General features: G+C 39.7%; 2 protein-coding genes across 9 annotated transcripts; one reads left to right on the forward strand and one right to left on the reverse strand.

The window, feature by feature from the left end:
* Nucleotides 1-1,064: 1,064 nt before the first annotated feature.
* On the reverse strand, nucleotides 1,065-40,910 carry TRAPPC11 (trafficking protein particle complex subunit 11). The gene is made up of 30 exons (XM_082444779.1): nucleotides 40,768-40,910; nucleotides 38,129-38,353; nucleotides 36,106-36,275; nucleotides 35,387-35,457; nucleotides 34,460-34,574; nucleotides 33,605-33,704; nucleotides 33,158-33,231; nucleotides 31,170-31,266; nucleotides 29,354-29,487; nucleotides 28,553-28,700; nucleotides 26,575-26,668; nucleotides 25,675-25,754; nucleotides 25,497-25,575; nucleotides 25,360-25,414; nucleotides 24,867-25,012; nucleotides 24,373-24,434; nucleotides 24,149-24,281; nucleotides 23,432-23,562; nucleotides 19,856-20,011; nucleotides 18,171-18,358; nucleotides 17,909-18,057; nucleotides 17,605-17,726; nucleotides 16,965-17,084; nucleotides 14,153-14,218; nucleotides 13,887-14,043; nucleotides 12,985-13,096; nucleotides 9,518-9,609; nucleotides 8,373-8,506; nucleotides 6,541-6,708; nucleotides 1,065-2,052 (listed from the first exon to the last, which is right to left on the reverse strand). Exons 2-30 carry the CDS (start codon nucleotides 38,330-38,332, stop codon nucleotides 2,008-2,010), a joined length of 3,402 nt encoding a protein of 1,133 aa, XP_082300905.1. The 5' UTR covers nucleotides 38,333-38,353; nucleotides 40,768-40,910; the 3' UTR covers nucleotides 1,065-2,007.
* A 195-nt stretch (nucleotides 40,911-41,105) lies between these two features.
* Nucleotides 41,106-61,770, forward strand: RWDD4 (RWD domain containing 4). Of its 8 annotated transcripts, XR_014258395.1 has the most exons (9): nucleotides 41,117-41,409; nucleotides 44,535-44,615; nucleotides 49,119-49,228; nucleotides 49,335-49,482; nucleotides 50,809-50,926; nucleotides 52,622-52,722; nucleotides 52,851-52,900; nucleotides 56,201-56,276; nucleotides 56,571-61,770. XR_014258395.1 is itself a non-coding variant. In XM_082444867.1 (8 exons), exons 1-7 carry the CDS (start codon nucleotides 41,386-41,388, stop codon nucleotides 56,231-56,233), a joined length of 564 nt encoding a protein of 187 aa, XP_082300993.1. In that variant the 5' UTR covers nucleotides 41,106-41,385; the 3' UTR covers nucleotides 56,234-56,276; nucleotides 56,571-61,770. The 8 variants fall into 8 exon arrangements, 6 of the variants coding, with proteins under 6 accessions (XP_082300993.1, XP_082300992.1, XP_082300991.1 ...); XM_082444867.1 differs by lacking the exon at nucleotides 52,622-52,722 and having other exon boundaries at nucleotides 41,106-41,409; XR_014258394.1 differs by having other exon boundaries at nucleotides 52,622-52,900.
* Nucleotides 61,771-132,615: the final 70,845 nt, after the last annotated feature.

The following is a 132,615-nucleotide window of genomic DNA, read 5'->3' on the forward strand; positions in this document are numbered from 1 at the left end:
ACACCCCTGAGTGGCACATAATACTGGTAAGGAGTAATACTGAGCATCAAATGGCAACACGGTACTAAGACCGAAGACCGGGTCCTCTCATGAGGGACAGATGATTGTGGCCGGTGCACAGAGGCAGAAAGGGAAAGACTCTGAGGTCCTGCTGGACACTTGTAACCTCAGTGAGTCAACAGCTCCTGCAATACTGGGACAGTTTTGTTTTTGGGACCCAGGAAGATCATGATTTCATGTATTTCTGAACTAAGACTTGCAATTTAAAAATAAGTGAATAGAATACATTCACAGTAAAATGAACGACATGGGAGAATTCCTGGTTGAGAAAGGATTACGCTATTGAGGGAAAGCACAGACCTGTTCATGTGGTGTATTTACACTCACACAAATCACACTGACATCGAGGCTAACAATTTTAAAGTGGATGCCAATGATCCACCTGTTCTGACACGCACTTAGTACTTCGTGTTTGACGATGGCGGTGTTAACACATGAGACGTTTATTACATAAGCACGGCATGAGACGGACCTTTGGATTTTTCAGACATCAGGTTACATCCCCTTAGTGAGTCATGAAATCAATTCAGCAGGTTAAACCAGGAATATTTTTAACAAAACAGAGTAGGATATAAAATATAAAGCATATAGAAAGTATTATTTCATGAAATTTTTGTTTACAGTTCCTCTTGAGTATTTAATTCTTATCATTCTCATACTGAGTCTATGAGATAGTATTATCATCGTCCACATCTTACAGGTAAGAACAGAGACAAACAAAGGGCGACATGAACAAAGTCACCGGAGCTGGGATTTGGCCCTAGACAATCCGACAAACTCCTGTGGCCTCCACCTGTAAAGCTGTGATAACAGGGAATTCACGTCCTCCCGGCCCGCCACCGCCCCAGTCTCCCTGAAGATGGGCAGCGCCGGCTCTAGAACACGGACCTATTTCCAGTCCTACACACTCCACCATACCTCTGCAACTGTGTTCTGAGTAAAAGCTGTTCCATGAAGCTGAAATCAAACAAGCGCAAAATAAATAAAAGACACATACAAGCATATCTGAAAGAGAACATATTTATTTACATTATTCTTTTCCTTTTTGAAACTCCTACACTTTTAAATAATAAAAATCTCTGGGAAATGGGGTAGTTTTAAATTAAGATATTTTAACAAAGACGATTTTCACAATATGATTTTTATTTACATGAATTTCCAAAAGTTTTAAATAGTTCTTTTCAAATTGCACAACATAACTAAAAGCTCTTATTGAGACCTTGCACCTTTCTCAAAAACTTTTAGTTTAGGGAATTATGCTTAGAATCAGAATCTCGCAGTTCAGATACTGACAGGTAAGGATCTTGTGAACATACTTAAAAATACAAATCTGCTTCATAAATGATCCACGTTTTGGCTGCAAGCTGAACCTAGTTGACGTGTTTTGATGGTAAGCAAAGATATTTTTTAGACATCTTAAATTGCTTTAAAACTTTCTGGAAGTTTTCTGCATCAGTCACGTGACTGCTTTCCGCTTCCTGTGTATGTATTCTGAGCACACACTAGACTCACGAGGATGGATTTACCTCCGGTTTAGCCAACTCTGAAAGAGACACCCAGGGATTCAGAACTTTCCTGGGGCAGACACTGGCGCGTGTTCTCCTTGTCCAGTCATATTTCAGATGCTTAACTTTCCTCGGCCACTGCATGTGCAAATCCCTTACTTTGAAAAGACGTTACTATCCATAAAATGACTTTCAACAGTAACAAAGGACTGACATCCTTTCACGTCACACTGACAGATTTCAAATATTTATTAGTGAAACTATAAGAGAGGATAGATTTTCCTAATATTTTAAGCATGAGTTCCTCTGAAGAGTTGGTATAACATCCATTAAAAACCAGCAAAGATTAACTTGTACCATGATCAAGCTACAGTTCACCATGAAAAACTTATACGGTTCTGTCCAGCGTCTCTGTAAGAACAGCCGAGGCCCGTCCTGAACATCACGCTGCAGCGATGGAGGCGTCGTCCATGAGTCGGCCCTGGGGCTGCCGAGTGGAAAACAAGACGGGTTTACAGAATGACAACAGTAGCGCTATTAATTGCAGAGATTTTGAAGTTCTTGGAACCGTTTCACGAAAACAGAAGAGACGTGTGCAAGTATCCCAACAGAATGTGTCGCTTTCCTCCTCTCCCCGCACCCTCGTTCTTCACGTGAGCCTGGGGACGGTGACCGCGCGGGCTCCACGCTGCCCACTCCCTCCGTCCCCAGTGGCAGACGCCGCCAGCCGATCACACCCGCCCGCGGAGTCCACCTCGTCACTACTTTCCTCTTAACCTGGTGTTCTAGCAGCTACCACCAATCTATCAAGGTGCCGCGTGTGAAAGGAACCTGGCCACCATTCCTGCTCGAGCGGTAAAGCTTTACCCTCTCTCTCCCTTGCTCAGCCTGTGTCCCGAGCTTTAAGCAGGCCACAAACCTGAGCTAACAGCAAGCTCTTTGGGATTCAAGGTTTCCCAATCTCCTGTCTGAGAAAAAGTGATTCACAGTGAACTCTAGGGTATTAACAACGAAGATTACAAGGATTGAAGCAGCAGATAAAAACAAAATTTCCCTTTCTCGAAGTTCACTGATTGAAACAATTCAAAACATCACATCAGAAGAAGAAACGCTAAGAGTGATTAAAAGGCGTCATGACTGTTTTTAGGTGGAAAATTTCTGACAGGTCAGCAACACCCCAGAGAGTCATCGAGTAGCTGAAAGAGTGAAATTCCTGCAAATGACTACTTCGCTGGCGCACGTTAGCAGGCCTTTGCGGGAAAAGCATGAGAGCCGGTGTTTGGGACATGAACTAGACTAGCATTACAACCTCAGCACCACAAGCCCACTGCTGTGTTTCAAGCAGCTGATTCCTGTGGGTTCCCTGGAGCAGTGAAGGGGGCGCTCCGGCTCTGATCTGTTGCTGGGCAGCTTTATGTACGTACGTACTCACGTGTGCATGTGTGAGTTAGGCATCTGAATGGGATGAACGAAAGAATAGGTTGCTGGTCTTTCATACTTCATGTAATTTTTAGGACTCATGGAGGACATTTAGCTTTAGAAACAGAATAAATGGCTCCACCAGGTCAAATCCTTACCAAACACAGCTTTACAAACAGGGACAGAAAACAATAAATTCGTGTTCTTATCATGCAATAAGAAAACAAATCTATTTTGCAAAGGAAGAAAAATATGGATCCAAGCTTGTTCTAGGGCGGCACCGTCCAACAAAACGCTCCGTGAGGATGGAGACGCTCCACGTCAGTGCTGCTAGTTGCATGCCTACCGAGCGCTTGAGATGTGGCTAGTGCAACTGGTAACTAAACTTTAAATTAAGTTTTAATTAATTTTAATCTCAATAGGCACATGTGCTCGTGGCTACCATATTGGAATAGCACAGGTCTAAAGTTTAATAAAGGTATGACGGGATGTAAAATTTTAGTCAGTGATTGTTCATGAAGTGGAAAAAGGGTAATCCTCATTTACTGCCCTTAGAGTGACAGGTAAAACAATTTTAATTATTGAGTTTTCCCAGATGATAAAGGAGCTGGCTCTGAATAATCCAGTCAATATTTTTAGCAGCAGTCAAGTTACTAGAAGATGGTTCTTAAATTTAGAGAAAAGATCATGGCAGTTAGAAAAGGGTGTGCTGATTAGGTTACAACTTATGAATGTTTATTTTTCTCGAACCTTTCCTTATGGACTTAAACACCACCTTGAAGAGGTTTACTGTGAAAAAAAATCAGAAGACGGAACTACACTTATCTGGGATTAGTTTGGTGTTCTGAGCGCTTCAGAGATTAATTGATGGGAACAAAATGCTGGTTCCTCAACATGATCAACTCTCACATCTCAAACAAGCTCTGTTTGCTCGGCTAGAATAGGATCAGGTCTGTACATCGATAAATACTTTCACGCTGATGAAAGTCATACTTCTGAGTTTAGGAAGAACAAACTTCGGAGGGTCAAACAGCTAAAAGGACATCAGAGACCACCCATCCCACCGCTGCTCCCCAACCCAGTCATGACTTTTCCCCTGCAGGGTAACCTCAGACGTGACAGTGAGGAACAGCAAGGGAAATGGCTTTAGAGTGTGACGAGGTGGAAATGTTAAGAAAGCCACTGTTGTGTGCAGGCGGGCGGTATATGGGAAATCTCTGTACCTTCCTCTCAATTTTGCTGTGAACCTGAAACTGCTCTAAAAAAAATAAAGTCTTAAAAGAACAAAAAGGCCACTGTTTAAACACAGGAGATCCAAAATTATGAGATTTAAAAAACAATAATTTAAAAGTATGGTATAAAAGGGAACCCTTTTGCACTCTTGGTGGGAATGTAAATTGATACAGCCACTATGGAGAACAGTACGGAAGTTCCTTAAAAAACTAAAAATAGAACTACCATACGACCCAGCAATCCCACTCCTGGGCATATACCCAGAGAAAACCATAATTCAAAAAGAGTCATGTACCACAATGTTCATTGCAGCTCTGTTTACAATAGCCAGGACATAGAAGCAACCTAAGTGTCCATCGACAGATGAATGGATAAAGAAGATGTGGCACATATATACAATGGAATATTACTCAGCCGTAAACAGAAACGAAATTGAGTTATTTGTAGTGAGGTGGATGGACCTAGAGTCTGTCATACAGAGTGAAGTAAGTCAGAAAGAGAAAAACAAATACCGTATGCTAACACATATATATGGAATCTAAAAAAAAAGGTTCTGAAGAACCTAGGGGCAGGACAAGAATAAAGACGCAGACGTAGAGAATGGACTTGAGGACACAGGGAGGGGGAAGGGTAAGCTGGGATGAAGTGAGAGAGTGGCATGGACATATATACACTACCAAATGTAAAATAGATAGCTAGTGGGTAGCAGCCGCATAGCACAGGGAGCTCAGCTCAGTGCTTTGTGACCACCTAGAGGGGTGGGACAGGCAGGGTGGGAGGGAGACGCAAGAGGGAGGGGATATGGGGATATATGTATATGTATAGCTGATTCACTTTGTTGTAAAGCAGAAACTAACACACCATTATAAAGCAATTATACTCCAATAAAGATGTTAAAAAAATAAAAATAAAAAAAATAAAAGTATGGTATAGAATAGAAGCTTAGAGGGTTAATAAAAATGATTTTTTTGCAGATGCAAAAAAAAAAAAAACAAAACAAAACTGTGTAAGTCTGGAAATGTAACAGGTGGGAAGATTATGACGGATACATGAACACAGGCTAACTTATAATTTACCAAATCTCAGATTATATAAACAAGGCTTCCCCAAAGCCTGACAGATACAAAAAAGGAAATTGTAACTTGTCATCCAAAAAGGGGATATAAACTTAAAATAAAAAGAGAACACACATGGGCCTTCCCTGGTGGCACTGTGGTTAAGAACCCACCTGCTAATGCAGGGGGACACGGGTTTGAGCCCTGGTCTGGGAAGATCCCACATGCGCAGAGCAACTAAGCCCATGTACCACAACTACTGAGCCTGCACTCTAGAGCCTGCGAGCCACAACTACTGAGCCCGCATGCCACAACTACTGAAGCCCACACGCCTAGAGCCCATGCTCCACAACAAGAGAAGCCACCGCCATGAGAAGCCCGCGCACTGCAATGAAGAGTAGCCCCCGCTGGCCACAACTAGAGAAAGCCAACGCACAGCGGCAAAGACCCAATGCAGCCAAAAATAAATAAATTAAAAAAAAAAAAAAAAAAAAAAAGAGTGTGATCCTCTGTCAATTATTAAAAAAAACCACCACAACAACAACAATAAAAAAGAGAACACACAGGATTCATATATGTTCATGTATCTCTGGTTACCAAGGGAAACCATAACTATCTGGAGACACAGCCTTAATTTAGGCATCAAGAGTGGCTTAACCCGAGGCAAAGTGACGACAATCCTACAGAGTCCTTTACTGCAGGAACCTGGAAATCGTACCACTGTTAAAAAATCAAAACATTAAACCAGAGTATAGTTTCTGACTGGTGATCATTTTCAGAAAATACCCAAATCCAGTAGTATTACACAGTTAGAATCAGAAAAGTTCAGGGACTGTATTCAGAAAGTTAATCCATTTTGATTAAAAAATAGTTACAAATTAACTACAATTTTAAAACATACTTTTAAAAAGTAAACAAAAAATTAAAATAAAGAAATAAAAAAAAGAAAAACAAAAATAGAAATATACTTTACTAAACGCCAAAGAAAAACCATGTTTAAGGATGCCATAAAGATAAATCTTTACCCAAGGGAATAAAAATCTTTGAAATTAGATCTAAAAAAATCTATAAAATAGAAATCTAAAAAAAAATCTATAAAATAATAACTTTATAGAAATGAATAGCAATATTTCCAAATTTATATAGTAACAGTAAAAGCCCTATCCTGTTAGTCTCAAAATACTTAGTGAAGTTTACATGAAAAAACATCTTCTTTTGTTTGTTTTCAAGACAGTGAATTTAAAAAGCAGAAAATGTTTAAGCCTCACCTTTACAAAAATACTGGTGGGTATAAAACGCCTGAGCAGTTGATTCGTGAAGTTGGGAAACCTGAGCAAGTTGATGTTGAGAGATGGCAGCTGCTGGTACCCGGCCATCAGAGGGTAGAAATTATATAACATTTCCTGTTCGGTGCCAGGGAGGATACGTAATCGAATCTAAATCACAAAAGTTATAGAGAAAGATGATCAAATATAGATATCAAATACACTTGCAACATCTACATGATGTTACCCGTAGATTACTAGCAAATGATAGGACACCTAAATCTTTCTGGTGAAATATTCACACCCTCTCCTATCCCTTCTTCCAGACAGATACCAAAATATACAGCTGAATTAATGGGGTCAGGATCATGCAGGTAACAAACATAATAAAAACATGTGCATGATTTCTCAGTTTCTACCAACATCTAAAAGGCAACCTGTAGCTGCTTAACAATGGGACCACAGGGTGGATGAGTATTTCCTGTGTCTTAGACCAGGCAGGCTTTACAGGCACAGGGCGCTACGGGAGAACGTGCAGAAAAGCACCTTTGTAAACATTATGTCAACATGAGACAAACACACTGTTTCCTGTGTTTTGTGTTAGGGACTCTACCTTTGAGGTAAGGTAAGTAACTTCAGGGGAAGAAAAGATGTTTGTACTTTAGGAAAGAACACCAACAGGTTAAGATTTTTGGTATCTTACATTATCTAATTATTTTTAAGTCAATATGTTAAAGAGATCAAAACAATCAAGAAGAGCTTACTCGTTTGCAAATGAGTACATATAGGTACGTGTTGCGTCAGAGATAATACATGTGTGTGTGTAACCACCATATTACAGCTAATATTATACTTGGTATATACTATACATTTAAATTACTGTACAGATTTACAGTGTACTTCATGCGTAATTCTACTTTCATTTAACAGCAATCGCAGCACTCAGCACGTGCCCGGCCGTGGCGTGGCTGGTGAGTCAGGGTGGGTGCTGCTAGGTGTTGTGACACGTTTGTGCTCTAATTACATCCTTGTTAATAAAAAGCACTTACTGACCACTGAGGTGGGTCCCTGTTGCCACTCTTTGTTTTGTTTTGTTTTTGTTTTTGTTTTGGCCGCACCACACAGCTTGCGGGACCTCAGTTCCCTGACCAGGGATTGAGCCCGGGCCCTGGCAGAAAGCCCCGAATCCTAACCACTAGGCCATCAGGGAGCTCCCCTCTGTTGCCACTTTGAAGAGGAGGACAGTATTCTCACTGCAACATGGTTTTGCCTGAGAGTGTATGTCCCACCCAAAAATGTGATGAACTTTTCTACCCCTGATTTGAATAGATGAATCAAAACATCTGAATCACTTATTTTTATGTATAGATACAAAATTGTGCCTACACGAAACAAAGATAAGTAAATTCTATGCAAGATCAAAATCTCTTAAAAACTGTACTGATAGTTCAGAGAGAATTAAGCTTTGATCTGTGTAGTCATGCCTCAAGGCCTCAAATTAAGAGACACACACAAACACAAACTCATTAGTAATAAAAGGGATATTTTTAAATTTTCAGGAATTCTAATGTAGTCCAAGAATTTGTGAACTCTTGTTTTATACGGAGAAAGAACCTATATGTGTGATCTCAAAGCAAAAAGGGTTGCCCATTTAACCCAGTTCTATAGCAAGTTGTAATTAACCTTCAAAAGTGACTGAAGATTCACTGCTATCAAAACAACAGGGACCACAGTCAGCCTTATCAATTCATTTGTAAACACAAAATGTACAGCTTTCCACTTCCTGGCCACACTTTGGTGTCTTCATAAACAACCCAAAGAGATATGACCTGTACCTGTTTAAGACCTGAGAACATGAAGGCATCACTGGGCTCCACAGAAATCTCCACGTCTTGAACTAAGTCAGTCTTATTCTGGAGGTGATACTTGACTGGTAACGACTCTCTGACACGCCCGAATGATGGCAGATCTGCAGAGAAAGAGGACACATAACTCTTGGTTTAAAAAAAAAAAAAAAAAAAGCTCACCATTTATGGGTTCTTTTTGTAAATAAATCTCATTCTATAGACATGGGATTATTTAAATTAATGATAGCACCACACTCTTGCTAAATAAGAAAATTCTCTGATTGGACAAAAGCCACAGGGTGATGATAAAACAGACTAAGAAGAATCAGTCTCCTTCTACAATTGATTTGACTTAGATAGGGGTCTTGGCTACCAAGAGCTGAATTATATTTTAGGAATAATTTTTTAAATCTACAAAAGATTTCCCTAAGTATCAATAATGGCTCAAGATGGAATGACAGACATTATGTGCCCCTTGATGGGAACTGTGATGTATTCTTGCCAAAAACTTTAACCTGAATCTGATCAAGCCAACAGATCTAACTACCAATTTATAGGGACAGAGAAACACTTAAAAAAACTGATACAATGCAATCAGCAAATCCAGACTGTAGGCACTGAGTTTCGTTAACAAATGAACATCAAGGAAGCGAGAGGAGGTGGAGGTGGTAGAGGAGGTGATGAGGAGGTGGCGGTGGCGTGGGGGAGAGGGAGTCTGCCTGCCTATAGGTTTCAAAAGTCTAGACATCCATGAACGGCAATGCAGAGACCTTAAAACACACTAAGGAACATTCAGAGTCAACTAGGGAAATTTCAATACTGGAATTTGATCATATTACAAAATTATTGCTAAGTTTTAAAGTTATGATAATGGTATTGCGATCATGTTTAGAAAAATAGCCAGTAATGTTAAAGATGCATACTGAAATCTTTATAGATGATATAATATCTGGGATTTGCTTCAAAATAATGAGGATAGGAGTGTGTAGAGGTATAGATAAAACAAGACTGGTCACAATCTACTTTTATAAATGGTGGGCATTTTTCATAATAGAAAGTTAAAAAAATCTTAGAAGCTAAAATAAATATTCTTATTGGATTTTTTGGATCACATAAAACGTGAGTGCCGTTACCTGCGTTCACATGGAGAGGGATGTTTTCTACAATCACGTGTGGCAGAGTGATGACAGTCCTGATGGCAGGGATGTTGTCCGTGGCTGAAGTCCTACAGCAGAAAAGGGTACCTTTTAAATCCACATTTCACGGGAGAAGTTAATAAATCAAAACCAGGGAACACGTATATTCACCAACTAATTACGAAGGAAATATAAATTATCCCTTTTCTAAAAGTTTATTAATGGAAGGAGTTTTGTGAAGAGCTTTTACAATCCCATTTTTGTTTTGAGGATTTCCGATTAACAAATGTTATAACTCAAGGCTGCTGTTTGGTCCCAGTGATGAAGTAAGGAGTTGCGTCAGAATGTAAGTCAACTGCACCACGAGCACACCATTTAACATAGTGTTTTGGTAGCAAAATGTTCTCAATGTCGGCAGCAGTGCGGTGCTTTACATTATGCCACAAACACCTTCTCACACCAAGGACCATCTCCAGATGAGCACCAGGCCACTGGACATGCCCTGCTGAAACTGCACTGTGGGCGCACAGGAGAAACTGAAGACTAAAAATATTTTACTATCAGTAGACACAGTGGCATTCCAACATTACTGAGATAAAGTGAGTTACATTATGAGACTGTCAGATATTTTTCCCTGTAGTACAGTCAGGGTGGGAACTACAGGGGCAGCTGGCATCTATCTGACTGCCGAGGACAATCGTGGGAAGAGCATGTATGTAGCGGTGGAACAGCTGACACTATTACAATAGTGCAAACCACTGACAGGCAAAAACACCCAACCTCTCACCATTAAGAAATACATGTCTTTATAGTAACACAGCAGAGTAATTAAGCAGCGCCTTCAAAATGCTGTTTTAATTCCTATAAACATGTGAATTAAACTAAACATCAATATGGTAAATTCAAGAGGTGGGGGAGGGAAAGAAAGACAAGTTAGTTTTTTTTAAATAAAATTACCTATTTTTCCTTTCTCATTTTTAGTATCTTAATTACTGTTTCAAGACTTACAAAATAATTGAGCCATGCCAAGAAAGTAACACATGAAATATCATGCATCTACCTCCTGGCCTAAGAGAACATAAGAACATAGCTGAATCTTCCCGTGTACCCCTTCCCACTTGCATCCCCCCAACCTCCACTCTAGAAGTAACTACTCGCCTGAATCTGGCTTCTATCATTCCTATGTATTTCTTTATGCTTTTCCAAATTATATGTAGAGCCCTAAGAAACAAATGTTTTACATGTTTTCTAATACTATATATATGCAATTTGTTCATATTCTGCAGTTGCTTTGTTTCATTTAGTATTAATAGGCTGATAGGTGTAGCTCTGGTTCCCTCATTTTCACTGGTATATAATACTCCATTGTACGAATGTGCCACAATTTATCCAATTTCCTGTTGGCGGACATTTATTTTCTAACTTTTTACTATCATAAATAGTGCTGCTATGAGCATTCCCAGACATGTCCCCTTCGTGTATGTTTGAATCTTTTCTAGGACTGCAGGGTACAGCCATCAGCTTTACCTGGTACTGCCAAATATATTTCCAGAGCAATTGTTCTAATTTATACTCCTCCTCTTGACAAACTCTGCACTGTTTAACCTTTTTATTTTTCCAAAGTAGTGGGAGTACAGTTGAATCTCAGATAACTTATAAGGCTGACCTTCTCTCCCCCTACATTTACTGGCCATCCAGCTTCTTCTGTTCACTGTACTACCTACTCAAGTATTTTTCTCAACTCTCAGTTAAGAGACTTGTGTTTTTCTTATGATCTGAATTCGAATCCTTTGTCAGCTTTAGATGTTGCAAGTAGCTTCCCCCAGTTTGTATTCTGTCTTTTCACTTTCTTCATGGTGTTTTCTAATGAACTGAGAAACAATTTTAAGAAATCAAATGTATCCATTTTAGTGGCTTGTACTTTTAGGGTCTTATTTAAAGAAATTCTTTCCTATGCCAAAGTCATAAAATGATTCTCTTATTTTTCTACTAAAAGTAATAAAGTTTTGCTTTTTACAATTAAACTTTAATAAACCTGGAATTTTTATATACAGTGGTACAGCAGATATCCCATTTTTTCCCAAGTCAATACCAAACTGTTTACCACCAATTATAAAGCAGTTCCTCCTTCCCCTACTGATCTATAATGCTACCTCTGTGAAATGTAATTTCCATGTGTGGATCTGTTAAACTATTTCTAGACTCTCTATTCTGTTCCATTGGTTTATTTACATCTCCCCGAGCCAGTACCATAGTGATGACTACTTACAATAAGTCTTAGAATCTGGAAGAGCAAGTACCCTTGCCTAGTTGTACTTCTTCTGGAATATTTTGACTATTACTGCCTTTTTGCCTTTCCATACAAATTTTAGAATCAAGAGTGTCAAGTTCCACAAAAACAAAAACAAAACAAAACAAGCTGTTGAGATCCTGAAGGACACTGCATTGAATCTATAGAACAATTTACAATATTAAATCTTATCCAAACCCTATCAGAGATTATTTTGTATCTCTCCCATTTATTTAGGTCTTCCTTTAATAATTTAAATTTTTATAATTTTCTCCATAAAGGTAATGCACATCTTCTACTAGATGTATTCCTATGTATCTTACCATTTTGTTGTTATGTAAATGACACCTATTTAAAAAATATTTTCCCTAGAGGTTTATTACTGATATACAGAAATCCAACTGATTTTTGTATGTTGATGTTATATCCAGCAACCTTGCTGAGACTCTTTATAATTCCAATAATTTGTTGATCCCCTTGGGTTTTCTATGTGAACAATCCTATTGACTGTAAATAAGGGCAGTTTCTCCTAATGTTTTTAGTGGTTGGTTCTATCATCAGAATTAATTTGGCTAAAATTGCATCTGTAATAGGTCACAAATTGTAACAAACAAAAACCAAAGTTTATCCTTTTAAACCTTTGTGTTTTTGACAAAAGGTCAATGACAGTATGTGACTTCTAGTTTGTTCTCCAGGCTGACAGAAGCTCTCAACTATAAATGACAATGACAAGGACTTCCCTGGTGGCGCAGTGGTTAAGAATCCACCTGCCAATGCAGGGGACACGGGTTCGAGCCCTGATCCAGGAAGGTCCCACATGCTGCGGAGCAACTAAGCCCGTGCACCACAACTACTGAGCCTGTGCTCTAGAGCCTGCGGGTCACAACTACTGACCCCACGTGCCGCAACTACTGAAGCCAGCGTGCCTAGAGCCCGTGCTCTGCAACAAGAGAAGCCACCGCAATGAGAAACCCGTGCGTCACAACGAAGAGTAGCCCCTGCTCACTGCAACTAGAGAAAGCCCATGTGCAGCAACGAAGACCCAACACAGCCAAAACTAAATATAAAAAAATAAATTTATTAAAAATAAATAAATAAATAAATAAATGACACATAATAAAGGTATTAGAATAACACAAATAATGAAGAAAAGGTAGGGCTGATACAATTTTACCTCTTCCAGGAGATAATATAATGCCCAGTTGCTACTCCACCTTCAACATTTCCAACAGATGGGCAACGAAGGCAAAAGCATTCACTGGCGCTCTCTGTGGTCTGTAAGACAACTATAAGAAAGAGACTTCATAATCCTCATGTAGTGATTTCATCTATAAAAAGAGAGCTTTATATCCAAGTAATATAACAAAAAAGAATACCTTATCAATTATACATTATTTATAGAGACTTGCAAACTAAGGCTCAGAGATGTTAAATGACTTTTTCAAGGAGACAGATAAACAGGGCAAATAAAATGACTCACTTATATTTGGTCTTAAGAATACATCATGATTTTTTCCCCTCACAATATTTGCCCTTATAATCTAGTTCAGCACAATTTTGCTTGGGTTAACATTCAAACTAATTTTTATTCCCTCTAACAGCTTGAGAAATATACAAAAGCCCAAAGTACCCTGAACCAGAAAGGTAATATCACCTCTATAAACTGTTTTTAGTTGGATAATTTAGAAAACTTATCGTCTGCTTTTCTGTATTTTCCAAAGTTTCTTTGGTAAACATCTTTTCCCATTTAAAATTATAAACAACAGTAAACATCAATTAAAAATTATAAAAAACAATCTATAAAAAATCCAAATATGAAAAAACACTATCTTCAAGTACATTTTTCAGTCACTTTCTTATAGTATCAAGAATCTGATTTTTTTTAAAATAAGGTATACTCAAGCATCAAATTGTAAATGATGCTAATTCTAACTTAATTCTAAATATACCTGCTTCTTGTGAGTATAATTCTCAAATTCCCTTCCTTAGCAAAAAGCTAACTCTTACCCCACCAGCCTACACACGCACACACACTACTGTCTTCTGCTGGTCAAGGGGGATGATGCACGCTCTCACCGCCGTCCACCTGGGACTCCAGCTGGTCCACGGGCGTCATGGAAGGAGCAAGCTGCAGCTCACTGGAGACGATGGTGAGGGCCCAGGGGGAGGCACTCAACAGGTCCGTCATCAGCAGGAAGGGGATGTCGGCATAAACCCTTTCCAGGTGCTCAAACTGTCATGGATGGAGACAAAGGTCTGTCAGGAAGGAAGTTAATCCATTTTCTTTTTTCTGTTAATTTCTACAACCTAAATGATTTCCAGTATGCTTCACAGGAACGTACCTTTGTAGAAACAAATTTAACTGCAACGTCAAATGGAAAGACGGTTTCTATTGTTACAGTTTCATCCTGCAAGGAAATGTAAAGGGCACGATCAATGGCTTTTCTAAATCTTAACAACAAATGAAGTTTTAAAAACAGCAGGCATACAAAACACAATCGATTACTGATCAATAAATAATTCCAATTTAAAAATTAAGAAGCTAGGGTATTTCCCTTAGGTAGTATTTGCAAGAATCTATGTAGAGAGCAGACTAATAGTTCTAATTATCTATGGTTTTGTAACAGTTCACACTGCAAAGTGCTTTCTCATACATTATTTATCTCAGGATCTAGCAACAGTGGGCAGGGCAGGCATTGTCACCATTTTACAGAAGAAGAACCAGAAGTTAAGGAAGATGAAGTGATTGGCCTTAAGCCACAAAGCTAGTGGTGCAAAGCCTAGAATCTGGGTCTTCTTTTTGCCTAAGTCCTTTACCTCACCTTGACTCAAGACAACTAAAACAATGATAATGATAATAATAATAATAATAATAATAATAATGATGATGTAATATGACATAGCATTATAATCACTGCACACATATTATGAAATGCTCATAGTAACTCAAGGAGACAGACACCAGTATCACTGCCATTTTAAGATGAAGCGGTCACACAGCTAGCAGGTGACAAAGGCAGAAACTGAACCAAATCTGACCCCGGAGCCTGGACTCTCAACCACCCTGCTCCATCTCCTCTGCGCAGGGCTGTACAAAAACAGTGGGCTTATACAGCAGAAACTAACACACCATTGTAAGCAATTATACTCCAATAAAGATGTTAAAAAAAAAACAACAAAAAACAAACAGTGGGCTTACTACATCTTTTATAAAAACAACCCACACTGTTGGTGAGAAACCTTTAAAAAAGACCGTGTTGGGTTAAAACTCAGGCTGTAAGGCCAAATAGATCTGGATTTTATTCCTGGCTGGATACATACTTACTAGCCATGGAGACCTTGGACACAGTGATGTGACCTTGGGAAGGGTATATGGTCTCTCTAAGTCTCAGTTCATAGTCCTCACAAGGTTGTTATGATAATTAAATGAGATAATGCACACAAGACACTCAGTGAAATGCCAACATCATTTTTATTATTATATGCTTCAAATTATTTCCTCTCTCAATTATTATCAAGCTATCCCACCCCTCTAGGTGGTCACAAAGCACTGAGCTGATCTCCCTGTGCTATGCGGCTGCTTCCCACTAGCTATCTATTTTACATTTGGTAGTATATATAAGTCCATGCCACTCTCTTACTTTGTCCCAGGTTACCCTTCCCCTTCCCGGGTAAAATAATTTTGAAAAATAATCATTAGAGCCTTTTGCGAAGCTTCACAATACACACTAGCAAATTTAAATGCTGTGCTAAGTCCTGAAGTAAAAACACCTGTTTAACACCCTTTAACCCAGTATTTTCCAAACATATTTGACCAATTAATTCTTTTTTTGGGTAATATCTATTTCTATTCCTCAGAATTAGCGTCCCTTACAAGCACATCTTGGTAATGGACTGGCTGATAGAAGAATAAAAACATTCTTCCCTAAAAAAGTGGCATGTACCTCGATGATCTCATGTACCTCGATGATCTCATGTACCTCGACGATCTCATGTCTTGAGAACACTGCTTAAAGATGCAGCAGCACACTTGTTTCGCTCGAGTTCAGGATAGTTACGAGGTAGCAAGCAATTATTTCCAAGTACATTCCAAGTCTACCATCAACTTCATTATCAGAAGCAGAAACAACAGCCAAGGCTTAGGACTTTAAATCTGCACAGAACTTTAACATTCTTATTTTATAGATGAGGAGACGGAGGTCAAAAGGAGTTACCTGGCTGACCTGAGTTCAGGATTTAGGAGGCAGTGCTGAGACTGGCACCCTTATCTCCTACTTCACCAGCAGGGTCTTTTAATTATATCAGGCTGGTGAAATTTTTGGCAGTATATTATATGCCTTCCTCCCTCCCACTTGGGAAATCCTCCTGAACTTGAACTCTCTTAGGATGGTTTTGCTTCCCAGTGACTTATAAAACAGCCGGCGGCCCAGCCCTGTGCAGTGACCAAACTACAAACCCCCAAATTCCTAGGTCTTCTGCTCTGCTGGACTGAGGACCCCGTTCCTAAGAAAAGGCTGCTAGGACTAAGAAGATACCAAATATCATTATTTTCCATTAATAAAAGGGGATACAAGCATTATATACAATGTGGTTAAGTCTATATAAAAACACATCCCCCTGCAATCTCTTGAAACAAAAAAGACCGATAAGAAATACATCAAGGAGTTAATAGCAGTTGCCTCTGAGCTGTTGGACCTGAGAGCTTTCTTATTTCTTCCTCATCAATGTGCACTCACCAAAAAATGATGTTCATAAGAATCTTTTTTACTAATAGAAGAAATATTCCACAAAGGGAGACCTCCCTCCCACAAGACCTTCTTCATATTAGCCAACTTACAGATTTTATCTAATGTGTGATTTTATAAAGAAGCAGATAGGTTTAGAGTCTCAAGACTTTTTTGCATGAGATCTCAAACCTTTTGGTTCTCTGTACAAAAAACCATATAGGCCAATTTTCTAATGTTTGAGCGATGAATACCATATCACATCATTTATAATAAACATAAATGGTAAAAAAAAATCAACAGATGTTTCATTAAAACTTGTAATGGGCTATAAGCACCTATGCTGCTTATTTTACAGGTTAACTAAGATAATACAAAATAGGAAACACTCCAAATACGGTATTTCTCGAAGTAGCTATGAAATAAATACCTTGTGACACTTGCAAACAATTTCTTTTCCTTCAATAGTTGTATTGATCAGGTAAGAAACATACACAAGAAACATTCTTGAGCCCACTGTTCCACAGCGAACATATAACATTTTTTCCAGCTGCAACAAAATAAAAGCATTTTAGTTTAATTAATATTACAGAGATTGCCTCCTAATATATATTCTAGGATAATGCTCCCACCTTTTAGAGTTTACTGTACCAACTGGCTAAATTCTTGAACACGTTTTATAGCTGTTCCTGTCGCAGCATGAGTGGGATCATTACTACACCATCTTTTTTTCATTACCATTCTCAACTTCCCAAGAATTCTTTGTGTTTGGTTTGGAAATAAAAGTTGACCAAAAGGTTATTTAACTAAGCTACAAATTTCGTGTTATTTAGTTATTTTATCAGGCAATGAATTCTCCATATTAGCATCATTTGTTCTAAAATCCCTTGTATAAAAACTGAAGACATTTTACACATTAAATATGTGCAATGTGTATAAAATGTGCATTAGTTAAACCACTTTTTTAGTCTCGGGATATGCTGTTAAAATGCTCTAAAACTAAAACTCACTACATATTTAACACTACAACCAAACCGATTTCCTCTCCAGTCACAGGTGGCCAAGTTCACCTGCTCCCCGGGATGCAGGTCTCCGACAGGAATGTCCGTGAGTAGAGCCGGGTAGGACTCATCACACAGTTCTGTTCCATGAAGAGTCACGTGAGTTTTCTGAGTTAAATTGGCATCCTGTCCTAAAAGTATGAATGTTGGCGTTTTAAAAATACAGGAAATTCAAACGTTATCTTGACAATTAATACTGCATAGAGAGCACTAGATCATAACCATTTTTTAAACAAACTTCCTGCAGCTGATATCACTGATGTTTATTTTATGTTGGATCAACACGGCTCAAATTTTAAAAAGGCAAGTTTACCGGGTTTTAAACCAGCAGTGAGCTTCACGTCTCTGATGGGGGTCTTCTCGTGGGATTGCACAGTCACAACCAAACAGTACATTTCGTTAGTCAGGGCAGGAGGGTCATGTCGCAGGTGGACAGAAATGTTTGGAACTCTGGAAATGATCCTTTGGGAAAAAATGTTAGCTAAGTCACTGATTTTTTTAAAAGAAACAAAGTATTCAAAGTATTCAGAAGAAGTGAGATGACCTTCTACCATCCGCCCACCAGGCCGACTCACATGGTGCTTGCCTGGATCACTATGCTGTCCCAGTGAGCCTCGCTGTCGGGGAGCCTGGGCCTTCTTTTGAAAGAACGGGAGGCCTGTAAGGCTTCCTGGGTGGAAGCGGCGTCTCCTCCTCCTCCCTGCCAATTCAAGACCACGCATCTTCCTGCCTCGTTGCCCAGAACCAGGTCCAAAGATGTGATCTAGAAGGAGGACGTCCGTCAGAAACGCCATCTCATACCAGTTCGTCACCATCCCCTCCCAACAAATTACAGGGTGGGCTGCTGGGCTATGGCGCTCCTCGGACCCACGACGTGACAGAGGTCAGAACACCTGCTGTGGGAGTCCGATCCCGGACCCTTCTCAGCTGTGACACGGACTAGCCGTGTGTGGGGTTTCAACCTCTTCACCTTTAAACAAGGATAATAACCTGACTCCCCAGCTCAGACACGACGGTGCGGTGCTGCTATCTCAGTGCCTGGCATGGTGCCTGAAGGTGCAGACACTGAAGCAGTGGCTGCTGAGTGAAATAAATGAATGTTCTGCTAACCATTAACATACTCACAAGCTAACTCGAAGTGCCACACATATTCTTCCTGACGACATCAATAGTATTAGCAATGAAATTCTTTATTAATTGAATATATGTCCTTTCCACTAAATCCATTAACAAATATACTCAAAATAGTATTATTAATTATGATTTACATCTGGTAGGCTTCCTTAGGTACCTCGTAAAAAATTAAAACATGTCATGAGGGATTTAGCCAAAATCATGCAGAGTTTTTTTTTAATGAATAAGCAAAAACTCTGGATATTGGTTAATAATAAAATCAACAGATTCACAGAACTTATTATGAGAATATAGGGGGTACAGTCTTAAGTTTCTGTCTTAGAAATTGTCTCAAGTTCACATTCGCCGACCATTCCCATTCCAGCCATGAAAGCAGCACTTCATGAGAGCTCACCTCCTCCTAATCACTATTCCAGGAAATTTACATTAACTAACTGATGTAATTCTCATGAAACATTGCGAAGTAGGTAATGTTACTATCCCCACTTTATAGATGAAGAAACGGAGACAGAAAGAGGTCAAGTAACTGCCCAGAGCCACAAGCAGGTAAGCCAGAGAGCTGGTGTTGAAACCCACGCAGCTTGGCTCCAGAGTTTATGCTCAATAAAAATACGACTTTCATCACATGTTTCTTAAAGGCATTTTAATTATCTACATTAAATGAATCCTTTGAAGTATATATCTTCATTTTTTCTTTAAAAATATGCAATCAGCAATGTTTAAACGTCAAAATGATATAGCTCTTTAGTGTGAATTATGTCATATTTTACAAAATATAATTACTACATTATAGAATATATATATATATATATACAGTTTAAAATTCCTTAGCTGATTATGCAGCCATTAAAAATGAGGTTGGTCTCATGTACTAACAGGAAATGATATCTAATATATCACTATCAAGCGAAAAAAGCCAACTACCGAATATTATGTATAACATATTCTCACTGAGGGGAAACCTACCAAAAAACCATAATGAATGGTTTCCCTTGGGAAGTCCAAGTGGAAGATTTTCATTTTTTACTTAATAAACTTCTGTGTTATTTTTATTATAATTTTTTCTGACATACATATTATTACTTTTATCATTTAAAATATTTTTTAAACACTTTTCATAACTAACCTCAATTTTCTTTCCCACATCTTCAGTTTTTGCCACAAATTTAAATAAAAACTTCCTTGTTTTACCAGGAACTAAGCACATCTTTCCCTGAGTCAAATTTTCTAAAACGTCGCTTGCTTTGGATGCGTCTTCAATTACACAGAACTGGTTGTATTCCTGAAAAAGAGGTGAGCAAAGGTCACGGTTTATGAACTCAAATGTCATATGTTTTGCTAACACTAAACACCGAATTACTTGGAGCTTGTTAAGGTTAACTGCACTGAAACTGAAGCATTATGAATTTGTTATTAATAAAAGAAAAAGTATTTTTATGCCAGATGGTAGCAGTTAACCACTCATTGCTGCCACAAGATAAAGACGGTTCACACAGAAGCTGACCTCTGAAAACATTTATTTAGCCATCCCTTTCCTGGAGACAGAAAGAAAGATTTATTCTTTGTTTTGCATCGGATGCTACTGTCTATCATCTTTTCTTAAAGAGCTTCCTTTTTACCTGGCTTCTGTGACACTATAATATCTCCTGTTTTTTCCCTCAAAGGTCTTTTTTCCCTCTTGTTCCCCTCATTCAGAGGTTCCAAAAGTTTCAGTCCTTGGCTTTTGGTTCTGCTTTTCTCTTTATGTTTATTTCACTGCAAAGTCTTTCCATGTCTACATATTCTGCACCTCTGTGCTAATATCTCCCACATAAAAACTTCTAATTCTGACCTATTCCTTAACTAAAAGCTTATATCCACAATTGTCTCAGGGATAATTCCACTATCACTTCAAGTTCAGCATGTCCAGAACTGAGTGTCTAGCTACCTTCCCAGAAAAGCACACTCCTTACAGATGAATAAACAGAGACATCTTTCATATACATATCTAAGGGATTACCATTCTCAGCCTTTCAATAAATACTGAGAACTTTCCAAGAGCCATCTTCTATCCCAGCAGGTGAATTATCTTCACAGAAGATTCTAATACAGTTAAGTTTTATACCTTCCTTCTAATTTTCATTTCTATTCCAGGCTTATGAAGCCTCGTACCCGCTACTTTTTTCCTTGTGATTTGCATCTTGAATTTCAAGTACATATATTCAGAATACAACTTTAAAAACAAATTGCTTTATATTTTATTTTAATATTTTTATTAGTTTAATTATAGATGTAGTCTCTGTTGCTAAAAGGGAAAAAGGAAGGAAAAGAAATGGAATAGTAGGCTATGATGTGAAAAGTAAAATGAGAGTGACTTCCCTGACCCTCTAAATTCCAGATTTAGAATATTTTATAGTGAGTAAAAAAAAAATTGTCTGTCCTCTTGGAGCTTACATTCTAGTAAGAAAAACAAGTAATTTACCAAATAATCACATGACAAGAGTGAAACCACAGCTGTGACAAGTACTATGAAGGGTTATGTGAGCCTGGCTAGGTCAGTCAGTCATGTAGGTCAGCGGAGGTGTCCCTGAGGAAGTGAGGCTTTTAAGGGGATAAAACATGAGGAGGAATTAAGCAAATAAAAGAGGAGGGAAGACCAATCCAAGCATAAGAAACAGCACATACAAAGCTCCTGTCCTAATACTGTATGATCTTACTTATATGTAGAATCTATAACTTATAGAAACAGAGAGTAGAATGAGGACTGCCATATGCTGGGCGTTGGCAGAAATGGGAAGATGTCGGTCACAGGGTATAAACTTCCAGTTATCAGACAAATAAGTTTTGGGGATCTAATGTATGGCATGGGGACTATAATTAGCAATACTGTATTATTTACTTGCACGTTGCTAAAAGAGTAGATCCTAAATGTTCTCACAAACACAACAACAAAAAGGTGATTATGTTAGGCGATGCATGTGTTAACTAACCTTATTATGGTAATCATTTTGCAATATATGTGTATCAAATCATCATGTACACTTTAAACTTACACAATTTTATATGCCATATCTCAATAAAGCTGGAAAAATAAACTGTTTTGGGCCTGCAAAAACCAAACAGCCCATGCTTTATCCATCCTATCCCCATTCTGTATCCCCTATATACACTCAGCAATCCAAACTTACCCATTTCTAAATGCCTCTTATCCCTTTATCTCCATGCCCATCACTAGCATCCTAATCCAAATCCTCATACTTTCGTACCTGGGTTCATACAAAGAGCCTCTGGTTTCTAAAATATCATTTCTTTCCCTCTATTTTGCTACTGGAATAAAGTTTCTTAAACATAAATTTCATGCTCTTGCTTTAAAATTCTCAAAATAATTAGAAGGAATCCTTGGGTAATGGTTTGAAGTTGACTAAAACATACTAATCTTCAAGTGACCCAGGTTCATTTAACCAATTCTATTACAGGGACATTGCTCAGTTCTTATGAGTCAAAAAAAAACTATTTAAACAGACAACATTCTTTCCTTACCACCATCCAATAAATAAACAGATAGATAACGAATAAATGAATAAATAAATCAATCTTAAAAGACTTCTACTGATACTTCCCAGCCTGACTCTGCTTAACTCTCCAGGCTCCTCTACGCCACCCAGCCTGACTCCCACTCACCCCACCTATCATCCTCTGCTCTCGTGAGGCTGCTGCCTCCACTTGCCCCAAAACACAGAACAGTCACTCCTGTTTCCACTCAGCGTTTTCTCATTGCCAAACACATCCTTTCCCTCTCATCTTTTTAAACCTATCTTAATTGAGCCTTCAATTTTGAAACTTCCTCTCTTTTCTCCGGCATGCCTGCCGTAACAGTGTTTCTAGCCTACACACATAATTTAGTCCTCAATACCCATTTAGGCAATCTGTGAGCCAGTCCTGGCCTTGCTCCCAAAATGCTTATATTTTAGTGGGGTTGACATATGCTAAACTTTTTCAGGTTCACCATGATGCTAAAAATATTGTAACTCTCAATAAATGCTTGCTGGTTAACGGCTCAATATACTTTCTGTGTGACCAGAAAATTAGAAGTGAGCTTATAACTGAAACAGAATGTAATCAAGCACTTGACTATATCACACTATAAAAATGTTCGAATGTAGGAAATATAGTACGATCCCAATTCTGGAGAAAAAAGTTGCTTATATATGCGTGCACATAAGATGTCTAGACTATTCAAGAAGTTAATTGTGACGCCCCCTAAGGAATGGAATTGGAGGAATACACATTTACTTTCTACTTTATATCCACCTATTCCACTTTCAGTTCTTTAACATCAAACATATAACAGTTTTATAACATAAAGCTAATACCAATGTTAGAATAAAACAAATGATTTTGAAAATTATATTCATTCTGAATACATCTTATTTGAAATTCAAGACACATATTACAAAACTTTTTGTCTATGTGTAGACAAAGTTCTTAGGTTTCCTAAGCAGGGAGTGAAAACAAAAATTAGAATAGGAAAGTGTAAAACTTGAATTGTGGATACAGAAGTTGAGAACTATAAATACATTTATTTTTAAATAGACTCTATCAAAATACATTGGTTAATATGAAACCATTAAGACCTAAAATTCACTAAGCACATTTTACCTCATTTAATGCAAGCTACAATAAGATACACACATGGTAAAAACACATTAAAAGGTACCATTACCTGATTATTAAAGCTGACACAGAGCTTAGAAAACCTAATGGGATGTGGACAATCAGCCTTCAGATAAATATCGAACTGCACGGGAACATCGACATGAAAACTTGGGGCGTGGAACTTGGCTTTGCATTGCACTAGAAATAAAACAAAAAGGGCTGAGTCAGACACCACCAGACACGCTAGACACACACACGTTATTCTCTGATCCACGTCTACTCTTCAGAAAGGAAACAGCTACACTGGATATTCTTACTGACTTCTGCACCTGAAGCATTTCAAAAGACATAAATCAAACCAAATTTAAATAAACTCTAGCTCCAAAACCTCTCTAATTTTAAAAACATGGTTCCTCCTAAAATGTAACTGACATAGGATTTTAAAGAAAAAAGAACCATTTTGTTATTTTTAACTTATTTCAAAATACCTGCCTAGACAATAAAGCATAAACTTTTTAAATAACTGTCTTTTCAAATGCATTTCAAATAACAGCTGAACTACAAATGAACAGAGTAAATTTTAAGACCTCAACTAAGTATTTAAAATTTTGACCATCTTTAAAGTCGATGGGCAGAAAATTAAAAAAAAAAAAAAAAATCACACAGTTCATCTACAAAATGATTGTACTTGGAAAATTCTTTGACTTTATTATTCTGTGTCTATTTATTTTATAGAAATAAGGACGATTTCTCTAAAATAATACTGTAGACGTTGGTTACCCACCAAATGGCACAAAGTCCTGTACGCCTATTGTGAAAAGATTGCTGCCGGCCAGAGAAATTCGGTCCGCCCACAGCTTCTGAGCAGTTTTCACAGCTAAGATATCACAGTCAGGTTCAGGATCAGGACTTTCATTCTGCACCAACATGGAGTTAAACATCTGTTCAGCTAGTTATATAAAATACACATATCCAGATACAGATTTTATATAAAGAATTCCAACCTACCATTAAAACATTTATGAGGTTCTTTTCTATCCGAGATTTCTGGTCATCTTTCAGAGTTGAAGCTAATAGGAAGGAAGAAGGAAGAAAATTAGAACTACAAGACAGGCAAGTAAGCCCACTACCCCCATTTCAGGTATTAAAACCCTGCAGATAAATCTCTCTTCTAAGATGGCTAAGCACAACTCCGGAAAACTGACAGCACAGCTTTCTAAAAGTCAGCCCCAATGCTTGATGTATGTGCGTTTGAACTCTATGTGAAAAATTATTTTATGCCATATTTTAAAAAGTAAGGCAGATTTTTCTCAACTACAGTAAGACCTTCAACTATAACAAGTTCCAATAAAGTATAAAACCCCTTCACTCCGCAAAGCGACTTGCATGTGATAACAGTACTACCAGATATTCGATACTGAATTATTCTTCCAATTTAAAGAAGCTAAAGATGCTATGTAATTGTAAAGATTCAGAATTTTACTGAAAGAACATCAAGTTACCTCTTCCAAGGAGTTCTAGGGAATAAGTGATGTAATCTTTCAGTTGGGCCATGAGGTAGGAACACTTCAGAGCTGTGGTCAGTATAGACGTGAGCAGGGTCCACCATCCTTCACTCCGATAATCACACATCACATAATCCAGCAACCTAACAGAGGACAAAATGTCAGACAGGCCGAGACAGCTTCACGAGGAAGGGTTTGAAGAGTTCATGGAGAAACTAAAATAAACTGCTTTACTCATTTTATATAAACTTCAGAAAATCTTACTGAAACAGTTTAACAGGTATTTTCACATTAGGTAAATGTGAGGTTTCCTAAGACTCTGATAATGACTGTACCAGCAGACAATACTTGAATAAATATCATGGAAATGGTGTTTAATAGAAGTAGGAATAAACATGGAAATAATAAATCCTTCAATACAGATTTCCATGCTAATTCTGCTGCAAGGGAATCAGAATACTTGTAAAAATAAATAGTGAACAGAACTCACTTCAAAGCTTTGGTATAATCCTTTGCATAATAATATTCCTCTCCCATTTGAACCACTATAAAGGAAAAAAGACTGTATGAACATAATTTAAAATTACTCTAAGTTGCACAAAGTTGTGGCATGTTACGGATACCTACTCAGGTGACTTTTCATTCTTGGACACTTATATTTCTTAAATTGCGCAACAGCATTGCTCAGAAGAGTTATTATTATTTCCTGTTAGAAAAGATAAAATGTGAAACATTCCAATAAAAATAGTCTCATGTTTTTCCTGGAATACTGTAAAAAATAGTTTATACTGGAAAAAAGACTTACAGAGTGAACAACACTTCTCTCCTTCAGTTGAATGGCAAGAATCCCCGCCTTCTCTTTTTCGGGATCAGAAAGATCAAAACCTGTATAAGATAGGACACAACCCATTTCAGATAGCTCATTTAACACAAATCCTTCACACGAACACTGGATGTGTACACTCCTTGAATCCTTCGTATACAATGTACTTAAGATTCTTAAACATTCTAGAATTCTAAAGATTCTAAGAGACAGCTTTATTAGCATGGAATCTTCTCTGTGGTCTCTGTTCCGAAGGGTATGTTACTGAGCTCTGTATTCTTTTGCCCAGTGGAATCAACCACCTCAAAAGTAATGCCAATATCATTTTCTAGACAAAATACATTTCCTGTAGATTAAAGTAAATAATTTCTTAACAAAAAGTTTAATGGCCACAGAAATTGCTCAAATTAAGTGTGTATAAAACAAAAAAGATATAGAGAAATTATTTTTAAGGTGGCTCAAGTAATGATGTTCTAAAATGGCAAACATAAAAAACCGTTAAACTTAACTGGAATTAAAATATTTAAATATTTTAAACTGTTTAAATTTAAATTTAAACTGATAAAAAAATATAAATAAATAAATAAATAAATAAAATAATAAAATAAAATATTTAAATAGACCAGAGTGGCTTATTAATTGTGTCATTTAAGACAACAGATCTCCAAATGTTTTAGTCACATCCACATCTTTAATTATAAGTCATTCTAAGACATGGTGATAAAAACAACACATTTTTAAAGCAAATCTTAAAAAGTGTTTAAAAAGCACATATTTTTACCTCAACATAATTTGTTATACTAGTGCAGCCATGGAAAAATTAAGATAGCAACCTTCTGCTTTTGAGGTTGAGAGAAAGGGAAAAGAGGAAAAATTATTTACTTAGTATTCCTTGTCGCCACGATCGTTGTCCGTAGAAGTCAAGAAGTCCTGTTTGCGTTTCTAAGGGATCAGGGTTGGGGTACGTTACAGAAGCCTGTAAGTTAAAACACAACCCATCAAAACCAACTCTTCCTCAATCTTTGTTAGAATAAAAAAGCTTACATAAATACGAATAACACATTCAAATATCAAAGTTGTGAATATTTTAACATAAATTAAATTTTCATAAAATTAAACAAGAAATGTTTCATTTAATATTAGGTAGTCTTATAAAAATTAAATGGAATAAATCAACCTGATTCTGACAAATGATTTCATAGTAACTAACTGCTCTACATATTCTTTTAATTTCTAAACCAGTAAAAATATATTACAAATTAAATTTGATGGTTATTCCATATGTATAAGTGTTTTTTGTGCAAATAAAAATAATGTTATAGGAGTTTTGAAAAGAAGACACTATTTTCCTTTTTTATCGCATGTGTATTAAGTCTTGGTATTGATGGGGGAAGGATATTTTTGGCACCAGAATTTACAAATTTATACTTTGCTTTTTTATAACTTTTCCCTCTAAAACCAAAATGTAATACAAGTAATTGTTAAAAAATGCAGAAAATGTCCAAAAGGAAAAGGATAAAAATTTAAATTACCTATAGACCTACTACCACTGTTAACAATGTATATACATTATTCTTCCAGATTTTGTATGCAAACGTTTATTCGTCATCAGCTGAAACAATTTTTCAACCTGCTTTTTTCTTTTAAATACATTCTGTATATCTCACCATATCATTAAAGATTCTTCCAAAACGTTATTTTTCATGGCTGCCTGCTGTTCCACATTGCAACAGATTCCCTATAGCTGTTCATTGTTATTTTTATTTTACATTACAATTAATAAATCTGTCAGAACAACTCTATAAATAAATTTTAATACTTATCTCTTAGGATCTCTTATCTGCCTTAGGCTTCCTGAATATGAAATTCTGGGTCAAAAGACAGGCATGATTTTGAGGCTTCTTAAATTATTACTTGACAGAAATATTATTTTACATTCCAGCCAATATTCGCTAATGCCCATTTCCTCATATCCATACAAGACCCAGTTTTAATCACCTTTTAAAATACTGTGCTCAAATATAATATGCCAAACTTTTAAAGTATAATACATGCAATGAAATTATACGTCATATACAAATAACATGGTAGAAAATAGTCTAGGTATATCATGATTTAAGGGGAAAAAATCCAAGCATTTAAAGTACTAATATGCAAACTGTTTTTTTTCTTTTTGAACAGTTTTTTAAGTAGCACTGTTGTTAAAATTCACCTATCTTCAGAGAAGAAATCTGAGGTTTTAAGTGAAAATAAACTGAAATAACTATGTGAATGTAAATATCTCTATCTATATACACACACCATGTTCTTATTTTAAAGGTGCTTATGGGAAGACTGGTATTTAAATATAACCATCCAAGAGAAAGGCAAAATGAAATGTCAAGTTTAAGAAAATACGCAGTTAACATCCTCAAATAGATTCTTTAGTTTTCCATGGAGGAGAACCCCAGGAAGAGAAAGGAGGAGAACGTTATGCTCTCCAGTGGGTCAAAATAAAGCACATTTCTCAGTGTCCTTCAAACTCTAGCAGTGATCACAGAAACAAAACAATGGATTTACAGTAAGGCATGGACTAAACTGTGGCTTTTATTTTAAAGTAACTTTCTCTCCTCTAAATCACTGACTTATCGCTAATCATAAATCAGTTCTTCAAAGAGAAACTTCTGCTTAATTCACAGGTGAAAATAGAGTACTCAGGCTAAAACTGAAAATAATCCTAATTCCTGAAAATATAAACGATAAAAACTTGTTACATGCAAAGGCTTGGAAAAAACTATCAACACCAATCAGTATTATCTTCTTTCAAGAGAAGGTTAATAGATTTCCTAAATGCCAGATAATACAGGAGTCAGTGACTTACTTCATGGTTACAGAGGGTTTTCGTAAGCTGTTTCCGCTCCTGGGCATAGTATGCTGCCTGCTGGTAATAAAAACCAGGATTCTGAGTTTGAATAGCTGTCAACCCCAACTTGATAGCTTCATCAAATAAATCTCCAAAGGCCTGGAATCTTAAAGAAAAAAAAAAATCAAGAAATAAAAAAATGGAATTAAAAAGAAAAAGGAAAGAAAAAGCAGCTTACTTCTAGTAGTTATTCATCCTGGAACCATAACCTCAGCAGACTGTATCAAAATAATGCTACTGCTGAACTATTAATTGTGGGGATTTCTTTGTAAACACTAACACACACTAATCGTAGGTTACAGAAAAATTCTTTAAGTCAACTCTTCTGTGTTAGCAGGTCTTTATAAATATACCATCAAGCCAGATGTCAACATAGTTCCCACCACTCAAATACATCCATGTTTCTGGGAAAATTTTCATTTTAGCAATTTTTAGTCATCAGTCTCAGAGAGCAAGTTCCATGTCAGTAGGGATACTGTCTATTCACTGCTATATTCTTGGTATTTAGACACATGGTGGAAACTTGATATATATATATTGAATGAAAGAGATGGTCCCAGGAACTAGCTAATTTCCATTAAGAAACTGTATGAATCAGTATCTACAATTACTGGGAACATACTTATGGTGGATCATTAAAAACCTACTTACTGGCAAAAATCTTAGTTCGATTTAGAACCAAAGTCCATGCTAACTCCATTCCTCCAAACCCCAAGTATTTGTTTAAAAAACATTCTGAAAATACAATTTAAAACATACTGTTTAGACATCCATGCAGCATGCTCAAAAGACAACTCTGCACTTCCGATTTTTTTCTTACACAAGTCGATGTGCTTTCGGAACTGAGCAATTGCGTCCAGTGGGGTGTTGTGCTGAAAACACAGCCTACAGATCTGGAAGATGTAAAATCAACCCCAAAGTAAAGAAGAAAACCAAAGTCAAAAGGCGTATTCATTTAAAAATATATAAAAATTGAGACTAACTTTAAAAAGAGTATGGAATTTCCTTCTCTGAAATTCAATAGAATTGAAGTGCAACAGAACTGATTTTCTCTATTAGAAAGGTTATGCTAAAAACAGAGGTTATGTCCCTTTGATTAATGAAATAAAATTATTCACTATTTGTAATGAATCTATTCTATACCTTACAAAGTTTTTTAAAGTATAGAATAAAGAAATATTAAACCCAATGAAGAGCATAAAGACGGGCAAAAATGAAATATTTCCAACAGGTAACTGAGAAAGGACAGATTAACTTTCAGTTTTAGAACTGTCAGAAAGCTAAAGATTTTTTGTAGAACAATTAGAGCACAGTAGCCTCCATATCAAACAAGGATTACAGAAATTCTTGAAAAATTATCTGGGATGTTATTTCAAAGTAAAAATCTGTATGTATGTAGGCTAAATGAAAAAAAAAGAAGAAACAAAGCCTAAATTTATTTCCACATGCTTATTACCACTTTTAATTTTTTTTTTAAGGTATAAGGGAATACATGAAAAGTTAAATCTCTCATCCATCCCTGTCCCTCAGCCATCCAATTTCCCTCTCTAGAGGCAACAAGCTCCCAGCATACATTTGGTGATATATTCTGTGCACAGACAAGTGTGTATGTGCATTTACAAATAAACTATTATTTTTATACAAATAGCATCACACTAAATATGCTGCTTTGTGCCTTACTTTTTTCACCTAACAATATATCTTGGATATCATTCCATTTCAATGCATGGAGCTGCTTCATTCTTGATAGTTGTATAATATTTCGTTGTTTGGAGTTATAATTTATATTGACCAGTCAGTTATTGTGGGGTTGTTTCCAACCTTTTCCTATTACAAGAGGCAATAAATATCCTTACATATGTGATTTGCAAGTCTTAGCACACTCGTGGGATAAATTTCCCAAAATGGAATTGCTAGGTCAAAAGGAATATCCACTTGAAATCTGCACTGTCATTGCAAAAATAGCCTCTATAGAAGCTGTACTAATTTACACCTACACAAGCAGTGAACAAAGTGTCCCTCTGCCCTTACATCACTAACCCAGTGCCAGCCTCTTTAAAAGATGAGTGTGGAAAGATTAAAAGCAAAACAAAAAGCCTCATCTGCCTTCTGGGGGTGTCTATTTCTACCATATACCACTTTAAAATGCTCACATAACACATATAAAAGTTTTCTCTAAGGGGAATAGGTACACCTTTTCTATGGCTGGCCATTAAACCAAGGAAGGCTCACCCAGTTCTAATAAGTTGCAGCTTCTAAAATTCAATACTGTAGGCAGCTTTCTTCTCACTCCCTCCTGCACCCACTTAAAAACAAACAAAAGACCCTCCTCAAGGAGTTTTACAAAGATAAAACTCCTCTAAATGAGAACTCTGGGACCATAGCTCAAAACCAAGCGTTACAACCAGGCCGCTAAAACCAGGGTGCCCCTTGAGATAAAGGACATAAAACAGCATAGCGTAATTCATCAAATACTCACTTTTCAGAGCAAGTGAGTCATCTGGATTTCCAAACTTTAAAAAGATACTCCAATATTTAAAGCCAAATTTTGTTTATTTGGAAGTAGAACTATTACCTTGTAGTTGATAAATCCTGCCATGGTCTTAATTTCCAGAATATTAGTTTCATGGGCTCTCAATTCATGTACAAGATTATAGGCGGTCCTGTAATTCCTAATATAAACATGGGGAAGGTAGTTAATTATGATATAAATTAATTTTAAGTAAAGATTCCTAAGAGCAAAATTATTAGAAACAACAGAAACAATATTCACTCAACATTTCTTAGCACTCAACAGCTCAATAATAACATATACATAACAATCTCTGACGTCCTGAAAAATGATATATTGGTTCATTATGTGTGGGAGGAATCAATGACTTTTCACTAAGAACAGAACCACTGTACACTGCTGTCACTAACATCTGCCTATAACGGATAGGAATTCAGTTGCAAAATGAAAGTAAAGTGGAAAAGTGTCCAGAGTTACATGACAAAATTAACATTCTGTTAAAAAAAATTAGTATTTTTTAAAAGTACCATGTTGAGCTTCTCAAACAAACAGAAATTGTATTAGCGAAGAAGGTGCTATCAAGACAGAGATGGGTCAACAGCTTTAAACCCAAGTACCTCCACAACTGAAATGGGTATCACTAGTCTCGGGTATGGGCTGCAGTGGGGATGCCCTCAGGGCAGCGAGCGCTGAAGGAGAGAATAGTGTGAGAAAGGAAAGTCTGATAGAAGATGGAAGGTAATGAGAAAATCTCAGTCTTCTCCAAAGAAAAGTGTTTGCTCCTAACTTCTCCACGTAACATTTTTCTTTCCAGAACTGTGTTTGAACAGAATTGGAATTGAGGGTGTTTCACTAATACCACGGATAAAAAATGAACTACATTAAAATCAACTAAAACTATATGAAGTTGTTGAGATTTATAGAACACAATTTGGTGCTTAGCACCTCATTAGCAACAAAAGAGAGGAGGTTTCTGCGGTATTCCTCTGGATGACAGACTTATTATTTCTCTGTTCCACCCTTCCATGTATATTTAGCCTCTCCTCAATTTTAGGATATATAGCTGGTTTTTATCCTCTTGCTACACTGGCACTGTTAATCTTAAAAAATTGAGTTAAAGCTAGAAAGAGATGTTTTATTAAATTGTGTTTAGTAAAATAAAAGCAAAGGGATAAAATGCCTAACCACTGCCAACACATCTGCAACTACTCTTCAAAGCTCTAAGCAGAGCCTTAGAATGAAAAGTGGGACTTCCCTGGTGGCGCAGTGGTTAAGAATCTGCCTGCCAATGCAGGGGACATAGGTTCGAGCCCTGGTCAGGGAAGATCCCACATGCTGCGGAGCAACTAAGCCCGTGCGCCACAACTATTGAGCCCGCGTGCCGCAACTACTGAAGCCTGCATGCCTAGAGCCCGTGCTCCGCAACAAGAGGAGCCACTGCAATGAGAAGCCCGCGCACCACAACGAAGAGTAGCCCCCGCTCACCGCAACTAGAGAAAAGTCTGTGTGCAGCAACGAAGACCCAATGCAGCCAAAAATAAATAAATAAATAAAATTTAAAAAGAATGAAAAATGATGCTACTGGCAGGTATTATAAACTAAAAAAAAATTAATTAAAATAAAATCATAGTTGAATTGAATAAATGTACTACACACCTTAAGAAATTCAGTCTGATTCAGATAATGTTTAATACACATGAAACTTTGAAAATCAGTCTTAACACAAGGATTTTACTGAGTATACAAATAAGAAGTAGGTAACAGAATGGGAAAAATTTTAATATGTTTCTTTAGATCATGAAATTTAATTAAATTACACCAGAAAGCTTTCTGATACTATAAAATTTACTTCTGATAATAAAATGGATATATTTTTTAAAAAACTCAAATATATTCCATTTAACTAGAAAAATTAAAGTGAATATTACAAACCTGACTCTAACCAACATAAACATTTTAAACTTAAAGTTTGGTTGAGATTCAGAAATTGCCACTACTATGTTATTGTTAACATAAAGAAAAATTTAGTTTGACAACTGTTAGAAACTTACTTCAGAGCATTTTGTGTATCTTGTTTCAACTCACTGAAGAAAGCTATTTTGAACTGATGTCTAACAAATAAAAGCTGAAAAGAAGAATGGAAAAAAAATATCATTACTACACATATTCTCTTAAAAATGTAAAAATTACAATAATGTTTAAGAGGAGACCTAAAAGTATAAAGGAAAATATCCAAAATTAAAGTTCAAGAATTATTCCAGTAAACAAGTGTAGTTAAGAAGGCTACCAAAATCTATCTTCAAGAGCTTTAAAGGCAAAGATGACAAAAGACAAAATAGTTTTTAAAAGCTTTAAAAAAAAAACTTCAAAAGCACAGAAGCCATTTAAAAAACATCAAAGTATTAAAGACATTAAATCATCTCCTCAAAAATAATCAATGATGAATGATCTACTCTAGAATGCTGCTATTATTTCCTTCTTTAGGAAAAGACACGTACCTGGTGTGTTGTTTTATTCAAAAATTCTTTATGAGATTTCACTCTTCTAATTTCAGTGTAGTAATAAGTCTGTGCATGTTCATAAAAGGCGTTTTCTAATCTGTTAAAAAAGACCAACATTCAAACACTGAAGTTATTTTAAACCAAAGTGTTTTCAAGAATCATATTTATAAGACCTGAAAGTAAAATCCTGACAGAGATAATAATGTCTGCTTTACTTCATGATTAAGATAAAAAGTAAAGCAAAATATAAGCTAAATTTTTAGATAAAAAAATCTAAAAAGAAGACCCACCAAAAGCCATTTAAAATTTTACAATCTAAGAAAAAACTTTCTTGTAATTTGTAAAAATTAGGTAATCACTAATAATCTCCTATTATTTTACAATTTTATAAGTATGAAAGAAACAGATATCTAATATTCAATTAGATTCGATTATCTTTTGTGACTCTGACATTTAGGGTTTAAAGATTAAGGAAAATAATGGGAAAAGGACCAAAAATGAGAACTGGCAAATGAGGTGGAAATAACATTTGTATAAATTAAATCCTGCTTCATTCTATAACTATGAGATTACAGGGGAACCAAGAAAATTTGCCCAGAGATGGATAAACAACTAAAAGTTCTGTTTGTGAAAATAAGTACATATCAGAAGTATCTTCCTAGGGCATGAAAGAAAGCTGAATTCAAAGTCAGATAAGGATTGAACGTCAAGGTTCTTCCTCCTCAGAATAAAACAGAGTTCTGAATCTGCATTCAAAGGGTTTAAATACATCTAAGAAAAATATGTAAAAAAATGAAATAAAATGGAATAGTCAGAACTTTAAAAATTCAGTATATATTTTAGGTTATTTACCTTATAATATAACCCACAAGGTGGTCCGTATGGGGCAGTACAAACAAAGACTTCCCCGAGAGTTCACACGCATTGCACAAGGCTGCAGCCCTTTCGGAAGCAATGACATCTTCTCCTGTTGACAACAAGTGCCATAAAAAGAGAAAATAATTAATGCATTTTTTCTAATTGGACATTTCCCCAAATCAGTACAATATAATTAAGAAAAAAAACCCAAACCACTTTTCACCACGTCTATAAGACCCCTGGAATCCTTGAGAGCTCTGTGGGATGCTTAGAAGTTACACAGTAAATATCTGTTAGGAGAACACTGTGGAATTTTCTACTAGGCCAAGATGGGCCAAGTAATGCCAACAGATATACCGCTTAATTGTTTCAAAACCGTAACTAAAAATGGAAGCAATAGTTCATGAAAGTTGTTTCCATAACTATTTAAGATGCTTCAAGTTTCAAGATAGAAACAAAAAAAGTATTTTGGCTTCTAAAGTCTGAGATGGTAGAATAAATACACACTTGAAACCAGGACATTTTCTTATAGGAAACTAGAAATCCTACAGCATTTTTCTTTGCTCTATTGCAAATTAAGAAAAAAGTATTACGTAAGGAATATAATTTCAAATAGATCTCAGATAAGCAAAAAACCTTCTTTTTTAAAAATCAAGTGAATAACTCTTTTGTCAATTGACATGTGCCTCCCTGGAGGTAAGGGGAACTAGGGAGCAGGACTTGAGAAGATTTGCACTCTTTAATGTTTTTAGTTTTTACGATAAGCATTTACTCATGCATTATTGGTACTTTTTAAAGTTAACACACCATATTTCCCATAACTGAATGCATGAAAGATTTCAACATTAAAAACTATGCCTCCTGGTAATAAGAATTGGAGGGATAAACCAATCAATTAGTTATTAATTAACCTTTTGCTACCTGGGGGCAAAGGGGTTTTCTTCTGAATCAGAACCACTGCAACTTTTGTGTTTCTCCCTTGTAAACTCTGCCTGCAGTGGAAAAATAACAATAAAATTAGTTAAGTAATTAAACTGTTTTAACTTAAAAAATGTATTCAAGACTACATAAAATACAAGCTTGACAATTCAAAGAAAGACAAACTGCAACTTAAAAACCCCAAGATTGGGGGAACTCTTTTCCTACATACAAAGAAACATACATGCCACAATGATTTAAAAGTATAATCTCAGATAAAGCTTCTGTTCCTTACAAAAATCTGCTTTACAGGCAAAAGTTTAACATATACTTCAATGTAAAAGTTACACTACAACTTATTTCTTTATAGTGATATATTAGTCATCCAAAAGACTTACTTTGAAATAAATGGTGATAATGCAAAAAGTGTTTTATGAGACTAAATAGCAAACCACTGTATCTCCCCCCCCAAAAAATTATAAATGCAAGAAAAAGCATTTGGAAATTCAGGTCAATTTGTCTTAGAAATTTCTTCACATTGCTTACCATTCCTTAAGTTAATATTAATGTTACCTGTTGGAAGTGAACAGGTTTCACTGGAGGCCAGTGATCCCCAAATGACTACGGCAGTCTTAACGGCACTCAGCTGCCTTCGATAAATGTCAGTAAACTCCAGATGTGAGTTTGACGCAACACAGTCAGCCTGACACACGGGACCATACCTAACTATTTCCACTCTGGTCGCGCACTCAGACTGCTTTTCTTTCCACTGGGGCTCATCCCAGTCCAGTTCGTAGAACACGACCACCAGGGCTGGCACCAGATTCAGATGCTTATTCATCCAGCCTGTCTTCAGGATCCCTTTGGGAATGTACCATTCATATGAAGTTCTCTGCAAACATTAGCCAAAGTTGAAAACAGGTATTTTGACAACAAGAGCAGCAGAAACCACCTGTTATGGAGTGCAGGCACTTTCTCTGTATTTATCTCATTCAATATACACACGGCGCATTTTTAAGATGAGGACATTCAGGCTTACAGAGATCAGGCAAGAGCTAGCAAGTACTGGAGGTAGAATCTCAACCCTAGAGCCAGTACCATTTCCATTTAAAGACTGACCAAAGTCAAAGCATTTCTAATGATGTCAAGGCTTTCAAATACCCTGGAAGTAAACAGCCCTTTTCCCAATAAATTCTACTTATATTCCTCACCATCCCAGATTCTCTTCTTGTAAAAGCTGCTCAAATATTCTCTAAAACCCAATATGGCTTCATCTGCTTCAAAGTCATGTCACCAGAATGGCATTACACCTCACTTGTGGGTGAAAGAAAAAAATGAAGGACAATTCTTAAATACAGAAGCATAAGGGCAGTCACTGGGGGTCAGCGCTAAGTGCCACGTCGTGGGGAGGGGATGCCCTGAAGAACCCGGGTGAAATCTCAAGTTACCCCCAAAGCACCCGCACTGGCCAGACTACTCCAGTTCACGCTGGTCCAATGGTTATTCCACGTGAGGAAAGAGAGGACAGGAAGGAAATCTGACACAAAACACCTTGGGAACTCAGGAAAGAACCAGGAGGAGGAAAATGAGAATTCTGAAGAATGAATCCAGGAGGAAAGGGGTGAGTCGTGCTGGGCCGCTGGTCTTCCTTGACACAAACACCACATTAAAAACAGTGTGTAAGAGCCAGGGGTGCTACTGCTCCCACAGTTTCAGAGAAAGCTCACAGTTTCTAGGGCTGGATATATGAAACTGTGTCTCTGGTGTGTGAGTCTCAAACACATGCAAAAGAATCAGCAGGTGACCAAATCTACAGGTCCTACACTCCCCCGAGTTTAACTGAGGACAGCCAGTACTGACATGCTTAATAAACACCCCAGGTGATGATATACTTGGTCCAAAGACCAGTCTGTCAGAAACATTGCTCTAGGGGGGAAAAAAAAGTAGGCAGTTTATTTTGATCAATGTGTCTTATTAACTGACTTTCAGACCAACCTGAAAAGATTACAGTAAGTGACAAATCAGTCAATGTACATAACTTTCTTAAAAAGCAAATTGACATAATAAGCAATATACGTGTATGAGTTGCTATTATTAATTCATACTATCATCATTCTAAGTATTTTTTTTCTAAGTAAATCAGAGTCTCTGCCATGATGTTCATTATAAAAGTCAGTTTTGAACTTAATACCCCTCCTATTCCACACTGAATAAACTGTTTTAGTTTATGTAGAACTCATCAAGGACAGAGAGTATGTATTATTTAAATTTCTATCACCAGCCTGTTGCATAGTTCCAGGTACTCTAAACCAAAGCAAGTGCTCAAAATATGTTTGTGAAACCAAACCAAACTGCAGAGACTATGGATTTTATAATGATACTGGCAATGGTGAGTGGGGAATGTGAGACCTTCCTTTTAGAGAGGCCTTTGTTAAAATTATGGAGCCTTGGGGTCTCTTTTTAGCAACAAAATAAAAAATGGAAAACCTAGGCTCATAGGATAGAAAGCTTAATAATTATAAAGCAATTATTCTTCTGGGGTAAAAAAAAAAGGGATTATTAGATACACCTGTAGTATACTACATACAAGAAAACATCTGGAGTTTTCTTCATGCACCACTGTAACCATACCCTTGATAAACTCAGGGGTTTTCCTGCACAGATATAGGAACAAAAAAGATACACACACGCAAAGAAAGAGACAGAGGGAGAAGGAGAGTCCCCTTGCAATCATAATGTCATTACCTTGGGTCTACATTTGGGATACTCATGGTCACCTGGGAGCACCTTGAAAGAAATCGGTACCCGATCAGCCCTCCGATTGGCACAGAAAGCATCCCAGACAGCTCGATGGACGGCATTATAAACCACATCCAGGCCCGTGAGAGTAACAAAAGCCATAGGCCGACAACATAATTCCACAGGGAAGTCCCATTGTGTGGGGCTCATGTTCAAGGAGTCAGGAAAATTCTGAAATACAAATGTTAATACATTAATAATTAATTTCTTAAAAGCCCACATCCACATCTAACATATTAACCTCCACCATTTGAAAAACATTACAAAAAGGCAAGTCTTTGAGTGTCTACAAACTGTCAAGCAAATCCAAACGAAGAGAGCAAAAGGGCAAACTTTAATTCTTGAATTGGGCCTATTAAAATTTAATAACTATTGGTATAATATTTTTAAAAATCTTTCATATACAAGGGTTGCAGTCAACTTTAAGACAAATCACTATTTCCAGTAACATCTCAAAACCACACAAAACTTTGGAATAAGCAGACCAGGAAAGCAGGAGGGTGATCAAAGTACTGATTTCAGTTATAAAGAAAAACAATGATTGACTTACATATACAGTAAAGTGCAACTATCTCTAATATCTCTGTAATTGCTAACATCTAATTTCTGATTTCCTCAGATATCATTAAAATAATATGCTAATTATCTAAATAGCTATGTTTTCTCATTTCTCCACAATTAATACAAATGTACTACTTACAGGAAAATCTACAAGGGAAAAGCTAATAATGAATGGAAACCTCTAGGAGGACATGTTTCTACTGTGCCCTTTAGCTGAGAAGCAGTCTATATCAATCCAAGATGCACTACGTTTTGAAAAGCAATTATATAAAAGTGTTCATTGCGAACAAAATTATTATATTTTAAGAATAATTTCTCATTTTCAAAAACATGTATCATACGGTTGGTTTAAAAGGTGATCTCCACCAGTATATCATACAGGACTCAAATACAATTTCTGTGAGAAGTTAGGAGCGCTTAGGCCACCACTTGATCAGCAAAACAGTATTTTTAACTGAAAAGTTAATTTAGGAAAGACTCTTAGGCTTCTCACACTTAAGTACTGAAGGAACAATGGGTACTAGATAATTGGTTTGGAAAGCCTATCAGAAACGACAGATGTCCACAATAGACAGAAGTTTTACAATTGCTTAAACAGATATTCTGAGGACAGGATTAAGGTACGAGGGCAAAGGACTGCATATTCAGAAACAGATTCTAGTTCTAGTGAATTTGTGGGGCAAATAAAAAAGAGATGGTCAAAACACAATTTAGGTACCACTGCTTGATCCCAAAGAGTCTAGATTAGAGCCCTAAATACCCACTTCCTTTAATAACCCCAGAGGCTCAAGAGAATTAGCTGTGTCCTTTGAATATGGAGTGGAAATAAGGGGAAACAGAAATGACATTTAAATCACTTAAAATCACAATCCTGTCCAAGAGAAATATAATATAACCTACATAAATAATTTAGAATTTTCTAGTAGTCACATTAAAAAGTAAAGAAAGGATGAAATTAATTTTAATAATATTCTACTTAACCAATATGTCCAAAATATTATCAATTCAACGTTACTATAAAAGTTATTAGTGAGATGTTTTACGTTTTTTAATACTATGTCTCCAAAGTCTGGTGTGTATTGTACACTTGGAGCACATCTATCCTATTTCAAATGTTCAATAGCTACCTATGGCGACTGGCTACTATAACAGACAGTGCAGCTCTAAATTACGGTAACTCTGTCCCAAAATAACTGTACGAAAATTGTATCAGAAATTCTTGCCACATTGTACCTTAGAAAGCTTTGGCATTTGAAACGGCTGTGCCTATTCGGTGGCAAAAAATGGGAAGAATACCAGCAAAAGCAAGTACAGAGGTTGTATGGATCTCGATGACAGCCTATAGGAGAAATTTCCAGATCTCCTGGAAGAAACCAATGAAGCAACTAACCAGATTATGACCTGGAAGGAGGTGCAGAAGTAGGAAGTGAACACTCTGGATGGGAGATCGTGTAGTGCAATGGAAGTCGTCTGGAAGCTGGCGTGGTCATAAAATTATAAGGAAGACTCTTAGAAAGAATGACGGACTGCAAAGAAAGGTGACCTAATCAAAGTGGCAGGTTAAAAAAAATAATGCAGTCACTATTTTTTAACTAACGGAGGTTCGGGATGCAGGACACAAGGCCAGTAAGGATGGGATTCAAAGATGTCCAACTACAAAACAATCAAAAGAGGAAGGACAGTTTGGGGCCGGGATGGTGAAACAAAAGCTGATGTTGAGGTTGTAAAGCAACAGCCCAACTTAGGAAAGGATACCGCCCCAGGGTCGCAGAATCCTGCTCCGGTAGCTCCAATGAAGAAACGCTGCAGCTTCTAAAGGCAGACGCTATCTTCCTCCTCTCCTCCCCTAACCCCCTTAAACCTGGAGGCCCTAGAAATAGGTGCGTCTTTTCTTTAGAAGCTAAAAGAGAAATGCACTCGTTGATGCTGTACGAAATCACAGGCCCCAAACCAGCATCGTTAAGCGGTAGCAATCTCCCTCGGCGGTCTCGCCTAGCCCCACTGGTCTCCCGACCCGGACTCACCCAGGCCGCACGCTCCGAGCCCGCTGCAGCTGTGGCCGGTCGCCGCCAGCCGGGGGAGAACCAGGGGAAGCAGGCGCGGGGTGGGGGGGCGGGTCACAAAACGCCGGGGGCCGTCCCTACCGCCACCGCCCCTGAGCCGGTGCCCACAAACGAGACTTCCCAGTGCCCACCCGCGCAGGCACAGGAAGCACTTCCTGGGCTTGACTGACAGCGCTCTACGCCAATCGCCGTCCCGGAACTCTACGCTGCTCCACGAAGCGTAAGGAAGACGCTCCGCTTCCTAGAGGAGCAGGAGCTGGGGGCGGGGAGAGAAGGAGCCAATAGGAGAAGCGAGAAGGAGGGGGCGGAGTCTCTGCCGTTACCGCCTTTCTGCCTCTCCTCCGACTCGCTGGCTCGCCTATTGCGGAGGCTACCGGCTCCCCGCTTGCAGCCCTCCGCCGACGGCTTCGCGCTGCCCGGGGACCGGGAACCCGCGAGACTCTCGTCTGCGGTGCTAAGGGTGTGCCTCAGCAGCCCAAGGCACGGAAGAGGGACGCCCCGGCCTTCGGGCCACTGCCCTCGCTTTATTTTCGTTGTCGCGAACGCCGTCCGCCCGGGAGGCGCCCCGTGACCGGCGCGATGAGTGCCAACGAGGACCAGGAGGTGAGTCCGGGTGGACGCTCCTTTCCCGCGCAGGCGCGGTGCCCCTCCCCGGCCCCGCACGTGCCCTCGCCTCTACGGCGACAGCCTGGCTGAGACGCCCTAAGTTTGCGGGTGTCTTGCGCGGGGAGGCGTGGCGCGCTTACCTGGGTAGGGGACCACCTCTGCCTTTCCTCCCCCGCACTGCAGTTTTGAGTTTTGCAAACCCTGGGGTTCCCCCAGGTCTCCTGATAACGAGGGCGAGTGTCCTTGGCCCGCGACCCGGTGCACTTGGCTCGCCTTAAATCCCGTGCGTTGTTCAGCGCCTGTGTTCTGAGTTAGGCTCTTTGGGAATCTAATCACCTTTACATTTTAAAATCTGTTGGCTGGTAGAGAAAGTTAATTGAGTTAGTTAAATTTCTGGTGCAGGGAAATAATGACACTAGTGTCTTCTGGCCATGTTGCTTGGTGGAAGGAATCATTTAATGTACCCATCTGACAGTTGTCCAGTGGATACGAAGTCTGTTTTGACCATCCATGTACTACCGGAATTGTATGGTTTACACTCAGGTATTTTCTCGTGAAATGCCACTTTGACATTGAATCATATGATATTAGAGTTGTAAGTAGGAGTTCACTTTTCATTTAGAGTATACTGCTTGAAAGTTAGCACTTTCAAGTGACACATGTCATGGAATCTCGGGATTGGAAGTTACCTTTAAAGAAGACCCAAAATTCAACAAGCTATGATGTCTGAATCCTTCTAAAATATTCTTTCTTTAAATTTTTTTAAAATATTTATTTATTTATGGCTGTGTTGGGTCTTCGTTTCTGTGCGAGGGCTTTCTCTAGTTGCGGCAAGTGGGGGCCACTCTTCATCGCGGTGCGCGGGCCGCTCGCTGTCGCGGCCTCTCTTGTTGCAGAGCGCAGGCTCAGTAGTTGTGGCTCACGGGCCTAGTTGCTCCGCGGCATGTGGGATCTTCGCGGACCAGGGCTCGAACCCGTGTCCCCTGCATTGGCAGGCGGATTCTCAACCACTGCGCCACCAGGGAAGCCCCTAAAATATTCTTGCCAGTTGAGTTTCTAAGAAGGCGTGAACAGTTCTTACTGTGTAGCATGGAGCGTATAGTGTAAGGTTTCTCGAAGTTTGGCCCGTGGACCACCGCCTAGAACCTTCTGGGTGGTTGTTAGAAAAACAGTTACCTGCACTCTAGCTCAGATTTACTGAACTGAAATTCCTGCGGTGAGAACCAGCCATTTATCTTCTTCCACAGGACTGTTTTTCAGATGTTTGAAGACCATTTTCCTGCCCAGTTTTTCAGACCTCCTCCTCTCATACCAACTGGTTCCTTTCAGCTCTTCTCCATTTGTTCATTCCTTTTAGTTCCTTCACTCTTCTGGAATTGTGTATCTGTGGACACATTATAAGTTTATTTATGTTCTTTTTTTAAAATTTGGGCATTGCAGTTTTCTACAGTTAGATTTACTGTTAACAAAAACCCTTAAAGTGCTTTATGCAGAGCAGTTGTCTTTCATCTCCTGCTCTGTATGTTTAGGTACCTAAGGACAAGTTCTTCTACTCACCCTGTAAAGTTTCATCTTGTTAGATTGTTTTTAAAGGGCTTTTAAATCTCTTCTGCTGCTGCCAGCATGATTCACTATCCCATCAAATTGTCATCCACAAATTTGATAAGCCTGCCTCCAATTTTTGTTCCTGTCCAAGTCATTTAATTGAAATACGGGAAAGGATTAAGGACAGAAGGAGTAACACTACATTTTGAGTAATGTTGTTTTTCTAATCTCATCTCAGTTATTCCTTGATCCAGTTTGAATTCTTATATGTTTTTTTCTGTGAAGGTAGCAAGAGAAACCCATGGGGCTTTGCTGAAGTCCAGGTAGACTGTTTTATCTCTTTCCCTAATGTACCAATCCAGTCACCCTCCCTAAGAAGGGTTGTGAACATATATCTTGTTTTTCATATTCTTGCCAAGTCGTAGGGGCTACTCCTTAACTCTGCTGGGTCCTCGCAAACTCTTTCTTTAATGATCTGTCTTAAAACATTGTCCATGTAGGTCAAACTCACCATCCTGTAGTTTGTAGAATTCTCAACATGCATCTTTTTGAAAACTAAAATATCTGCGGAAGTGCAGTCTTTCTTTTCTTTACCTCTTCTGAGGTCTTTGTCAGTAATCACAACAGTGATGGGGTCTTCTCATTTGTAAGCCTACAGCGTTATAAGAAGAATTTCCAGGGCTTCCCTGGTGGCGCAGTGGTTGAGAATCTGCCTGCCAATGCAGGGGACACGGGTTCGAGCCCTGGTCTGGGAAGATCCCACATGCCGCGGAGCAACTAGGCCCGTGAGCCACAACTACTGAGCCTGCGCGTCTGGAGCCTGTGCTCCGCAACAAGAGAGGCCGCGACAGTGAGAGGTCCGCGCACCGGGATGGAGAGTGGCCCCCGCTTGCCACAACTGGAGAAAGCCCTTGCACAGAAACAAAGACCCAACACAGCCAAAAATAAATTAATAAATTAATTTAAAAAAAAAAAAAGAAGAAGTATTTCCAGCCAAGGATTGCTAGTTGCATTTTCTCTTGCAGTCCTTTTTCCCATCTTGGATAGATACTTGTCAACCTCTTTCTAACTACCATTTTTTAAAAGTTCTTTTTATTGTCCGTAAGTGTTTTTTCAAGTTTTGTATGCTTCTGTGGTAGGGATTACAAATATAAATAGTATGTGTAAATCATGGGGAACGACTCTGTTTCATACTTCTCGTCCACAAGTTTAATGTTCTTTCTACCCAAGGCTAGCCTTTAGCAGAGTGAGAAAGCACAGGCTCTGGAGTTGCTTTAAACTGAATCTTATTTTCTTCCCTAGTAGGAAGGAGAAAACAGTAAGATCTTCATAGGATTGATGTGAGAATTAAGTGAGATAATCCACCGCAAAATGCTTAGCGGTGCCTGGCGCATAGTGTTAAAGAAAGGGTTAGGATTGTGATGTGTTAGTATACGCACCTGGGTCATAAACGTCGAAGGCTATGTAAGTCAGCCAAGTTTTATGCTGTTGAGTGGACTTGAACCAGAAACAAAAGATCCTCTATTTCTAATCCATTTATATGACTAAACAACGCTCATGTGATTCATTTTTTTCAGATGGAACTGGAGGCATTGCGTTCTATTTATGAAGGAGATGAAAGTTTCCGGGAATTAAGTCCGGTTTCATTTCAATATAGGGTAAGACCTGGCATGAATAGAAGCACTTACTACTTTGTTGGAAAAGACGAAAGTTGCTTTTTAAAATGCTGGGGGTGGGTGTTGTTTTGTTTTTTTTTAATTTAGTGGTTTACATTTATTATGTCTTTGGATTTGCTGAAGCATTTAAATGAAAACTCATCACCATGACGTGAGTTATTTTCAACTTTTGAAAACTTAATTCAGAAACTTTTAAAAACTAAGATAAACGTTTTTATTGTAAGAGAATTTTAAAATGTTAGAAACAGAAGAAACATTAGAAATTATGTGGTTTTACCTTCTAATCTTAAAGATAACTTCTCAGTCCTAACTTCCCAAGCTCCCACAGCTTATATTGATAAATGTTGGGGATAAAATCCAGGTCTCTAGTCCAAGTCTAGCATTCTTTTTACTACCCTATAATTTAGTCAAGAAAAGTTGATATTTTCTTAATTCTGTATTAGAAATGTGCGTGAATGTTTTATGAGTCTGTGAAATGTCAATTTTTCTTTAAAATAAAGGTTGCTTACAACTCTTTTTCAACGTGGAACAGTACCAGTATTTTATTTTATAAATATATAACATAAACCGTTCATCTGAATGATTTTAAGTAGTAGTGGGTGGTATGGAAAACTTTTTTTATAAAAGACTTATGCAGGATTTATGGTTGTTAACATTGTCACCATTTAAAATAAATTGTTTGAGAAATGGTCCTTATACATGATTGTTATCGACTTCACAGGAAGTAAATCCCTTATAGTTATTTTTTTTTAGAAACTCCCCTCTCTGCTCAGTGCTTCTCAGTTCCCTTTCAAGCTCCACAGTCCTTACACCACTCCACGTATATACAGCAGAGCCTTTTAATGGCCGGAGGTAACAGTGGAGTTAAGCCCTGGGCCCTTCTGTTTGAATCCAGCCGTCCCCGCAGACTTCCCCAGCCACGGCCCCTGTCCCCGAGCAAATGGGAGAGTCCCCTGTGCTTCCCCAGATGTCCGTGCTGACACCACCAGCTACTCACTGAGCACACAGTCTCCAGGATGCTGTAGGACGTGTGTGTGTCCTGTTGGGTGGACACACTGATGCGACCTGTAGGATGGATTTCTGGGCAATGGAGTGTGACGTTTGGACACAGTGAGCTGAGTCACAGGACCTGGGGTTCGGTTCTGGCTGAGTCCTGGTCACACCCTGGGTTCCTGCACAGACAAGGTTAGCAGGCTTCTCAGTGACTCTCCCCTTTCCGTTCTTACCGCAGCTTCCCTGGTGCCGCTTCACCACTAGGCCTCCCGCTACTACTAGCCGGCTCTCTGAAATAGTTATCCCGCTCCTCTGTTTAAAAAGGTTTCTCCATTCCTGTAGAATGAGGACGAAACCCCTCAGCTTGACACCCAGTGCCTTCTGTTTGCTTCGGACTGTGTCTGCAGACTTTCCTAGCGCTGGCATCTGTTAGACGTGATACCTTGTTAAATGTTTCGCTGCATTGTCATTGATGCTCGGTCTTGGGACACATTGTTTGCTCTTGCCCTCACCTCGCATCCATCATCCATCCCGCTCCTCCGTTAATGCTTGCCCCAAGCCTCCTCTGTGACGTACGTGGGCCATGTCTCCTCTCTGTCCCCTGACTTCAGAGTAGAATCGATAGTCCCCATTTCCTCATGCTATGTTCTGTCCCTTCGGAACTTTTCATAGTGCTGCAGTTTAGTGAGTTGTCTGAAGGTCTGTCTCCCTTGAAGACAGTAGTGGTCTTGTCTCTTGGGTAACGCACAGTGTGAGGCGTGTGGCAGTTTGTTTCTACATACACTTTGAGTAAGGATTTAGTGATTGCATAAAGCAAGTAACTTTTATTACTTTTTTTTTCCTACTGTACAGTGGAGTTCCCTGTGCTATACAGCAGCTTCTTATTAGTTATCTGTTTTATACCTGTTAGTGTGTATAGGTCAATCCCAATCTCCCAATTCATCACACCCCCCACTTTTATTACTTTTTAATTATCTCTGCTTAAAACACAAGCATAAACTGATGACGTCCATTATGCAGGTAATCAACTTAGGTAAGTATAGCAACAGATCCCGAAGTTTAGTTGACATAATTTCTAAGCCTCACCTTATACTGATGTGGGGTATGATTGAGGGTAAGGAGATGTGAATAAAAACATTAGTGGTCAGAAAATAAAAGTGAGTCAAGTAACAATTTGGGGTGAAAATTTTTTAAGTCTTTTGACTGATGTTTAATATTAAGTATTTAAAAACCCACAAAGCAGCACATATACTAAAAATACTACAGAAGAGATTAGCATTGCCCTGTGCAAGAATGAGATGCTGGTTCATGAATCATTCCATAGTTTTATTTGAAAATCATCATTCTGCAACAACCAATGTGATGATTGTTTCAGGCAAGGATCCTTAATGGATACTGAAACCTTTGGGTGAAAAGTTGTTGAGAAACAAGCTATGCACATGGTTTTGTAGTATCACCCACAGATTGCTTCATAATTACAAAATGAAAAAGATACCTTTCCATTGAAGAGGTCTGGAGAATATCACCCTAACCAAGTGATCAAACTTGGTATCACCACTAATGATTCCGGAAGATCTTATGTGCCTCATTATTTGGTGCTGGGGGAGTACACCACATCACCTACCCAGTATCTTTATCAAAGCCATTTACCAAAGCCGTTTAGTCTGAATCTGAACAGAGGAAACAGTCAGTCCTGATCTGGGGACTTATACAAGAAAACTGGCCTAGGTTCTTTTTGTCATGAAAGACATTTAGGAGGTGGGTTGGGTACTGGGGACTGTTGTAAATTAAAACAGAATAAAGAGATCTGACAACCAGATGTAATCCACGATCCTCGACGGATTATGGATTTGGGTGTTGAGGGAGTGCTTTGTTAAAGGACACTTTAGATATGATTGGTGACTTTTAATATAAGTTATAATTAGATAATATTTTTGTATCCATGTTGAATTTCTTGGGTGTGGTAATGGTTTTGTGGTTATAAAGGAGAAGGTCCTTATTCTCAGGATACTTTAGTTTAAGGACATTTCATCACGTCTGCAGTTTACTTTCAAATGGTTCAACAAATGCCAAAGGAAAAAAATCACATACATTGGGGAAAGGGAGTTGGTCCTGTAGTGGAAGAAAGAGAAGGCAGGTGGAATAATAGGTATGTGGTGAATAAGATACGTGTCAGTGAGTGTTCATTGTTCTATTCTAGTTTTTCTGTAAAAGTTTTCGAAATAAAAAGCTGGGAAGAGCAAAAGAAATAGAAAAGACATCTTAAATTCAGGTCAAATAGGTGATCAAAAGATACAAACTTCCAACTATAAAGTAAATAAGTCGTGGGGATGTAATGTACAGCATGGCGACTGCAGTTGATAATACCCTATTGTGTACTTTGAAAGTTGCTAAGAGAGTAGATCTTAAAAGTTCTCATCACAAGAAAAAGAAAATTGTAACCGTGTGTGGTGATGGATGTTAACTAGATTCATTGTGGTGACCATTTTGCAATATATACAAATGTTGAATCATGTTGTATACCTGAAAGTAGTATAATGTATGTCAGTTAAACGTCAATTAAAAAAATTTTTTTTAAACAAATTTATTTATTTATTTTTGGCTGCATTGGGTCTTTGTTGCTGCACGCCGACTTTCTCTAGTTGCGGCGAGTGGGGGCTACTCTTCATTGCAGTGCACGGGCTTCTCACTGCGGTGGCTTCTCTTGTTGCGGAGCACGGGCTCTAGGCCTGTGGGCTTCAGTAGTTGTGGCTTGTGGGCTCTAGAGCGCAGGCTCAGTAGTTGTGGCACATGGTCTTAGTTGCTCTGCGGAATGTGGGATCTTCCGGGACCAGGGCTCGAACCCGTGTCCCCTGCATTAGCAGGCGGATTCTTAACCACTGCACCACCGGGGAAGTCCCTAAAAATTTTAAAAACTTTTTCAGGAGTTGCTGTCCAGCCTAAGGCACTCCTTTCCCTTATCTCTCTACCCTTCCTTTTTTCTATAAATTTTACATTTCATTTTCTACTTTCTTGGGATTGTGCTAATGCATATCAATTTACCTGTTCTTAAAGCCTCTTATGATTTAGCAATTGGAAAACTTAAGACAAAAATGAGGTGTTTCAAGTTTGTGGATTTTCATTTTTGTCCATTCTCTTCTTGTTCCCATAGTTGATGTCTTATCTTTGTCCTCAGAAAACTTTGATATAACAAAAAAATACATGTATCAGACATAATCTGGGGGCTGGAAAAGATTGGAGGGCTGATGAGAGAGACAGGCCATGGACATCAGGTAAAGCTGTTAAAATAGCCTAGGAGTGAGTTAAAAGACAGACTAATAATAGACTGAGCCCTCACCCTGTGCTGGGTCTTAGCCCATACCCAGGAGCTTTTCAACATATGACGTGACTGATCTGATCACGAGCATTAGAAAGAAGTCATTTTAAAGATCATCATTTAATATTCTGCCTTTGTAGCACTTTTTACAAGCCTAAGATTTCCCTTTTCTTCAGATAGGTGAAAACGGTGATCCCAAAGCCTTCCTAATAGAGATTTCCTGGACAGAGACCTATCCCCAGACACCTCCAATCATATCTATGAACGCCTTTTTTAACAACACCATGTGAGTAGTGTTTCGTTTTCATGAGGTTTTTTTTTGTTGGGGGGCGGGGGCAGGGTAACTGTCTCTTTTACTTTTCTCTTAGCAATGTATTTCTTGTGCATTGCAGATCGTCAGCTGTAAAGCAGAGCATATTAGCCAAGTTACAGGAAGCAGTGGAAGTGAATCTCGGGACGGCCATGACCTACACGTTGTTTGAATATGCCAAGGACAATAAAGAGCGGCTCATGGAGAACCACCGTCCTGTCTGTTCCGCTGTGAGCAGGGGATTCACTTTCGCCATATTTTGTTTGTTCTGGTTTTACTCTGCTCGTAATTCATTTTTACTATTTTATTATTTTTTTAAAATTGGAGGGAGACTTTGTGTTAGATTTAAAATGATGGTTACATCTGAGTTAAATAAGAACAATGAATTTTAGATTTCTTAGTGTCTACTTATCTTTAAAAATGAAATTATATTCTCTAGATTTTACCCTTCACATAAGCCTAGAATACTTCATGGGTGTGCCAAAACTGAGCCGTGTAGAACCAAATACTTTTTCAAGTTTATTTAACATCTTCCTAAAGCTCAGATAGAAGATTTCTTACATAGTGCTGAAATACATACGAAATTACGTACTTTCTCCTTGAGGCTTATTTAGTTGTAAGTAGTCCTGCCACAGTTCAATTGGAAAGTGTTGCAGCTTAAGGAGACTTCATTAAATAGGAAAAAATTATTTTATTTCTAGAACTGTTTTAGGAAATAATCATCTTTTATGACCTTAAGCAGGTATGTGTTAGACCCCTTTGCACCAAGTCATGCACTCCAAGACTTTCAGTGGTCAGTATCAGTTGAGTTTTGTCTTGTAAACCAAAGGCCACAAGCAGTTCTGGCTTCCGTGTTCCCCATGAATACAAGTGGACACTGAGAGGCAGCTGGAGAAGCAGTGGAGGGCGGTACCTCCTGGACCGGGGGCCAGACCGCCTGGCCCTGAGCATGCACTCCTTTGCTGTGTGACCTTGGGCAGTTTCTTAATCTCTCTGTGCTCAGTTTTTTCATTTTTAAAATGGGGATTATAATAGTATCTACCTCGTGAGATTGTACTAAGGATCAAATCAGTGATAGCTGTACAGCATTTATGGCAATGCTTGGCACGTAGTAAGCATTTTAAGTTTTGTCTATCTGACTACATGAGCCCAGATATTTAAAAAATTTCCTTCATTTCCTCTGGGAACCAGGAGGTTCTAAGTAGGCATATGTGATTTTTCTAAGGACATATTTAACTTTCAAATAATGGCACATTAACTGAATTGTAAAATTACCTTGGCACTTAAGAGCTTCAGCATAATCCTGGTATCAGATCTTGTTTCTCAGGGACCTGGTTATAACAGTATAACTAATATTATGGCCTTCAATGTGAACTTTTAGGAGAGTGAAACCAATAATGTGCTAAGGATCCTGATCTAATAAATGAATATAATAATAAAGGATTCTTTTACTTCACAAACCTAAAAATTGTCAACTCGTTTCAGGATGTAGCCATATTTAGTGTAATTCAGTAAGTGTTAAGGCTTGAGTCTAAGAATTTATTCTTTTTTTCTAGACGTCCATAAGCAATATCATCTCAGTTGAAACTCCTAACACAGCCCCATCAAGTAAGAAAAAAGACAAAAAAGAACAACTTTCAAAAGCCCAGAAACGTAAGCTGGCAGATAAAACAGGTTTGTGTTATTTTTTTCTCTTTTATAACACACATAACTGGATTGCTTTTTGGTATGATATGGATGCTTAATAAGTATATTTAGATTTACAAGATTAGTTCTCTATACTCTTCATTCTTGGAACATTTGGATCAGAGACTGTTTTAGGTCACAGACGTATATTGAAAATATTTACTACTACTTTACCACAAGAGATAAACATTTGAGAAGAAGGTAAAGTGGCAAAGTGACTATAAATGAGTCTGAAGATTGTAGACCATTAGAATAGTGTACAGATGTGTGTCCTACTGGTACCCTCTCTGACATGTTTGGAATTTTCCTGTTTGTTTACCTTTATGACAGATAAGTGTATTTTTGAAATTTTTTTGAAATATCGCTTTTATTTGAAATGAAGTCTGGTATACCATCAGATCTTAACACAATAAATAATTTAATGTTTTCATCTGTAGTTGACTTACTTATACAACAAGATTTAAGAATATATATTTGGTCCTTTTTCTTTATTTAACCTAAAACTTTGCAAATTGCCATCAATCTGTAAACTTTTTTCCCAGTTAAGGAAAATGAGGACATTACCATGTGTGCGTATAGATATTTCTATCCACATACACAAGTGTGTACGTATACTTAGGTCTGTATGTGTGTGTTATTGCTGTATGGTTACAAGCTGCCCTTTATTAAAAGAAGTGACCCTTTTACTTTGGTGAAGAAGTTTAAAATAATACCCTTTCTCTTATAAAGTGATGGTAGTTTTTGGTTGTTTATGTTTTGTTTAATGTCATTTGTGGCAAAATAAAAAGAAAGCAACCGTGTTGGCCCTCAAAATACATTTTTTGAGATCGTATTGGTTTATGAAATAGAAAATCTGGGACTCCATTATACCTACTGTCAAAGCAGCATTAAAGTAGAAACAACTGAAGCAGTAAATTGTTAGCCATTACAATCTGTTTTTTAGAATTTTGGTTCATCTCTTTTCAGAATGTTTTAGCATGTATTTCAGTTAGTTTGTTACTGTTGCTTTCACACATGATGATCTACAGTTGTTCCCTTTCATTACTATCTCCCTACCTCCCTCTCCTTGGTGATGCCCACCTAAAAGTCCTTATCTTCCTATAAGTATGGTGCAGGAGCTTGTGACTTGAAACTTGCATTCTAAATAAAACTTTAATGGGACAGTCGTGGCATTGTGGGTAAGTTTTGGTTACCAAAATTGGTGATCTGTCCCCGTGCCCCCTTATAACCAGTGACCAGTGAGATAAGATTCTTATTGGCATGAAGGAGAAAAGAGCCATTAGCATCTAAAATTGAGCTCCAGTGATATTATAGCTTTTCTCCTATAAGAATCACAGGGTTAGTTTCTGTTTCTCTTACTCTACAATTAGTGTCCTTGATTTGAATGCAGATTTTGAAAGTTTCATAAAATGAGGCATATATAGATATATCAAGCAAAGAGGAAATCAAGACATTTTAAATTGAAAATTTTTAGACTGCATTTATTAAACTATTTTTCAAATTTGAATATTCTATTAAAAGAGTGAAATTACTTCATAAACTATAAATTCTTATAAAAGGGTTGTGCTTGCTTTTAAGCACTCCCAACAGGTTAAAGCCCTGATTAAAGAATGTCAGATTATAAAATGGATATTTTATCAGAGCACAGCAGTTAGTAAATAAGTTGGCCCGGCCTCCTCTTAGGTTTTCAGGCAGACGTGTTGAGAAGGCCTCTTGTCTTGAGCCTGCTTCCTGGCATGAGCACTAACTCACAAAAGAGCAAACTGACACAACTTCTCACTTCAGTAAGCAAGGACCTTTTATTATTTAAATTTTTAATACATTTGTTGTGTAGAGTAGTATATAAAATCTTATTTAAATTTAAATATTACTCATTGGTCTTAGATATAAAGTTAGTGTTTTCATCCTTTAGATCACAAAGGAGAACTTCCTCGAGGTTGGAACTGGGTTGATGTGGTGAAGGTATGTAATATTTATATTCCAGTCTTCAAAAAATTGTTACAGTTATTGCCATCAAGTAATGAAATTTATATCTTCCATTTTCTCCCCTTCAACCTTTGGATTTTACTGGGATGTCTGTTTCCTTTTTCACGTTCAGCATGTAAGTATTTTTGAAATATCTTTCACATTTTTCTCTTCCCTACACCCTCAGTTTTAGGTTTTCTTTTTTTAATAATGGAAAATCTGTAGAAATGAGTTATAACTACAGTAAAGTGTGCCTGTTTATGTAAGTACATCTTAAGACTAGACGTACTAAAATATGACTCTAAATTATAGATAATATGGAATTTGAAACAAGTCATGAAAAGGAGTGCTTTGATTTCTTGGTAGAAATTAAGTATTTTTTTACGGCAGACCCTAAATGTAATTTCCCACCGTCGTCAAGAAAGATTTTCTGTTTTTGTTGTTGAAAATTGTTTACTTTCCACTTGGAACTTTTTGTCCCCTTCTCTCTGGTTTTTTTTGTGCCTTACTCGTCAACTGATCCTTAATACAGTAAGTTAATGCCCTGTCTAGGACTTCGTGAAATGAGTTTTCATTCCAATTAGTGTCACTACTGCTGTGTGGAGTAATTAATATGATCCAAGATTAGGATTAATGAGGACCCACAAGTATGGGTAATTTAAAAGCAGTGTATTCTTAAAGTTTATTTTGAAGCCAGCTGTTTGGGCCATAGGATGCTTTTTCTATAGAACCTGTTTGAAGTAATTTTTGTGCTTCTAAAATCTAGTACAAAAATATTACCTGAGAGTAGGGAGCCATGAGCCACAACTGGAATAAAGAAACACAGTACACGCAGACCTTGTTTTATTTCAGTTCACTTTATCTTGCTTTGTAGATACTGTTTTGTACAAATTGAAGGTGTGTGGCCATCCTGCATTGTCAGACGATGGTTTGCAGTTTTTAGCAATACAGTATTTTTTGATTAAAGTATGTGCATCGTTTTTTTAGACATCACGCTATTGCACACTTAATAAACTACAGTATAGTGTAAACATTTATGTGCACTGGGAAACCAAAAAATTCGTGTGTCTCGCTTTATTATGATGTTTGCTTTATTGCGGTCGTCTGGAACCCAACCCGCAAACTTTTGAGGTCAGCCTTCACTACTTCTTGCCTTCCTGGGAAGAGGCTGACGCTATACAAGCCGTCTGTGTGGGTGAAGCTTCTCTGGCGTTCTCTCATTGACTTGGGCCCCCGCCGCTGATCCGTGGTGGATACTTACCATTGTCCCAGGTGCACCTGTGTTTATCTCACCAGCTAAGTCTGCTCTCCCCTTAAAATGCTGCCTGCTCCAGAGGAGCTGTCTCCCAATCAGAGGAAGGATCCACCTTTTCGGTGTGGCGCCTCCCAGCCAAGCATGAAAAGGAGAATAATCTGGGTCATCTCAAGTGGTCATGCTCCTTTTTCCCGAGAGCCAGAAGTGTCGTTTTCAGTTTTTTTGTTTTTGTTTTTGATGTGGACCATTTTTTAAAGTCTTATTGAATTTGTTACAGTATTGCTTTTGTTTTTTATGTTTTGGTTTTTTGGCCATGAGGCATGTGGGATTTTAGCTCCCCAACCAGGGATTGAGCCCACACCCCCTGCATTGGAAGACGAAGTCTTAACCACTGGACCGCCAGGGAAGTCCCCAGTTTGTTTTTAAGAGAGACCTTCTTAATATAAATTAGAATTTTAAGCCAAAAAAGAAAGTAAAATTCAAATAATCCAGTAAGCTTGGGAGATGGGAGAGAGATTTTTAAGAAGGAGCTTACCACCTAGACACGGTTTGGACTCAGAATCCATTACTCTAAGCCAGTGGTTTCCACATGTGGTCTTTGGAGGCCCTCTCGGAGGGACTATCAGGTTCAAACTCTTTGCATCAAAATAGTAAGATGTTTTTGCCTTTTTTACACTTCCTCTCGCACATGTACAGTGGCATTTACGAGAGGCTGCATGAAGTGTGATGATGCCATCACTACGTTCTCCTATTAGAGCACTAATGGAATGTGTGCTTTTATATTCTTGCGTTTTCCAGAATTTTCTAAGATAGTAAGTAGGTTTAGGATCTAAGTACGTTCATTTCTGTGTTCACTCCGTTTGTTCCTAGTACTTGGACTGGTTTTTTTTTTTTTTTTTTTTTAACTTGGACTGTTTTTGTTGGCCATTTTCCATTATATCTGTCTTACTGTAGAAGCAGATTTGTGAGAACCCAGCTATCTTCTGTTGAGCTCGATAATAAAGAGATTTGCAAAAATGTAAAACAACACTACTCTTCACTTTAAGTTTTGGTTTTTTGTTTTAGAAAATGCAGTTTTTCATTTTTAAAATGTGACTGGGTTGTCATTATTGTTATTTTTATTTATTTTTAAATTTATTTTATTTATTTACTTTTTTTTTGGCTGCGTTGGGTCTTCGTTGCTGCACACGGGCTTTCTCTAGTTGTGGCGAGCGGGGGCTACTCTTCGTTGTGTTGCGCGGGCTTCTCATTGCGGTGGCTTCTCTTGTTGTGGAGCATGGGCTCTAGGCATGCGGGTTTCAGTAGTTGTGGCACATGGGCTCAGTAGTTGTGGCACACGGGCTTAGTTGCTCCGCAGCATGTGGGATCTTCCAGGACCAGGGCTCGAACCCATGTCCCCTGCATTGGCAGGTGGATTCTTAACCACTGCGCCACCAGGGAAGCCCCTGTTATTTTTACATGAATTAAATTTTTCATCTTTCACATGCAGGTGGGTATAATGTATATTTTAAAAAACAAAAAACAAAAAACCTCTTTAGGATTCTCAATTTTTAAGAGTGGGAAGAGGTCCTGGAGCCAAAATGTTTGAGAAGCGCAGTTTAAGACTTGTATCATGTTTTCAAAACTAACTGTAAGAATTATCTAGTTCAGATGATAAATCTTAAGTGTTTTATATAATTTTAAAATTTTAGAATTTATTATTTGTAAAAAAACAAAAACAGAAGAATATCATTCATTTTATAAATGGTACCTTTTGTATACTCTTGGTTCCAGTTTGTTTCTTGGAAAGCTTCAAGGGATTTTTTTACCTCTCTTGTTCTGTTGAGGTTATGTTTTCAAAGAATCCTGTTTAAAGTAGCTGAGGCTAAAGTTGAAAAGTATTTCCATATGGTAGAAGCTGTAGATGGTGCAAGTTACTTGAACCTTGTTGCCTGTTGTTCTATTAACTGTAAATGTTGACTTTTGATATGATGTGGAAATAGTGAACTCAAATAATATGATAGCTTAAATTTGTTGAATATTTCTTTCATCTTTTTTTATAGTTAAGCAAAACTGGCTCTAAAGATGATGAGTAGCACTTGGAATTGGAGACGAGGGAGGAAGAGCATCCTTTAAAAAGTAAACTGGGTTCCAGATCTTTCATTACTCTCTTCTGGTATTGAGGTGGCTTTTTATAAAACCATGTTTTTGTATGTTTCTTATGTAAAAAAATGTTTTAAGCTGAAAGTTCATGAAGAGATCTGGTTGTATTAAATTACTTTCACAAACTTGCCTTAATAAAAGGTGAAAATGTTACTGTTTAATATACTTTATGAAGCCAATTGGCCTTTGTAAATGGGCAAATATGGGGAATTATAAATCATCGGCGTTGATTTATGTGATCTTATTCTGGTGGATGTGATTTTTTTAAAGGAGTATGAAGCCCTTTTCAAATTCTCATCCCAGTGGAGGAGACGACTGAGTGAACAGTGCGTTCACAGCACTATCCGTATGAATAGGCTTCTCGTCTGTACGTCCTCATCCCTTCCTTCTCTTAATTACTGAAGCGTAAATTGCTTCAGAGAAATTTAAATACTAGTATTTGAACTTTATACATAATATTCTTTGTAGTTCCTTTTTATTTTTCAAGGGTGAACTGCTTTTTAATAAATGAATATGTTTATACTTTCCTTCTGGTTTGGGTTATGATGTTTGATCATGAGAGCTTTCAATGGTATGTGGAATAGGAGAAAGAAAAATAAAAAAAAAACCAAATCTGCCAAATACATTAGAAAGCATTTGACTAGAAGTGCTGGTTCCTATTTAAAACCGTTCTCTTTGCTGCATATACCAAAATGGGAGTAAAAGATGCCTTAATATTTAATTTTTATATTGTTAGAGATAATGGTTTTCATAAATTCCTATTTATCTGTTGTTGTGTATTTTTAGTTGTTTGATAACTGAGTTCTTCTAAGTGGTTTCACATAAAACCACATTTCAAGCTTTGTTTCTTTTCAAGTATCCAAATGTATGTCTCAGCCCACTCATCTTTGTAAAAATAGACATAGAAGTCTTTCAAATGCTGTTTTAGCAAGAAGTTACTGATGTGTATGTGCCGTTTACAGTGATTCTGTATATACTCCCCAGCTTCAAAAACACTTAGAACTACTGCTGTGGTTTCTGGAAGAGTCAGTTGTTGGTTCCTCAATTACACCTGTGCAGCTCGGGTCTGAGTTTTTAAAGAATAGTTAACTTTTAAAGAAGTTTCTTTATCAAAAGAGCAGTTTTGAGTTATATCCATGGTTTTTGCTGGGTTAACATTGGCTTCAGTTAAATCGTTTCAGTTATAAAGTAAGTATAACTATGGTGAAGAAGCTTGTCTCATTTTTAAATGCTGAATCACATTTTATTTCTTGAATTAATACGATAGAAATGTCAAAATTCAGGACCACTGGAATATGCCAACTTTTTTGTTTTGGGGTTGTGTGTATAGTTTTTGTTGTGCTGATTTGTTTGCTTGTTTTTTAAAGAAACTGAAAGTGCTATGTCTGCTAGTGGAAGAAAATGCTTTGTTTTGGCTCTGAAGATTCTGAAATTATTCAGGCATATCGTGGTTCATAGATTACAAAGAATAATGCTAGTTAAATGCCAATGAGCTATTTTTACTCTTTTTATACGAAATGTACAAATTTCGGGGGGGTGATGGTGACAGCGGTGCCTCTTACTACCTTATGTAAAACACTTGAACATTTTCATCAATATTGCCATCATCTGTTTAAGACTCCCAGTATATTTTCTCAACGTGTTTACCTAAAGTTGTATGGAATGACATAATAAGCAATAAAATCTGAATTACACCCAGTGATGTTTCTACATGTTTTATTTCACATCACTTGAGAGAGAATTGTTGGTTCTATAACTGCACAGACTTACGGTACAAGATGTACCATCCAGCTAGAAACTGTTCCAAATGTTGGACTAAAAAAGGTTTTTTAAATGAACTGATGAGAGGGTAAGATATACCCAGAGTCTAAAAAATTAAATGAAAGTTGGAAGCTTCAGTTTTCACAGCCTCAGGGGGCCCAGAAGACAGGAGATGAAGTCCAGGATCAACCCAGGGTGGGGAGGCATGACACATGGACACACACACAGCATGCATGAGGCCGAGACGTGTCCCCCGTGGGGGCCCTGAGGAAGAGTTCTTGTCTTGAACTTTGGTTCTGGGTGTAGTAGAAAATGTCAGTATACATACATGTACTCTCCTGCACTCATAACAAGTTATCTCATACTTGGGTTTCAGCCCAAATTCCTCCCCCATGTGGGCAATTTCAAAAAAACCCTCAAGCCAGGGTGGTACCAGGTGGGTAGAACCTCTGGACAACTGATAGAAAAGAGCACAAATCCACTCTGAAATGTTGAACCCACCATCAATCCAGACCTCCAAAGAAGCCCCACGGAGTGAAAACAGAACAAGAGGTGTTATCTGGTAGGAATTACCTGGTAATCTATGATTCTGAATTTCAGTGTTTTTGATTATTTGACAAAATCAGGAAGTGATGTATGGTCTAAAGTGTTTTTCAAACTGCACTTTGTGATCCATTAGTGAAGAAATTAATTGAGTGTCTTTACCAGCAGTTTTTCTAATGGAATGGACTAGAATAGGATTAAACAAAATACCACTATACACTGCATGTTGTAAGGGTATTTGGGGGTGTGTATGTGTAAGTATTATGTAAAATTTATTTCTTAAAGTGAGTAATGGTAAAAAAGTTTGAAAGCCGCTGATGAAAGTGTACAAAAGATGGAACAAATTTTATATGAAAACCGGTAATTTTTAAAAAGACAAAATATGCCTTTCAGAGTGCTAATAACATTGGTCGTTAATTTTGCGTTATTACTGAAGACCAATTAAGTAAAGCCACATTGCATAGTGTAATGGGAAAGGAGCAAAACGTTTGATTTGGAGTAGGATTTTTTTAATGCCTTTGTCCTGCATGAATTTTCATTATTACAGATTTACAGTTTTTGCTTATATGAAGAACTGAAGAGAACACCTAAGAGCTAATACCTGAGTAAATAAGTAAATCATTTTAATAGCTTTAATTTCATACTGATAAGAACCAAAAATAAGAAAATTAGTTCAATTTTCCCACCATTTCTAGAGGTATGATCATCTTCTTCCTGGGTTTCCTCTATCATCAATCCAGTTTCCAAAATAAATTATAACCTGCTGATGGTGGTGATAAAATAGACAGGAAGCACTCCCACCTCTGCCCATTTTCCCCTGTGTGTTACTGCTGGCAGCTGGGAAGTTCGAAGTGACCTTGCACGTTTCTCTGCAGCCTTCTGGTGCTATAAGAGGTCTTTTTCTGTGGATCCCACAAAGATTTGGCCTGTGGGGACCCTCTTCTTGATGCTTGAAACAACAAACCATCTCTATGATCAGTTCTTTCTTATTTCATTCATGAAAGAGAATGCAAATTATAAAAGGAGGAAACTGTCCCCAGGGTTGGGGGGAGGGGGCAGGAGGAGGATGCAGATGAAATCATTTTGCTTCATAATTAAGTGGTTAGGAATTAACCTTGAAAGTTTTAATCTATGACTGTGTAGAATGCAGAAGGAGACAAGAAAGGCTTTCATGCATGGGATTACAGAGGACGGGCGTCAGCAGCCTCGCGGTGTGTAGACTGAAGACTCCTTTCCCCTTCCCTGCTCCAGAGCTGCATTCTGCGGCTACTGCAGGCCGACGCTGCGTGTGTGTTTTTACAGAGGCCAGTAGGTGTTCTGAATCACCATCCGCCTCATTTGTGAAGGAACACACTGAGGCTTGGACCCTCGTACCCTCGGAAAATCTGAATCCCTCTGAGGTTTCAGCGGATGCAAACACTTTATTAATTCCTACATTCTTTTCACTGTCTGTTTTGAATTCTTAAAAATCACACCTTTTTCAAATTCTACCCAATAGGATGATTTTTTTTTTTAACACAAATGTGAAAAATTAAAAGTGAAAACTTTTCCTCCTTTTTCTGTCCTATTTCTCTGAAGATCACTAAATCTAGGATTTGTCAGTTGGCCATTTCATTCGATAAATGCAGAATACACTAAATATTCTTCCCCTTCCAGGGGCTGCTCGAAGATAAAATTTTTAATTGGTGGATGCTATTTATTTAAAATTCTCATGATAACGGAGAAATCATGGAGTGGTTACAAGAATGGCCATCCATCTGCTAAAAGAAAAACTTCACTCCCACTACATGCTGACAAATGCCATCTGTTAAATTTTTCCCTTAGTTTCTTTTTCTCCAAGTCTTTTTTTTTTACTCTGAGTAAGGTGGACAGCCTCTAGAGGGGTTTTTTTCCCCAGCTTTATTGAGCTGTAATTGACATATAACATTGTGTAAGTACAACGTGATGATTTGATACACTTATCACACTATGATTATTTAACACCTCCATCTGTTCATATAATTATTTTTGCGTGTGGTGAGAACAATTAGGATCTATTTGCCTTGCTAAGTATAAAATGCAGTATTGTTAACTGTAGTCTCCATGCTGGACGTTAGATCCCCAGAACTTATTCATGTTATAGCTGGAAGTTTGTACCCTGTGACCAGCATCTCCCAACCCTCCAGCCCCTGGCAGCCACCATCTACATTGTTTCTACGCGTTCAGCTTTTTTCGGATTCCACATACAGATCATAACAGTGTTTGTCTTCCTCCGTCTGGCTTATTTCACTTAGCACAAGGCCCTCAAGTTCCATCCATGTTGTCAAAAATGGCAGGATTCCCTCTTTCTCATGATTGAATAATATTCCATCCTATCGAGGGCTTTGAGCAGAGGAGTGAGGCGATCTGACTTTTGTTTCAACAGTTTATTGTGGCTTCTGCATTGCGGATGGACTGAAGCAGAAGGGAAGGCAGGGAGAGACCAGTGGGGAAGCTGTTGCAGAAATGCGGGTGAAAATAACGATGGCTTGAACTAGGATGGGAGGTGGAGGTGGGTGAGCGGTGATCAGCTTCTCGATGTGTGTTGAGAGAACTGCTCACAGGACTTTCTAACAGGTCAGATGAAGGATGTGGGAGAAATAAATAGACGCGTATCAGTAATGATTCCTAGGGAATTCCCTGGCGGTCCAGTGGTAAGGAGTCTGCGCTTTCACTGCTGAGGGCCCGGTCAGGGAACTAAGATCCCACAAGCCGTGTGGTGCCGGCCAAAAATCATATAATAATGACTCCTAAGCTTTTGACCTGAGCAATTGCAAAAAGTCAGTCTCGGGCTTCCCTGGTGGCGCAGTGGTTGAGAATCTGCCTGCTAATGCAGGGGACACGGGTTCGAGCCCTGGTCTGGGAAGATCCCACATGCCGCAGAGCAACTGGGCCTGTGAGCCACAACTACTGAGCCCGCGTGTCTGGAGCCTGTGCTCCGCAACAAGAGAGGCCGCGATAGTGAGAGGCCCGCGCACCGCGATGAAGAGTGGCCCCCGCTTGCTGCAACTAGAGAAAGCCCTCGCACAGAAACGAAGACCCAACACAGCCAAAAATAAATAAATAAATAAAGCCAGAAAACATCTTTAAAAAAAAAAAAATAAATAAAAGTCAGTCTTGTCAGAGACATTAATTCTCCCTAAATTATCCTACAAATTTAAGGTAATCTCTGTGAACTCGCAACTTGATTTTTTTTTTTTTTTGCAACTTGACTTTTAAAAGAAAAAAAAAAAGCTTATTCTGAAGTTCTTAAGGAAAACCAAGCACACTGAAACAGCCAGAAAAAAGATATTGAAAAAGAAGAGTAATAAAGCAAGATTAGTTCTACCCATTAGTAAAACATACTTCAAGCAACAGGAATTAAAGTGATAAGGTACTGGCACCTTCTCTGTTCAATGAAATAGAATAGAATCCAGAAATGGACCTAAATATATACAGTAATTCATGATATCTCTGTAGAAAATACAGTTTCTTCAATAACTGGTATTAGAACAACTGGATAGCCACCTGGGGGGAGAAAAGGAAAGGCATTCCTATCTCACTATTTACATCATAGTAATTTCCATACATCAAGAAAAGAAAAATGATTCTTAAGTATATAATTTCAGAATGAGACGACCTTCTTTATATTGGACACAAAACCCTGAAGCCATAAAGAAAATGCTAAGTTGGATGATGTAAAAATGAAAAAGTTCTGCATAGAAATAATTTCCATAAATAAGACAAACAACAAACTTTATTTTTCTTTTTGAAAAAAAATTTAATGTTTGAAAGAAAAATTACTTTCAATATATATACGTAGTAAAAGCTCTTAGAAATTATCAAGAGAAGAAATTATCAATAGAAAAATGAGCAAAAAATGTGACAGTTTTAGAAAAGGAAATGTAAATGACTTAAAGAAGAAGATGTTCACTCTCATAAGAGAAATGAAATCTGCAGTGAGATTCCATTTTTCTCCTATGAGATTGGCAAAGACTGAAAAGTTTGGTAATACCATTTTGGAAGGTGTGAGGAAACAGGCTTTCTCCTACAAAGTTTTTTGAGTGTAAATTATACAACCTTTATGAAAGACAATTCAGCAATGCCTGTCAAAATCACAAATACCGTTGGTCCAGAAATTCCACTTCTAGGAATTGTTCCCACTTCTATGCTTGTCTATGTGTGAAATGATCCGTGTGCGTGGATAATGTCCTTTACTATTACTCGTCCACGATCAGTATCAGTATCTTTAGGTATATCCTGGATGAAAGGCACCAGATTGGATTTGGGATCAAATCCAATGTGGTAGAGTGACTCTTAAGCTTTTGACCTTATCAACTGCAAAAAATCAATTGTTAGAGATATTAATTCTCCTTAAATTATCCTATAAATTTAAGGTAAACTCAGTGGTAGAGTGAAAAGGGCATTTGCATCAGAATCAAGCAGATGTATTAAAGGTATGCCCTTCCGCATTATTCGTGTGAATTTAAGTAAATGATGTCTCTCAGCCTCAAGTACTTCAACTGTAAGATGGGGACTTACTGGGAGAAGCAGACCACCGTGAGGCCCGAGGACCCCAGGTGTCTTTGCTGAGATGCCAACCTACAAGGCCTTCCCATCCTCCATCCCGAGCCCTTTGTGTAGCTGAGTCACACGGGCCACCACTGTGACTGCAGTGCACCCTGCTTGCCCCGCTGGTCGTGGGACTGGCTTGTCCACTCTTGCTGTAAAGGGTGCTGAGCCCTTGGCCCTGGACCTCAGCTCCAGCACAACCCACAGCTGCCGTCGGGCCCATCCCATGGGATGTAGGGTCAGGGACACTGGTTCCATCACGCTGAGCTGCTGTCACTTGCTGTGCTGAGAGTAATAAACTACCTCACTCTGGTCCGTGGAGTCTTGTTTACTTCCCAAAACTATGGCGTTATGGCCAGTCGATCGGCTTGCTTGCTTTGTCACCTCCTTTGGAGGCTCGTTACTTCTTGCCATCCTCTATGAGGCTGGGGTTCTTCCCTTGACAGGAATAATAAATAGTACCTTGAATTGAAAAGTTGTTATGAAGATTAGAGAAAACATTTGTAAAGAGCCTAAAATCGTAATGGGTACAGAGTAAGCAATAAGTGGCAGTTATTATTTTAAAAACAAATACTTTGTCAACTTGGTTCTTCAAATCAGATGTCCTTGAAGATCAATATCAAATGTTTTCTAGTTTATAATCTTGGCTATCTATCGTTCCCCTATATAGATAAATGAAATAGAGAAAAATGCATTTTTTAAATTTATTTTTTATTGGGGTGACATTAGTTTATGTTTCATGCATCCAACATTAAATTTCTACTTCTGCATACCCCACAGCCTGCTCACCACCAAAAATGGAGTTTCCATCCATCACCATACAGTAGACCCCCTTTACCCATTTTGCCCTCCCCACCCTGGCCCCTGCCCCTCTGGTAACCACTACTCTGATCTCAATATCTGTGTGTTTGGTTTGGTTTAGTTTGACAAATACATTTTCCAAACCTGTGTTTTCCTAACTGGTTCACAACCCAACGCATGAGCGGGTATAAATTCAATTGTGGGCTTCCAACAGCAAGTTTTTTTTAAATGAACAGAATAGAGTAGAATAGAATAGATCAGAACACAATATACATTCTAAGAGTAGATAAAGTTCTGTGAAACATTTCCAGCTTGTTTTAGAACCAGTGTGTGTTTATATTCTGGGCTGCGGTTGAAGATGTACTGTGAGTTCTATTTCCTAAAAATTGAAAACCACTTTTCTAAATCCTAAATTGCTGCTTGCCTTAAACGCCTGTGAGGATTTCAATGGAATTCGATCAGATAATCCTGTGTTTAACCAGAACGCTGCTTAGTTGGGACCAAAGATGGCAGGAAGTCTGCAGGAGTGAATTCTAACAAACCAGCTGCCCGGAGCGTGGCCGGGGTGCTTTATTCTGACACCGGTCCATCTAACAGAGTCCTGAGAGTTCAGGTTAAGAGATCGCAAGAAACATCCTACCACTTTCATTGTCAGCAAATGGATCCTTGCTTTAAATTTTTAGTTTCCTTCAAATTTATAGCAGCATCATGCATTTTATTTAAGCTTCCTGTGTCCTTAATACGCTGCAGAATTAGCTAGTGTCCCACTGTTTCCCACCTGAGCTGTCCCTCTGAGTCATTCTAACCACATCATGCTTTATGGCAGAACCGTTACTTTACTACTGGGTTGAGTCAGTGATTAAGAAACAAAAATATACTCCGTTTTGCCACCCACATTGTGATTCTGCAAGCAAAAGGAGAATGTCGTTCGAAGCAATCTGATAAGCAGTTTAACATTTCTTTCTCCGTCTTCCTAAATCTCACCCTTCAACAGTGTGCTTTTTCCATACTCGCTGGTTTTATTGATTAGTGAAAGGAATGCTGAGTGACAGTGTTTTAGTAGGAAAGGCCTGTCGGGCATCTCCACTCAGACAGCTGTCCCAGGCCTGTCTGCAAAGGAAGCGCTTGAATCTGTGTCAATACCTGGTGACATGGACTCTGGTCCCTCCTCCTTGGGCCATCGGGCTGAGGCATGTTCCCCAGCACTTGTCTTAACTTCTCTCCCCCGAGAGGACTATACTTTCTTGACCTTCATTGATTAACTCAGTAGAATTTGGTTTCTGCAAGGATTTACAATTTAGATTAGGAAGAGGCAGTCTGTGGGCACTTAGGTCAAAGATTCTGGCGAATATTCATTAGCTCAGCACTAGCATAGGCAGCCCAAGTAGAACCACAGAGAGAGAACTGTACTTCCCCCCGTGATCCCCCTTCCCTGTCTCCCTCCTCTGTTCCATAGACAGCACCCACATGCTACTGGGAAACCCCAAAGTTCCCACCTCCTGTCCCCCTCCTCATACCTGCCCATATCCTAAGTTCCGTGTCAACATTCCCCATGAAAACTCACATTAATGCCTCTGATTAAATGCCACTCCTCAGTTTGGGGGAAAAACACTTGCTTAAAGTAACTCATCTTCCCACCATCACACTACCCCCTAGGCTGCGAGTATACTCAGGTTCACCTATGTTCACTGAGTAAAAGAACTCCGTTCTAGCCAAGGCCCACCTCCCCACTTGGGTTCTAAATCCTGTTGCCTCTAACAGTCTCCAGGACTTTGCTGTCACCCCTTTCTTGCTGCGTCATCAGTTGCTATCTACCAGATCCTTCCCTTGGGCCATTTCACTGGGTGCCCACTGCACCATGCTGACCGGCAAGCATCTTCTTTGATTCAAAAAGAGACACATTTGCATACACAGTGGCTCCTGGAAGGCTTGTGCTCTACTGAGAGCGCTGGAATACTGGGGAGCCTGACCTCACTGGCTTCTGGATGTCCACTGAAGGCCAGGGAGTGTTAAAGCCCATAGGGGGTCAAAGTCAGGTCTTCCTTCTCTAGAATAAATTCATTTTCTTGTTTCGTATTCCTCGGGAGATCCCTACAACTTGGCATTCAGCCATCAGGACAGATGGCCTTTATTTCGGCAAATATTTCTGGCTGAGGCTTACAGAAGATGTGCATCACAAATAGCACCAGTCTCTGTAGAGGGAGGGAGAAAGACATAGCCAGGAAAGTCTTCAGGAGTGCCGGGCGCTTGTTCTTCCTCACCCTGAGCACAGTTTGTTCTTCCTTGTCCCAGCACCTCAGTCTGAAATAGTCATCCAGCTCCTAGGTTCCTTCACCTTCCCCTGAATATAGCTCAAGAACAATGCCCTCCTAGAAACTTTACTCTCCCTGAAATCTAAACACAGTGTAAATCCATTATCCTTCCTTTAAGCCACCATACCTTAAAGATGTGAAAAATGTGAGATTGCAAACAAATGGAAGTACAGAAGTGCAACATTCAAGACATTCACGTGCTGTTGTAAGGTTTGGTCTGGCCTTACTAAGAGCCAATAGCATGCAGCGAGATATGGCAGGATTCAGAGATGCTCTAGCTTTTTAGCTTAAAACCAAGAACCTGTAAGGTTCGAACTTGCTGCTGTGTCACCTTGTGATCAGAGAGACAGATTGTAACACGGACGGGATGCTTAAAGGCCTACAGGGGCTAGGCAGTCACAGTATGAATGAAGCTGGTTGGGTTTAGGGAAAACAATACAAAGCATTAAGGAAGGACGCTTTCTACTTGGCCTTTGAGTCTTCTACAACTGGGCTGATGGGGAGCACGGAGGTTTGCAGAGCAACACGTCAGCAGCACGGCTTGACTCCAGCCTGTTTTTGCCATGGGAGAAGGAAGGTGGAGTATTACTAGATCTTTAAAGAAAAGCAGAAGTCTGTATTTTTACATAGGGTCTCCTGAATTTCGAACGTTAGTAAGTAAAATATATTTAAAACAGGCCAAATAAACCTAGCCATGGGTTAGGTCCTGGGCCATGAGTTTGTGATCCCAGCAAAGCAGAGCCATCATGTGTGTTTGTGCTTTTCACAGGGCCTCCAGTGGGGTTAAAATCCATGTCACACACTAATCGCCAAGCTGCATGCCCAGGCTTGACACTGCCTTCCACCAGCGCGGGAGAAGGAAAACGCTTTTCTGGTCGGTCTACCAAAAGGAGGGATCCTCTTTTCCTAATTTGCACAGAGGTGCCTGTACGTACCAGCAGTGATCCTGCAGCAAAGATAAACAACAGAATAGTAAGGCTACTTTGGGACACAGGACTTTCAGTGATACAACTGGAAAATTCACAAACTGGTTACCCTATATACAGCTGTGGCCAGCCTCTGTTCCTGGTGTTGATTTCTTTGGTGCTGAGCATAGCTTAGTTTATATCTGCACAAGCTTTCATGTTGGAAATGAATAGACGTGCTTTTGCTTATAATTATAACTTACAGTAAATTTTAGAGGAAGAATCAGGGTTTTATGAGCTAGATTGACCGGAAGGTCCCGCTCTTGTTAGGCGACGGCCAGGTGGCAGGGTAAGTGCACTCCAGGAAGAGAGAAATAGGTGCTTTTCCCAGCCCTTGGATTACCCATCTTTACACCGGGAAGGCAGCCTCTTCTGTGGGTCCCTGGGACTCCAGATGTGCCAGCCTGGGTGCTGGGTGAGACATCCAGAGCTGATGAACTAGTAAACGCATCAGCTGTTTCGATTATCAATGGTAAGTTCCAACGGTTGACCCCAAAACCACATTTCTCTACTCAGTCTCTTGGCTTTAAGTTTGCAGTTTGTATCAGTCTTTTTTCCCCAAAGGACAACGAGGGGGGAAAAAAATCACCACTCATTCTACCACTTTGACATCTTTACAGCATTTGTGACTCCTTAAAAATTTTTTCTAGCCTGACCCAGTTCTTCTCCAATATGATACATGAGTGCATCATCTGTGAATGTAATTGGTTTGAACTATTTATATAAAAATTTCAGGGAAAATACTCTTTATTTTGCTAAAGTTCCCTCTTTCTTATGATGTATTTCCACATGCTAATTTTATATTGATTTCCCAGATGGTTTAACTCTTGCCTGAGAACAAACTCTGTGCGGAGAGGATCTTTGTGCATAAATGAAGTGACTTCCCGCCCTCTGTCTGATTCTCACCTTTCAAGAAGCAATACAGTTCCACTTTGTTAACAGTTTCAGCCGTGGGGACCAACTGCCTAGGTTCAACCCGCGGTCACCCTGCTTCCTAAACTCGTGAACCTGTGTTCTCCTTAATACCTCCGGGCTTCAGTCTCCCCATCTGCAAAATGGGGAGAGAAGTATGAGCAACCACCTGGTGGGGTTGTGTGTACATTAAATAAGACAGAGGGTGGACAGTACGGAGAGCAGGGCTTAGAATCTAGTGATGCTGAAATTGGAGTTGTTATGTACCTGCTGCTTCGGTCCACAGAGGATTCGTGGCAGATGAATAAACACAGAGACAACCAAAAAGACATCAAGATGAGGGAAATATAAAAAGCACAGCACCAATGGGGATAAATAGAACACAGAGAATTTCCTATAGGGTCCTATATGGTGGCTACAGTTAGCCAGAAATTTAGCTCTGAGCTTTCTACAACTCAAAGTGAAAAGGAAAACAGGTACACTTTTAATAGGCAAAAAGAGAAACGAAAAAGACTTTGGGGGGACGCAAAGATTTTCTAGCTTTTAACTCTAGAAGAATTTTCTCATATTAAGTTTCACAGCAGGGATGCAGAGAAGCTTAAACCTCCCACAACATATATAGTAATGGATTTCATGAGATCATTTTTTTGTTTATTTCCACTTCGACGTAATTTCAGACCTAGAGAAAAATGGCAAAAACAGTACAAAGTCCTTTACACTTTCACCCAGACTCTCCAAATGTTGCATTTGTTATATTTTACCCTATATACTTTATCATTCTTTCTCTCTCTCTCTCTCTCCCCACTCCTCCCTCCCTCCTCACCCCAATTTCTCTATTTCTCTCTCTATATGCATACATATATACAAATATACATATTTCTAAACCATTGGAGACATTATGCCCCTTTACTCCTAAATACTTCAGTGTCTATTTTCAAGGACAAGGATGTTCTCTTACATAACCACAGTGCTCTGATCAAAATCAGGAAATGAACATTGATACAGTACTATCATCTAATACACAGATCGTTTCAGATTTCATCATTTTTCTCAAATGTCCTTTATAGCAAAAGAACAAAATTTTCTGTTCCAGGACCAATCTAGGATCAAACTTGCATGTCGTTATCATGTCTCTTTGCTCTTTAATCTGGAACACTTCCGTAGTCTTTCTTTATCTTGCAAGACCTTGACATTTTTGAACAGTACGGGTCAGATATTTGCAAAATGGCCCTCGATTTTGGCTTGTCCAGTGTTTCTTCATGATTATATTCAGGTCATGTTTTGGCACGAGTATCCTGGTAGTATCGCGTTCTCAGCGTGACCCGTCAGGAGACACAGCGTACCTACTCTTCTCATCCTGATGACGTCAAACCTGAACACTTGCTTAAGGTAGTGTCTGCCAGGTTTCCCCACTGTGAAGTCACTATTTCTTTTCTTTCCTTTTTTTTTTTTTTGGCCGCACCGTGTGGCCTGTGGGATCTTAGTTCCCCGACCAGGGATAGAACCCGTGCCCCCTGCAGTGGAAGCACAGAGTCTTAAACACTGGACTGCCAGGGAAGTCCCTGAAGTCACTATTTCCTACCTGTATAATTGAGAAATATTTTGTAAATAGACACTTTGATATTAAGCAAATATTTTGTTCCAACTTTCCCCCTCTAGTTTTTATTGCTGATTCTTGCCTGAAACAGCTGTGACCATGGAGAGTGTCAAGTGGTGATGTTCTAATTCCATCATTCCTTCTGCATTTATTTGTTGGCGTTTTATGGTGCAGCATTTTCCTCCACACATCAGTGTGGACTCATTTCCATGCTGGATTTATTCCCTAATCCATTTTATCCTATGTATTTTACTGCTCAGTTTCTCCCGGATTTGGCTGGCGAATGCCCCACCAAACTGGCACTTGTACCTTTTTGACAGGTCCTCATCATACTTGAGTGATTCTTCACTTTCTGGCACAGCAATACACGCGGTTATAGCTTAATGAGTTCTTGGACAAAATCCCAAAACGTGGCTCAATGCAAGCAGCTCTGTAGAGAGCCAAGACGCTGGGATCCAAAAACGCTGTTGCTGGTCTTGCTTGATTCAAGGCTGAAGCTCAAAGAAACCATAGGAATGGACCCTCTTCCACCAACTTCTGTAAATATTGCTTCTCTAAACAGGCTTTTGATAAGATCTGGACATTGGACAATTCAAGATTTTGTTTCCTGGCAAAGGTCAGCAGCATTATCTAACGTAACTTTCTGATGATGGACATGTTCTATAGCCACATTATCCAGTGAGGTAACCACTAGAGACATGTGACTATTGAGCACTTGAAATGTGGCTCGTGTGACTGAGAAACTAAATTCTTAATTTAAATTAGTTCATTTTAACTTTAATGTATAGAACCGTATGTGGCTAGTGGCTACCATATTGGACACACAGGTCTAGAGGGAAGGTTTCCTATGGCATTGATTGAGGATGGATTTAAACATGTTCCAAACAGAATGATGAAACGCGTCCCTAAATGATTAAATAGTTAATTTTGCAAAGTTATTCAACTCAAACCACTTGAATAGTTCTATTTATGCATCCTATAAATAGTAGATAGTAAAATCACCGTGCTCCACTGAGGCTACTCCTAATTTGGGACCATATCAGCACAGCATGGGCTCAGGGGGGTCCTTTTTTTTTTAGAATTTCAAACAATGGTAAAGGTCTGGTTTAATTCCTCCTTTTGCACTTAGGTAAGACTGTTTCCCATACCAGTTTTACATGTTCTAGTATAGCTTCAAAAACTATAAACGCACTAAAATTAAAACATGAACTATTAGGAATCAAAAATAACACAAGGGCCAAAGACCATGATATGAGGCAGTCAGCAGTGTAGCTTATATGCACATCACCCCACCCGCTGTGGTCTCTCTTGAAGTGACTGTGTGTGCAGATCATCTAAAAGTTCTTTCAAATCTGTAACCTCTGGGAGCAGTAATGGAAGGGAGAGAGGCAAAAAAAAAGTCCTAGTTAATGTTCCCTCAACAATCTAAACTTTACTTAAGATAGGCTTTCTTTATGAATTGTCTATATACTTTGCGGAAAGACAAACAGGATTGTCTGACCCTGAAGACTCAGGTCGCCTGGCAACAGTCTGAATGGGTCCAGAGCCTCCCCATCCCCCAGCAGGAGGGGCTGTGCCCAAAGGCAACTTCCCACAGGTCAACAGGTGCTGGCAGCAAGCGCTACAGACAACTAACTTCCTGAACAGCTGCCATCTAACTTCAGACTGCCCGATGGCCAGGCAGACACTGCATCCCAGTTGGCAAGGCCACTCCCATGCTTGCTCTATAAAAAGGAAACACAACTGAGTGGGGGTGGGAGACTTGAGTCCTTCTTCTGGGGTCCCAGCCCAAGCATCCCTCCACAGCCACGGAGCACTGAGATCACAGACCGTGCATCTGCTCCACATTTACCCGTACATTCCCACTTGTTCCGAAAAACTCTCACCTTGTTTTCTCAGGACAATGTGAAGGACACATTTTTAATAAAAATAATCTATATTTTCCCCCAAGTAGCTGACATCAAGGAAAATCATCAATGAAAATTCAATATATGAATCATAGAGAAAAGAATGCACTTGAATGAGATCCGTGGATTAGATGGTATGAAGATTTCACTGTTAATTTCCTGGTTTTGATGGTGGTCATTTCGCTTAGGTAGGAGAATGTCCTTGTTTGTAAGAATTACAAACTAAAGAATTCAGGGGTGATAGGGTATCGTATCAGCATCTTACTCTCAAGTGGTTCAGGAGAGTTTCTTCTATTCTTGAAACTTTTCTGTATGTTTGACATTATTTTAAAATCAGCAACAAAAGAAGTGTGTCAAATAAAAGGGAAATCTACACCCCTCCCCAGGGAAAACCCTCTCCCTGGTCACACACTTCCACTTCCTTTCTGCAGGAGGCATGTTTGTGTACCCCCATATTTGTTTCCTTCTCTTCCTTTCCAGAAGAACCCTGGTTGAGTTTAGAGTGGAGACCTGCATGTAGCCTGGATTCCTCTGCGGCAGGGCCTGGGCGTGGGCCTCAATTCTGGGCAATGACATGTAACCTGAGGCTTTGTGGAAAAGCTTTTGTTTTCTTGATACAGGTGGCACCTCGAACTGTTACCCTTACCTTTCTTCCTTCATAAAAGGTGGAAATGAGGTTGGCAGTGTAGCCCTTATCTCGTGATGATGAGTCAAAAAAGCCAGCACTCTTACGACGGCCGAGTAGAATCTGGGCCCCTGATGGAAAAGCCTGGGTGCCTGCTGGCCACGCTCATCTGCTGTGCCAGCTCTGGACTGCCCTCCTCTGTGCTCCTTGTCATCTGAGGAATATAAGCCCTTCTTTGTTTAAGCCACTGTAGCCAAGTTTCCAGTTATTTGCAGCCGAAGCATTCCTAACTAATACACCGCCTCCCTGCGTTTACATGTCTATACATGTATGTTTGTATGTATGGCTCGTGGATTTTAAAAATATAATTGGATCATACTATCCAAATTGTTCTGCATATTGCTTCCTTTTTAAAAAAAAATTTATTGAAGTATAGTTGATTTACAATGTTGTGTTAATTTCTGCTGTACAGCAACGTGATTCAGTTATACATATATACTCTTTTCCATTATGGTTTATCACAGAATATTGAATATAGCTCCCTGTGTTATACAGTAGGACCTTGTTGTTTATCCATCCTATATATAATAGTTTGCATCTGTTAATCCCAAACTCCCAATCCTTCTGTGTATTGCTTTCTATTTTTTTACTTAATAGTATATCTTTTTTAAATTAATATATTTATTTTTAATTTTTTAAATTAATTTTTATTGGAGTATAGTTGCTTTACAATGTTGTGTTAGCTTAATAGCATATCTTAAGGATCTTTCCATGTCAGTTCTTTTAAACATAGTATGTCAGAGTATGAATAAACCACAATTTATTTATCCATTTTCCCATTGATTGTTTCTAATTATTAGCCATTGCAAACAATGTTGCATGGGTTATTCTTTAATTTATTTGTATTTAATTAATTTATTTGTGGCTGCATTGGGTCTTCATTGCTGCGCGCAGGCTTTCTCAAGGTGCGGTGAGCGGGGGCTACTCTTCGTTGCGGTGCGCGGGCTTCTCATTGCAGTGGCTTCTCTTGTTGCGGAGCACAGGCTCTAGGTGCGTGGGCGCAGTAGTTGTGGCTCGCGGGCTCTACAGCACAGAGCTCAGTAGTTGTAGTGCACAGGCTTAGTTGCTCCGTGGCATGTGGGATCGTCCCGGACCAGGGCTCGAACCCGTGTCCCCTGCATTGGCAGGCGGATTCATAACCACTGCGCCAACAGAGACGTCCCAGAAGATTTTTGATAAGTGTGACTTGAACTTCCTTAGAGGAAGCATAGGACGCCTGAAGGATGGAATTCCACGCAGATCCTTAAAAAACTTCTCTGAGTCCTCATAAATTAAACTGCTGTATGGACCCAAAAATAGCTTCACAGGAAAGACACGTGGGCGTGCAAGACATATTCGTTTTTACAACCTGACTTTCCTGCATGGGTTTGTCTTTGAATTTATTGTGTGCTGTCATGTTGAAACGGAGCAGGACCCTGTGGTCCTTGCCTCTCCGTGTCCTCAGCCCGCCTTTTGTCTGTGGAAAAGCTTTAGCCAAAGTTTAATCAGAGAAGTGAGAAAATGCAGAAACAGAGGAACCCAGTCAAAGGAAACCAAATAATAATAGTTGAGTCATTAAGCAAAGTCAAGGACCTCTAGTTCCTCCTCAAGGGCTATAGATCATATTCTGGGCCGTGTCCTGTGAGCTGTCTTGTAGATACTGAAACCCACACCAGGTGGAAGAAGTTAACTACAGGATGACCAGACTGTAGCCATGACCTAAGCTGCCGCAATTCCAAGAATCGGCCTCAAAGAAATGGAAACAAACCAACCCTGGAACTGAAGATTGACTGTACCTAAAACAATGGAGATGATGCTGGTCGGACCACCGATGACCAATTTCAAGATGACTGTCAGAACTGACTGTGCTGTTTCTGCACGTAGCGCCCTCCCTCTGTGTATAAAAGCTCCTGCCCCCTGATTGTCAGGGGGAGGCGGGAGGGAGTTGACCTTTGGACAGGCGTCTGCCCTCCATCACCACCCCCCCCCCCACCCCCGCCCAGCCCGTAGCTGGTATCCAAAATAAAGCAAACTTTCCTTTCCACCAAACTGGCCTCTTTCTTGGCTTTTAAGTGGCGAGCAGCCAGAACCCACTTCCGGCTACAATATCATCATGAGTTTAATGAATCAACCGATTTTATCCCTGTTTCAATGAGAATTGTGTCACACCCTGGGAGAAATCAAGGTACATGCACCCTTGAATTCAAAGGCATTAATGGAACACAGTGATCTCTACCCTATATCATCTGGATTTGATAACATCTTCTAATGGCAATACTGACATTCTGCCAGCAACCAGGAACATAATTCACTTCAATATCTTGGCCAAAAATCAGTCATCAATTTCTGATTTGGAAAGATATTTTTTCTTCATGCTTATCGAAAGCAAGGGTTTGGAACTTATCTGTACATATTACTGTACTGACAGTAATAACTGAAAGCCTAGATATACTCTTTCTAAATATTTGCATAATGGAGGGTGGAGTTCTCTAAATGTCACTCACGCACTTGCACAAACACACACACACATGCACACACACACACACTACGCTATGCAATTTCCCCGTTTAGAAGGACACGCTAACCAAACTCACCTCTATCTAACACTTATTAAAGTACTTGCTGTGAATAATATGAAATTGAGGCTTTTACAAAAGCCCTTTGGAATTTAATCTGTAGGCAACAGAGGGGTTAGAATTTTATCTTACCATGGGGTGAGCCAGGGAGTGTGAATAGCAATTCAGCACTTTCAGATTGCTTCCTGTGCAGCAGGCACTGTTCTAAGTGCTTTTGTTAACTCATTTAAACCTCACAACAAACCTTTTAGGTTGGTTCTATTATTATTACCACCATTTAACAGATGTTGGAAACCTGGGTACATGGAAATGACTTAATGCACCGAAGTCACGCAGTTCATAAATCGTGGTGCCTGGATTCAAACTCAGGCAGTCTGGCTTGGAGACTGTGGTATAATAAGAAATACATTTGGTGTCTGTCCCTTGGAATTTCCTGAATGGTAGGAATGTCTTTCGTTATTCATAATGAACCCTCTGCCACCTTATCTAAGTTTATGTTACTGAGGTGATACAGGGTGGAGCCCCTACATAGCCTCGGGATGGGGCTGGTCACCAGAAAGACCAAGTTATTAGAAGGTTGGAACTTTCATCCCACCCACCAACCTCTGGGAAGGGGAATAGTGGCTGGAGGTCAAGCTCAATACAAACTCTGGAATAACAAGATTTGGTGAGTTTTCCAGTTGGTAAAGATACTGAGGCATTGGAAGGGTGACACACCAGGGAGGGCAAGGGCACTCTGGACCCCCCCATCTCGACACCTTGCCCTGTGTATCTCTTCCATCAGGCTGTTTCTGAGTTGTATCCTTTATAATAAACCAGTAAACCTAAGGAAAGTGTTCCCCTGGGTTCTGCTGTTCTAGCAAATTCTTAAACTTGAAGAGAGGGTCATAGGAACCCCTGACTTATAGCTGGTCAGTCAGAAGTACAGGCGGGTAGGACTTCCGACTAGCGTCTGAAGTGAGAGTAGTCTCGCGGGACTGAGTCCTTAAATCTGCGGAATCTGATGGTAACTCCAGGTTGTTAGTGTCAGGATTGAACTGCTGGACACCCAGTTGGTGTCTGGAGAATGGGTTGTTGGTGTCTCAGCTTCTACGCTATGCCCCCTCTCCCTGGGGTGATGCTTGACCCCGTGAAAATGGATATCTGCCAAGGAGGCCATAGAGAAGGAAGAAGGAAAATTAGGTGAGTACAGAACTTTGAAGAACCTTTGTTCTTGGGACAAAAGAAAGGGCAAAGGAGACAGGAAAAAAAGGTCAAAGAGATGAGAGAACTCGGAAGCACAGTGTCAGAGAGGCTGCAAGGAACAGGTCAGGGGACAAATGTCTCCAAGAAGGAGACGGTCTGTGAAAACTTCTTATAGGACTTCGGGGATATTGGTGACTTTCAGAAATACAGATCCTGCAGAAGACAGGAGTCAGGAGTCAGGAGGATCCAGATGGAAATCATGGGAAGGCTTGTCTTTTGGAAAATTTGCTGTTGAAAAGAATGAGAAAGGGGTGTGGAAAAATAAGCTATTATCAAGGTATAAAATCTTTGTATGTTTGTTTAAAAGGCTAGAAAAGACATATTAGGTGTTCAATTAATTCACAAACAAATGAAAATCATAGCTCACACTTATTTTGTGCTTTCTATATGTCAAGCACTATTCTAAGCATTTTACATGTATTAACTCATTTTTTATTCCAACAATCCTATATGAATTATTCTCATCACCCCAATTATATGTATGAGGAAACTGAGGCACAGAAAGGTTAAGATACTTGCCCAAGTCTGTGCTCTTAAGCTACACAATCCTGCCTGTAATGATGAGTTGGAAGATCAGACAGAGACAAGGCTTTTAGAAGGTCTTATTTTAGAAAATAAATCCACAGTAAATTACATTAATCTTCATTCATGATTTAATCTATTACCCAGGAAAGGGGTATGATCAAGAGAAGCGTTAGGGAGAAAGCCTTGCAGATTTATAAGGTAAAAGAGCATTATTTAAAAATAACTCTCTCCCTCATCACTGTACCCTCAGCACCCAGCACCATGTGCAAAGTGGGCATTCCAGAGATACTTGCTGAAGAGTAAATGAGTAACTCCAAGCCATAAATTATTATGATCTGCTTGGTAATGTTTATTGGTGCTGACATAGTTTTTAGTCGTGATGAAAAGGAAGAAGTCGTGAAAGAGAAAAGTAGCCATTTTTCAAAAGTACCTTCCGTAACTTCTTGTTTAGTTTTTCATACAAAGATTACTTCTTTAAAGAATCTAAATCTGAGGGGTATTCCTCACTGTGCGTGTCTTAGCCCGTTCGGGCTGCTGTAACAGACACCCTAGACTGACTGGCTCATAAACGACAGGAATTTATTCCTCGCAGTTCTGGAGGCTGGAAGTGCAAGCTCATGGTGCCGGCAGATTTGGCGTCTGGTGAGAACCCGCTTCCTCATCCGTGGCACCTTCTCACTGTGTATTAGCGTGGAAGTGGTGAGGGGTCTTGCTTAGGTCTCTTTTTTTGTTGTTTTTAATAAATTTATTTATTTATTTATTTATTTTTGGCGTGTTGGGTCTTCACTTCTGTGCGAGGGCTTTCTCTAGTTGCGGCAAGCGGGGGCCACTCTTCATCGCGGTGCGCGGGCCTCTCACTATCGCGGCCTCTCTTGTTGCGGAGCACAGGCTCCAGACGCGCAGGCTCAGTAGTTGTGGCTCACGGGCCCAGTTGCTCCGCGGCATGTGGGATCTTCCCGGACCAGGGCTCGAACCCGTGTCCCCTGAATTGGCAGGCGGATTCCCAACCACTGCGCCACCAGGGAAGCCCCTAGGTCTCTTTTATAACGACTAATCCCATTCATGAGGGCTCTGCCCTCCGAATTAATCACGCCCAGAGGCCCCACCTCCAATACCATCACCTTTGTTAGGATTTAAACACATGAATTTGGGGGGACATGTTCAGACCATGGCAATCTCCAATTAGTTTCTGGTTTTTTCCTCCCCTTAAGTGTTACTTGGTGTGTATGTCTGTGTGTGCATGGTGTGGTTTTTTTGGTTTTGGGGTTTTGGTTTTGTTTTTGTTTTTTCCCTAAATGATCTGTGTTGCTGAAACAGCAGAGGGAGCTAAAATTAATGAATTGAGGTTGCTGCTATCATCCAATGCTTGCAAGCACAAAATATTTCAAAACCAGTCATGTCAGTTTTCCATTCCACTAGAAATGAGGTTTGAACAGGGAGTAGGGGAAGTGTGGTAGTCAAAATAAGGTGCTAGAGTTGAAGTATTGCTTTCCTGTGTTGAGAAAGCCTAACTCATCCAACAGTACCTTCCAGAGGGGACCTGAGGGAAGTACTCTGACTTCTAGACCTGCGAATGCACACACTAAACCTCACCCACGTGGGAGAGAAGTTAGGCCCAGAGGCCTCTGTAGGAGGCTAGGTCACCTCCAAAGGATATAGTGGTCAAGTTGGGAAAAGAGTTCTGGACCACAGAAGTCCTTTAACTATAACATATAGTTCATTTAAGTATAATGTAATGACTGACATATTTGGGTTTAAATCTACCTTTCTATCCATGCCACCAATTCGTATATTTTTGTGATGGTTAATTTTATGTGCCAATTTGACTGGGCTGCAGGGCGCCCAGGTATTTGGTCAAATATTAATCTGGGAAGGTTTCTGGGAGGGTACTTTTGGGTGAGATTAACCTCTTAATCCACAGAGTAAAGCAGGTCATCCTCCATAGTGTAGGATGGGCCTCACGCAACCAGCTGAAGGGCTGGAGAGATCAAAGGACCAACCCTCTCCCAGTGAGAGAGAATTAGCAGGTGGACTGTCTTTGGATTTCATCTGCAGTGGCGCTCACCTGGGTCTCCAGGCTGCCAGTCCACACTGCAGATATGGACCTGCCAGTCTTCATCATCTTGCGAGCCAATTCCTCATAATAAATCTCTTATCTCTTTCTCTATATATCCACATCTTCTTGGTTCTGTTTCTCTGGAAAACCTGAATAAGAATATATATCTATATATATCTCTCTCTATATATATCTGAATCACTTTGCTGCTGTGCACCTGAAACTAACACAACATTATAAATCAACTATACCTCAGAATAAATAAATAAAAGCAGTTACCTATGTGATGTTTTAGAGAAATTTCCTTCAAACTGATAAAATTAACGTTTCAGAGCTTACAGAAATAAGCTTCAAATATTCGGGAAATCATAGCCTGATTGTGACGCTGACTGCATGAGCTGTTAGTACCCGCTTATTAGTCTATTTATTGGTCCATAGCCCTATCTCACTCCAGGAGGAACATAGCTGAGGATTATGAGGTCACATCATAAGTCTCCGGTGGAGTAGGGGGTATTGCTTCAATTTTTTGATTTTCCATTTACTGATCCAGACACTAAACTAACTGAAGGCGGTGCGTGAGCCTTCTTTTTCTTGCTCTATCTGAGAGAGTTCTCAGCATTTTTTATCAGTGCCATCCCTGCTATTACAGAAAGGGCCAGTGCATTGCTCTTATTAATATGCTGAAAATATTTGCTTCTGACATCTGTCATTTTGCATAACTATGAATACAAACCGTAGACACCATCTGGGATGTCAGAACAAGGGGGAATGTGACTGCTTGAAATTCCCTTCCAATTTAATTTCACAGTTTTTGAAACTCTTGCTTTTCTTCTGTGATAATCATAGAGGGAGATAATTAACAATTATTCTCTGAGTGATAAAATTACTGCAAATTAAGAAACTGTTATGAATATAATTTACAAATAATTATGTGACAGGAGCATGAAAAGTGCAGAACTAATGAAACAAAATTAATTAAAGCTACTAAGAGATCTTTTTTTTTTTTATTTACTTGTTTTGGTCCCTTGAGGACAGACTGTCCCAAGATGCTTTACAACAGTGAGAACTACGATGCAAAAAGAAATCTGAGGAACTTCCCTAGCAGTCCGGTGGTTAGGACTCCGAGCTTCCACTGCAGGGGGCACAGGTTCGATCCCTGGTAGGGGAACTAAGATCCCGCATGCTGCACGGCGTGGCTAAATAAATAAATAAGAAATCCGAACAGCTTGCTCAGAAGTGTATGTGGCAAATGCGTTGGGTTGCATTGCCCATGGTACATGGTATAGGTCTCATCAGAACCTTCAGGAAAACAGAGCTATCATAATGCAAAATGTTACATTTATTGACATGAACATGAGATGGGGGTGAATGCGTTGATATCTAAACCAGTGCTTCCTTATTGGGGGTTGACATCAGAAAAATAAACAAAATAAGACCTCTGAAAATTATTTCCACTATAAAAGCAATGAGAAAACTGTTAAAAATTTGTCGGGGGGTTTCCCTGGTGGCGCAGTGGTTAAGAATCTGCCTGCCGATGCAGGGGACGCGGGTTCGAGCCCTGGTCTGGGAGGATCCCGCATGCCGCGGAGCAACTGGGCCCGTGAGCCACAACTACTGAGCCTGCGCGTCTGGAGCCTGTGCTCCGCAACAAGAGAGGCCGCGATAGTGAGAGGCCCGCGCACCGCGATGAAGAGTGGCCCCTGCTTGCCACGGCTGGGGAGGGCCCTCGCACGGAGGCGAAGACCCAACACAGCCATATATACATACATACATAAAAAGAATGTAAGCAGACAAGAATAGCATTTAAAAAATAAAAAAAAATTTAAAAAAAAAAAAAAAAAAAGAAAAAAAAAAATTTGTCGGAATGTAGTCTTTTCAACAAACGGTGCTGGAACAATTGGATATCCACATGCAAAAAAATGAATCTAGACACAGACTTCATACCCTTCACAAAAACTGAAAATGGTTCATAGACCGAAATGTAAAATGAAAAACTATAAACTTCTAGATGATAACATAAGAGAAAACCTAGATGACCTTGGGTATGGCTGTGACTTTTTAGATACAACATCAAAGGCACCATCCATGAAAGAAATGATAAGCTGGTTTTCATTAAAATAAAATAAAATTTAAAACTTCTGCTATGTGTAAGATAGTATCAAGAGAATGAGAAGACAAGCCACATTCTGGGAGAAAATATTTGCAAAAGACACATTTTATAAATGACTGTTTCTGAAATATACAAAATATTCTTAAAACTCAACAGTAAGAATACAAAAAGAATACAAAAACACTGATTAAAATGGGCCAAAGACCTTAACCGACACCTCATCAAAGAAGATATACAGATGGCAAATAAGCATATAAAAAAATTGCTTCACATCATGTGTCATCAGGGAAATGCAAATTAAAACAATAACAAAATGGTTTGGGTTTTTTTTTTCCTCCAGCCACCTTCAAGATTTTATATTTCTCCTGGTTTTTAGCAATTTGACCATGAAGTGCCTGGGTGATCTTTTTTTCTTTCTCCAGCTTGGAGTTCTCTGAGTTTCTTGAATCTGAGATTTGTTGTCTTGCCTTAATTTTGAAAAATTCTCAACAATTATTTCTTCAAGTGTGTTTTTTGTTGTCGTTGTTATTCTCTTTCTTTTCCTTCTGGGACTCCAACTTCACCTGTATTAAGTCGTTTGATATTGTCCAACAGCTCTTGTTGTTCTAGGCTTAAAAAAAAATCGTTTTCTCTTTATGTTTCAGTTTGGATAATTTTTGTGAAACTCTCTTCACTTTTCTTGATCCTTTCCTCAGCTCTTTCCAATCTGCTGATAAGCCCATTATAGGAATTCTTCATTTCTAATATCATGGTTTTTTTATTTCTCGAATTTCCATCTTACTCTTTTTTTAAAATTTATTTATTTTATTTAATTATTTTCCGCTGTGTTGGGTCTTCATTGCTGCACACAGGCTTTCTCTAGTTGAGGCGAGCGGGAGCTATTCTTCATTGTGGTGTGCGGGCTTCTCATTGAGGTGGCTTCTCTTGTTGCAGAGCACGGGCTCTAGGTGCGTGGGCTTCAGTAGTTGCAGGCACGAGGGCTCAGTAGTTGTGGCTTGCAGGCTCTAGAGTGCAGGCTCAGTAGTTGTGGTGCACGGGCCTAGTTGCTCTGTGGCATGTGGGATCTTCCTGGACCAGGGCTCGAACTCGAGTCCGCTGCATTGGCAGATGGATTCTTAACCACTGCACCACAAGGGAAGTCCCCCATTTTACTCTTTTTTATAGTTTCTATCTCTCTGCAAAAATTTCCCATTTGTTTATGCATGCTGTCCACATTTTCCTCTAGTTCCTTTCCTTTAACATATTAATCATAATTAATTTAAAGACCTGTTTGATAGTTCCAACCTCAGGGCTATATCTGGATCTGGTTTTTCTGATAACTTTACCTCTTAACAGATTGCTTCTTCTTGCTTTTTTGTGTATCTCATAGTTTGTCGTTGTTAACCAGCTTTTTAAAAATAGACTAGTTAAAAAATTTTTTTAAATTTTACTTATTTGGTTGCGCCGCATCTTAGTTGCAGCTCGCCAGCTCCTGAGTTGAGGCACACGGGCTCCTTAGTTGTGGCATGAGAACTCTTAGTTGCGGCATGCACATGGGATCTAGTTCCCTGACCAGGGATTGAACCCGGGCCCCCTGCATTGAGAGCATGGAGTCTTATCCACTGGGCCACCAAGGGAGTCCCAAAAATAGGCTATTTTTTTTAAAGAGAAGTTTTAGATTTACAGAAGTAAAGAGAGTTCCCACGTACCCCCAGCCCCCCCGACACATACACAGCTTTCCCCACTATCAGCATGCCCCACCGGAGTGGTGCATTTGTTATAACTGAGGAACCTACACTGACACACCAGTATCACCCAAAACCCATGGTTTGCATTAGGGTTCACTCTTGGTGGTGTACATTCTGTGGGTTTTGCCAAATGTATAATGATATGTATCCACCATTATAGCGTCCTACTCTGAAGATCCTCAAATAATCCCTCCCTCCCTACAACCCCTGGCAACCACTGATCCCTTTATTGTTTTATGTTAAACTTTTATGGTTTTGCTTTTTCCAGAATGTCATATAGTTAGAATCATACTGTATGTAGCCTTTCAGATTAGCCTGTTTCACTTAGTAATATACATTTAAGATTCCTTTATGTCTTTTCATGGCTTGATAGTTCATTTCTTTTTTGCACTAAATAATATCCCATTGTCTGGATGTACCACAATTTATTTATCCACTCACTTACTGAAGGACATCTTGGTTGCTTCCAAGTTTGGGCAATTACGAATAAAACTGCATAAACATCCATGTGCAGATTGTGCTTGAACATAAATTTTCAAATCCTTTGAGTTAATACCAAGGAACATGATCGTATGTTGAGTATCATATGTTAAGAGTATGCTTAGCTTTCTAAGAAACTGCCAAACTGTCTTCCAAAGTTTCTGGACCATTTTGCATTCCCCCCAGCAATGAATGAGAGATCCTATGGCTCCACACCTTCATCAATAGTTGGTGTTGGGGCTTCCCTGGTGGCGCAGTGGTTGAGAATCTGCCTGCTAATGCAGGGGACACGGGTTCGAGCCCTGGTCTGGGAAGATCCCACATGCCGCGGAGCAACTAGGCCCGTGAGCCACAACTACTGAGCCTGCGCGTCTGGAGCCTGTGCTCCGCAGCAAGAGAGGCCGCAATAGTGAGAGGCCCGCGCACGGCCATGAAGAGTGGCCCCCGCTTGCCGCAACTGGAGAAAGCCCTCGCACAGGAATTAAGACCCAACACAGCCATAAATTAAAAAAATAATAATAATAAAAAAATAGTTGGTGTCATCAGTGTTTTGGATTTTTACCATTCTAATAGATGTGTGGTGGTCTCTAATGCCGTTTTAATTTGCAATTCCCTAATGCCATATGATGTTGAGTATCTTTTCATATGCTTATTTGCCATCTGTATGTCGTCTTCTTTGGTGAGGAGTTCAGATCTTTTTCCCACTTTTCCCCCCTTTTAAATAGACTTTATTTTTTAGAGCAATTTTAGATTCACAGTATGTATGTAGCCCTTTCAGATTGGCTTCGTTCACTTGGTAAATATACATTTAAGTTTCCTCCATGTCTTCTCATGGCTTAATAGCTCATTTCTTTTTAGCACTGAGTAATATTCCATTGTCTGTCATAATTTTATATAGTATGGTAAATAATGATACTTTAAAAATGTGATACCTTGACTTAAGATTTTTCTGGCTTGCTTTTCTGTAAATTAATTGATTAGATCATCAAAAACTATACTTTTAGCAATTTCATTTTCAATCAATATAATTGAAAGCAACATCAGTCACTACTACCAGATGCAAGATCACTAATAATTTTTGATGATTTTTTATTTTGAGAAAGAAGAAACTATTTCCGGAGCTGTTAAGAGAATTTGCAGTCTGTAACAACAAGATAAATTTCTGATACATTATTTTGAAATTTAAAGTTTAGCACATCTAGAGATTATTTTCACAGGATAATTTTTCTAAAAAAGATTTCACTCAATACAAAATCAATTTTGTGTAAGTCTGAATTCTATTAAATTTTAAATTTCCCACTGGCATTTTAAGGCTTTCCCTGGTATTTCCTCTAACTTGTGGAGGTGTTTGAAGTTGCCTTCATGATTCTTATATAACTTAAAGCACTTATTTATGCATTCTATAATTATATCTTCAATTACAATGAAAATTTAATTTTAAGAATTTCTCCCTTATTGATAATTGGTTTCCTTGAAGCTTCTTATGAAAGCAGTGTTCTTTTCCGTTGAATGCAATGACCTTTAAATTTAATTTCCCAAGCCTGTGGATGTTTGCTTTGCTTTGCAATGTTCCAGCAGTTTTAAAAACTGGAGATCCTAAACTCTGAGAATTCTAATAACTTCCTGATATGCTTTGCTGCAGTTCCCGTGTATATGATTTCCTTTTGTAATAATTTGCTGACAAACTTTACTGCTTCCCACCCCAGGTACTGGCACTGCCTGCATACCGAGACACTATTTTTTCTCCATGGCTGCAGCTGCCACCACTGCCACCACTGCCACCACTGCTTCTGCTACAACTGTTAATCACCACCGATCAGGCCAAGACCTGGCCACCTCAGGACCCCACGGAGCCCAACTATCCAGAAGGCATACATGTGTGTGCTTGGCCACGAGGCCTGTTGCTCAGTGCCTGGCCCCCGGCGTATCTCTGCTGCTGACACGCGTATTCCATTGTCCCATAGGACTTCCTCGCAACACACAAGTTCAAAGATGCAATTATCAAAAAGTTCAAGGCGGCAACAGCAGAGCATAAACCCCACACCCTAAGTGAAAGACCACATATCATATGAAACCAAGTCACGAAGTCAGGAAGGCAGCAGTGGCTTTTGCTTGCCCATTTCCCAATGTGGTGCCACCTCCCATCAATAGCACCGGAGGGCCAAGGGGTTGGCGGCAGGCATCCTTTACCCTGTGTAAACTTCTGCTGTCACCCAGGGCAGTCACCTGTCTCCTCCGTAGGCTCCACGTGTCCCGCAGTCCTCCAGCCAATTGGTCTTGTGCCCAATCTTCTCCACGGGCTTTCAAGACTACGACTCCGTGATGCCAAAGGGCCCCTCCAGCACAACGACCCTTCCAATCAATGTCCTCTCGTGCCTGCAATCCACGCCCTGCAGGTTTTGCCAGATAAAGGACTGACATTCCCGGCGCGAACTGGTCCGCTCTTCTCTTCCTGCCCATGGCCCCTCCCTGCTGGTGGCAGTGTCTGGAAGGTAGGGGTGCAGATGACATTCAAAGAGATCACGTTCTAGCAATGCAGGGATTACAGTGTAAGGAGTGCAAGAGGAGACCTGTTCAGATCATGAGTTGTTCCATGTTTAAGCTGTAACTTTCCAAATAGAAAAGCCGACCTGGCCAGAGAACACACCACTGTTCACATTTTCCTGCAAATTCCGGATCAGACTTGCCTTTGTGGTCGTCATCAATGAAATGCAGTGACAACCTTTAAGGTTGTCATGGGAAGCCCAGTGGATCATGCAGCCTCATGAGTAAGGACGTAACGAGCGTTCACTGTGGGGAAGGGCAGGGACTGAAGATCTGTGCTTTTTCAGTACATCCAGGTTCTGAAGAGCCGTGCATGGTGAATGTGAACAGTGCTGCTATCTTTTTCTCATGATGAGAGACTTGAACGTAGTCAGGAAGGGGGCATCTGACCATGAAGAACACAAAAGATGGTTCCTGGACATGAACAGAAAGAGATGGTGCTTGGACACTAAGAAGAATTTTTATGTGCTCTGATTGGACATTAAGCAAATCCTTTAATATCTCTCCTCCAACTGTTATTCTAAATCTTCATTAATAAATCACTGTATAGTGGCAAGACGGGAATAAAGACACAGACCTACTAGAGAATGGACTTGAGGATATGGGGAGGGGGAGGGGTAAGATGTGACAAAGAGAGAGAGTGGCATGGACATATATACACTACCAAATACAAAATAGATAGCTAGTGGGAAGCAGCCTCATAGCACAGGGAGATCAGCTCTGTGCTTTGTGACCACCTAGAGAGGTGGGATAGGGAGGGTGGGAGGGAGGGAGATGCAAGAGGGAGGAGATATGGGAACATATGTATATGTATAACTGACTCACTTTGTTATAAAGCAGAAACTAACACACCATTGTAAAGCAATTATACTCCAATAAAGACGTTAAAAAAAAAAAAGATAGTACACTAAATAATCAATCAATCAATCAATCAATAAATCACTGTAGCTCATATGGGTCCATAAATTTTCTAATACATTTTTAAAATCAAATTGTTTATATAGACAAGGAGCTTGGAAAAAATGTATTTGCCCAGAATGTGCACATAGTAGGAATAACCTTGACTTTCTATGAGACTATAAGCTTCTTGAGAATAGGATTTTTGTCTGCTTTGTTTACTATGTATCCTTGGTGACATACTGGATTGAACTGATTGTTCTATACTAATCAACCTCTAGTGAAATTCATGGGTGTCCCTAAATGATGTGATGTGTTGTGTAGAAATTGTTTTGCTGGAAACTGTTGCAATAATCAGGACTTAGAAATTATTTTGTAAAACAGAGATTGCTATATTGGTCTTTGCATAAGCCAAATTGGAATCAGGTAGCTCTTCTCCAATTCACTTAATGGGTTATAGAACGCGTTCCAGATCTCAGGCACTTTTATATATATAATTTCAGTTCACCATTCTGACAATCGGTACACCATCCGAGTGTACAGTGGAGTAAACAGACATGATAGCTGGGTGTCACCATGTCATTAACAGAACAAGCATGAAAGCATAGCACTCGAGTGTCTAGGGCATTCATTGCCTGAGAGGTGCTGGGCAGCCCCCTGTGCTTGCCTCTGTAGCCTAGCCTACAATATTTTATTCATAAGTCTTTCAAATTAATCCAAGCAGCCTCTAACTGCTTTGAGGGTGTCATTTCGTTCATACAGCAGGTGATGCCATTCACTTGGGGATTGTAATGATGGCTATTCATCTGCTCCTGTTGTCGCTACAGCCAGTGCCATAAGTACTAATCTTCAGGCAATGAAGTAGCATCATTTGTGAAAATGATTATTGGCAGGTAGGCTACACCTCTCTGCAAAAATTGTTTGAGGTTATGTTTGCAAATGAGCCCCAAAGTGCCCTTTATAGACAGTGAGTCATCACTTCTGGAAGGGCCCCATTCAGACCCTGCATCTCTCTGCAGCCTAAGATTCCACGCAAATCTTCCCTCACCAGAGTCAGAGCAGGGCAGCCATTTGAAAGGCTTGAATCTAGAGAATGGGTTTAGTTTTGGAGAGTCTGGAAGTTCCTGGCTACTTAGAACATCCTTGATGAAGCATCACCAGGTAAAAATTGCATGGCCTTAGCTGAAGCATTACTGACAGGCTTGTCAAACCCACGTCAGTACTCTTTAGAACACGATCACCCCGTTTTGTAAACTAGAACCAGAGATTGTTGAAAGTGAGGTGTGCAAATGTCAGAGGAAGGACTCTACTAATTCAGAAATGCCTGAATAAAACGCCACACATTCTACAACTCATTTTCTGTATCCTAATTCATAACCAGCCTTCCAGGTAAGTTACACTTCAACTAGGATTTAGAAATTCTTGCAGAACATGTGCAACAGACAACCAAGATAAATTTCATGATTACATATGCGCCACTATTTTTCTTATATGAATTTTTTAATTGACTGTCCACTAGCTGATGAATGTAGAAATAAAATGTGTGTACACACAAAACAGAATGTTATTATTTTGGCAATAAAAATAAATGAAATGCTGACACAGGCTACAGCATGGATGAACCTTGAAAACATTATGCTCAGGGAAAGAAGCCAGTCACAAAAGACCACATACTGTATGGTTCCATTTCTGTGAAATGTCCAGAACAGGCAAATCTGTACAGACAGAAAGTAGATTCATGGTTGCTTGGGCCTTGAGTATGGGGGCGGCGGATGGGGGAGTGGAGAGAGTGGAGAATGACGTCTAATCGGTACAAGGTTCCTTTTAGAAGGGGCGAAGATATTCGAAAATCTGACTGTGGTGATGGTTGCCCAGTCTGGTGAAGGTACAAAAAAAACATTGCATTGTAGACTTTAAATGGATGGATTGTATGATATGTGAATCATATCGCAATAAAGCTATACAACTTTTTGTATTTGGGTTTTAAAGTATTAATTGTTTATTACAAATTACAGGCAGACCTCATTTGACTGCACTCTGGAGATATTGCATTTTTTACAAATTGAAGTTTCATGGCAACCCTCTGTTAAGCAAGCCTATGGGCGCCATTCTTCCAAAAGCATTTGCTCACTTTGTGTCTCTGTCTCACATTTTGGTAATTCTCCCAATATTTCAAACTTTTTCATAATTGTTATAGGTGTGATGGTGATCTGTGATCAGTCCTCTGATGGTACAATATAATTGTTTTGGGGTCCCATGAACCGAACCCATATAAGACAGCAAACTTATTTGATAAATATTGTGTGTGTTCTGACTGCTCCACTAACTGGCCGTTCCCCCATTTTTCTCCCTCTCTTTGGGCCTCCCTATTCCCTGAGACACAACCCTATTGAAATTAGGCCAATTAATAACCCTACTATGGCCTCTAAGTGTTCAAGTGAAAGGAAGAGTCAATCAATGGGACAAACTTCAGTGTTGTCTTATTTTAAGAAATTGTCACAGTTACCCCAGCGTTCAGCAACCACCACCCTGACCAGCCAGCAGCCATCAACATCAAGGCAAGACCCTCCACCAGCAAAAAATTACAACTCGCTGAAGGCTCAGATGATGGTGAGCGTTTATAAGCAATAAAGTATTTTTAAATTAAAGTATGCACATTTTTAAAAAATTAATTAATTTATTTTGGCTGTGCTGGGTCTTAGTTGTGGCATGCATGTAGGATCTAGTTCCCCCACCAGGGATAGAACCCGGGCCCCCTGCACTGGGAGAATGGAGCCTTACCCACTGGACCACCAGGGAAGTCCCCTGTACATTGTTTCTTTAGACATAATGCTATTGCACACCTGATAGACTACAGGATAGTGTAAACATAACTTTTATATGCACTGGAAAGCCAAAAAATCTGTGGGCCTCACTTTATTGCCATATTGGCTTTATTGCGATGGTCTGGAGCTAAACCTGCCGTATCTCCAAGGTCTGCTTGTATAACTCTAACTATTAGAAGACTCTCACTTCAGAACTGGGTTATTTAGATCAATAGCTTAGGTTAAGGCCATGTTCACGGTACAGAACATGACAAATAAAAGGGCAAAGTTATAAATAGGCTGGTTCTCAAGCTCCTCCTTCTCCGGAACTTTACTACCGTTCTTCCCTGACATCTTGTCAAATTCTGACCTGAGGATCTCATGAAAGCTGTTAGGACACTGGGGAAGGGGGACTGGTGTAGTGTGGCGTGTGCCTGGCAACTGAAGCTTATAAATCAAGCTGAAAGCTGGTGAATCCACAAGATTTATAGCTCATGTGAAAATATGCTAGCTCAACTGCAAATTGATACCGCACCAAACTGGGCTCCATCTTCTTACATAACACCGCTTAAACTGTCAGGCGGTCTTTGGGAGAATTTATTGCAGCATGTTCAATGGAAATGGAGTCTCTGGCGACTCGACTGAGCCTTTCAGACACAGCTCAAAATGATCTCCAACCAGCTTGCAGAAGAGATGGACAGAGCCTCCAACACATGCCTCAGCCAAAACAGCAGAAGGGATTTGAAAAAATTAATTCATGGAGTCCATTAAAAAGCGATGGGAATTTTGGGCCTTAAATTTAACTTCATTTAACCCTTTAGGACAAGTGTAAGGGCCCCCTATGCCTTTACTTATGAAAGCACAACTTGGCTTTAAAATCTTTTGAACACGATGCGAAAGGATCACAAATTAGGACGGTTGAACAAATGAGGAATCATGAATGTCTTTCTCTATCACTCTTTTTTTCCCCTTCTGTTTCTCTAATGGAAATCACAGCGTTTGAAATTGCTTCTTGAATAGCTGGAGTTCCAACCATCTTTCAGGAATCCCCATTTTCTGAGCAAATTTTGTCTCCCAATCCTAGGTCAAGAGGGCATGAACTCTCTCTGTGATGAACCATTCAAAACTGGCTAAGAGCCCACATCCTCTGGTCTTTGTTTCTGGCTCACTTCTGGGGGGACTTCTGTTCTGTCCATAGAGTGCCTTTGTGTCTCTTGGTGACGCCCGGCCTCCCCTCATGAGAGTCAAGAGTCATATGAGCAACAGCTCCACTTAAATCAGAAAGGGCCTCCATGGAACCTTCTACCTTCTGCCTCTGAATCTTCTGGTATTTTGAATAATGACCTCAGATCTATTTTTGTTCATGCAGTCCTTCTGCATCCTGAATTCATGACATAGGTCTTAGGATTTGATATCCTGCATTTCAAATTCTCACTTTCTGTAGTTTAAACTAGTTTATAGTCTTATGCTATCAATCACTAGGTTGAGTTATTTAGTAGTAGGACAATCTGCTTTCTTTATATACTACCTCTGACAAGAAATTTGAGAGCTGTTTTTCACAGATTCATGTTCCTTCCACCCTGACTTGACTGTATTTTAAGGGGTGTTTTCAGGTCTGATGAACACTGGGATTCCAAGATCCCGACAACCCTCCTCTTCCCTCTGTCTCCCTGTCTCCTGTGTGTACAGTTCTCATTCTCTTCCTCTGCCTCCTTTTTTAAAACTGGTCATAAAATTTAAAATATAGCTCACTATTTCATATATGCCCTAGGAGATTTTGTGCTCTCTATTCTTAATTCAGGAAATGGGTTGATTAAACACCTTTTACTCCAAACCTTTATTTATTAAACAAACTTCTAATCTAATTTGATCTTCTGAGTGGGTTTATTCACACCATCACATTAGACTTATCTTTCAATGTTAGTTAATACATGGGGAGTCTTGTTAATTTAATCAAACTTTAGAAAGTGGAGAAAGAAGATGTGAAGGACAATAAAGAGATAAAAAGACCAGCTGACTAAAAAATCCAGTCTAACCTTGAAATTCTCTTATCCCTAAGATTCTGTAGAGTGGACGAGTGGAACGTGTCGTGTCTTTAAAGCAATGCTTATTCAAAAGGCTGGTTGTTACTTGTTTTTTACAATAGCGTTATCAAGATGTATCTCACATACCACATAATTCACCCACTTAAAGTGTATAATGTAGTGGTTTTTAATATATGCACAGAGTTGTACAACCATCACTAAGTACGTTAAGAACTTTTCCTCACCGCAAAAGAATCCCCATGTAAATTAGCAGTCAGTTCCCATCTCCTGGCTTCGTCTCCCAGAACCATCCCACTGGCCCCCTGCCCAGCTCTAGACAACTACCAACTTACTTTGTACCGCTATAGATTTGCCTATTCTGGGCATTTCATATAAATGAAGCCATACTATATGTGATCCTTTGTGACTGGCTTCTTTCACTGAGCATAATGTTTTTAAGGTTCATCCATGTTGTAGCATGTGTCAGTACTTCATTACTTTTTACTATTGAATAATATTCCATTGTATGGCTATATCTCATCTTATTAATTCATTCATCAGTTGATGGACACTGGGCTGTTAAATCTTTGGGGCTATTATTATAATGCTGCTGTGAACATTTGTGTACAAGTTTTTGTGTTCACATATGTTTTCAGTTTTCTTAGGTATATACTTAGGAATGGAATACTGGGTGATATGGCAACTCTATGTTTATAACCTTTAAGAAACTGCAAGACTATTTTCCAAAGTCTGTACCATTTTACAGTCCTAACACCAGTGGTTGAGTGTTCCCATTTCTCCACATCATTGCCACCACTTGTTATTATTTCTTTTTCATTGCACCCATCCTAGTGGGTGCGACATTGTGACTATTTTTAATGGGTTGCTAAAAATAAGCAGACCAAAGCAAGTAAAAAGAAAAGAGACTTTGCCAATTATGATCACCTTTGTCATCTGGTAGACTTTATGTTCTCTGTTCTGATTCCATCGTCTTTTAGACTAACGTTTCTCAATCTTTTTTTTTTTCCTAACCTATGGCCCCCTTGGAAAAATATAAAAGCTCATGACACCCCAAGGTTCTCATATACCTCGTAGGTTGAGGATCATCTCAATCTGATATCTGAGACTTTCTGATTTCAAAGATCCGGAAAACAAATTTGCCAACTTTGTATTTGGCCAATTATCAAATACAGTAAACATAATTTTATCAAGTAAAGGACAATTTAACCCTCAAAACAGTAGAAGAAATATTTCAAGCTAAAAGATAGTCTTTCCAATTTTACCTGCACACACACACACACACACACACACACACACACACACACACACACACACCACCCTACTGTCCTTAATTTCCAGCACTAAAATCCTAGTTTCCCGTATGGATTCCTACGAAACCCCTGGTGAGGATTTACATTAGAATAATGCTGTTGCTACTCTAACAGGCAGGTGCCTTTTTTGACAAGTATACCCATCCGGAGGCAGGCAAAGGGATGAGGGAACAGAGAGGCCGTGGAGAAAGAGATTTTTCCTACACCCAAGCAAAGAATATTCCTACAGCCATCTCTACACTACCTGACACAGCTCTGTGCTGAAAACACTGGCCCTGCTTATCCTTGTAATCTGAGTACAAAATGGTCCTTTGTTGACAGAGGCCAAAACCATTAGATGAAATGTTGGTGGGAAACTTCATAATGGAGGGATCAGTCTGACAATCTGGCCCATAATGATCAGTCTTGGCCTTTCTAAAAGTGGAACAATAAGCCATTATGTACCACATAATGTGATGCCAGAAGAAGTACACAGCACCTTGAATAAAGGATTCTTGACCGTAAAATTGAACCTAAGTTCATGTACAGGAAATACACGAGTTTGCAGAACAAATCAAATGACTCCATGAGGAAAGAGTCAGCCAGTACAGATTGTAGGAGAGTCTATAGTCAAATGACGCATTGTCTTTTACGTACCACACATAGCATGTAGAAAAGAGTCGGCTATAGAATAAAAGAGAGACAGCAACCAAATGTACTCGTTTGGATCCTGATTCAAAAAATAACCTGTAAAAAAGACATTTTTAAGATAAAGTGGGGCATTTCCAGTATGCTCTGAATTTAGATTATCTTAAGGAATGGTTATTTTTTTTTAATTGAGGTATAGTTGCCATACATCATTATATTAGTTTCAGGTATACAAGATAGTGGTTTGACATTTGCATATATTGTGAAATGGTCACCACAATAAATCTAGTTAACATCTGTCACCATGCATAATTACAGGATTTTTTCCTAAGGAATGGTTATTAATAAATGTGGTAAATGTCGAGTGGTTATGTTTTTTTTTAAGTCCTTTTAAATTATCTCTTAGACATGCACATTAAAGTATTTATAAAAGGACACATTGTTTGAGATTTGTTTCAAAATGCTCAAGAAAAAAGAAAAAGAAAAATGTGGGGAAATAGATGACGTAAGATTGGGAATGTTGTGACAATATTTGGAACTGCATCATGACAGATATATGGGGACTCATTATACCATTCTCTTTTCTGTTTTGTATGTTTGAAAGATTTCATAATAAAAAGTTAAATAATAAAATAAAATAAGCTTTCCTCCTAGGAAATAGATGTAGATTCAAATTTTAAAGTACATGGTTTATTAGGGAAACAAGTGAACAGGGAGTGGGGAATAAACATAAATTTCTCTATGCATTATTCTTTTGCATTGTTCCGGGGAGATAATTTGGTGTTAACTCACTGATTTAAATATTATAGGAACTCATAACTCTACAAGTCACTGCAAGATGAAGGTAAAACAAAATTCCCTCTGACTAAATAGAAGGCAAAGTATAGAAAACCTCCCAATGATCAAGCCGTGAAAAAGAGGTGTCGTGACTGAAAGCCCAAGAAATCCAACTGTGTAGCCTAACGGAGACAGGGGAAATAGCATTTTTTTTTTTTTTTTTTTTTGGGAAATAGCATTTTAACCCTGGAATTATAAAATTGAAAGGTTTTTAGTTGATTTTTTTCACACTGATCCCCTAATCCTGTTACTTCTGACAATGACGCTTTCTGCTCTAGGCTAGAGTTATACTTTCAGGTGAGTAGAATGAATGCTTTGGACTCCAGCATACACAAGCCCTGGAATTTAATTTTGTTCCCCTGGTAGTTGCATAACTTACAGCATGTCCAGTAACCTCTTATGCAACCGGCATCTCATGCCAGGTAGGCTGGAACCAGGAGCTAGTCATGGGCTCTAATCTCTACTAACACCCAGTTGCTTGCTTGGACAATGTTTGACAGAGGTGATTAAGCCACATGAAAGAACTCACACCAGTGTGGACGAGATCAAGTGTTCTGACTGAGGTAACTGGGCAAGGAATTGATGCCAAGAGACCCAAAGCCAGCTTCTAGATCAGTGTTGTCTACTAGAAATATGGGAGCCACAAAAGTAATTCTAAATTTTCTAGTAGGCATACTTGAAAAAGTAAAAAAGAATAGGTAAGATTAATTATAATAATATATTTTATTTAATCCAATATATCCAAGATGTTACCTCTTGTACAAGTAATCAATATGAAAACTATTATGAGATATTTTACACTCTTTTTTTATACTAAGTCTTCACAATCTGGTGTGTACTTTATGCTTTAAGCACATCTCAGTTTGGACCAGCCGCATTACACGTGCTCAATGGCCACATGAGGATATTGGCTACCATATTGAACACCTTTTTAAATAATTGAGGGTGGAATTGTATAGATAAAACCCAGAAAACTTTCAGCAATCCATCAGTATAAATTAAATATTTTTATTAGCAAAGAAAAACATGCAATATTAAATACACGTTCACTTCTGTCTTGTGGACGGTGAGATGAGGAGGGAAGCTCTAGTCAGTATTAGACACGAGCTAAGCCCTCTCCTCTTAGGTCAGAGGACTGTGCATTGGATATAAATAACCTCAGGAATGGCAAAACTTGTTCATACAGGCTTATAAACATGGGTCCTGCTGAATATATAATTTGTAAGTCCTAGGAGGAAAAAGAATTGGTAATAGCTAGGGAATTACTAAGAGAGAATCAGACAAAAACTCTTCCCACGATTGATGGTTTAATAACATTTACAGAGCCCGACCTCTGGCTAAGAACCAAGTTCTACCTGGAAAGTTACAACACCCAGGTATACTCTCACAAGGGTCAGCTCATCCTCGTTCTTTTAGTTTTATTAAATTCATAACCGTGCCCTCCTCCCACTGGCCCACTGAGCACATCTGCGACACTGTGTGTACACCACTAGTTTCTAACGAGTGTGTTTTACAAGCTGTACTCTCGTGCCTGGAATCCTATTTATTGAGATTCAGGAAAAGACATCTACCTCTCCTGCAGGAGTCGTGGGGTACCATGTCAGCCCATTGCCGGACAGTCTGAAAAGACCAGGCAATTCCAAGCTGCGGTCAAGAAAGTATCTGCACCAATTAAATTAAACCTAATCAAGTTGCCAACAGTGTCCCTCTGAGGACCACAGCCTACCAAGCTACGAAAACTCTAAGTAATGACACTTTTTTTTTTTGGCTGAAGAAAATTAGCATGTATCAGAATACAATGCTTAGGTAAAATTCATGAGGACCGGACGTGTCATCTTTGGACTCAATGAACTATGGCAAATTGGGAGCTAATTTAGTTTGAAAACCATTTTTATCAAGATCCAACAGAACTAGAACAATCTTACCCAGTGTTATGTTAAAATTTAATACAAACATCTGCTTTACATTTGTGAATAGTGGCTTGCTGGGCGCTATTGTCATGAGTGGATCGAGTGTCATTATTTTACTAGTCCTATGATGTTGCTGAGACAAAAAGACACAAGCCCCCTTCTTTCATTTTCTCGTGGGAAATGCCAAGTACAAGGACTGGCCATATCTTAAGGGAATTGCGCCCAACTAGTCCCATTGCATGGGAAGTAGTGAAGGTAGTATATGCCCGGGGAACCCACGGAAAAGCCCTTTTAGGGGCTCCTAAGCCATTTGCCGTCTGTGACTCTCTCCTTCATCAGGGCAAACCTTGGCTTGATAAAGTGTTGCTAAAGTTCCAAGAACATGATGTTGCCAGGCCTGGGCTGTACCAACTCCCCAAAGATGACTGACAGAATTTTTAACAAAGGAAGGCATACGAAGTATTCGAGGTTCTGCAAAAATTTTTTTTTAATTCTAAAGAACTTAGATTTATTTTTTGAAGTATAGTTGATTTACAATGTTGTGGTAATTTCTGCTGTACAACAAAGTGATTCAGTTATTTATATATATGTATATATATACATACACACACATTCATTTTTTATGCGTATATTCTCTTCCATTACGGTTTATCTCTGCAAAACTTTTTCACCTAGTCATGCCCAAGTACTACTTTGTAAGCACAAGGAAGCATGTCTTACTTACTACCTCTATTAGAAAGTAGAGTGGGCCCTCCTCGCAGTGTTCCAAGCGAGAGGAAGAGTTCTAAGTGGATGCCATCACTGTCATTAACCCCAGCTATTTATTTTTAAGGGTCAGGGACTCACCAGAAAGGCAGGGACCAGTTCATAGCCTCTAAGCTTGACCATGGATGACTTCTTTTTGCTGGTTCTACTCCTGAGACAGAAGGAGCCTTCAGCATTTAGACTTTTAAGACAGAAAGAACCTAGCAGAGGGCTGAGAAATTGGTGCATGTGGCAGAATGTTGCATAGAAAATGAAAGGGATCTATGAAGAAAAATGAAATTGGGTTCTAACCTTAGACCATATACTAAGGTAGACTCCATATGGAAAGAAGTCCTAGGTGTAAATGATAAAAGCTATACACTTAACAGAAAACAATAGAGGGGAATATCTCTGTGACTTCGAGATGAGAAAGAATTTCTTAAACAAATCTCCAAGAGCTTAAGCCATAAGGCAAAAAAATTGATGGAATTGGGGACATCAAAATTAAAGGTTTCGGTCCAACAAAGAACACCAAAAATAAAACTCACAGACAGATCACGAATTAGAAGGAAATGTTTGCAATATTAATATTAATATCTTAACTATTTTAGAAAGTCCTGCAAATCAACAAGGAGGCTGGGGACCTCTTTCACACCATCCCTCGCTGGTGTGAAGCACCATCTCAAACCAGGAGAATTTTCACCTTTCTGATCTTGCTAAACACAAGCCTTTTACATAAAAACCCATCCCAACCTTCAGCAAGCTCACTGGTGAGTTCATAACTGCAACGGGCTCAGAGGGACGTCACATAAAGAGTAAACCCTGCTGTGTTGAGGAAACACAGGCTGTTTCCACGTTCTGATGAGGTGGGAGGTGGAGGAGGAGATCCTGGGGAGTCTCCTGGGAATGGCAGTCACTGGGGAAGGCTGTGTGGGGAGAAAGGATTCCAGTCCAGAGGGGAAAGTCTGTGCAGTGTCCTGGAAGGGAGAAAATGTAGGACGTGGAGAGAAGGCAAGGGATGGTATTCTAAATTATGAGAGGGTAAAGATCAGAGCCAGACTGGCTTTCAAACCCATGTCAAGGAATTTGGACTTTATCCTGAGAGCAGTGTGGTGCCGCTGAAGGATTTTAAGCAGGGAGAGATTTATTTGTATTTCAGAATGTTGACTCTGGCGAACGTGAACCGCAATGATCTTTAAAGAACAGCAGAAGCAGCCTATGAGGGGTGCCAAACAGTCTGCTGAAGAGTGGGAAGAAAATATGAGATCTCCTTTTTCTAAAAAAGGAAACTGTTAAGCTTCCCTAAAGTTTAATACATACAGGTTTCAGCATATAATTGTATGCATAATTTAGAAATAAATACAGTTAATCCTTGAACAACTCAGGGTTAGAAGTGCCCACCCTCTGCTCAGTCAGAAATCTCTGGATAACTTCACAGTCGCTGTTCTGCATCCAGGGGTTCCACCATAGATCAGGTAGTACGTATTTGTTGACAAGATTCCGCATATAAGTGGGCCCTTACAGTTCAAACCTATTTGTTCAAGGGTCAACTGTGTACATTGGGGGTACATGCTCAAAACATTTTCACCGATAGGGATGTACCATCAAATACATTTAGAGACCACGGATACAGAAGATGACCTGGAAGGATCCACAGGATGTTGTTCCTTCCCCTTTCCTAGTAGACTTGATCCTACCTTTGGGAAGAAGGGCTGTAACCAGGGCCTTGTTCACAGCTGAGGCCCGCACCAGGAACCACCAGGTCCCAGGATGGAGGGACGAAGTGAAAGGGTTTCACGGCCGCCATCCCAACTGTGGCCCCAACAGAGAACTTTCCAGGGCATGGAGGAACCCCGCTGATCCAAGATAGAAAGGACAGACACAGGCAGTCCTCGTGGGACCCGTGGAAGGAAGCTAGCAGGGCCATTTGGCTGACACCCCCAAGGTTGAGGGAGCCTCAAATTTTGGCTGCTGTTCAATGACAACTTTGTGAGAGGAACAGGATAAGGCTTCTTCACAAACGTAGAGTTTGACCTTGAACTCTATTTTTTTCTAAGAGGCACACTGCTAACCTTTACAGAGGCTGTTGTCATGGTTACTCATGGCTGGCCATTCAGTGCAATAGTGAAGAGCTTTGGGTCGCCAGGCTGTACTGCAGGGAGAGAGAGGGTTTTTTCATGTTAAAAATACTCCCTCACATTTGATAGCCTATCTCCAAGAGAGCACTTTGAGATATGAAAAGACTGATTTACTTGTCTGTGCTACTGTAGATTGTGATAGCATTGCTTGATGAGGCCCCTTTGAAAACACATATTTTTCTCATTTGAGCCTGCTTTGTATTAGGTTTTCACTTACTATTTACTTTTCTCGTAGCTTTAAATTGAGGATTTGGAAAATAGGATCTTGCACTCAAGTTGTGTTTATTGGTGGCTTCCCTTTTTTAAAAAAGTCTGCTCTGTGTACGATTTTCAGCCTATTTAAGCTTTATAATCCTTATCATTTGCCATTTAATAATTAATTGTTGTCAATCACACACTAGTTTTTTCAAATGTCAGCCTTATTCAGAATATAATTTAAGTAGAATGTAACCAATGAATAATGCAAGGATTTAGTTATTGCAGGTTTATAATTTTTCAATTTGTTCATAATATAAAGTCATTATGCAATGATTTTATTGTTATCCCAGGGTTCATTATTAGATCCTATGGAAACCCATGACCATTAGTACTAGCTAAATGTGAGGGTAGAAGGATAGTTTTGAGAGAGGGGGACCTCAAAAAAACCTGTATGCTACCTGGTTTCACTGAAGTTCCTTAGAAGTTGTTTAGACTAGCATGTGACAGTCATGCTAGAGGAAAAACAGAGGAAAAATCCACTATTTAGGAGTTTAAATCAGCAGAATTCTGTTGTATTACATTTGGAAGATAAGGATAAGTGACAGGTTGGGCATGACACCTAGGTTCTTGCTTGTATACCTGCCTGGTGGTTCCAGTCACAAAGCTAAGAAACTATGCAAAAGAACCAGCTTTGAGCTGGAAGATGACAAACTCAGTCTTGAACATGTTGAACTTGAGAAACTTTTGAGATATTCAAGTGGAGAAGTAAAGTAGGCAAGATCTAGAGTTGAGAAGAGAAGCTTGAAGATGTCAATTTGGGAGTCATTAGCATAGATAGTGATTGAAGATATTGGCAGAGCTGAGATTTACCCAGAAGAGTAGAGAAGGAGAACAGCGCTTAGGACAAAGCCTTAGGGAGTCCTGATATTTAATGACCAAAAGAGGAAAGTGTTAAAGAAATAGCTATTGTTTTAAATGCTGTTCAAAATGAGGTAAAATGAGCATGGAATGATATCAAGGGCACTGCAGACCCTGACGTAAGCTACATGGATGTGATGGCAGCGGGTCTATACACGTCTGTCTAGAAATCTAGCTATAAAGGCAAGAAGAGAAACGTGGTGGTTGTTGGAAAGTGTGCAAATCAATTGGAAAGAGAACAAATCAAAGCAGAGATTTTTGGTTTGGTTTTGCTTTGTTTTAAGATGGCAGAGCATGTCATGGAAAGACTCCAGTTGAAAGCAAGAGGCTGAACCAACAGAAGAGCAAAGGGATCCTCGCAAAAGTGATAGGGATGGAGGTCTCCAGGTCAGGAAGAAAGAACACCTCCTAACGGAGAGCAGGAGAGTCTAGATATGGGGACAGGTAATTAATTCACAGCATGTCAAGAGAGTTCTTGGCTGATGACTTCAGTTGACTCTAAGAAGCTTAAGAAGGAAGGTGAAAAGATTAGAGGCTGGAGGAAAGTGGGAAAGTTTCAGAACAGTCACTGAATAGACAGGGAAGATGAGTAAAGCAGATAAATGTATTAGGACGTCCAGACAGCACTGAGAGTCCATTTGAATTCAGTGATGATTAATTTATAAACGCCCCTTTTCACAGCCCTTGTGAAAAGACTGCCAGAAACTCATTAAATAAGTTAATATCAGGAATTCCCTGGCAGTCCAGTGGTTAGGACTCCACGCTTCCACTGCAAGGGGCACGGGTTCAATCCCTGGTCGGGGAACTAAGGTCCCGCACACCACTTGGTATGGCCAAAAAACAAAAAAGAAGTTAGTATCTTTCTTGATGATTACTCTTAATAAGGGCACCATACTGTTTTCTTCCACACATATTCTATTTTCTATATTTGTCTTTTGTCATTCTTGAACATCAAATTCAAATCCATGAGAAAGAGTTAAGATACCTGAATCTCATTCTTTTTTTCTTTCCAATTAAAAAAAAAAAAAAAAAAACATACCAGAGTGGCTGAAAAGCTAATCCTTGAAACGTCCAAAAATACTAATCTCAGAATTCATTTTTAGAAGGTGGATGAGGCTTCACAGATAAAACCATAGCAGAAAAACAGCAAGATGGGCTGCGAGAGGGATTAGCTGAAAGTGTGCAGAATTCAATAATTCACGAGGAATAACAAAAGTCATTAAGATGCAATTAAGGATATAGTATGCAAAACCAAACCCAGAAAATTAAATAAACCTAAGAATTTGAGTGTTTGAAAGCAAAGAAGCTATGTGGCCTTGAAAAGGACCTTATGAGACATACAGTAAGGGACAGCATGAGAGCGACCGAAGGCTGATAGGTGAGAAAGGCAATGAAATCCACAAGGAGGGGAGATGGTGAACAATGAAGGCAAACATTCTGGGAGGGGTATGAATACAAAAAGAAACAAAGGCAGGAAGTACAGAGAATATTTTAAATGTACCAACATGTATTGTATCGCTTGGTCTCTCACTATTATGAAGTTCCTGGAGTCCTGGGCAGAGAAGCAGTGAGGGATCTTTTACCCAGGGTTTCCATTCTAACCTTCACTGTTGAAGTCTAGGCAACATCCAACATGAGCTGGCCATTTTCATGTTGAGCTCTGTTCCCTCCTCTGTGTCCTCTGCTGGGAGATGACCCTTCCCTTCACATGTGCACATCTTCCTCCTTTTGGGTATGTTCAAGAAAAGTCTGAATAAGAGATCAGCGTCTAGATCAGGGGGTTCCCTGGCCACCCACTCGGTTGCCCCTGACAGCAGCCTGCTGTTCTCAACTCTACTATCTCCCCACCACCTGCCCAGATTTCATCCATCTACAGGCCCTCTCTCATCTCAGCCACAAGTTCTACCTCTGAAATGTCTTTCCAATCCCTACGCCTCTCCCTCAATCCCACTGTTTCTACCTTGGACCGCCATTGCTTCTCACACAAATTACAACCATTGCCTCCAGATTGGCTTCCCTGCCCAGGTTTTGTCTATTTTCACCCTCACTCTTTTCTGGTTCGGTTTCTTCGTGGCCAGAGAATTTCCCAAAATGCAAATCCAATCATGCTAGTTTACTGCTAAGTCATGCAGTGTCTTCCTATTGCCCGAAAGATAAAGCCCCACATCCCAAAGCCTTGATCACTCGGCCCTCTGCAAGCATCTGTTGAGCCTCCTGCAAGCATCTAAAATTCCAGCCTAGGTAAGTTCATTTGAATTATATTTTAGATTCCACATATAACTGCTATCATATGGTATTTGTTTTTCTCTTTCCGACTTACTTCGCTTACTATGATGATCTCTAGGTCCATTCATGGAGCTGCAAATGGCATTATTTCACTCACTTTGCTGTGCACCAGAAATTAACACATTTTAAATCAACTATACTTCAATAAAAAAAATTAAAATAAAAAATTTAAAAATTTAAAAAATCAAAATAGTAAAAGGCCAGCCTAACTGGACTTCTCTCTGTTGACTTCATCCTGCTTCTCCTTCCCCTGATTTCCTCTGCTGTCTTCTCCCTCTTCCTGCCCCAGTCTCTATTTAGGTACTGTTTACTCCAGAAAGACTTCCTGAACCTAATCTTCTAGACTCAAAATTTTTCTTTTTTTAAAACATTGATGCCAAGAAACCCTTGTCATATGTTATTATAACTATTGTCTTGAAAGCTCTCTGTCAGGATCACATCCATTTTGCTCAATGCTATATTCCTAAGCAAAGTAGTTGGGCTTTAAGACGCTTCCAAAATATTCAACTGAATGAAGAAATGATCAAATGAATTTCCCAAGGCAGTCCACAACTTTTTGGAACTTAGAAACTAGATTGAGTCAATGTTCCAGGTTTGATCAGATTTGGGGAAAAGCCTGACAAGTCATTGAATGATATTAATCAAAATTCCAATGTATTCATTTCAATAAGAAATATTACTGACAAGTAGGCCCAGAGTTCATGTAGTTCTTATTTTCTCTGTGGATTTGAGAAACCAAATCACAGAATGGTTTTTGATTAACATAGATTCAGAGAAAGGGAAATTATGATTCAAATGTTTATAACATAAGGCTGTAATTGCCTGAGTCCCTCACTTTTATAACTGAAGGGTACACCTGCCAGGTAAAGACTCTGTATCATTTTTTTTTTGAATTTCATTTTATTTATTTTTTATACAGCAGGTTCTTATTAGTTATCTATTTTATACATATTGGTGTATACATGTCAATCCCAATCTCCCAATTCATCCCACCACCACCATCCCCACACTTTCCCCCCCTTGGCGTCCATATGTTTGTTCTCTACATCTGTGTCTCTATTTCTGCCCTGCAAACCAGTTCATTTGTACAATTTTTCTAGGTTCCACATACATGTGTTAATATACGATATTTGTTTTTCTCTTTCTGACTTACTTCACTCTGTATGACAGTCTCTAGATCCATCCACGTCTCTACAGATGACCCAATTTCATTCCTTTTTATGGCTAAGTAATATTCCATTGTATATATGTACCACATCTTCTTTATCCATTCGTCTGTCAATGGGCATTTAGGTTGCTTCCATGACCTGGCTATTGTAAATAGTGCTGCAATGAACATTGGGGTGCATGTGTCTTTTTGAATTATGGTTTTCTCTGGGTATATGCCCAGTAGTGGGATTGCTGGGTCATATGGTAATTCTATTTTTAGTTTTTTTAAGGAATCTCCATGCTGTTCTCCATAGTGGCTGTATCAATTTACATTCCCACCAACAGTGCAAGAGGGTTCCCTTTTCTCCACACCCTCTCCAACATTTGTTGTTTGCAGATTTTCTGATGATGCCCATTCTAACTGGTGTGAGGTGATACCTCATTGCAGTTTTGATTTGCATTTCTCTAATAATTAGTGATGTTGAGCACTTTTTCATGTGCTTCTTGGTCATCTGTATGTCTTCTTTGGAGAAATGTCTATTTAGGTCTTCTGCCCATTTTTGGATTGGGTTGTTTGTTTCTTTAATATTGAGCTGCATGAGCTGTGTATATATTTTGGAGATTAATCCTTTGTCCGTTGATTCATTTGAAAATATTTTCTCCCATTCTGAGGGTTGTCTTTTCGTCTTGTCTGTAGTTTCCTTTGCTTTGCAAATGCTTTTAAGTTTCATTAGGCCCCATTTTTTTATTTTTGTTTTTATTTCCATTACTCTAGGAGGTGGATCAAAAAGATCTTGCTGTGATTTATGGCAAAGAGTGTTCTTCCTATGTTTTCCTCTAAGAGTTTTATAGCATCCAGTCTTACATTTAGGTCTCTAATCCATTTTGGGTTTATTTTTGTGTATGGTGTTAGGGAGTGTTCTAATTTCATTCTCTTACATGTAGTTGTCCAGTTTTCCCAGCACCACTTATTGAAGAGACTGTCTTTTCTCCATTGTATATCCTTGCCTCCTTTGTCATAGATTAGTTGACCATAGGTGCGTGGGTTTACCTCTGGGCTTTCTATCCTGTTCCATTGATCTATATTTCTGTATTTGTGCCAGTACCATATTGTCTTGATGACTGTAGGTTTGTAATATAGTCTGAAGTCAGGGAGTCTGATTCCTCCAATTCTGTTTTTTTCCCTCAAGACTGCTTTGGCTATTCGGGGTCTTTTGTGTCTCCATACAAATTTTAAGATATTTTGTTCTAGTTCTGTAAAAAATGCCACTGGTAATTTGATAGGGATTGCATTGAATCTGTAGACTGCTTTGGGTAGTATAGTCATTTTCAATATTGATTCTTCCAATCCAAGAACATGGTATATCTCTCCATCTGTTGGTGTCATCTTTGATTTCTTTCATCAGTGTCTTATAGTTTTCTGCATAAAGGTCTTTTACCTCCTTAGGTAGGTTTATTCCTAGGTATTTTATTATTTTTGTTGCAATGGTGAATGGGATTGTTTCCTTAATTTTTCTTTCTGATCTTTCATTGTTAGTGTATAGGAATGCAAGAGATTTCTGTGCATTAATTTTGTATCCTGCAACTTTACCAAATTCATTGATTAGCTCTAGTAGTTTTCTGGTGGCATCTTTAGGATTCTCTGTGTATAGTATCATGTCATCTGCAGTCAGTGACAGTTTTACGTCTTCTTTTCCAATTTGTATTCCTTTTATTTCTTTTTTTCTCTGATTGCCGTGGCTAGGACTTCCAAAACTATGTTGAATAAGAGTGGTGAGAGTGGACATCCTTGTCTTGTTCCTGATCTTAGAGGAAATGCTTTCAGTTTTTCACCATTGAGAATGATGTTTGCTGTGGGTTTGTTGTATATGGCCTTTTTATGTTGAGGTAGGTTCCCTCTATGCCCACTTTCTGGAGAGTTTTTATCATAAATGGGTGTTGAATTTTGTCAAAAGCTTTTTCTGCATCTACTGAGATGATCATATGGTTTTTATTCTTCAGTTTGTTAATATGGTGTATCACATTGATTGCTTGGCCTATATTGAAGAATCCTTGCATCCCTGGGATAAATCCCACTTGATCATGGTGCATGACCCTTTTAATGTGTTGTTGGATTCTGTTTGCTAGTATTTTGTTGAGAATTTTTGCATCTATATTCATCAGTGATATTGGTCTGTGGTTTTCTTTTTTTGTAGTATCTTTGTCTGGTTTTGGTATCAGGGTGATGGTGGCCTCATAGAATGAGTTTGGGAGTGTTCCTTCCTCTGCAATTTTTTGGAAGAGTTTGAGAAGGATGGGTGTTAGCTCTTCTCTAAATGTTTGATAGAATTCACCTGTGAAGCCATCTGGTCCTGGACTTTTGTTTGTTGGAAGATTTTTAATCACAGTTTCAATTTCATTACTTGTGATTGGTCTGTTCATATTTTCTATTTCTTCCTGGTTCCGTCTTGGAAGGTTATACCTTTCTAAGATTTGTCCATTTCTTCCAGGTTGTCCATTTTATTGGCATAGAGTTGCTTGTAGTAGTCTCTTAGGATGCTTTGTATTTCTGCGGTGTCCGTTGTAATTTCTCCTTTTCCATTTCTAATTTTATTGATTTGAGTCCTCTCCCTCTTTTTCTTGATGAGTCTGGCTAAAGGCTTATCAATTTTGTTTATCTTCTCAAAGAACCAGCTTTTAGTTTTATTGATCTTTGCTATTGTTTTCTTTGTTTCTATTTCATTTATTTCTGCTCTGATCTTTATGATTTCTTTCCTTCTACTAACTTTGGGTTTCATTTGTTCTTTCTCTAGTTCCTTTAGGTGTAAGGTTAGATTATTTATTTGAGATTTTTCTTGTTTCTTGAGGTAGGATTGTATTGCTATAAACTTCCCTCTTAGAATGGCTTTTGCTGCATCTCATAGGTTTTGGATCATAGTGTTTTTGCTGTAATTTGTCTCTAGGTATTTTTCAATTTCCCCTTTGATTTCTTCAGTGATCTCTTGGTCACTTAGTAATGTATGGTTTAGCCTCCATGTGTTTGTGTTTTTTACGTTTTTTTCCCTGTAATTGATTTCTAATCTCATAGCATTGTGGTCAGAAAAGATGCTTGATATGATTTCAATTTTCTTAAATTTACCAAGGCTTGATTTGTGACCTAAGATGTGATGTATCCTGGAGAATGTTCCATGTGCACTTGAGAAGAAAGTGTAATCTGCTGTTTTTGGATGGAATGTCCTATAAATATCAATTAAATCTATCTGGTCTATTGTGTCATTTAAAGCTTGTGTTTCCTTATTAATTTTCTGTTTGGATGATCTGTCCATTGGTGTAAGTGAGGTGTTAAATTCCCCCACTATTATTGTGTTACTGTCGATTTCCTCTTTTATAGTTGTTAGCAGTTGCCTTATGTATTGAAGTGCTCCTATATTAGGTACATATATATTTATAATCGTTATATCTTCTTGGATTGATTCCTTAATCATTATGTAGTGTCCTTCCTTGTCTCTTGTAACATTCTTTATTTTAAAGTCTATTTTATCTGATATGAGTATTGCTACTCCAGCTTTCTTTTGATTTCCATTTGCATGGAATATCCTTTTCTATCCCCTCACTTTCAGTCCGTATGTGTCCCTAGGTCTGAAGTGGGTCTCTTGTAGACAGCATATATATGGATCTTGTTTTTGTGTCCATTCAGCAAGCCTGTGTCTTTTGGTTGGAGAATTTAATCCATTCACATTTAAACCCCCATATTACAATGATATGTTGTTCAGATAAGCAAACATCTTCTATATATTACTAGGGTCTTTAACGAGCCTGAGAGTCATCAAAGAGATTTGCCTATCTCTCTTCAGATCCCTTGGAAATTTTGATATTTCCCTCATTTCTAAGTCCTTGGTGGTCACCTGCCCCAGGTAACATTTTCCACTTGGGTATTCCGAGCTTGTACCAGTGATCGCAGGAGCTACAGTCTGCATTAGGTAATTTACTGGGTCACTGACTTGTTTGAGGGCTTCTTGGAAATGCTATTTGAAAAGAGAAAAATGTTGAGTCTAGGAGACAAGACAAGCATTAGAATAGCTTTTGAGGGCTAAAGCAGCACGGTGGCTGAGGCTGAAGAGAAGACAGGCTGGTGGCAAAGTGCCAACACTTTGGAGCTAGAGGATGGTTATTTCAAAATAAAAAGCCTGGGGTTGGGGGAGATAAATTAGGATTTGGGGATTAACACATACACACTACTCTATATAAAACAGATAACCAACAAGGACCTACTGTATAGCACAGGGAACTTTACTCACTATTTTGTAATAATCTGTAAGGGAAAAGAATCTGAAAAAAATATATACATATATATGTATAACTGAATCACTTTGCTATATACCTGAAACTAACACAACATTGTATATGAACTATACTTCAATTAAAAAAATAATAAAATAAGATTAAGAGCCTACGCTTTGTAAAATGTATAGGTAAATACCTTGTTATTTGCATTTCCTATCATTATTTCTTCTTATTCTCCCTTAATGTATGCAAGTTCTTCTTGCCAACCCTGAGTGGTCTTTGAATGGTACTTATGACTAACAATAACTAAATTTTCTATTTAAGTGTTCACTGTATATTCTCCCACTAAAATGATAGCTCCATTAGGGAAAGAATCTAGGAGTCCGCCTTACTCATCTCTGCTGTTCAGGACCTAGAAGAAAATCCAGCACAACAAAGATGCTGAATTAACTATGATCAAGTGAATGAATGAATGAATGAACGTTCAGGGGAGCCAGAGAAAGATCGTTTTGGTCAAGCTTGGGGTAGAGTCTGCAAGTGGAATGACGGCACTTCCTTTTGGCCCAGATTGGGAGGTGGTGGAGGCAGCAGTGCGATTCAGAGAGTCCCCTAGGAAAATGAAGCCCCCAGAAGGAAAGAGAAGACAGGTTACAGAAACAATTCAGCCCAGATTGAAGATCGTCTCCCAGGATCCCCTGAGCTGAAGCCTGTGCTTTGTGTTAACATAGAGGGGGCTCCCTTACAAGTGCCACTGGGGCCAAATATAGTGTAGGATGGACACCTTACCCACACCAGGCAGCAAACACCACAGGAGCGTTCCGGATTTGAAAAACTTTTTACTTATTTACAGTAACAAAATGTTACATAAATAATTTACTTTTTAATCCACAAATAAACCAAAATAGAACAGAGGAAAAGAAAATTGGAAAAAGTGATAAGGTAGGTAATGGCTTTGCTGACTTGACCTCTTGAAACTCAGTTTTGAATCACTTTTTCACCCTATTTTCAGCTTGAGAAAAGAAAACCAAATAACCCATGAAGTCCTCTTCATGACCTCCTCTTCATATTGCTGTATCAGAAGGTTCTATAGATCAAATCACTTGAATTCCCTGTCAAAATCATGTACAGAATTATCTTGGCACATTGTCTTGTGTCTTGACAAGAAAGGCCATATATTTTTGAAATTTCTATTGAAGACCCTGCCTTAGCTGTTCAGTGTCCTAGGACCAGCTTCTCTCACAGTTTGACAGTGGAGAGAAGTTCAGATCCAAAGAACTGGTGATTTTTTTTCAAAGTCAAATAACAAAAGACACATAAATCAGCATCTTTCCCTGGCTGCCATGGAGCTCAGAGCTAAATATTGGGCTCAATTAAAGTTACCTTAATGTAGTCCCTGACTCAAGATTCCCTGCATTAGATGTATTCAGACCACAGGCTTGCATACCTGTAACTTTTATACTGTAAAATCATAGAAGTGTATGAACAATGAATATTTTTTTGTCTTGCTTGCTTGCTTTTGTCCCACAGTGAGCACCAGGAAGATTCCAGTTCACAACTATTTTGTTTTCTTTAGCCTCTTATGGATATTCATATTCTCTTATGAATATCCATACTCATCCACTTATACAAGTCAGCATTCAGAAGAGGGTATGCTTTACGATACTGTGCTTTATAATTATATTAAAAATAACCTATATAGCATATTTACACTTATAATGATACATGCTTTTTTAAGATATGAGGGACAATGGTAGTGGTTACAAAAAAAAAAATCTTGGTTGGACGTTATTCTCTTATCTTGTGCAAGATGTATATTCATATGGACAGTTATGTTATGTTCTGAAAGACAAAAGGTCACATATCAGGAAAGTAACCCTTCAACAATCTGTAGACTAAGCCCTAGATATAATTATCTCCCTCCTTCACTACATGATTCTTATTAATCTATCCACATTTTTAAAAAAATTTTATGTAGCTTTGATTGCAAACTCTCAGAATCTTCTTGAGTAGGCTGGCTTTTCAAAATGCATGAATTTTAAAACAAAATTAACCCTACATATACTATATATCAATTAAGCAAAAGTTTCTTCACAGACTTGAGTTGAAATCTTTGGGTGTTCAAGAAGTTTTTGTGGTGGAGAGTCCCATGGCTTACTGATAATTATAACAGTGATTTACTTCTGTACTTATTAAGTACCTACTGTTTCCACTAGGTCTGATTAGGCTCAGAGGTAGAGAGAAACATTAAAGTTACCGAATATAATTTCCTTTTATTTGTAGGATTATAATCTGTAGTGGTTGAGGAGATGTAACCTGGAAAAAAACAATTTTTGAAGCAAAATAAATATTAATTATATAGTTTTGAAGTTTGGTTAGTTTTTGAAGGTTCTGTGGACTTCAAATTTGACCTTAAAGCAAGTGTAGGATTTAGGTGAAGGAAGGTAAGGAAAGAATTCTTGTTCAAGCAGAAGAAATGCATAAACCGAGCTTACATCAAGGAAATCAGTAATGAGATATGGGTTTGTCCATGTCCAGAAGTGGGCAGGATGGAGAGAGGTCTCAGGTGCAGTTAGAAAGAGAAGGCAGACTCTCCTAATAAAACATTGGTTGGAGGGCTGCCTATGGGGCTGGGGAGTTGGGGGTTAATCCCTCAATCTGATATAGACTGGAGAGCCATTATAAACTCTTGGTGAGAGCAGAGAGATAATGGAATGGGTGCTTCAGAAAGAATCCAGTTGTGAAGCTGAGAGGTTTCATAATTACAAGATACGAAGAGGATATAATGGTTTTCATCAGCATCGAGAGCTCTCTGAGCTACAGAAAATCTCTAGCTTCCATAGAAAATGAAGGCTTAGGTAAAACAGCAGAGAGGAGAAGAAAAAGTATTTAATGAGAATTTTGTATTCAAAAGAGCATACTTCACAAAAGACTAAAGTTTCTAGCATAGTACTAGTGACAGAGTAGAAATTAACTATGACTGTTATTATTGTTACCATCATTGTAAGATTATTTTGCATTATGTTTTCATACAGATAGAAAGTGAGGGAATCTGACATTTGTTGGGTGCCAGCTAGATTAGAATCTGGATTAGAATCGTATTTCTTTTGATCCTCACAATAACCCTGAGATGTAGATATTAATATTCCTATTTTTTTAATAGTTGAAGATATAAGCTGAGAATGGCTAAGAACCATACAGCCAGTAAATGGTAGAGCCTAGATTAGGACCCAGGTCTGCCTGGCTCTGACAGCCATGCTTTTTCTACTCTGTCTCTGAATTGGGAATCAGAAGATCTGCCGGGAGCTAGAAGAGCAGATGTATAATTGAAAACTGATTAATACCATACACATACCCAGAGAAAAGTGTCAGTGAGAGGGAGAATGTTCGACAACGGAGCAGAGAAAGGGCGTCTGAGAGGCAGAATTGGGAGTAGATTTAGCTCTTCACAGCAGAAAGATCGATGGCCCTGACTAATACACACAGTCCAGTGGTTTCCTTTAAACACACTTGGTGCTCCACCTTTACAAGACTGGGAAGCTATTTCCCTCAGCCTTTTACATCTACCCAGTGATTTCATCATTGGTTTGCCAGATACTTTGTTAAGAAGTACACGCTCTTTGTACTGTAGAAAAACTGCCCAACCTTTTCCCCAAACTTCGTTGCTACTTGTGCTACCAACATTTTCTTAAAACACCAAGCCTGCCGGTGACAGCGTTCATTAGGACAGACTAAGGATTGCTGTGTTGGGACTTCCAAAGTGTGTAAGTCCTGACCTCACCATCCAGAGGCATGTGGTCTGGTGGAGGAGTAAACACCTAACATATGGAACTATTAAGAAACAATATAGAAAGATAATTAAGTGTTAATTGTTTGGGAAGGACTGCATATTTTCAGAAGGGGGATAATGAAGTCAGCCATATAATTGGTGCCTAATTTATAACATGCTGTGCACACCACCACTGAATTTAGCACAGCAGCAAAACAACTTTTGATACAACAAAGAAGGCTTTGCCCCCCCTATCATGGGAGAGGGGTCAGAGCTGTGGAAAAACAGACCTGTTCATCTGCTCCTAATGTGAAAGGGGCCTCTCTCGTGATGGTACGTAAAAAGAAACAAAAAAAATTCTATAGATTGGGAGTTTGGGATTGACATATACACACTGCTATACTTAAAATAGATAACCAACAAGCACCTACTGTATAGCGCAGGGAACTCTGCTCAATATTTTATAATAACCTAAATGGGAAAAGAACCTGGAAAAAGAATAGATACATGTATATGTATAACTGAGTCACTTTGCTGTACACTGAAACTAACACAACATTGTTAATCAACTATGCTCCAATATAAAATAAAAATTAAAAAAGAAAAAAAACAGAAATAGAAAAAATACTGCCAAAATCCAAATTTCTGGAGTCTCTTCCACAGAGCATGGAGTCCCCAGGGATGGAAAGAACTGGAATTTTATTTATTTATTCATTTACTTCTTTAACTTATTTACTTATTTCTAGGAGAGAAATTTGAGAACAGTTTGGGAGGTCATCCAGGGTCCCAAGGTCCTCACTGCCTCCAAGAAGCTCTCATTGTCAAGGGCAGTAAGAAAACACCAGCCATAGTCTGAGTATTTGTGTTCTCACATAAATGTTTTTCCCTTTGAACATCCCTTTCCCAGACCCCGATTGTCTCTGCCCCCAAACCTTCATAAGCCCCAAGCCCAGTGTGAAGCTCCGATAGGAACCAGCACAGCGCTCAGACTTTCCCTCCATCCCCACCCGCCCAAGGGGCCAGCTTGGCTCTTCCTGTGGGTTGCTGGGCAGGTCAGGAGACTGGGTTCCAATTCCCGAAGTTGTCTGCAACAAGTCCAGCCTCTTGGAAATCCCGTCTTTGGGTTATCCAGAGGTTTATCCTCAGGAGCCCAACCTCTACCAGAGCGAATCGTCCTTACCTTTTTCCTCTACACCACACCTTCCCCCAGGGAGTTTAACTGCCTCGGACAAACCAACCTCGTGTAGCACAGAGAACACAGGGGCCGTTGCTTAAATATGTTAACTACATTTGTGGGACTATTAGGCCTTGGGCAACAAGAAACAGAAAAATTATATGCGATTTCATAGGCATAAAGTGTCTATATTCAAATGCCTTAAAAGATCATCGGAGAGACCTTCTTTTATCAAGAACTCTCTGTCATGTCCATCCCACATTACTGTAAACAAGAGCAATTAAGAATTTATCAGAGGTTGTATCGAGTCAAAAATGTAAACACAGGGACTTCCCTGGTGGCACAGTGGTTAAGAATCCGCCTGCTAATGCAGGGGACACGGGTTCGAGCCCTGGTCTGGGAAGATCCCACATGCCGCGGAGCAACTAAGCCCGTGCGCCACAACTACTGAGCCTGCGCTCTAGAGCCCTCGAGCCACAACTACTGAAGCCCACACGCCTAGAGCCCGTGCTCCGCAACAAGAGAAGCCACCGCAATGAGAAGCCCGCGCACCGCAACAAAGAGTAGCCCCCGCTCGCCGCAACTAGAGAAAGCCCGCGGCCAGCAGCGAAGACCCGATGCAGCCAAAAAAAAAAAAAAATGTAAACACAAAATCTCTGAGACCAAGAAGGGCAGATTCTCATGGTAATCCGGGTCTGGGTTCAACACTTGCAATTAAAGTACTGAAAGGTTCTAAAAGGTTTACAGTGAAGAGTCCAAGACTGAGTTCAGCCCAGCAGGCTCTGCAAGGAAATAATACTGGGATCCCGCTGACATCAGTGGGCTTGGATTTAAGGATCTGTTAGGACTAAAGACTTGTCGCTGCTGAAGGAAAAAATTTGACTCGATTTTTATTCTTCTCTTAAATAAACACTTTTTTCCCCATTTACTTCTGATATTATGATGACTCAATGGACATTTGCAAACAAGATTCTTTTTCTCTTGTAGCACAATAACTAGAATCTTCTCTAAAAATCTTTCTTCCAAAAAGGAAAAAAAAAAAACAACTTGCATTTGAAGGAAGCATTAATATTTTCCATCCGTGTTGGCTCCTGAGGGTGGAACTCGTATCATATTCAGATTCAACCCGTGTGAATTGACGTGTGCAGGCCTGTAAGTCCCCAGCAAGTTCCAGGTGCGGGAGTCTTTAGCTGCTCAGCAAATCCACCAAGTTCAAGGGTGTGAAGTGCTGATGAGGATTAGGGGCTTAGCTCTGAAGTCAAGCCTTCAGCCTGTCTTCAAGTTGAAATTTCACAGGCGATGCTGATTGAAACATCTCCTCCAATAGAAAGGTCGAAAGATGCTTTTTCACTTTGTGAAATGAATAGACATAAGCATTCATGGAATGTCCAAGCTGAGAGGGGTTAAGGAGATCATCCATGTTCCCACATTTGACAGAGGACAGGAGTGAAACTCACCAGAGCCCCAGGATCTGCCCAAGTCTGGGCAGAACCGAGGGCGTCCATCACCGACCTCAGTCCTAGGGCCCCCAACTCTACGTCCAGAACCACGAACACATTCAACCAACTGCAAAATATTTGCCCATTTTGAGAAAAAAATATTTAAAATTTGCATATTAAATTGCAGTAAGCGTAAAGAAATAGATGTAATTTTTCTGGCCGTTTCAAGCTGTCATTTTACAAAAATTAGTTCTGTATGAGTAGACAGCACGTAAACACATACAAGATTCAAAATATTTAAACGGATGTAGAGTAAAAATACCTCTCCCTCCCACTCCTGACCTCCAGGCCTTTGGTTCTCTTCCCCAGAGGCAAGCATGAGTTTCCTGTGTATCCTTTTAGACAAAACACTAACGGCAACCTTTTAAAAGTATTTAAAATGCATTTTTCCTTGTGATCAGAAATGCCTGTATGGATACTCTGGCCAAATAATACATAGTTGTTGCCAGGTAATTTCTCATGAAGGCTAAAGAGTGACAACCTAGAGGATTTGAAAGTTAGAGGGGGAAGATTGTTGCCTAAGTGCGGCATTCTCTCCATATTTTGTCTCTAACATCTATATTTTCCTCCTAGAGTTTCTGTGTCCGTCAACAAATGAACACACAGGATGAACAGCTCACAACAAGGCTGTTCAGAGTTTGTGGCTCTCAGTGACCACCTGCCTAGATTTAGAATATTCAACAGAAAGCCAGTTCTTTATTTCTGAGCAACAAAACTTCACAACCTTGCCTTTTCAGATAATTCGTCATTATCTGTGATCTAAAATCAAGGTCCACAAAGAATTAAAGGCAGAAATCAAGGACAATCCCTATTGCATCTCCTTTTGAAATTTCTCTAATATTTGCGCACCTGAGCATGTCCTCCCCACCCCCAATCCCAGACCCACTGCTCCAGGTCAAGCCCTCTTTCTTTGCTGGGATTATTAATATAGACTCCCTTTTGTTATCCCTGCATAATCCAGTCACTGGAGCTGAATCCTGAGAGCCAGCAGGAATGGGCTGCAAAGCAAAGTCAGAGGTTAACAGGGACCACACATCATAAAGAGTTTAGATTTCATGGTACTGACACTGATGATGAGATACAGGATTTGAAGCAGAGGATACACACACACACACACATATGCACATACATGTAGCATATATTTAAATCATTCAGGCTGCCATGTGAAGAATGGTTGTAGGGCAGCAAGAGGCTTTCCGGTAGTTTAGCTGGAGGGGGTCTTGGGGAAGAACAGAGGACTGGATGTTTTTGGGCGAGAGGTAGAGTTATTTTCAGAGATGTGCACGATCATACTGGTTATAGCCTGAGAAGAATGGTCCAGCAGAGATAAAGTGATGAGGCAGGGATGAGAGCAGCCTCCTGGAAGAAGCAAGTCATTAATAAGACAAGCAAGGGGATGGGACACGGGTGGAGAGGTTGGCTTAGGATAAGAGCAAACAGGAAGCAGGACAGAGGGTGTAGCTGAAGGCATAGGCGGTGGGGGGTTTGGGTGACGGGGCGATGAGGGCCCCATCCCTGATTACTTCCCAACAGATGTGTGTGTGTCCATCCCTCCTATTAGGTTATAAGCTGTGAAAGGCCACTTTTCTCGGTCACCCCTCTCCCTGCTCCCCCTCAGAACTAACATGATGTGAACACAGAGAAGACTCACGGGGTGAGGGGTTATTTGATTGAAGGGTGACATTTTGGCAGAAGGATTATCTTAAGTTAAAGGCATTTGAGATTTTATTTTATTTTTTTCTCTTTTGGCCGCACCCATTAGCTTGCGGGATCTTAGTTCCCCGACCAGGGATCGAACCCTCGCCCTCGGCAGTGAAAGCACCAAGTCCTAACCACTGGACCACCTAACCATATGCCTTAAGTTAAAGGCATATGAAAATCAGCAGATGTAAGAAGTTTGCTCCAACCTTTCTCTCCCTGAAATCAGGAGATGAAGCTCCCACATGAAAGATGACCTCCCTACCCCAGGAGGAAAAGAACATTCTAATCGCTGGAGATGGGACTCAAGGCCAAGGGGAATCTGTACAAACAAAGCTTGTTAAACTAATCCTTATCTTCTTAGTCAGTTCTCCACGATGGGATGCCCTTGCCCAAGTCCCTTTGTCTTGTCATGTTTGCACAATTTTACTACTCTTTGTCCAACTTTTCATATAAGTATTTGGTTCTAAGTACGTCTGTGGGTCTTCATTTTCCTATGGGGGCTCCCACGCACGTGTGAAAATCTGTCTGCTTTTCCCTTGTTAATGTTTTATGTCAACTTCATTCTCAGGCCCAACTGGAGACCCTAATAGGGTAGAGGTAAAGTTTTGCCTCCTGTACATCACTTCCTCTAGCAATGTTCCACCTAGCAGCCCTATCTGGAAACAACTCCAGCTCACACACCAAAAAATCTCCTGGAAAAAAAACAGGGTGGAGGGAAAAAAACACAAACTGGCCCTACTCTAGCCTGGAGCTGCACTTAGAATGGCCAACCTTTCCCCACGTCCCCCCCCACCCCCATTTTTGTTTGTTTGTTTGCTTGCTTTTTTGGTTTAGTTTTGATTCTTTGTTTTTTGGCTACGCCTTACCCTGACCAGAGATGGAACCCGTGCCCACTGCCATGGAAGTGTGGAGTCCTAACCACTGAACCACCAGGGAAGTCCCAGCCAAGCATTTATTAACTGGAAATAAATACAGTGAGAGACCTGAAATGTCAGCGGCAGCATGAGGGATGAGACATGATTAAACCAAGCAGTGGGTACAAAGAAATTGGGAGCACAACTGCCCTCCCTGCTGAAGCCAAGCTGCTTGGTTGAATTCCCCCGTCTCTCTGCTCCATTATACACTGTAACAATACATGCATTGTCTACATACTACATGAATTGTCTCTAAGCAGAATATGCTAGACTAATTAGCTCTGTCCCACTGCTGATAACCTGTTCTTCCCAGAGTTCTGTTCAGTCTCTAGTGGTTGCAGCCTGTTTGGAGCAGAGCCTAAGGAGGAAACACAGATCATGAGCCACCTCTGGAATTCTCCTTACGGCCCCCTCCTCTGGGGTGGGCGCGTGACTGACACCAAAACAGAAACTCATCTGCCTACAGGGAGGACACTTCAGAGCTGTCCAGCTAGCTCCCACGAGGATTAAGACATCCGGTTTTCTCCAGCTGAGTAATTGCTAGGTTTCCTCATTAGACAGGTTCCTTTACCGCAGGGCTTTTTCAGCATGGTACCATAGCAAAGGAGTCCCGGTTTCTGGTTAGGCTTAGGGTCAGCGTCTGGGCACCTCACACAGAATCATCTGGAAGGAATTCTCCAGGCCCAGCCGGTGAGAATGCCAGGTGTCCACAAGCAGATTCCTCACCCTGGATGGCGAGAGCGAGGCTCCGACCGGGCTGAAGGGGATCGTCCACTAATCTCAAGTGTCTTTCATAGGCTTTCAGAAATCAGGAGGTTTCTGAGCCAGGAAGCTGAAATAAAGTAACGCAAACAGTAGGCTGGAAAGCAGAATGGAGGTCGTTCTAGAGCCATCTCTGTAATAAAGCAAAACAACTCTCTCTTCCAAAGGTTTGAAACCTCTTGCAACATTTCCAAAAGTAACGAATTTATTAATCACATTTTTATAGAACAAAGAGCATCATACAACTCATAACCATGTATCAGTCCTTATTATTCCTGCCTCGATTGAGAGAGGTCCTTTGGCTCCATAGAATGAATATATTTCCACAGTTAAGGGTCTTGGAATCCTATTAGTGGTGTGTGTGCAAGGCTAGGCCGTTTCTGTGGTCCAGCGTGGAGAAGATCTCATGCAAACACAGATACGCGAAGTCTGCAGCACCACTTGACTATGCTGGGAAAGGCAATTGCTATCTTTCTGGAAAGCATCCCTGCTTTTTGGTTTTGTTTTATAAACTCTTCTCCCCCAACTTTTTATTACACACTACTGTACACATAGGAAAAATGCTAAAGAATAGTATAATGAATACTTTCTCATTCTCTAACTGGATCTAGGAATTGCCCACAGTTATATGTATGTGTATACTATTTTTGTTGTTTTTGAACCATTTGAAAAAAAGTTGTAAACATTATGAAATTTCATACCTAAGTACTTCAGCATGCATCTCCCAAGAGTAAGGACAGTTTCCTACGTAATCGTGATCACAACTAAGAAAATTAACACTAATTTTGTGATATCTAATATCCAGTTGTGGTCAAATTTCCCCAAGAATGTCTTTTGTAGCTTTTTTTTTTTTTCAAGCTAGGATCCAATCAAGGTTCACACATTGCATTTGTGCAGGCTCTATTACCCACAATGACTCTCCACCCCTTTGTTTTCTAAAACATTAACTTTTTGAAATGTCCATGCCAGTTATCTCACATTCTGGAATTTTCTGATTGTTTTCTTATGTTGTAATTGAACTTGTTCTATCCCCTCTAGATGTTAGATGTAGATACATTTGATTTGATTTAGATTCAACATGTTGACAAAAGTCTTCATAGGTATTGGGTATTTCAGATTACATCGTGTCACAAGGTACGTAACAGGGAACTGTCTCCCTGTTAGTCATGATGTGTTTGGTTAAAGTGCTGACAGCCAACTCTTTCCACTGACTTGGTACATTTCCTTTTTTTTTTTTTTTTTGGTCCATGCCACGTGGGATACAGGATATTAGCTCCCCGACCAGGGGTCGAACCCGTGCCCCTTGCAGTGGAAGCACGGAGTCCTGACCACTGGACCGCCAGGGAAGTCCCGGTACGTTTCCTTCTGAAGTGAGTCAATAATGTGTGGGGTTTTACTTTGGCACCATGTAAATATCCTCTTCTTATGAGGATCCTCTTGATTGAGTGGATAAACATTCCAAACCCTTTCAACTTGACTTATTTAGTGATCCCCAACTTGTGGGTCTCCATGTCTATATTTCAGCAAAGACCATGTGGTGACCTCAAAATTCCATCTTGAGAACTTTACATTCCTGGGGAACTGAGAATCCAAGAAGCAGAACTGTTATTATTGGATGGAGGCAGTGAGTTGATGACTCCAAATTTAGGAAGAAGACAAAGGTAGGAGGGATACAATAAATACAGCACTGCTGTAAAGTTGAGGACCAGGTTAGAATGACCATCCTCTGTCACTAGGTGCAGATCCACATCAGGTCAGTTCTTTATATTGAGGGTCCTCAAGTGTGGGCCTGATACAGCTGACAGCATTTTTGAGATAAAGGAGTTAAAGGCATCCTTCCTATTCCTGGGTGGGCAGAAGAGATGTTAAATTAGCTTACGATATCAATCCCTGTGCTGCTATAGGCCTCTTCTGGAAACTCCAGGCTTGTGTGGATGGGCCACTTAAGTGGATGGGCCTCTTTAAATCACTCTCTTTTATCCCCTGTATTGTTTCAGCTTTTTTGGACTCCTTGGGACAGGAAAACTGAAAAAAAAAGGCAACTAGAAAATGAGCTGAAATAGAAAATGGAAAATGTTCAATAAGTATGGAATGAAGGCAAAATCAGACAGCTTAGAGAAATGACAACACTGTCAATCATGACAAAAGTCAAGGAGACTATGGAGTATTTTGAAAGGAAGCGGAAAAGATGCCAACTCATTTAGAATTCCTTACCACTACCACCAAGTCTTTAGAGCGCTCTTAACAAGGGCAGAATAATGACTAAGTTGCACATCCCTCTCTTTGCAATCTGTTGATGATGACCCTGTGTTCGACCTGGGATCTAATCTAGAAGCATGGATCTCTGCTCCCCCAACTCGAGGTAGCCCGAAAATTTCCAAGTACTTCACTCCATACTAAGAAAGTGGGGAAAACCAGCTTTGGAACCCAGCAAACAGAAAGGTAAATTCTCTTTGTAGATCCTTTTTAACCCAGTCTGTGATGAGTTGACCAACAATAACTTGTTTTGATCTTGTGCAAAATTATCTGCATAGAATAACAATCAGAAAGCCGGACGCCTGTCTGTCAAGAATGTCTTAAGTTTCCATTAGAATGGGTTTGATCTTCAGCACTACCGCTAATCAACTGATGAGGGCTCCTTCAAACTGATTGGGAAGACTTTTGGAGGTCACTGTAGCTCAGCAGTAAAGAATCCATGAAACACTTTATTCTGTCTGGCACGGGAAACTAACTGTAGCACTTTTGCCAGATATTTTGTTTCTATACCTCCCTTTCCCCGAAACATACAAGACTGGCGTCAGTACCTTCCTGGAACATAGCATTTTGTACATTTCTTCTAACCTACTGTGACCTTGCACATTTGCTCTTTGATCTTCGGCTTCTTTATGTGGAGAACAATACTCTGGAAAAGAAAGCATTTGTACACTGACAGAGGCCCCCCCCTGGGAAAGGGCCTCCCTGATCACAGTAATACAGTTGTGATGTCTGCATAGTAGAGGATGGTTTCCTACATTTTGACACAGGAAATCAAAAGCCCTAAGCTGACCCTTCAACTTTCCCAGCGGACAAGCAGCAAGCCTGGTGTGTGTGGCTTGATCATTACAGAATCTGACAAATTTTGCTTCTGAGGTCGGAGTAGGTTCAAGTAAAATTTCAGAGAGCCCCGCCTTCCTTTATTCAGACCAGACTTCCAGTAGGCAATTCGTATTTTGTGATACTGACTGTCCATTTAATGCCTTCATAACAGGGGTTTGTGTTATAGAAATACGCTTTATTAAAATTGATTTCTCATTTCCTCTACTCAACATAAAATTTTACTTCTTGCTTTGGAACCATATGCATTCCTGTGTTTTTCTCCAAAACATGTTTTCTCCCCAAACTTGAACTAAATGCATCAGCCTTTAGATTTAGAGAAAGAAGGCATGAATTAAATGCTCCCATCATGCCCTGACAAACAGATTCCCCAACCAGAATCACTCAGCATTACTTAGTGATACGTACAAACACCTGGGCCACTCAGCATCTTCATCCTAAGAAAATAGGCCTACTGAGAAGGAATGATATGTTTAAAGACCAAAGACAGTGGACTAGATTAACAAAAGTTTCATGACATTCATTCAAAAAATATTTATCAACGAGTTTCGTGTGTTAGCACTGTTCTAGCACTGAAAATACAGCTGTGAGAAATCAGACATAGTTCCTGCTCCCAAGGAGCTACATTCTAGTGGTAGGAGACAACCAACCAACCATATGTTATGAAGAAACATTAAATGTAATGCGAGGATAACACGTCATTGGAACATTTTCTCTTTTCATTGGTGTTTTTTCCTATTCTGAATCGTCTTTCTTTACGATCTCAAATTTCCACAAATGCAAGTTTCGCTTGGATTAATGTCACATTAGCAGAACTAACAATATAACAATAGTAAAATTATCTGACAAGGTGAAGTTCTGATAACCATCCTTTAGTTAGAGTTTCACAGATTGTGGTCTTCCTCCTAACCTGGATGGCGTTGGGTAAGAGTTTTGATGGGTCAGAGGAACACTGGACATTGCAGAGTATAAAACAGGTATCTGTGGAGTAGATGGGTGGCAGAGGGAGCCAGTGAAATGGACATCTGAGAGCGTAACCTTGAGGCAGAGGGTAGAGGATGTGCAAAGACCTGTGGCCGGAGAGCGATGGATGTGCCCAGGACACAGCAGTGGCCGATGTGGCTGTAACAGAATGAGCAGAAGAAGAATTGCCAGGAGAAGTTGGAACGCGAGCCAGATTAAGTGGGGCCTCTGAGGCTATCTTTAGGACTTGGATTTTACTGTAAGATGGGAAGCCACTGAAAGAATGACTTGCTAAATCTCTTTAGCTGCTCCGTGGAAAAGAAACATAAGGCAACAGTGGAAACAGGAAGATGGGTTAGGAGGCTGTTACAATGGTCCTGGAGGCCGTGATTGACACCGGTCTGGAGGAGGTGAGGAGCAGGCAGCAGCAAGCTGCCCACTCTATTTTGAAGGTCAAACTGAGAATTTACAGGGACTTCCTTGGTGGTCCAGTGGTTAAGACTCTGCACTTCTCAGGGGAAGTGGGTTCCAGCCCTGGTCCAGGAAGATGCCACATGCCGCAGAGCAACTAAGCCCGTGCACCACACTACTGAACCTGCACTCTAGAGCCCGCGAGCCACAACTACTGAGCCCACGTGCCACAGCTACTGAGCCTGTGCTCTAGAGCCCGTGCTCCACAACAAGAGAAGCCACCGCAGTGAGAAGCCCGCGCACCTCAATGAAGAGTATCCCCCGCTCGCCGCAACAAGAGAAAGCCCACGTGCAGCAACAAAGACCCAGAGCAGCCAAAAATAAATAAATAAATAATTAAAAAAAAAAAAAAAGAAACTCCAGGGCAGTCTCTCTTTCTCTCTCACACACACACACACACACACACACACACACACACACACACACACACAAGACTCTGCACCTCCACTGCACAGGGTGAGAGTTCAATCCCTTGTTGGGGAACTAAGACCCTGCGTGTCATGTGGCCAAAAAAAAAAAAAAAAAATCCTGAGAATTTACAAATTTGTTTTGGAGTAAAAGAGAACAAAAGGAATCAACTCGGCCTCAGCAGCTAGAAGATGGAATTGCCCTTTACCGTGAGGAGGGAGACTAGGAAAGAGTAAGCTGGTGGCTGGGAGGGCGTATGAAAATCAGGAGCTAACACGTCAAGGTCTGAGATGTCCATTAGACAAACAGAGGAGAATGTTGAGAAGGCAGGCAGATGTGGAAGGCTGGATGTGAGGGTTGGGTTGCTGATTACATCTGGGAGTCATCAGAGTATAAAGGGTGTTTAAAGCCACCGGACAGGACAAGATTACCTAGGGAGTGAGTGTAGATGGAAAAGACCTCTGAAGCCTTTGCCTAGGACACTCTGGCATTTGGAGGACAGGAACCGGGGGCCTATCCAGCAAAGCAGGATGAAAAGGAACAGTCTGTGAGGTTGGAGGAGATTCCAGAGCAAGTATACTTTGTACCCTGGTGGCCAAGAGGAAAAAAAAAAAAGTGTTTTAAGAAAAAGTGATCGTTTGGGTTGAATGCTGGCAGGAAACGATAATGACAGAGAACTGACTTGAATTTGGTAACGTGAAGGCAGCTTCGTTGGAACGCTGGAGACAAATCCATTAGGGAAAGAATGAAAGGAAAGGGAGACAAACATAGACAACACTTTTGAGGAGTTTCTCCATAACGGTGAGCAAAGAAAATGGGACACCTCGTTGGCAGGGAACGTGGGCTGTTTATTGTCATTGTTTTTGCTGTTGTTGTTTTCACGATTGGAAGTATAACAACATTACATGGCAATCAAAACGTCCAGCGGAAGGGGAAGCATGGGTAACTGAGACAGAAGGGACTTCCTGTGCACAAGTGGAGGGGGTGACCTAGAGAACAGACTGTCATCCATCATTGGGAGATGGAAGCAGGGAGGCCAATGGTTCCGGGAGAATTGGCAGGTGGGGATCTCTGATAAACTTGGTTGTTGTTGTTTTTAGTGAAATAAGAAACGAGTTAATCACCTTGCGAGTGTGGAGGGAGGACGGGTACGGGAGGTTTGAAAAAAGGAGAAAAAGTAGAGTAGGGGTCTCAGAGAGTGAAAGAGCAAAGTGACTCAGAAAATGTAGCAGGGTTGCTTGGGCTTTGTTATGACCGGAAGGAACGAATGGTCAGCACAGTTGTGTATTAATCTAGCTTCTCCCTCGAGCCACCCAGCTGCAGAAGCCAAGTGGGCTGAGTTGGATTTAATCAGGGTTGAGGGAGGGAAAGAAGCAAAGGAGCTGAGAAGGTATGCAGGCAGGTGATGGGCACGATGGGCCACGGAATCTGAGTCAGGTAAAGCGCAAAAGGCAACCTGAGAAGCTGAAAGGGTGGGAAGATTTGGTGGGAATATTTTGGAGGTCCTGGTGGTGCTGAAGAATCGCTCAGGTCACGGTGGAGCTGGGAGTGAGTTAGAATTATGGGAGGTGGTGGTCAGAGGGTAGGAGGCTAGAAACTGAGAATTTATTTGGGGTAGTAGGTAGATTTTGGTAGTCACAAAGTCTGAGATAACACCATGCAAGTGGGTGGGTGAGGTGGGCTAGATCATTTGAGGTGAAGCAATCAAGGCTCTCATATCCCCTACATTTTTGGGAAAGACTGTGTATATTCTCACACACATGAGTTGCCCTCTAAGATGTTTCATCATAAGCTTACATGAGTGCAAAGAACATCATTTCTGGCATATTATCTATACTGGCAATTTAAAATAAAACCATTACATCACTCAAATACATTCAGTGCAATATAAACCCCACACCGCACATTTAAAAAAATACCAGCAAATAGAAGTTTAATATTTTTCCCTGAAATTATATTTCCATTCCACTTCCCCCACAAGATAGTATCCTAATGATGTATTTTTATTCTTAAGAGTCGTTTGATTACCCTATTATACTTCTTTGCAATAAAAATAGATATTTCTCTCAGTTTAAAACTTTCTTCTGAACCGAGTATTGCAATCATTCATTCACAATTGATTAAAATATTATCAAGGTGATGTTATTAAAAAGAAGTTAAATTGTATTAAACATGACAAAGAGTTTGGAGTGTATTTTATGGTGCTTTGAGAAAAGGAGGTTTCTCAGTATCAGTATTTCAAATGTTCCCTGTGGTGCCCCAGAAGCTTTAAAAATTTGAGGCAACTAAATGGGTTACCCTCCAATCTCGCACGGTGCCCAAGACTATAACAAAAAGTTACAGTAAAAAGTGGGTTATTTCTCATTGTTTTAGAATATATGGCACCCTGTCAGCTATAAAACTGGAAGTCATGCATCACAGGAAGATGGCGGTAGGTGGAGAATTTCGCCTTTTTTTCTGTTGTTGTAAAATGAACACGACTGTGAAAGGGGAGAAGGAAAATCTCCCTTTGCACATCGTCCTCTCCTGGACTTGATACTTTATTCCCTTCAGAATAAACATTAAACTATTCTCAAACTAGCTTCATCAAACACATTTATAGGGACTAACTGGGAGCCAGTTGCCTCTCAGTATATGGACATCAGCACATCCAATATGGCTGTAACTTAATCTTCTGGTTCCAGGAATAATTTAGTTATCTTATCCTTCATGGCTATTGATCTTCCTGAAGACCCCAGCTAATGACGAGGTGAAACAGACTAAAAGATTTCCCTCTCTCTCATTGATCTGTGCTAGATGTGGTACATTTGGAACTTTGTCAGTGACACCGTCTGGAGTTGTGGCTCTCGGGCAATCGGCGACCCCTTTCTCTAGAGGCCATGTGCCTCATGCACAATCCAGGGTGTTGTTCTATCTATGGAAGGTATTTCCCTACCCTCTCATAGACATTGTTTGACGACATTGGTTAAGCAATTCTACCTTTTCAGTAAATGCGTTTTACAGAAACAAATTATATTACTTTGAGATAACAATGAAAATCTCCAAGGAAAACAGTTTAGTTGATCTTTACAGGTTCTAGAAGCACCGTGACGTTAATTCTAATAAACTTCAGAGCCCACAGGGAGCAGAGGTCAGCTCTCCCAGCTACCTGACCCATATGGTAATAATAAAGTGTGGCTTCAGTTCAGATCCTCATTATTCCTTGCCCTTTGTAGTCCATATTTTCCCAGAAACGGGTACAAGATTATTAACAATGGTCTCTTCTAGGGTTTCTCTGATCAAAATATGAAGTTTACAGTCCCTGTGTACCATAGAAATCTAGGCCAATTCTACCAATCAAGAAACTGAACAAGTTAAATTATTTCCAAGGTTGAGCTAATAGGCTACCTAACCCAGTTATATTTGACAGACAATTCGTATTTGGACAGTATTGTTATTTGTTGCATCAGATTCATTAAGGAAGGCTTAAAACACGTACACTTCCTCAACCCAATTGAGTATTACTGTCTAACAAACAGAAAGAAGGTGTAAGTCCCTATTCCTGACAGATACCTCCTAAACAATGGTACGAATGGTATCAATGCTGAGGATATAGGAAGGGGAGGAGCTGGGGTGTAACTCCCTATACAGTGCGATTACCCAGAATATTTGAATATGGTCCACCTTCTCATAGTATGGTTTAGGGCAATATTCCCCCAAAATGCGAAAGGCCTCCTACTGCCTCGGGATATGAGCGGGTATTATAGGGGAAGTAGGTATTATGAGTTTGAATAGGCATTATAGTGGCAAGATTTCTCAGAACCTCTAATATGTACCTTCTGAATCTCTAAGAGGTGGGGTATAACATGCAAAGTACCCCAGCTTTCTTGGGCAGATTAGCTCTCTGGGATCCATGGAACACTTTGGGAAACTCTGGTTTGGAGCATAATCCCACCCCAAGATGGAAGATGTTGCCTAGTTACCACAGGAATGCTCTTCTAGTTCTATGTTCCATGTGGTATGCTTTTGCAAATTACTTTTTCAGGCTACTTAAATTATCTTTGAATTGTCTTATTAATGTCAAGCGTCAGGATGAGGTAGGTCTGAAATGGGAAAATATGTCAAGGAAATAAATGACACTCAGTTTATGCCTGGGGATTATTTACAAATGATTGTGTACAGTAATATTCTCTTTTAGTGCATAACATTTGCATCCTTGCCCCCTCAGAAGGACAGAACTCAGTGGAGCATCGCAAGTAAAACAAAGATTCAAGGATCTGGTAAAAACAAATAAACCAAAAAACCCAGCAAATCGTCTACCATAACCCTACATGTAAAGTAGTAAAAAAATCTACCTTTAGCTACTATTTTGCAACTCACTGAATTAACAAACGACTTGCTAAGGTACTGCAAACTCTCTCACACATAAAGTACTTCTTCACAAAAGTGCTTTCCCACAATCCTAAATGTACTCTTGTTAGCTCAAAAGGAGCAACGTCTTGTTTCAGATCTTCAAATGATGTGAAAGTGACATTTTAAAAAAAGTTTTTATATCTCTCAGTTCCAGATCATTAAGAATTTAATCTACTACTGGAAAGAGAAATCTAATTAATTTAAGATGAATTTTAATAAAGACTTAAATAGAAAGAAAATAATTTAGATTCTTCTGTCTTTTTTCCTTCTCTTAACCAGCCACTGGAAGTGTCTGTTTTTCATGGTGCAATTAGAAAAGTTCCACTAAATTACACCTTAAGTTTAGTCAGAATTATCCTGAAGCAACACTAAACTGATGTAGATGTAGAAAATATTCAGTGCAATACTTAAGCACCATAAATTCAGGGCCAAACCTACTACAAACTTTTTGTAGTCAAAACTGAGTAACTTTTCAATCACTATTTTGCTACAGTTTGTAGTCATTTAATCTGTGAGAATTTGCCTTTTTCAAATTGATAGGAAATATAAATTTATAAGAGCCAAAAGCCAAACGTGCTCTAAAGATCACAGAAGAAACTTTCTGCCATTTGGAGCATGTTATGTCTCAAGAAGGCACAAAAGTACAATAGAAGTCTGTCAAAAGGCTTGGGATTCTTATCTGCTACCATGTTACATCCTTGGTGAGTAAAACAGCAAGTTATCCTCTCGGTACCAAAACCATTACTTCCCACTGAGGCCACGATCCCACATTACTCATCCAGAACCTGAGCCCCTGGGGAGAAAACTAGCCAGTTGGCCCAACAGCATTGTTTATATGTGGGTAGTTTCTAAGATTAGTGTCCTATATAAATAAGTTAAGGGCCCTGGTCAAATAATTAGATCTTGCTGTTCAAAGCAAGTATATAGCAAAACACTGCTATCTGAAGACAGCTGAGAACAGCAAAGAAAAAAAATTCACATATTTGAAAAAAACAAATCCATACATTGATACCCAGGCACTAGATCCTCTCTTCGAATCTATTTTTAAGCTAGACACAAATTTGACCAAATGCTTTTCCAACACACAATAAACTGAAAGAGGGATACAAGCTACCAGGCAGAGTCAAAGGATGAAAGCATCAAATCTTTATGTCCTACCATATGCCAGAAAGGATTGAAGGACATACTTAAGAAGGCAAGACATTTTTTTTATCCAATACAATTCACATGTGAAAGACTACCTCAGTGCTTATAGGTACACAGCTACCCAATATACCAAAATATACTGTTACACCAAACATCTCATTCCTTCCGTGTTTATGGCAGGCACGGACATAGTGGTGTTATCCAATTCATAAGAAAAATGGAATTTTTTAAAATAACGGAGACTGCTAAATCAAGAATCCACTAGCAAGTGGGTGACTGAGGAAATTATCTGGAAAATTCTAGGGATTTCTTTGGGTCTACAGGTCCAGCAGTGACTGTGGACAAGGCTGCCCAGAAATCTCTCTCAACTCCCAAAGAGCGACATCGGAGGGGCTGCAGTTTTTTATCCTGAGGTTAGAAAACAGACGAAAATAAAACTTCTGTGGAGTCAGGATCACATCAGTTACTCTTAATAATAATACAGATAAGGCTGGTCAATACCTCATGGGGTTTACAGAGACCTTTAGCAAGAGGCACGTTGCATCTGCATGTAGCTAGATAAAGACCTTTAAATTAAGACGTTAATATTTCTGTTTTCTACTGATAGACAAGACTGAAATGCAGTGGTTAATCTTCGGTTGATTTAGGTGTTTCCCAGAGTAGAATGGTAAAGAAGTGCTCAAAATCCTCTTTAAATCCTTTCAATTACATCATGCAGACTCAATTTGGTGCTTATTATGTTTTTTACCCTTACCTAATATTATTTACTAATCACACCTTTTCAAAAAGAGAGGTGATTTTGGCCTCTGCTTTCACAGGCAATACTACAGAGGTGGAATTTAATAACACTGCTTTGTTTTCATTATATTTTAGTCCTTTTTTAAAAAATAAATTTATTTATTTTTGGCTGCGTTGGGTCTTCGTTGCTGTGCGCGGGCTTTCTCTAGGTGTGGAGAGCGGGGGTTACTTTTCGTTGCGGTGCGCGGGCTTCTCATTGCGGTCGCTTCTCTTGCTGCGGAGCACGAGCTCTAGGCACACGGGCTCAGTAGTTGTGGCACACGGGCTCAGTAGTTGTGGCTCACGGGCTTAGGTGCTCCGCGGCATGTGGGATCTTCCTGGAACAGGGCTTGATCCCGTGTCCCCTGCATTGGCAGGCGGATTCTTAACCACTGCGCCACCAGGGAAGTCCCTACAGTCTTTTACTCACAGAAAGTGATACTAATTTTCCGTTTACCAAAGTGATATGCTCCCCTTTAAAAATAAATTGACATCACAAAGGGAGTCGCTTTTTAAAGAAAAGTATTGAGTAAATAAGACTTTTAAATATAAAATTAGAATGGTTTACGGAAATGGCAAAAACCCATCAGGCTCATTCTAGCGTCTGGAGTTTAGAAAATGCTGCTTAAAAGTCTAGTTACCACATACACGAATTAAAAGCTGTTATTTTAGGGACTTCCCTGGCGGTCCAGTGGTTAGGACTCTGCGCTTCCACCGCAGAGGGCATGGGTTCCATCTCTGGTCGGGGAACTAAGATTCTGCACGTAGCGCAGCCAAAAAAAAAAAAAAAAGTTGTTATTTTATAAACTCGTTAGTGAACTAACCAGTTAGTGAACTTTGTGACCAGAACTGTTTCCTATGAGTAATGTTAAGGGGCATGAATAATAACCACATTTTCAGGATAACCGTATCTGAAATCACTCGTTTTACAGCTGAACAAACCGCAGGCCAAGGACAGGTTACCTGACTGTGATACCGGAGGAGCCCACAGCTGCAATCCTGGTCCAGAGCCCTGCCTTCACATTTAGGATGTGATAAAGGAGATTTGGTTTCTTTAATTGATACAGAGTTTAGGCAACATAGTAATTTCAAGATAACTTGTACTTTACTTAAAATAGATTTTGAATGACATCAAACCAGGACTTGATTCAAGGGCTGAAGAGCTGTCGAGCTTATTAATACCAACAGCTCCTGGAACACGGGCTCCTTTTATTTCAGGTGGGGAGATGAGAACACATTCCCTCAGAGGAAGCCACCCGCTGGGTATATAAAAAGGATGGGGGGGGGGGAAAGGATGTGGCAGCTGCCATTTTTCTGGCTTACTGTGCAGAGATTTTGAAATTTTAAGTTATTTTGTACACTTCTTTTTTCACACCTGCATCCAGGCAACAGAATGAGTCCGTTTGAAGTTACGACCAAAGAAAGACTCCAGCTGCCCCTCAGCTCTGACTGGCACTCCGGGCCCATTCACTTGCCCCATCTCCCCAGTGAGAGTTTACACACACCTCCCACCAACAGCTGCAGACTTCCAACGCGTTTTCCGTCTCAGCCCTTCACTGGCAACGCGGAAGCTTTGGAAGAGAACGATCCCGTTTTCCCGGTACAAAATCTAGCAAGCTATCTGCATTTACATCCATCCATTCACTCCAGAACCTAAGCACCACTAAGTTACAGACTTTTGTCTTGTTTCGGTCACTGCTTTATCCTCAGTACCTAAAATAGTGCCTTGTAAATAAGAGGTACAACAGGTACGCAATAAATCCTTGAATAAATGAGCAGAAACGCCGCCCTCCCTTCTGACACGTGAACCGGCACTGTCCCTGGGCCTGAGGCTAACACAGTCCTGGCTCTCGCTCCTTCCTGCCTGCCCAGAGTCCACTGCCGCGATAATCCGCCCCTCCCCGCAGCTGTCATCTGTCCCCTTCTAATGGAATAGTCCAATCGGCACGTAATATGTGTTTCTCCTTCCAAGTTAGAATCCTCCCTGAGTTCCCCTGCCCCTCAACTGCATCTCACTTCTATTTTCCTTTACGTGAGAACCAGAGCTGCCCAGTTGCTGGCTCTGCTTCAGTCCCCTTCTGCTCGCAAGCCACCCCAGCCAAGCCTTCGTGCCCAAACCCTGCAGCCTGTTAAACTTCACAACAATCTTCCCTGCCTAACCATTAAGTCACAGCCCTCGCCTTACTCGACCAGCACGTGAGATCACTCCCTTCTTGAAACACTTTCTCCACTTTTGTTTCCGGTGTGTCACATTTTTCCGCTTTATCTCACCGAGAGATCTGGGAGTCTCCTTCGGCTGGCCCCTTTCAAATGTTGGGGTACCACAAGGCCCACGCCTCCCTCTCCTGGAACTATGTGGTTGCTACTCAATATGTGGTCCCTGAACCAGCAGCGCTGGCATCACTGAGGAGCTTGTTAGGAATGTAGCGTCTCGGACCCCATGCCAGACCTACTGAATCAGAATCTGCATTTTTGGAAAACTAGGTGACTCACATGCTTATTAAAATTTGAGAAGCACTGATCTAGTTACATGAGTGATTTCAGTCACATGACTTTAAACTCCCTTCACAGGCTAACTCCCAAATATTTATCTCCTGTCCCTTCCCCTAACTTCAGCCCCCCAACTCCACGCTGGAGTCCCACTAGAAATCTATCAGGCACCTCGAACCTAAGTGCAAAACACAAATCTTGATCCCTCAAGTCCAAAACCCAAGTCATCCTTGTCACCCCTTTGCTTTCCAATCTCTGGGCCAAAGTCCTGCTGATGGCTGTACCTTTAAACACAGGCAAGAGTCCTACCACCTACCACCACCTCCGCTGCTCCCACCCTAGTCTAAGCCAGCAATATTTTTGGTACAAAGACTTCTGACAGTCTCCTATACCTCCCTATCTTCACCAAGGCTCCCTATAAGTTTGCACACATTTTCCATCATGGCTTCCAAGAAGCCCCTCCCACATTACATCAAATGCTCTAGTCAAATTGACAAGACTGTTCTGTTCCTCCCTCCTCTAAATCTTTGCTTGCCTCACTTCACTATTTCTTTCTGGTCTCAGCTCAAGGATCACTTCTTTAGAGAGACCTTCCTTAACCACATTAAGTAGAAGACTCACCTCCCTTTCTACTCATTTCCCCTCTCCTTACTCCGCTATCCTTTCCTTTTGGGATTTAACACCATTACCTGGAGTTATATTATATATATACACACACACACACACACACACACACACACATAACTCTGCCTCTAGAATGTCTGGTCCATGAGCAGGGACTGTTTCTTCTTTTTAAACCATCGCTACTTAGAACAGTGCCTAGCACACTAGCACACAAGAAGCACTCAAGTACTGAGTCTTCAAGTATTGTTGGTGGAACTTTTGGGGACGGGGGGCAAACTCTCATGTACGTATCCACACTTATATGGGCTTCAGTCACACAAACCTGGATGTAGAGAATCCACTAGTGGTTTTCAATAAGTTCAAATTTTCATAATATGGCAGTGGTTCTGTAACTTTTCTGTACATTACAATCACCTAGGAATCTTTTAAAAATTCTAATATTAAAACTACATTCCAAATGAATTAGGTCACAACTGCTGGGTGGGACACAAGTATCAGTATTTTTTGAAGCTCCTGAGGTAATTCCAATGTGAGACAAGTTTGGGAACCACTGGTATATAGTATGAGTTGGTAAGCACGGTATGAAATAGTATATGAAATCTATTATACTTAAAAAAAGAAATACCAGTCATAATGTTATGCAAACTTAAGGCTTCTATTTCCTGCGTGGTACAGAAAACTAAAATTCATAAAAATAAAACTGTTTCAAACATTA

This window comes from Balaenoptera physalus, assembly GCF_965194825.1.
Source record: "Balaenoptera physalus genome assembly, chromosome: 21".
Classification (NCBI taxonomy): domain Eukaryota; kingdom Metazoa; phylum Chordata; class Mammalia; order Artiodactyla; family Balaenopteridae; genus Balaenoptera; species Balaenoptera physalus.

Excerpts from the sequence above, each read along its gene's own strand:
- TRAPPC11 (XM_082444779.1), bottom strand. The coding sequence starts at position 38,332 with ATGAGCCCCACACAATGGGACTTCCCTGTGGAATTATGTTGTCGGCCT. Across the intron at positions 9,610-12,984 it reads TATATTATCTCCTGGAAGAG|GACTTCAGCCACGGACAACA; the intron begins GTAAAATTGTAT and ends TTTCTGCTGTAG. Across the intron at positions 2,053-6,540 it reads CCACCAGTATTTTTGTAAAG|CCCCAGGGCCGACTCATGGA; the intron begins GTGAGGCTTAAA and ends TCCACTCGGCAG.
- RWDD4 (XM_082444864.1), top strand. The coding sequence starts at position 41,386 with ATGAGTGCCAACGAGGACCAGGAG. Across the intron at positions 49,229-49,334 it reads GCCTTTTTTAACAACACCAT|ATCGTCAGCTGTAAAGCAGA; the intron begins GTGAGTAGTGTT and ends TGTGCATTGCAG. Across the intron at positions 50,927-52,621 it reads TAAGCTGGCAGATAAAACAG|GTTTTCAGGCAGACGTGTTG; the intron begins GTTTGTGTTATT and ends GCCTCCTCTTAG.